Source organism: Macrobrachium nipponense, chromosome 4 (assembly GCF_015104395.2).
Source record: "Macrobrachium nipponense isolate FS-2020 chromosome 4, ASM1510439v2, whole genome shotgun sequence".
Classification (NCBI taxonomy): Eukaryota; Metazoa; Arthropoda; class Malacostraca; order Decapoda; family Palaemonidae; genus Macrobrachium; species Macrobrachium nipponense.
In genome coordinates, this window is record NC_061100.1 from 122,876,695 (window position 1) to 123,020,873 (window position 144,179).

General features: G+C 42.0%; 4 protein-coding genes across 6 annotated transcripts; 1 reads left to right on the top strand and 3 right to left on the bottom strand.

The window, feature by feature from the left end:
- Window positions 1–50,511: 50,511 nt before the first annotated feature.
- Window positions 50,512–51,387, bottom strand: LOC135211493 (tigger transposable element-derived protein 1-like). The gene has a single exon (XM_064244800.1). The coding sequence runs from the start codon at window positions 51,385–51,387 to the stop codon at window positions 50,512–50,514; it is 876 nt and encodes a 291-aa protein (XP_064100870.1).
- Window positions 51,388–51,591: 204 nt separating this feature from the next.
- LOC135211494 (tigger transposable element-derived protein 1-like) lies at window positions 51,592–52,236 on the bottom strand. Its single transcript, XM_064244801.1, has one exon. The coding sequence runs from the start codon at window positions 52,234–52,236 to the stop codon at window positions 51,592–51,594; it is 645 nt and encodes a 214-aa protein (XP_064100871.1).
- A 2,791-nt stretch (window positions 52,237–55,027) lies between these two features.
- On the bottom strand, window positions 55,028–111,174 carry LOC135211111 (protein mono-ADP-ribosyltransferase PARP12-like). 3 transcript variants are annotated; one of them, XM_064244204.1, is made up of 3 exons: window positions 110,978–111,169; window positions 92,914–93,013; window positions 55,028–57,493 (listed from the first exon to the last, which is right to left on the bottom strand). In XM_064244204.1, the coding sequence occupies exon 3, from the start codon at window positions 57,486–57,488 to the stop codon at window positions 55,554–55,556; it is 1,935 nt and encodes a 644-aa protein (XP_064100274.1). In that variant the 5' UTR covers window positions 57,489–57,493; window positions 92,914–93,013; window positions 110,978–111,169; the 3' UTR covers window positions 55,028–55,553. The 3 variants fall into 3 exon arrangements, with proteins under 3 accessions (XP_064100274.1, XP_064100276.1, XP_064100277.1); XM_064244206.1 differs by lacking the exon at window positions 110,978–111,169 and adding an exon at window positions 110,779–110,911; XM_064244207.1 differs by lacking the exon at window positions 92,914–93,013 and having other exon boundaries at window positions 110,978–111,174.
- Window positions 111,175–129,399: 18,225 nt separating this feature from the next.
- Window positions 129,400–138,328, top strand: LOC135211114 (uncharacterized). The gene is made up of 4 exons (XM_064244215.1): window positions 129,400–129,663; window positions 132,191–132,324; window positions 136,178–136,295; window positions 136,447–138,328. Exons 1-4 carry the CDS (start codon window positions 129,597–129,599, stop codon window positions 137,697–137,699), a joined length of 1,572 nt encoding a protein of 523 aa, XP_064100285.1. The 5' UTR covers window positions 129,400–129,596; the 3' UTR covers window positions 137,700–138,328.
- The last annotated feature ends 5,851 nt before the right edge of the window (window positions 138,329–144,179 follow it).

The window sequence follows — 144,179 nt, forward strand, 5'->3', positions numbered from 1 at the left end:
CCTCAAACGGTTTGGCCCGCCATTCACGACTCTGTCGACCGTTTTTGTGAGAGAGGACAATGGGCGCAAACAGTACCTCGCGGGAAACCCGGGCCTCCCCGCCCCAGCGACGGACTCTGACACAGCGGCCGCTCAAGCTGTCAAATTGCCCCCCTTCACAACGGCTGACCCGTTTTCCTGGTTCTTCCGAGCCGAAGGGCAATTCCGGATCGCGGGGCTCACAAACAAAGTGCTGCAGGCTGACCTCGTCGCAGCGGCTCTCCCGACAGAGGTGCTCGGCCGAATATCTAACTGGCTGACCGGTCGAGCACGAATCGGACTTGTCACGCTCGACGAGATAAAAGAAAGGCTCTTGACAGCCTATCCGTGCCTATCGCTGAAAGGGCCGCCCGCGCCCTCTACTTAGTCGCGAACCCCATGCGCGGCGCCGACACCCAAGATGCCTGGGACACTGTGATGGGCCTCGTCCGTCTGCCCGAAATAGGCCCCGACGGAAAAAAGGTAGAGATCAGCCTGAGCCGCGAAATATTCCTGCGGCAACTCGAGCCGGATGTCCGAAAGCAGCTGACCGACGCGTACACCCTAGAGGACGACGAACTACTAGAAAGAAAAGGCAAAGAAGCTGACGTTGTCAAACAATGCCGCGAAGCTCGCCGCCCCCCCCCACCCCCCCCCCGATCCTCCGTGTGCCTGGCCGCAGAGAAGGAAGAAGACGACAACGACCCAACGCAAGAGATCGGCGCCGTATCCCAAGGGAAGTCCTCCCACACGCAGCGAGGTGAAAACTCCTGGTGCCGCTTCCACCGGAGGTTCGGGAGATTCGCCAGGAGGTGCGAAAGCCCTTGCACCTTCCAACAGTCAAAAAACGACGACGGCAAACAAAACCAAGGCCGCCCGTGGCAACGGCCGCGTCGGAACCACACACCGTAGGGTTCTACGTCCGCGACGCGATCTCCGGCCGGAGGATTTTGTGGTGGATACGGGGGCAATGCACTCGATATTCCCGCCGTCAGGAAAAGACCGTAGCCGCGAGCCCGACAAAACAACCTCCCTCGTCGCCGCAAACGGGACCCCCATCCGTTCCTACGGCACGAAGCCCCTCGAGATATCCATCTGGTTGGGGCGAAACTACGTCTGGGAATTCACAATCGCGGACGTCAGGATCCCGCTACTGGGGGCAGATTTCCTGGCGCAGAACGGCCTCCTGGTGGACGTGGGCCGCAAACGCCTCCTCGACACGGGGACATGCCTTTCCCTTCCACTAGCAGCAGGCCCGGGCGCCCTACAATTTGTACCATCGCCCCCCACAAATACGGCAACCTCTGCAGGAGTTCCCCGAAGTCTTCAAGCCGGAACTTCGTCAGGCGGCAGGGACGCCGCCCAAGCACGGGATATTCCACCACATAGCCACCACAAGCCCCCCGACACACGCGAAGTTCCGACGACTCCCTCCAGGCCGCCTCCAGGAGGCGAAGCAGGCGTTCTCGGAGATGGAACGGATGGGCATTTGCAGAAAGCATCGAGCCCTTGGGCATCGCCCCTGCACATGGTACAGAAACCTGACGGCACCTGGAGCCCTGCGGAGACTACAGAAGACTCAACCTCGTTACAATCCCCGACCAATACCCCTTGCCAAACATGCAGGATTTGACAGGGGCCCTTCATGGGGCGAAGGTCTTCACAAAAACATGGACCTCTTAAAATCCTATTTCCAGGTTCCAGTGCACCCCGAGGATGTCCCCAAGACTGCCATCATCACGCCTTTTGGCTCCTTCGTTTTCCATTACTCAACCTTCGGCCTGAGGAATGCAGGGGCCACCTTCCAGCGCCTGATGGACAGCATCCTGGGGGACCTGCCCTTCTGCGTCTCCTACGTCGACGATATCTTGATTTTTTCCAGGTCCTTGGAGGAGCACCTACATCACGTCCGAGCGGTCCTGAAGCGCCTGCAGGAAAACGGGCTGGTCGTCCGTTTCGACAAATGCACCTTCGGCGCCGAGAAGGTGGACTTCCTCGGACACGAGATCTCCGCGACGGGCGTGCGCCCCATGGCCTCGAAGGTAGGCGTGGTGCAGAAGTTCCCAACAACCAACCACGGTCAAGTCCCTGCAGGAGTTCATAGGAATGGTCAATTACTACCGCCGATTCATCCCCGCCGCCGCCCGCACCATGTCTCCTCTAACACAGGTCCTGAAAGGGAAACCAAAGGCCCTAACGTGGGAGGCCGAACAAGAGAAGGCTTTCAACGAGACGAAGAGGGCCCTCGCCGCAGAGCGGCGACATTATGCCACCAAGACCCTGCTGCACCTTTACGCCTCACCACCGACGCCAGCAACGTCGCCTGCGGGGCTGTCCTCGAGCAGGTGGTCCCAGGGCGAGCCCCAGCCACTCGCCTTCTACAGCAAAAAAACTATCAGCCGCCGAGACGAGGTACAGCACGTTCGACCGCGAACTCCTGGCAGTTGTACCAAGCAGTGCGACATTTCCGCTACCTCCTCGAGGGCTCCCCCTTTACGATCAGGACGGACCACCTCCCTTTGGTACACGCCTTCACCAAGGCGGGCGACGCTTGGTCAGCGAGACAACAGAGGCACCTAGCAGCCATCGCAGAGTTCGGTTTGCACCATCCAGTACGTGCCTGGCGAGAAGAACCCCGTGGCAGACGCCCTATCGAGGATAGAAATCAACGCCGTGCGTCTCGGGGTCGACTACGAAGACCTCGCCCGGGAAACAGGACTGCCGACCAAGAGACAGCCGACCATACCGCACTGCTATCACCGCCCTCAAGTGGGAAGACGTGCCTTTCGGACCCGCAGGCATGACGCTCCTCTGCGACATCAGCACGGGCCGCCCGCGCGCCCGCTGATCCCAGCCTCCCGAAGGAAAGCCGTGTTCGACGTCATACACGGACTCTCGCACCCCTCGGGCCGGACGACGGTGCGCCTCCTGACGGAGAAGTTCGTCTGGCATGGAATTCGGAAGGACTCCCTCGAGTGGGCCAGGACCTGCGTGCCTTGCCAAACTAGCAAACAAAAATCAGTCGGCACACGGAATCAGGCGTGGGGAAATTTCCGCAGCAGAAACGAAGATTCGGCCACATCCACATAGACGTCGTTGGCCCCCTGCCCCCATCGGAAGGCGCCAGGTACCTCCTGACGGTAATCGATCGCTCCACCAGATGGCCCGAAGCAACGCCGATGTCGGAGGCGACACGAAAGCATGTGCCGAAGCACTCCTCGCCAGCTGGATCAGTCGATTCGGAGTGCCAGACGAAATCACGACAGACCGCGGACCAGTTTTCCTGTCGGAGTTGTGGACTGCCCTGGCCCGCCTAATGGGAACGTCGCTACATGCCACCACCGCCTACAACCCAGCAGCTAACGGCATGGTGGAGAGAGTCCACCGTTCGATCAAGGCTTCCCTGATGGCGCGCTGCACCGACGAAAATTGGAAGAGCCAACTACCGTGGGTCCTCCTCGGTCTCAGGACTGCCCCGCGGGCAAACGGCGAAGCATCACCCGCGGAGAAGGTATACGGGGAGCCATTAACAGTCCCTGGCGAGTTCTTCCCGACCAATGCCGACGACGCTGACGTCTCCATCGCCAGGCTTCGGGAATCCGCCGGGAAGTTCACGCCCTGCGTCAAAACTTCTCCGACAGAACCAAATGTTCTCCTGAAGGCCCTATCATCGTGCAAGCACGTCTTCGTCAGGGACGACGCCCGCCGCCGCCGCCTCTAACGAGAACCCCTACCGCGGTCCCTTCCGCGTCCTACGACGCACTGACAAGGCATATCTCTTATCCATCAACGGTCGCGAGGACTGGGTCACAATCGATCGCCTGAAACCAGCCTTCATCATGGACGAGGACCTCGCAGACGCGGATTCCATTTCCACAGGGCGCCTCAATCTTCCTCGGAAAAAAGCGACTCCTTCGATCGCCAAACCTCCTAGCCGTAGCCGCGGCCGACCCTCGAAAGACGGTCGAACCCTCCCGAGGATCACCTCAGGGGAGGCATCCCGTCCCCCCCCCCCGCAAAACCCGAGGATCTACCACAACAACTAATATCACGCACCCGAGGGCGCCTCCGCCGTCCAGCTCGCTTCCGCGAGTGACTACCCGAAGTACAAAGAAGTCAGCCAACAATCATACCTAATTATTGTCTTAGGGGGGGAGTATTTGTAAGGACAACGCTTATTCATAATTTTCTCTGTACATAATTCATCATTCGCGTTGTTCTCACTTCCCCCTGAGAAAGCATTCAGCGGGCTTTCCGTCAGTGTATAAAGCTTATATAACCACATATTGTGTACTTTTATATTTTGTATTTTATGTCTCTCAAGAAACACAAATCGGGGTGGGCCTCTCGCCGACCCACTTTACTCTCTCGCGGGTCGGTGACCACATTTCCGTCCGCATGCTGTATATTTATATTCCCTTGACTGTAATAAAAATCATTAGCACTTCTTACCTGCCTCTTTGTCAACCTCTCACAACTCGTGTTGTCCTTACAATCGAGCTATTTTTATTTAGCTCTCACTGAGCTGACCCAAATTTAGACATCATTATAATGATAAAGTTTGATTTTATATTTTTAAATTAAAGGTCTCTGAAGATTTCATAATTTGTTTTATCTAAAGCCTTTGAGAATTTAACAAGAAAGTTCTAAACCGATTCTTCCGACCTTAACGTTGAGAGCTGCTGCTTATTTCGCTTACATAGAGGGTAAACCGGAAAGGAACAGGAGGAAATGGGTTAAACAGTAGATAACGAAAAAAATGAGCTATCACATATTGCAAATTTAGAACGAGATTGATTTTGTTATAAAAGTTATCTTTTAATTAAATTAGTGCATACCTGCCTCTCCCCAAACTTACACACACACACACACACACACACATATATATATTATATATATATATAAAATTAAAATTATATATATATATTATAATATATATATATAATGTATGTATGTATGTAGATATAGATATATATTATATATATATATATATGTATTATATATATATATATATATATATATATATATATAAGTAGTATGTATGTACTATATGATATATATATATATATTAATATTATATATAATTATATATATATATATATACTATTATCTATATTATGTATGTATGTATGTTATATATATAGAATATTATATATATATATATATATATATATATATATATATATATATATATTTATATATATGATATATAGATATTATATATTAATATATATTTATATAGATAATAATTATTTATTTATATATTATATGTATGTAATTGTTGGTATATTCATAATATATATATATATATATATATATATATATATATCATGTGTTACGGGGATATGTGAAATGACCAATTCGCTTACGAACATTTGAACCCCGAGGGCTACCAATAAGTAAATTCCCCTTCGGTTAACATAGAGCGAATTGGAAATCAAAGTATGAATCACGGTGACGTGATGATAAAAATTCATATATACTATATATATATATATATATATATATATATATATATATATTTATATATATGATATATATATATATATATATATATATATATATATATATATATAGCATATCCATAGGTGAAAAATGAGAGGCGGGGTGTATAGGTCCTGACCGGTTTCGACACTATTTCCAAGCCATTGACGAAGGACTGATACGTCGTATTTGAAGTCACTCATATACATAATACAGACAGTACCGACGAACATACACACAACCGTTGAACCGTTTGAGACTGCAGTCCACCCACAGGCACGTGTCAAGGTAGGAGTGGCTTTCAAAACTCATTTGGCTAAAATTCACAATATATTCTCCAGGGACATTACCGATAAACGTACCCACCAGAGAGACAACAAATCCACACCTGACAGGTGTCAGGGAGGCGGGGTTTGAAATCTCATTAGCACTATTGCCCCCTTACTATGTTTACAGATATAATAATCCTATTTCCATACATCTCTACTGCCTACCTTTAAAATTTAAACAATTTACAAATTTCTTTTGATATTAAAGTACCAAGTTTATGCACTCCTTGGCTGAGGTTCTTATTATGGTTATAACATTCTTTTATAAATGTGGCGAAAAAGATGGACTTATAGTGGACTGTATTATATGCTTAACGTTGTTACTTGGTCAAAAACCGCTAAAAGCCTTTCGTTACAACTCCACAAAACTCCCTTTGCGGTTTCTAAATTACGGAGAGATATCTCTCAACCCAATTCATTATTAACGAGGATAACACAACAATATCATTAATGAATAGTAGCACAATTAAGTACTTTCACTTACTGAGCAGTCCTTGTAGACATGAACTCAGATCATAAATCGCTACACGAGATACGACGAGAGGTACGCGCCTCTCTCTCTCTCTAAATGTTGCGTGTACTCACGGGTTGATTTTCAGACCTTAGAGGACCGCTGTGTTATATCGTTTCTAAAAGTTATTTGCATAACCTTAAAGTATAAACACAATAAAGGTTTATCAGATCAGTTTATATTCACCATCCACAAAACTGAAACATAGGAAAAATGAGATAAAATCGAGGGATATTGAAACGCATTTGATAAATGTAAAGTTAAACATATCAAAGAGTAATAACATATAAGTAACAATTGAAATTAATCACTCAAGGGGAATTGCAAATCAATGGCACTCAAATGAAACAGATGACGACAAAATTCAAAGAATCAGGGCAATCGCCCTTTCTAAATCTACACACACATCACAACACAACACTAGATAACAGGTCACCTCAAAAGTTGAACCAAGAAGCTGTTCGTTCCGTCCTGCATTCGGGTTTTGTTGGGGAAAAGAGACAAGTTATACAATTACCACGAATGCAGAACTGACTTACAAGGTTTTCATGAACATAAAAAACTTTACAATAATTATCAAGTTCGTTGTCAAAAATAAATTCCAAATATAATAAGTGTGCAACTTCAACATATTTATTAAATGTAGTGAATTAATTGGTGGTGTGTGTTGTGGCGGGATCACAAGCTAGAAAAAAAGCGGGCAAAACCCTCCCCACATTAACCTAATCACTCCAGCTGCAAAACCCACCCTCTTTCACACTTTCCTCTTAACACTACACAATACAAGCAGGACAATTGACCTATAGCTACACAAAACAAAAAAACACAAAAAAACAAAAAACTCTCAAAACACATGTACTTACCAATCAATCCAGTTACTCTGGGCTATCCTGTGCTGTCTGCTGGTTAAGGTCACTAGGACACCAATAACAACGCCAACAACACCACCACCAACAACAACCAAGAACCACGACACCACAACCCAACACAACAACACCAAGGACTACAACCCAACAACTCAACAACAACACAACAACCAAAGACCACAACAACACAACTCAACAACAAACAAAGGACACAACTCAACAACACAACAAACCAACAAGGAACACACACAACAACAACAAAAGAAACAACAACCAAGGAATGCAACCACAACAAAGACCTCTGCACAAACAATCACTAACACAAAACAACAGCACAAAAAAGGCAACACACACACCCACTAACAACACCAAGAAATCACAACAACACAGGCACAGCAACTCTAAGCAAACAACATCAAACTTAGCAACAACTAAACAACAACAAAACAAAATACAAAACGCAACCAATTTCCAATGCCTTCAATAGAGTCCTCCAACACTACTAACTGTCACCAGCTCTCACCAAAGACTGACTGAAAACTCACTGAAAACACAGAACTCTAACAATCAACAGCACCAACAACCAATTCAGTCATTAACTATCCATACAGCAATTACACCCCCCCCCCTCTCTCTCTCTCTCACAGACATTGTCAAATGGAACTCCATAACTCCTCCATATTTCCTCCCCTGTTACATTTGACAACGTCTCCTTTCACTCACAACACCCACACTAAATAGCCTTCCGCAACACCCACGGATGCTAAGATGCAGGTCCCCTGGATCTTGTTTGAGGGCCCTCATACACACTCTCAGTAACACCACCATCAACTTCTCCCAGATCACTTCCAGTCAGACTACCATTACTATCTCCCTCACTACCATCCTCCCAAATCCCATTCGCCTATCTCATCTACCCATCTAACTTCTTGTTTGAACATCTCTCGTAACTCTGCCACCAAATCACTTACCTCATTTACACTCATGCCAAACTCCCGAAGAGACTCATTCATACTGCCAACTACATCCTTACCACCTGATTCCCTTCCCAGTGAAACTTCACTAAACCCTGTCAATTCAAACCCACACACGCTATATGTATCATTCCTCCCCTCAAAGTCATCTGTATCACATGCCTTATCCACCATTTTTACCCTAACACTAACCCCTCTATCATGCAGCTCACGTTTCTCCCTTTCATTCCTTTTCCTAACCTTCTTCCGCTTTCTTCCATACTCAACCAACACTAACTGCCGATCTTCCAGACCCATTTGCTCACTGACACTCAGCTCACATTTATTCACCCTCAACCACCCACTCATCACATTCTCCTGAACATACTGCCGTACACTAGAGGACCCACCCAACTGAATCCCCTTTTCACTTAGTTTCCCGAATTCCCAACCTGACTCATCCTCTTTTGCCTACACACACTCGCCACTTGACCTTCCATTCCACATTCAACACACTTTGCACGCTGTTCTTTACACATCCTAGCATAATGGCCATTTGTCCCACAGTTGCCGCAAACTATGTTCATACAGGTACCCCTGCCTGTCCACACCTATAACATTTAATATCCCTATCTTTCTTACACCCGCTCACTAAATGCCCCGTTTGCCCACACCCGAAGCACACTCCTAACGCCCATCGACATTCATTCTTCCTGTGTCCTGGCTTACCACATCTATAACACTGCTGCTGCTCTCGCTCACATCTAACTGACCTTACCCTTCCAACACTCGCACTCCTTTCTCTTTTTGGGCTAACTACACTTACGTTACTTGCCCTAACGCTCCTATCTACCACTCGCTCTGCCATTCGCCTCGGCCCTTCCAAAATTGCCTCCCTATAGCTTCTAAACTCTGGTACAACCTCAGCTACTTCAGTCCTAACACCAACACTTCTACTCTCTTTCATACACCTATCTAACTCGTAATCCTCTACTATTTCTAAAATGTCGTTCCATGTAAACCTTTCATTCGTCCATCGCATCTTCTCCTTACATTTCAGATTTATAAACTCATATACACTCTCTGGTACAGTCGCCAACAACTTTTGCACTAACTCCTTACACTCATTTATCCCTTCGTCCCCAAACTTTTTCCTGGCTAATGTTTCTAACCTACAGACATACATTGACAACGACTCACCTACATTCATTCTTGCCTTTTCAAAATCTTGCTTTCTCCTATGTCTAATGCTACTCTTTATCCTCTTTGCCTGTTCTACCCCATACATACTCAACAAGAATCCCGTCAAAAAGCTACCTAACTCTCTTGCCCAGACTCTCTTGTTATCCCCATACTTTTCCTCACAATACTTCTCATATTCTTTAAAAAAAAGTCCCCTATGTCCCTACTACCATATTCCTTGTATTGTGCACATCGGGGTACCTCTCTCATATACACAGCCTTTCGTACTTCCCGTTCACTCTCACTCTCACTTTCACTACTTCCTTTCTGACCCCTCTTTCCCTCTTCCGAATACAGCAAATCCACTTCCATACTCACGTCCATACCCCTGACTACGCTCTTCTTCTTCTTTCTACCTACCTGTTTCCACTCACCGCTATCCAAATCACTCTCAGCCCTTTCCCCAATGTATTCTGTCCTAGTCTCATCCTGTCCATCACCCTTACTAACCTTCTTTCCCTTAGTCTTCTTCTTTTCCTCAGCCACTTCCTTATTCTTGTCCTCAGGTTTATCCTTATCCTGTGTCTTCCCCTTTTTTCCCTTACCTATCACAACCAAATCACCCTCGTCACTCGTACTCTCATCCACTCGCTCTTTCGCTTCCTTTAACACTCCTGGCCCGTCACAAGACCCAGTAGGCCTACCTCCTACAGCTCCCTCTCCCATGAATCCCTTCATCATTTCCTGCATCATCTCTTGCACTGCATTCATCATTACCCCCAATTTTTCATCCATTTTCTCAACCATTCTCTCTTCTGCTCCTTTCACCTCTTCTTACATTTCCACTTTTGCACTCCTTAGCATTCCTCTCATTTCCTCTAACTCCCTCTTCTGCTCCTTACACTCTACCCTCAACCTCTCATTCTCCACTTCCAACCTTCCCTTAGCTTCCCTCGCCAACCTCAGCTCCTCCTTCAGCCTCTCTATCTCCTTCAACCCTTCCATCCTCACTTTCTCCACCAATCAAACAACGCACTACCCCAATTGCCCTGCAGCTGCCGCACCAACAGTCCCTGTTCGGGCGCCAAAAAATAATGTGGCGGGATCACAAGCTAGAAAAAAAGCGGGCAAAACCCTCCCCACATTAACCTAATCACTCCAGCTGCAAAACCCACCCTCTTTCACACTTTCCTCTTAACACTACACAATACAAGCAGGACAATTGACCTATAGCTACACAAAACAAAAAAACACAAAAAACAAAAAACTCTCAAAACACATGTACTTACCAATCAATCCAGTTACTCTGGGCTATCCTGTGCTGTCTGCTGGTTAAGGTCACTAGGACACCAACAACAACAACCAAGAACCACGACACCACAACCCAACACAAAAACACCAAGGACTACAACCCAACAACTCAACAACACAACAACCAAAGACCACAACAACACAACTCAAAAACAAACAAGGAACACTACTCAACAACACAAAAAACCAACAAGGACACAACAACAACAAAAGAAACAACAACCAAGGAATGCAACCACAACAAAGACCACTGCACAAACAATCACTAACACAAAACAACAACACAAAAAAGGCAACACACACACACCCACTAACAACACCAAGAAATCACAACAACACAGGCACAACAACTCTAAGCAAACAACATCAAACTTAGCAACAACTAAACAGCAACAAAACAAAATACAAAACTCAACCAATTTCCAATGCCTTCAATAGAGTCCTCCAACACTACTAACTGTCACCAGCTCTCACCAAAGACTGACTGAAAACTCACTAAAAACACAGAACTCTAACAATCAACAGCACCAGCAGACAGCCCAGAACCCACCAACAACCAATTCAGTCATTAACTATCCATACAGCAATTACTCTCTCTCTCTCTCTCTCACACACAGACGTTGTCAAGTGGAAGTCCATAACTCCTCCATATTTCCTCCCCTGTTACATTTGACAACGTCTCCTTTCACTCACAACACCCACACTAAATAGCCTTCCGCAACACCCATGGATGCTAAGATGCAGGTCCCCTGGATCTTGTTTGAGGGGCCTCATACACACTCTCAGTAACACCACCATCAACTTCTCCCAGATCACTTCCAGTCAGACTACCATTACTATCTCCCTCACTACCATCCTCCCAAATCCCATTCGCCTATCTCATCTACCCCTTCTAACTCTTGTTTGAACATCTCTCGTAACTCTGCCACCAAATCACTTACCTCATTTACACTCATGCCAAACTCCCGAAGAGACTCATTCATACTGCCAACTACATCCTTACCACCTGATTCCCTTCCCGGTGAAACTTCACTAAACCCTGTCAATTCAAACCCACACATGCTATATGTATCATTCCTCCCCTCAAAGTCATCTGTATCACATGCCTTATCCACCATTTTTACCCTAACACTAACCCCTCTATCATGCAGCTCGCGTTTCTCCCTTTCATTCCCTTTCCTTACCTCCGCTTTCTTCCATACTCAACCAACACTAACTGCCGATCTTCCAGACCCATTTGCTCACTGACACTCGGCTCACATTTATTCACCCTCAACCACCCACTCATCACATTCTCCTGAACATACTGCTGCACACTAGAAGACCCACCAAACTGAATCCCCTTTTCACTTAGCTTCCCAAATTCCCAGCCTGACTCATCCTCTTTCGCCTACACACACTCGCCACGTGACCTTACATTCCACATTCAACACACTTCGCACACTGTTCTTTACTCATCCTAGCATAATGGCCATTCGTCCCACAGTTGCCACAAACTATGTTCATATGGGTACCCCGACATCCACTAGCTATGTGCCCTGCCTGTCCACACCTATAACATTTAATATCCTTATCTTTCTTACACTCGCTCACTAAATGCCCCGTTTGCCCACACCCGAAGCACGCTCCTAACGCCCACCGACATTCATTCTTCCTGTGTCCTGGCTTACCACATCTATAACACTGCTGCTGCTCTCGTTCACCACTAACTGACGTTCACAACTAACTAACTAGCTGGGACACCAACAACAACACCAAGAATAATGACCAAGAACCATGACACCACAACCCAACACAAAAACACCAAGGACTACAACCCAACAACTCAACAACAACACAACAACCAAAGACCACAACAACACAACTCAACAACAAACATGGAACACAACTCAACAACACAACAAACCAACAAGGAACACAATAACAACAAAAGAAACAACAACCAAGGAATGCAACCACAACAAAAGTCACTGCACAAACAATCACTAACACAAAACAACAACACAAAAAAGGCAACACACACACCCCTACTAACACAAGAATCCCAACAAACAACAACACAGGCACAACAACTCTAAGCAAACAACATCAAACTTAGCAACATAAACAACAACAAAACAAAATACAAAACTCAACCAATTTCCAATGCCTTCAATAGAGTCCTCTAATACTACTAACTGTCACCCCAGCTCTCACCAAAGACTGACTGAAAACTCACTAAAAACACAGAACTCTAACAATCAACAGCACCAGCAGACAACCCAGAACCCACCAACAACCAATAACCAATTCAGTCATTAACTATCCATACAGCAATTACAACCTCTCTCTCTCTCTCTCACAGACATTGTCAAATGGAACTCCATAACTTCTCCATATTTCCTCCCCTGTTACATTTGACAACGTCTCCTTTCACTCACAACACCCACACTAAATAGCCTTCCGCAACACCCACGGATGCTAAGATGCAGGTCCCCTGGATCTTGTTTGAGGGCCCTCATACACACTCTCAGTAACATCACCATCAACTTCTCCCAGATCACTTCCAGTCAGACTACCATTACTATCTCCCTCACTACCATCCCCCCAAATCCCATTCACTATCTCATGTACCCCTTCTAACTCCATAACTCCTCCATAGTGTCAATACAATTTTGGGCGATATCACGCCCATACAGTGTACTACGCACATACACATACACACCCCTAGAGGGGCATGCAAAGGAGCGATCAGAGGGGCGAACTAATACCCTTCCCTTCCCCTCACGATCTTTTGACCTCTCCTAATGGCTTCTCTGGCGAGAGGCACAAACAAGACCCAATGACACCTTCAACTCTTACCATATGTGATATGCGTAATACACTCACCAAGAGCAATTTCATATATATAAGGACAAATGAATTATCATAACTAAAACAGAAATTATACTTCGTTATTAAAACGTCTTCTGACGTTTATGTCAAAAGACTTCGTCTTTGTGTAAAACCATCATTTCGGTACTAACCGCACCACAGATACTATATACTAGAACATAGCAAAATCAGATAAATTAATGTTAAGAGTGTCATTCTCGAGTAGATGTGGTTCTTTCACCCTTATTATGTCATGCAATATAGACGTACATATTTTATAAAATGTATGGGCATGCAAATATATTTGGTTTTCACATGAATACAAATACAGTAACATAGTTCCTGTCTGTCGATTACCTGACAGACGGCAATACGCAGTGAAAATCAATCAATAATTTCTTATGAGACAGACACTTATAACTATAATAAAAGACAAATAGCATGGAAACTAGTGAATACACAAAAACATTAGAAAATAAAATCGTTGTGAGAGGAATTCCTCACAATAAAGTTAGATTCAATGATATTCCTTTCCATTGCATTATTTGAATACAGTCCTTTTTGCACCTTCCCAGTTAATAGCACGATTGTTCTCACTAACATGTACAAAAATACCACCATTTCCCCGTGCATATATCACACATTTTTTTATATTCTATTATCTTTTCCAGTGCTTTACCCTATTGACCAATGTAAAAGTTGTCACAAGACTTACATGGAATTTTATATACAACCTTTAATATTGCCGGGGGAGGTCTTGATAAGTACATGTAGTTGTTTTATTGTTTTTAAAGCGACACCAACATCAAAATTCTTCCGATGGGGGATATCTTTCATATTATTATAAAGTAGTACAAGCAAATCTTTTGCATTCGAAGGTTCTTTTTGTTTTGATACATGGCCTTTTTTTGCCGTATCTAATGCATGGTTTATTACTCTGTCAGGATATTTAAGTTTTTTGCCTGTATTCAGAATCTTATCTATTTCCTCATCTACATATTTTGGGTTACATACCCGTTCTCCTCTTGGAAATATTGATGTAAACAGTGATTTTTTTAACTTTGTTGTTTTGTTCAGAATAGAAATGCACTTAGGAAGAAATATTAGTATGTTTTCTGTAAACACTATATTTAAAATCACTACATTTCTCCTTTTGAGGACATCCAAAAAAGGGTAAGCTTCCATCATATTCTATTTCCATAGGAAATTTAATTGATAGTACTAATTGATTGACAAAAAAGTTATTTACATATTAGTTCCCTGGCCATACACAAATTATGTGTCAACATATCTGAACCAAACTACATTACGTGGAATTCAGTTGTTTAATATTTTCTTTTTAAAAAATTCCATAAGTTACTTAACACTGGGGACAGAGGGTTTCCCATTACCATACCAAAATTTTGTGAGCAAAATTTTCCATTAAATTCAAATTTAAATTCTTTCACACATAAATTAATCAATTCAATTAACGTGCTTTTAGAAAATGTGATATCCAGCCTGTAAATCATCAATTGGTACCTTTGTGAATAGTGATACTACGTCAAAACTCAAAAGCTTCGATTCACTATTAACATTTACACTATTTAGTTTATTTATCGTCTACATTATTCTTGATATTGGCATTAGAGATGGTACCTACCAATGGGTTAAGGATATCCACTAAGTACTTCCCTAGTTTGTAAGAGCTAATAATTGTCCTGGCAGGAAATCTACTTTGTGGCCTTTTTATTGTACCATACATTTACGTAGCGATGGAGAGGTCACACACAACTTCTTTATTAGGCTTTCGTTAACTTTTAACAGACTTTTCACTTTCCTATTGAAAGCAACTGTCAGAAGTGGATTTGTTGTCTCCTCCGGTGGGTACGTTTATCGGTAATGTCCCTGGAGAATATATTGTGAATTTTAGCCAAATGAGTTTTGAAAGCCACCCCTACTTTGACACTTGCCTGTGGGTGGATCTGCAGTCTTGAATGGTTCAACGGTTGTGTGTACGTTCGTCAGAACTGTCTCTGTAATACATATATATATTTGTGACTTCTAATACTATGCATCAATCCTTCGTCAATGGCTTGGAAATAGTAAGTAGAAACCAATCAGGACCTGCACCCAGTCTCTTTTTTCACCTGTGGATCTATGTGTGATAAAGGAATCACGTGCTTAAGTGATTTTAATCACACACACACACACACACACAACACACATACATATATAATATATATATATATATATATATATATATATATATATATATATATATATCCTTAAAACCACGGTAGAAAGGCGAGTGAAAAACTGGGGACTTGGAACAATTACTTTAGTAGTATATTCTACATTTTCAATTTCACACAGAATATGATAGAAGTTAACAAACCTTTATATTAAAAAAAAAAAGGGAGCGCGTAATTATAGTTCGTTAATCTGGGCGTGCTCTTTGAGCAAAAGAGACACGCCATCCCCCTTTTGTTTTTGTATATGAAGGTCTGTCAACTACTATTATATTCAGTGTGAACTTGAAAATGACACATGTAGAATATACTATGAAAGTACGTGTTCCAAGTACCCAGATTTTCACTTACTTTTCTACCGTGAATTTAAGGATATTTGCAAGCACGTGTTCCATCGTGCTACATTGGGTTTATATATATATATATATATATATATATATATATATATATATATATATATATATATATATAATATATATTCTCCTAAGTTAACTGTACTTGAACTAAATATGTAGTTCTACAGCAAAACAAAAAATACTTAATGGCCTACGTTTTTTTATAACAATAGCAACACAATCAATTGATCAATATTGATCAATATATATATACATTCATACATATCTATAATTAATATATAGAATATATAATATATAATATATATAGATATAATATATAATAATATATACACACATATATATATATACAGTGGCACCTTGAGATACGAAAGGCTCAACTTACGAAAAACTCGAGATACGAAAGCAAATACGAACAATTTTACGGCTCTACATACGAAAATTGTTCAAGATATGAAAGGTTGTTGCTGTAAAGTCCGAGATTCGCCCAGACCACCGATAACAATTTTGAAACTTGCACGCTGCAACTGAGTAGACTCGCCACCATCCTCCCGCTCTCCCATGGGTTCCTGATGCTAGTCACCGCCATGAGATCCTTCTCTCATATTGGTCAACATCCCTCCCATGATGCATCTACGTAGCGGCATGCTTCTTCGGCCACTGCACGACATCATCGGTATCGTAAGGACGCGGTATCCGTTCGTTCTAATGATTTCATTTATTAACGTAAATTCGTTAGTGATTTCGTTGTAGTATACTTTATCGTGTAGTATACTTTACTACATATGTATACGTACTACATAACATAATTACGTACAGTATATACGTAGTCATGGGTCCCAAGAAAATTGAAATTCACGGAAAGAAGAAGATGCTCTCTTTGGAGACGAATTATCAAGAAGTATGAAGCTGGTATGCGATTGAGTGTGATCGCCAAGGAATACAGCCGAAATCCGTCAACAATAAGCACCATCCTTAAGCAGAAGGATGTCATCAAAGCAGCTACACCTTTCAAGGGCGTCACTATTTTGTCCAGCAAGAGGACCCATATGCACGATAAAATGGAAAGGCTTCTTCTTGTCTGGATAAAAGACAAAGAAATCACTAACGATACGATAACCAAGATGGCAATATGCCACTAGGCCAGCGCTATTTTCGGCGATATGATTGCCCAGGCCGAAGACAACGGAGGAGAAGGGACATCAACGCCAACCCCAGACTTCAAGGCTTTGCATGGGTGGTTCGAAAAATTCCATAAACGGACTGGCATCCATTCGGTGGTGCGGCATGGGGAGGCGGCCAGCTCGGACATGAAAGCGGCCGAAGCCTTTAAAAAGACGTTCAACGAGATGATGATCAAGGAAGGCTACAGTTCTCAGCAAGTCTTCAACTGTGATGAGACTGGCCTTTTTTGGAAAAAAATGCCTCGTTGGACGTACATCACGGAGGAAAAGAAGAAGCTACCCGAGCATAAGCCTATGAAAGACAGGCTTACGGTCACAATTTGTTCCAATGCCAGTGGGGATTGCAAGGTTAAGCCCCTACTTGTCTATCATTCGGAGACTCCTCGAGCCTTCAAGGCCCATAAAATGCTTAAGGAGAAGCTTCCAGTATTGTGGAGGGCTAATGCGAAAGCCTGGGTAACGAGGCTTTTGTTCACGGAGTGGGTAAATCTGTGTTTCGGCCCGACAGTGAAGAAATTCTTGGAAGAGAATCGCCTCCCTCTGAAATGCCTGCTGGTGTTGGACAATGCCACTGCTCACCCTCCTGGCCTCGAGGAAGATAACCTAGTAGCGTACTCCCTCATCAAGGTTCTTTATCTTCCACCTAACACCACCCCTCTCCTCCAGCCCATGGACCAGCAAGTGATATCGAACTTCAAGAAGCTGTATACGAAACATCTTTTTAAGAGATGTTTCTACATCACCGATACCACAAATCTCACCTTGTGTGAATTTTGGAAGGAGCATTTCGATATCGTAACATGCATCCGACTCATCGACCAAGCTTGGCAGGAGGTTTCAAGGCGAACCTTGAATTCCTCGTGGAGAAAACTCTGGCCTGATGCCGTATCCGCCCGAGACTTCGAGGGATTCGACGTGGGCGAAGCTGGTGCTGCAGATTCAGAAACAGTTGACGATCCTGAAACTGTTTCGCAATCAGATCTTGACGAGATCGTTGCACTTGGCAAGTCCATGGGGCTGGTCGTCAACGAGGACGACATCAATGACCTTCTCGAGGAGCACCAAGAGGAGCTTATGACGGATGACCTGAAGGAGTTGGAGGCCATGCAACATAACGTCGTTCAAGAGGAGTTCTCTAGCAGCGGCGAGGAGGAGGACGACGACTCTATGACAAAGGCAGAAATTGAGGATGCTCTAGCTGCTTTTCATAAGGTGCAATCATTCGTAGAAAAGAGACACCCCGAAAAGGCTTACACAGGTCGTATGCTTGCACAGTTAGATGACGTTTGCCTGAGTCGTTTCAGGAACATTGTCAAAAGTAGGCAGAAGCAATCTTCCTTGGATAGTTATTTTTTTAAAGAGGCCTTTAGTAGGAGTAGTAAGCAAAAAAGAAGAACCAAGTGATACTAAAAAACAGATTGTTGAAAGTGGTGAAGAAGTTGAAATTTTGTAAAAAAAAAAAAAAAAAAAAAAAAAAAAAAAACAAAAAAAAAAAAATGTAAAGTATTAAATAAAAAAGTGTAAAAATCAAAAAGAATTTTTTTTTTTTTTTTTTTTTTTTTTAATTTTAAGTTTTTTGTAGAGCTAAGTGTTACAGTTTTGTTAATGTGTTTCGTAAAGTTTAGTTGGTTTTCCTTACAGTTGTTTTGTTAAGTGTTTCGTAAAGTTTAGTTGGTTTTTCCTTTTCTTACATTTTTTTATGTGTTTGTAAAGTTAAGTGTATGTACGTATCTGCCGTTTGTCCTCCTCCTCTGTCGCCACTTTCGGAGATAGCCTCACTCGAAAGGTAAGCTTCCACATTTTACTACATACGTACGTATGTACGTACAGTATTTCTTGTATACCATGTAAATAATAAAACTTATTTACAGGGTATATTAGCAGTACATATTATGTTAGGTATTGAATGGTCCAAATTGTTGTAGTATTTCATTGTTTATAGGTCAATTTAGCTTTATTATGAAATTTATTGGGGTGTTTTTGGAGGGCTTGGAACGGATTAGCCATTTTACATGTAAAATGCGGTCCAAGATACGAAAAGCTCATGATACGAAGGCCGCCTCAGAACGGATTAATTTCGTATCTCAAGGTACCACTGTTTATATATATATAATATATATATATATATATATATATATATATATATATATATATATATATATATATATACATATATACATATATATATATATATATATATATATATATATATATATATATATATATATATATATATATATACTCTTCCATTGTCACAATATTATTTTGATTTTACTTTCCAAAGACATTGAAGATCTTAATGAAATCTGCCCAAAATTCTCGATCAGCGTATGTTAGTCATTCTAGAATTTCCTGGCCTTTTTGCCCATTTATCATTCATCAATGTATTTCCATTATGTCTTTAGCTATTGTTTTTTTATTAACTGCCAAAAAAACACAAATTCTCCTCTGTCTGTGTGTTGGTAGCGAGACTCGAGGGTTGGGCATGTGAGGACCAGAGATTAAGGCAGGTAGCTGGGTACTGATGATTTATTTACAGACGAACTGGGCTGACATAACAGGTGCGGACGGATAAGTAGTACAGACTCACACCGACAGCAGAAATGACTTTGAGACAGCAGATTTGTGTTTTCTTACAAACATACATTTAAAGATAATAAGGCATACAAATAATGGAATTACATGTGTTATACACCGGCGGAAAAGCCACGTAACGCTCTATCGGATGGAAGTAAGAACAATGCGACTTGATGATTGGATACAATGAAAATAGGGAAAAAGCGTTAGTCCTTACAGGCACTTCGTTTCCACTATGTATACTGCTATGTATACCTCGTGCCCAGGTAATAAATTTTCTATGGGCTGCTCTGTGAGAAAAAGCCCGTGTTGGCATAAGGCCAGCTTAATCTCAAACAACATTATAAGTCAGTTAGTACTCAGTTCTGTCTCATTCCGACCTCACAACTGGTGACCCAAGGAGTGACGGTCAACAGTGGTTTTGGCTTTGCTATTAATCGACTCACTACGGTTGCTCTTACCTTCAGAAACCTTTAACAGAACCAAACAGCAACAAAGTCTAGGTTTCTAAAAGCTCCTTCCTCGGAAAACCACCCACGCCACTAGCGGACTGATCACGGCATACCTCCTCAGGTACATTCTGGCATGTTCGAACGGTTTGGCCCGGCCATTTACAATTCACGTCGACCGTATTCAGAAAGTCTTTAACAGAACCATCCGGTGTATAGTTTTGACTTCTGATGTAACCTGAACACCAATAATGGACTAAATATGGCGCTTAATTCGCATTTTGGTGTGAAAGTCAAAATGCCAGACACTGAACTAGAAAGTCAATCCGAGGACGCACAGATCCTCTGCATCCCCCTCTCGCCCTCAAAAACTGCAATTACTCAGGGGATAAAACTGCCACAATTTTCGCAGCAAAATACTGCATCATGGTTCCTGTGGGCCAACATACACTTCTGTGTTGCCAAGGTCACGGACGAAGAAACCAAAGCAGCCATCACCATGATGACGCTGCTGGAGGAAGTGTTCAACAAAATCACCCTGTGTCTAGACGCACAGATGAAAAAAATCAAACACGAAAACTTCTGCAAAAAGCTCACTGAGATATACTCCATGCCCATCCCAGAGAGAGCCCAACACGCCCTGGACCTGATGAGCCAGCCCCTGGGGGCCGTGGCCCAAGGACGCCTGGTATGAACTACAAGGTCTCCTGACTGCTGCAATTTATGGAGGTGGACACACTTCCAATGGACAAATTGGTGAGCATTGCACATAAACTCCACCAAGGCCTCCAAACATGCCACAGCACCTGCGGCCTGATAGCAGAGAAGGTTGAAGAGGGAGACACACGCATATACAGAAAAGACATCACTGCAGCAGCAGAGGACGTGGATGAATCCAGCTTGGTGTTATTTCCAATGAAGATTTGGAAAGAAAGCCAGAAACTGCACAGCTCTCTGTGCATTTCCAAAAAATTTAGAGGGCGGACACCTATAACAGCAGTGCTGTGAACAACAGAGAATCCCAATCAGTGGGATTCTTTATCCACAACACGATTTTGGGGCGCCGAATGCTGGTAGACACAGGAGCTATGCATTCGGTCTTTCCGCTGTCAAGGGAGGACAACGACCGCCCGCCCAACACCGCAGCTGCACTAGTAGCCACAAATATAAGCCCTATCCGCTGCTAAAGAACCAAGACCCACAAAATAGCATCCAGGGTCACAAATACGCCCTACTGGGCGCCAATTTTCTTGCAATACATGGCCTGCTGGTGACTGTTGGCTGAAAACGCCTGCTAGACACCGGAACCTGTCGCTCTGCCAGCTCACCACCAGCTTGGGTATGTCTGCTGTAGTATGTGCTGCCGTGTTGTCCAAATACAGCACCATCCCGCACGAATTCCCAGACGTCTTTAAGCCAGAGCTACACCAGGTGCCAGGAACACAGGCAACCACCACGGGCCCATAGACACATGCCAAATTTTGCCGCCTGCCGCCCAAGAAGTTCCAGGATCTAAACAAGCATTTGCAGAAATGGAAAGGATGGGTATTTGCATAAAGGCATCAAGCCCATGGGCATCCCCCTTCAGATGGTGAAGAACCCAGATGGTTCCTGGAGACTCTTGTGGGGACTACCGTTGGTTAAACCTGGTGACAACACCTGACCACTATCCCCTGCCAAACATACAGGACCTGACAGGAGCCCTACATGGGGCTAAAATATTCACTAAAATGGATCTACTTAAATCTTATTTTCAGGTGCCAGTACATCTCGACAACATCCCAAAGATGGCCATCATGCTCTTCGGAACATACACCTTCTCCTACTCCACCTTAGGCCTCAGGAATGTCTGGGCCACATCTTGGGGGACCTACCTTTCTGTGTCTGCTACATGGACAATATCCTGATCTTCTCCAGATCCCCGGAAGAGCACCTGGAAAATGTATGGGCTGTGCTGAAACGCCTTCAGGAGAGCGGATTCATCGTCAGATTCAACACGTGTTCCTTCGGTGTAGAGAACATGGACTTCCTTGGACACAAAGTCTCCCTGACGGGCATCTGCCCCATGGCCCCCAAGGTAGATGCAGTAAAAAAAACTGCCCTACACCTAAGACTATTAAATCCCCGCAGGAGTTCCTCGGCATGGTCAACTACTACCAACGATTCGTGCCAGACATTGCCATTATCACATATCCCCTGACCAAGGTGCTGAAAGGAAAGCCAAAAGCACTGACGTGGGAAATGCCGCAGCAGAGGGTGTTCAAGCAGACGAAGGCAGCCCTCACCAGAGCCACCACTTTAGCATATCAGGACCCCACTGCCTCTGAGACTTACCACCGACACCAGCAATGTTGCAAGCAGAGCTGTGCTGGAGCAGATAGTAGATGGGGTCCTCCCACCCACTTGTGTTCTTTAGCCACAAATTGAAGCCACTGGAGATCCGCTACAGTGCATTCAACATAGAACTGCTGGCAATCTACCAGGCTGTGCAACACTTCAAGTACCTCCTAGATGGCAACCCATTCACATCCTGACAGACCAGAAGTTGTTGGTACATGCTTTCACAAAGGCAGGAGACGCATGGTCAGTGAGACAGCAGTGGCACTTGGCCGCTATCTCCGAATTCGGGTGCACCATCAGCAATGTCCCCGGAAGGAAAAACCTGGTAACCGATACCTTGTCAAGGATTGAAATAAATTCAGTCCATCTGGGCACTGGCTACGAGGACCTGGCAAAGGAACAACCCGCAGACACTGAAACACCAGCTTACCTCACAGCACTCACCGCACTGAAGTGGGAAGACGTACCAATAGGAGAACATGGATTGGCACTTCTCTACGGCACCAGCACAGGCTGCCCCCGCCCCCTGATACCCACATCACGAAGGAAGCAGGTATTCAGCATCATTCATGGCCTCTCCCATCCATCAGGAAGTACAACAAAATGCCTCATGACCGAGAAGTTTGTGTGGCACGAGATAAAAAATGTACATGCGAAGATGGGCAAAGAGCTGCATACCATGCCAAACAAGCAAGATCACCCAGCACACGGAATCAGGCATCAGAGACTTCCCTCAACCACGAAGATGGTTCGGGCACATTCACGTGGATGTTGTAGGACCTCTGCCACAATTGGGGGGTGCCAGATACCTCCTAACAATCATAGACCGTTCTACAAGATGGCCAGAAGCAACCCCGATGGCCGGAAGCAACCCAGATGGCAGAAGCATCGACAAGCACCTGCACGGAAGCCCTACTATCAAGTTGGATAAGCTGTTTCAGTGTGCCGGATGACATAACTACAGACAGGGGCTCGGCATTCCTGTCAGAACTCTGGGTCTCTCTGGCACGCCTAATGGGACAACACTCCACAGTATGACAGCATACAACCCCGCAGCCAATGGGATGGTGGAAAGTGCCCACCATTCATTAAAAGCAGCACTGATGGCATGGTGTACTGATGAAAACTGGAAGTTGCAGCTGCCCTGGGTCCTGCTAGGTCTCCAATCAACACCAAAAGTGAACGACGAAGAATCTCCTGCAGAAAAAGTCTATGGGGAAGCACTGGCAGTACCAAGGTAATTCTTCTCTATGGAACCAGACAACTGAGATACACCCCTTCCATAACTAAGGGAAATAGCGAAGGAGTTCACGCCCTGCCGGAAGAATTTTGCGGACAGGACACACAACTACAGCCCAGAAGGCCTGGGAATCTGCACACGTCTTTCTGAGGGACAACAACCACCGTCCACCCCTGACCAGACCATACATAGGACCATACAGTGTTATCACAAGAAATTCCAAGGCCTATCTCATCAACATCCACAGGTGGGAAGACTGGGTATCCGGCGACAGGTTGAAGCCAGCCTTCCTGATGGACAACGAAACCCAGGAGGAGACCACTAGACGTCCAAGAATTCCTCCACAAAACAAGACCTCAAACAAAGAAACCGACATCCCGAGACGAGGTTGAGGTCATCCCAGGGGCTAGACGAAGGATGACTCCCGACCAGCAAGCCAACTGGACGACTCAATAGTTGAAACTGCCCCACAACCACAGATATCAAGAACTCGGGGACAGCTCCTGATACCAACAAGATATTGTGATAACATTATACAAATCTTCTAATTATTCATTATTAATTATTAATAATTGTCTTGGGGGGGGCACTTGTAAAGACCTTCTCTACCCATTAATCACAATCATGTATCTCATCTAGCAAAGCAGCAAGATCCACATGTATATGTTTGTATGTAGAATTTCCTGGCCTTTTTGCCGATATATCATTCATCAATGTATGTCCATTATGTCTTTTGCTATTGTTATTTAATTAACTGCCAATAAACACAAATTCTCCTCTGTCTGTGTGTGGGTAGCGAGACTTGGGGGTTGGACATTCCGTTTCTGTCCGCACACTGCTAAGTATACAGCGTGCCCAGGTAATAGTAAATCAGTTAGTACTCAGTTCTGTCTCATTCCAACCTCACAACGAATACACACCAGAATGTGCATATATGTAAATGTACTACATATTCATATTTACATATCCACATGTATATATTTACATATGTAGATGTGCATATGTATTTATATGCACCCTACATGTGCACTAAAGTTAATTATATCTTAGTTTTACCAGACCACTGAGCTGATTAACAGCTCTCCTAGGGTTGGCCCGAAGGATTAGATATTTTTACATAACTAGGAACCAATTGGATACCTAGCAATGGGACCTACAGCTTATTGTAGGATCTGAACCCCATTATATCGAGAAATAAATTTCTATCACCAGAAATAAATTCCTTTGGTTCGGCGTTGGTCGAGCCGAGAATCGAACTCCGGACCACCGGATTGGTAGCCGAGTGCAAAATAGACTCGTCCAACGCGGGACTTTTTTTCTAAAAATGTACTCACCCATCTCTTTTTCTTTCTCTTAGCCCTCCTCGAGTGCATTAACTTGAGTGCATTAAAACTGCCAAAATACAAGGGCTATATACTGTAGCAACAGGCATCCTGACGACAGCTGAGGTCTGGACAGGAAACACTGCTTGCAAACAGTTTCCAAAAACCTGTTTGCAAACCTTGTTTCCAAACAATATTTCCTATTGTGGACAGGCCTTAAAATGTTAACGTGGCTGCGGCAGGGTTGCTATCCAACTGAGGATATCACACAATGAACCCATACACGATCTTCGATAACGTGTGTAAAATTGGGAGCTAGAACCTATATAGCAATGTCAGGTTGACGACGAGATCGCACTATCATGACGACCCCATTCACACACCAATTACGTACTTGCGATGCTTGGGATGCTTGCAATACCAATAATTTAACGTACGCTCATTGCATGTATGGCAGTTTTCACACACGTACCATTCATGCAAAAATTAATAATAATAATAATAATGATGATAATAATAATTGCAGTATGAAAGACGAGACCATAAACCACATTGCAAACGAAAGTCTGGCACATCCACAGAACCAGTACAAAAAGAAGCATGATTCCATAGCAAAAGCCCTCCACTGGAGCCTGTGCAAGAAACACCAGCTACCTTCCAGTAATAGGCTAAGTGGTACGAACACCAACCTGAAGGAGTGATAGAAAACGATAAGGCAAAGATCCTCTGGGACTATGATATCAGAATAGATAGGGTGATATGTGCAAATAGATAAGACGTGACGTTGATTGACAAAATCAAGGAGAAAGTATCACTCATTGCTATCACAATACCATGGGACACAAGAGTTGAAGAGAGAGAAAGAAAGAGAAAAAATGGGTATCAAGACCTAAAAATAAAAATAAGAAGGATATGGGATATGCCAGGGGATGCTGTACCCATAAGCTTAGGAACACTAAGCACGATCCCAAGATCCGTGAAAAGGAATCTGGAAAATTAGAGGCTGAAGTAGCTCCAGGACTCGTGCAGAAGTGTGTGCTCCTGAAAACAGCACACAAAGTAAGATAAGTGATGGACTCCTAAGGAGGCAGGATGCAACCCGGAACCCCACACTATAATTACCACTACCACCCAATCGAATTGGAGGACTGTGATATACAAAAATAAGTAAAAAAAAAAAAAAAAAAAAAAAAAAAAAAAAAAAAAAAAAAAAAAACCCAAAAAAAAAAAAAAAAAAAAAAACTTTGTTGCGTTACAGGCTGTACCATGGTTCAGACAGAACCGTGGTATTTGTACATAGTACAGAGAATGGATCACGTGGGCTGTTCGTCAAAAATCTTACTTGTGTATGTCGTCACTTTCGATATTCTGGATCCCATATTCTAGCGTCGGTCTCGATCTCTCTTAATTTATTACTATTCTGTTTATTACAACATCTGTGCTTCCATAAATTGACTATGATAGGTATTACAGATTACATATTCACTAATAGGAACATCTGCGAGGATTCCATTACGATTATAATTTTCCATTTATGTGGAACCCAAGTAGGGGAGTTAGTGCACCCATGCAGTGGAAAATAGGGATTACCTAAGGTTTATTGCAACGTCCCTGAGGCCATAATTGTAACATCTAAAGTTCAAAGTATGACAGTTGATCTTGAACAGCTTTGCCCTTGCATACTGATTTACATATACAAAAATGGAACGGTTTTAATTGCCAATGACTGAAGATTTTAAGAGTAACTTTCGATAATAACCTAACTTAAGGAAGCATATTTGTTCGATTTCATAATGCTTTAATATCTTAATTGCTTAAGTCCTTTTCTTCCTCCTTGTTTGGGAGTCACATTCTCTAGTATGACTCATCTAAAAAGGGCTCATTGTGGCAGGATCACAAAAAAAAAAAAAAAAAAAAAAAAAAAAAATTAAAAACTCCAAAACCACAATGGTACTTACCACACACTTGACATACTCAGGGCAAGGAGTTGCGCTGTCCGATGGATACGGCCATACGTTAACAACAACAACAAACAAACAAACCAACCAAACAAGGAACTTACAACGCCATACAACAAAGTAACAACAAACCCAACAAAAGACCACTGCCCAAACAATCACCAACATAAAAAACAATAACACGACAAGCGAACACAACTACTTACAACACCAAGGAACCACAACAATTCACCAACAATATTCAACAACTCACAACTCATCTACAACATAACAGACCTCACAAGCTTAACAACCCTCCAACACACAAGCACAACTTCAGCAACACAATATCAACAATAATTCAAACAATTCAAAAACACACGATATAACTGACCATCAATGCCTTCTATACTGACTCCACTGACTGACTGCCCAGAACACTGATCATAATCTGACTCTCTGAATGACATGGCAACCCAGAACTCGCCAACAAGCAATTCAACCGGTAACCATCCATCCACCAATTACGTGCTCTCTCTCTCTCTCTCTCTCTCGCTCACTTTTCAGAAAACCAAAAACATAAACACACACTACACAATCTTAACAGCGATACCAACCACGAAACTTTCTCTCTCCCTCAAAGATGTTGTCAAATGGAACAAACAGATCGTTCCTCCGTATTACCTCCCCATTACAGTTGATGACGTCTCCTTAACTTTCAATATCCACACCAAATTGCCGTTTGCAACACCCAAAGATGCTTGGAGGCAGGCCCCCCTAGGTCTCGTTTGAAGCCCCTCATACACTCTCTCAGACACATTGCCATTTGTTTCTTCAAAACCACTTTCTTCCAGACTTGCAATATCTCCCTCGCTACTGTCCTCCAAAATCCCATTCACTATCTCATCTACCCCTTCTAACTCTTGTCCTAATATCTCCCTTATTTCTGCTGCCACACCACTCGGTTCATCCATACTTCTGTTAAACCCTTGCAAAGCTTCATCCATACCATCAACTACTTCCCTACTACTCGGTTCCCTTTCCACTGAAATCTCAATCACCCGTTAATTCAAAGCCACACAGTATGCTATACGTATCATTCATTCCCTCACAACTATCCGTATTGCACGCCTTATCAACCATTGTACTCTAACACTACACTAACACCCTTATCTCATGCAGTTCACGCATCTCCATTTCATTCCCTTTCCTTACTTTCTTCTGCTTTCTTCCATACTCCGGCGTCGGTGACCCTGGTAGTTGTGACGCCAGAAAACCTACAATCAATCAATCAATCTTCCATACTCAACCGACACTAAATGCCGATCTCCTAGACCCATTTGCTCACTGATGCTCGGCTCACATTATTCACTTTCAACCACTCACTTGTCGCATTCTCCAGAACTTACTGTCGCATACTAGACGACACACCCAACTGAATCCCCTTAACACCTAGTTTCCTGTATTCCCAGCCTGACTCCTCTTTTGCCTACAAACACTCACTACATGACCTTCCATTCCACATTTGACACATTTCACTCGTGGTTCTCTACACATCCTTGCATAATGTCCATTCTTCCCTCAATTACCGCAAATCACATTCACACAGGTACCCTGACATCCACTTGCTTTGTGCCCTACCTGCTCACACCTGTAACATTTATTATCCCAATCTTTCTTACACTCATTCACCAAATGGCCCATTTGCCCACACCTGAAGGATGCTTGTAGCGCCCACCGACATTCATTCTTCTTCTGTCCTGGCTTTTCACATCTGTAACACTGCTGTTGTCATTCACGACTAACTGATCCTACTCTTCCAACACTTGCACTCTGATCTCTCTTAGGGTTAACTATACTTGCTCTTACCACTCACTCACTCATTTTCTCCTTACGTTTTAGATTCATAACTTGTATACGGTTTCTGGTACAGTCGCCAACAACTTTGACGCTAACTCCTTACACTCATTTATCGCTTGGTCCCCAAAGTTTTTCCTAGCTAATGTTTCCAACCTGCAAACTTACATTGACAACAACTCACCAACATTCATTCTTGCCTCTTCAGAATCATGCTTTCTCATACATCTAATGCTACTCTTTATCCTCTTTGCCTGTTCCACAATCCAGGCTTTCACAATCTCATACGGCACATTCCCTACGCTCATCATTACCCCATATATAGTCAACAAAATTCCAGTCAAGAACTTACATAACTCTCTTGTTATCCCCATACTTAGCCACACACAGAAAAAGGCCCGCATATCCCTATTACAAAAAAAGACCCCCATATCCCTATTACCATATTCTTCATACTTCTCATATCAGGGTACCTCTCTCATATACAGCGCCTTTCGCACTTCCTGCTCACTGTCACTTTCGCTACTTCCATTCTGACCTTTCTTACCTTCTGAATATAACAAATCTACTTCCATACTCACATCCATACTTTCAGTCATACCTTTCTTACCCCTTTTTTTCTTCTTATTTACTAATTCCCACTTACCACTATCTAAATGACTCTAATCCTGCACCTTATTCTCAACTCTATCCTCATTTTCATTCATTCTCTTATCTTGCTAACCATCCTTACTAATCTTCCTCCCTTTAGCCCTTTCTTTACTCTCTAACTCCTTTCTTACCCTTCTGCTCTGATCTATCCCTATTCTGTATCTTCTCATTTACCACAACCATATCACTTTCCTCACACACTTTCATCCACTTGCTCTTTCACTTTCTTAATCGCTCCTGGCCCCTCACAAGACCCGTAGGCCTACCTCCTACTGCTCCCTCTCCAAAAAAAAACTTTTATCCTTTCCTTCGCCACCTTTTGCACATCACACTTCATTGATCCCAACTTTTCATCCACCTCAACCATCTGCTGTTCCGCTCCCTTCACTCTCACTTTTGCACTCCTTGGCATTCCTCTAACTCGCTCTTCAGCTTCTCACACTCTACCCTCATCTTATCTACTTCCAAATGCTCTTTTGCCTCTTCTGACAACCTCAACTTCTCCTTCAACCTCTGCACTTTAGGTACCCCTTCCACATTGACTTTCCTTCACCAATCACACAACTCACCACACCAACCGCCCTGCAGCTGCCACACCAGCAGCCCCACCCTGGCCGCAAAGAAATAATGTGGCAGGATCACAGGCCAAAACTAAAAAAAAAAAAATAAATAAATAAAAAAAAAAACTCTCCAAAACCAGACTTATACTTACAACACACTTGACACACTCAGGGCGAGGAGCTGCGCTGTTTGCTGGGTACGGCCGTCACAACAAAACACACAAAGAACCCAATATGAACTACAACCATACAATTCAACAACAAACCCAGCAAAACACCACTGCACAAACAATCACTAACAACATAAAAAACGATAACATGACAATCCAACACAACCACCTAAAACACCAAGGAACCACAACTCATCTAAAACACAACAGAACTCACTAGCTTAACAACCCCTCCGACACACAAGCACAAGAACTTCAGCAACACAGGCACAACAACTCTAAGCATACAATATCAACAATAAGTCAAACAATTTAAAAACACACAGTATAACTGACCATCAATGCCTTCAATACTGACTCCACTTACTGACTGACTGCCCAGAACTGATCATCATAAACTGACTTGACTCACTGAAATTGCAACCGTACCAGCAGACAACCCAACACTCACCAATAAGCAATTCAATCGCTAACCATCCATCCACAAATTACGCCCCCTCTCTCTCTCGCTCTCATCCGCTCTTTTTTCGGAAAACCAAACACATGAACGTACATTACACGATCTTAACATAGAGCGCCAATATCTAAATTTTCAAAAAGGACGACATCTCATACATGTTATACACACACACACACACATATATATATAACCAAACAACTTTCACAGCTAATGAAAAAATAGTTCACTGACACTACTGTGCATTTAAAACTCAAAACTCATTTGTGTTTCTTACCTTGACTGACTGAAGGTTTATTTCTTGTATTTTCAACACAACCTCTGAGGGTTAGCGAGCAGAAACAAAATTATTTTTCAGTTGAAATGCTGGCCATAAGCCTCAGTTTCGTCGTTATTGTTTCTCTATTTATATTTACCTCTTAACCTCGTTTATTGTTATTTAATTTTTTTCTCTCTTCCTAAGAAAGGACAAATGCACGTCCTCCCTAGTTTCGGAGGATGGAGGACAAAGGGCTCAAAAGGATGTCTGGCGACTCTATCTTAACAGCCATACCCAACCAAGAAACTAAGGCCTGTCCACACTAGGAAACATTGTCTGCAAACTGTTTGCAAACACTATTTTAGAACATATTTATTTCCCATCCTGAATGAAAAACATTTAGTGTTTTTGTGTATGTGTATACGTTTATACACACACACACATATATATAAATATATATTGATAAATAGATATATATATATAATATACATTTTTATATTATAATATATATATATATATTAATCATATAACATATATGTAATATACATATTAATATAATAAATTTATATATATATATATATAAACATTATATATATAATATATATATATATATATATATTATATATTGCTTTTTCCAAAATGCATATATCCCCTCTTTGTATAAAATGTTAGAATTGAATTTTGCAACATTTTTTCAGATTCCTAGATAGCTTAGAGATAGGATGTTTTAAATGTGTTCAGATTTGTGCATTACATAATGTAAAAGAATATATAACATAGAATGCAGAAAGAGAGAGAATATCTTTGGCCGTTCAAAGCTAGAGTTGTTTTTCCTAATCTGTCAACACGTTTGATTAGGGACCTCGCGTTTTCATTGTGTTTTGGGATTCTGTCATCATGTATGATACGGGACTTCTGCTTCGGTCGATAGAGTCGAGTATGTCTTTTTTTAACAGACTGGTCTCGTATGCGTATGTCTTTGCCGAGCGCCACATGCACATTTCTTTGTAAAGTTGCGTAAGATTTTGAAGCTTCTAGAAAGAATTGTTGCCCAAAAAGTTTTGTGCCTTCTCCCCTGTCCAGCTTCCGTAAGGGAGAAGTTTTTCATTCGGGCGTAGATTCTCAAAGAGATCACATCTCTCTCTCTCTCTCCCTCCATCGCATAGCACTTTTGATTTTAAAGTAACGCAACGATTTTGTACTTATTGAATGGTCACTCGTAACTTGAGAATTTCAGATTTGATATTTCTTTGTTTATTCAGTGTTATTTAGTATTTTTTGTGGAATCTGAACAAGCATTGTTTTGTAACGGCGCCTGGTCTTGTGAGTGTGAAACAAGCTGCAGCAATGGTATACCAAAAAGGTAAAGTGTGTTATATTTTTATTAGTTGCAACTAATAACTGATAGGAACAGTGGTTAGGTAAAAACTAATAACTGATGGTTACAAAGGTTTGGTAAAACCTGATGACTAATGGTTACAATGTTTTGAGTGAAAAGATTTACTTTTACACATTGCAAATTTTTGTGATTATTCATTTGAAGTGATTTTTATGTTTTGTGCATCTGTCCATTTTCTTATTGAAGTGTGCCTTTTTATTTTATATTCTGTGTGATTAATATTTTTTGAAATTTTGATATTTTCCACATTTTTCTGCATTTTCATTTGCATTCACAATTTAATGGACTTAGTTATTTTCATTGCTTAATAACTGTACATTTAATTAAATTTACCACTTGTGAATTAATTTGCATTTACTTAGAATTCTTTTCAAGTTTTATTATTGTTTAGCACTTATGAATTAATTTCCAAATTTCAATTATTGCCAAACACTTTTGAATTTTGAATGAAATAATTTTCTTGAATTTTGTGATAAATTAATTTTGATTCAATTTTACTTAATTGATTCAAGAATTAATGAAACTTTACTTTGTTTTGAAGTAACAGTAATTTTCCCTGATATTGTGAATTTCACTTATAAATTTTGAGTTTAATAATACATTTTTTTATTTAAAATTTTTATAAGTGTTTTCATTTCTAACCAGTATATTTGCATTTGACTATATTGATGTTAGGTAGAAACATAGTGGTGATTGATCTGTTTTCCTTCAATTTACTTGAAGTGACTTAGAACCAGGGAAGTACTTAGACTTTTGAAATCAGGGAAATACTTACTTTTAAAGTTGTTGATGGATTGATGCCCTTTGATTAATTTAATTACTTAGAAGATTACCTCACACCTGTTTTGATGAACTTAAGTCTGATTTTCTGCAATACTGGTAAGTTGTTAAGGGATCACTGTTGCCTTTAGAGTATTCAGTTGTTTAATACCTGTGATGAGGGTTCAGGTGTCTGGCTTTTGTGAGGTAACAATAAATGAATGGTGAGTGTAGTAACTAGATACTTGGCTACTTTCCCCCCAAGTAAATAATGGTGTCCAGAGACCCCGGAATGCAGATTTCATTATCACTCTAGTATATACTGGTGATGTTAGGGATATATTTTGTTAGGAGAGTGACCATATAGTTTTGTTTTGCATTTATTGTATTGAATTGTAAGTTGATAACTTAAGAGGAAAATGGCTCAGTTCAAGGTTCAGGAATTTTTAGCAGCCCCTTCCATCCAAATTTTATCTGAAACCACTCTGACTAAGGCACAGCGGAGCGCTTTAGCAGTGGCATGTGGTGGTTATGTGTCTACTAGTATGGTAAAGGCACAAATAAGATGCATTGCTATGGAATCATTGATAAACTCTGGTAGAATAATTGATGAAGATGAGTTAGAATTGGCTCAAGAGTTGTTGGATGTAGTACGTGCTGATCTCATAAATAAGCAAGCAGAAAAGAAAGAGAAAAGTGATGCAGAGTTAGAGCTTAGACACATTGAAGCAGAAGAGAATTTGATTAAGCTGAAAATGCAAGCTGAAAGAGAAAGAGAAGACGGAGAAATAAGAGATAGAAGAGACAGAGAAGAAGAAAAAGCAGCAGAAGAGGAAAGGGAAAGAGTAAGGTTTGGAAGGGATATGGAATTGATAAGAGCTAGATCCACATTACCTGTAACACAGTCTAACCCTAACCAAGGTAATCAAGACCCCGTATTTGATGTAGTAAGAGTACAGAAGTTAATCCCTAAGTTTACTGAAGATGCTCCAGATGAGTTTTTTGATCACTTTGAGAAAGTGGCTTCAGGTATGGGATGGCCAGGAGATAAATGGTCAGTTTTGCTACAAAGTGTCTTGATTGGTAAAGGGAGAATTGCTTATCTAGCCTTAACAGCTGATCAGTGTAAAGACTACAAGGTACTTAAACACAGTGTACTACAAGTTTACCAGATGACCCCAGAGTACTACAATGAAAGATTCAGAAATTTAAGAAAAGACGAGAAGGGAACATTCTTAGATTATACGTACAAAGTGAGAAGGTGTTTCAAACGTTGGTTAGAAGCTGCTAGTTAAAACTTTTGATGAGTTAGAAGAGTTACTTGTTCTTGAACAGTATCTTTGGGAATTCCTGAACATATAAGAGCCTATTTGAGAGAGAGAGAGAGAGAGAGAGAGAGGTGAAGAAACTTGACAAAGCTGCTACACTGAGTGAAGATTACAATATAATTAGTAGTAAACGTAATTACAATGTCAAGTACCAGAGTCAACAACACCCAGGTTTTAAGTCTTATCCAAATAACAGGAACAAATTTAATGGGAAACCTACCAGTGATACTACCAAGAGTACACAAGATAATAAAACTCAGCAAACTAATAAGAAATCCTCATCCAGTTTTTCAAGACAGTTACAGAAACCTAATGTTGTCTGTTTCAAGTGTGGAAGAGTAGGACACTACAGTCAAGAGTGTTACCGGAATCAACAGCAGTCAAAGCCAGTTGGTCAAGTAGTGAAAGGTGACCAGGTGAAACAAACTACGCAGAGCAATGTGGGAAAGAATCAGACTCCAGAGAAGAATGAAACTAAACAAGCTGAATATTTAGCAACCAGTGGAAATGTTACCTCAAGCAGTGAGTGGCTTAGCAGTGTGGAGGCTTTTAAGCCATATATCTATGAGGGTAAGCTGTCAACTCAAGAAGGAAGTATGCAAGTACCAGTCAAAGTATGCAAGTACCAGTCAAAGATATCACGTGATACAGGGAGTAACCATAGTGTGGTAGTACGTGGTTCTCACCCTCAATTGGAGAAGAGTCTCTAAGGAGATTCAGTTATTTTGAAGGGTATAGGAGGAGAGGAAGTCACTCCTATATGCCGCTTACACCTGTCATGTGAATTGGTGACAGGGAATGTTGATTTTGATGTAAAGGACTCACTGGCTGTGGAAGGTGTACATGTTCTGTTGGGAATGAAGTTGGTGGTGTGCTATTTATTCCTTGTCCTGTAGTGACAGACAAACCATTGAGGATTAGTCCTACAGTAGAGTTGGAGAAGAATAACCCCCACCAGTTTCCTAGTTGTGTAACTACCAGAAGTATGAAGAGGACTACGACTGCAAGTGAAGAAACTGAGGATTTACACACCCAAGAAGGATCAAGTGAAGGATCTTTGTGCTTAGAAGAATTGTTCCAGGGAAGTGAAGTTTCCCATAGTGCTGACCAAGAAGAGATTTCCCAAGAAAATGAAGACAACGACGAAGAAGAAGAACCTGATGTTCCTGAAGAGACTCAGAGTAGTCAAAGTGTTACTGAAAACAGTAGTGAAACTACAGTAGCTGAGTTAGCAGATATTGAGAATTCAACCCTTGAAGTTGGTCAAATGACAAGAGAGAAGCTAATGGACTTGCAGGAGAAGGATGCATCGTTAACTGATTTGTTCTTCAGAGTTGTTGATTGAGAAGAGATACAACAAACTCCTACTTGTTACTATCTGAAGGAAGGTTTGCTGATGAGGAAGTATAGACCTACAGATATACCAGATGCTGTATGGGGCGAATATTATCAAATCTTGATTCCATATCCATTGAGAAAGCAAGTGGTTGCAGTATTTGTTAACATTTAATGTGTTCTGTGACAAGATATCCAGAGGCAATCCCTGTTAGATACATATCTGCCAAGATAGTTGCTGACAAACTTGTGGAGTTTTTCACAAAGTTTGGTATACCAGAAATAGTACAAAGTGATAGAGGGACAAACTTTACTTCAAAATTATTCCAGGATGTGATGAATTTGTTAGGAGTGAAACAACAGTTATCCACTGCCTATCATCCAGAAACTCAAGGTGCCTTAGAAAGGTTCCACCAGACATTGAAAAGTATGCTGAAAAAGTATTGTTCTGAGTCAGGAAGAGAATGGGATGTTGGTTTACCATTAATGTTGTTTGAAGTTAGGAGTGCTTATCAAGAAAGTATGAGATGTTCACCTAATGAAATGATTTTTAGAAGAGAAGTTAGAGGACCGTTGAAGATTCTTCCAGAAAATTGGGAAGGAAATTAAGAGGAAAGCCAAGGAGAGTATGTGAAGAACTTAAGGAAAAGGTTGAAAGAGATTAGAAAATTCTCTTTAGAAAATCTGAAAGTGAGTCAAGAGAAAATGAAAAGAAGATATGATGCTAAGACTAAGCTAAGAAGTTTTAGTGTTGGTCAACAAGTGTTAGTGTTCTTACCTGTCAAGAGATTTTCCCTCACTAATAAATTTCAAGGTCCTTACAAGATTATTTAGAAGTTAAGTGATAGAACTTATGTGATTGAAACACCAGAAAGAAGAAGACAAAGGAAAATACGACAATCGGACGAAAAAATTTCTTATTTTTTTCTGAAGAGTTACCCCGTGGACATAAGGAAATTTTTTTTTTTTTTTTTTAAATTCACTATAAATCGAAATATTGTGCTAGAGACTTCCAATTTGTTGCAAAACAAAGGTAAATGATTGAATATCAATAGAATGTAAGTTTTTCCTTACAATTGCGTTTTTTTTAACCATTTCGGTAGAGTCAAAGTTGACCGAAGGTTGACATTTTGGCACTTATCGTTATTTATACGAAAATATTTCAAAACTGATAAAAGCTATAACCATTGGTTGTTTTTCATTGTATTCTAAATGGAAATTGCACACATTTCCATATATAAAACTTTATGTAACGGCTAATTTAAAATGGTGCAAACATGACGACAGTCGGACGAAAAAATTTATGATTTTTTCGGAAGAGTTACTGCGCAGATATAAGGAAAAAGTTTTTTTTTCATAAATTCACCATAAATCAAAATATTGTGCTAGAGACTTCCAATTTGTTACAAAATGAAGGTAAATGATTGAATATTACTAGAATATAAGAGTTTTAGCTTACAATTGCGTTTTTCGACCATTTCGGTAGAGTTAAAGTTGACTGAAGGTTGAAATTTTGGCACTTATTATTTATATGTAAAAACTGATCAAAGCTACAACCATGAGTTGTTTTTGTTGTATTCTACATGAAATTGCGCACATTTTCATATATAATACTCCATGTAACGGCTAATATAAAATGGTGCAAAAATTGTCAAAGTGACGAAATAATTTCTGAGATGTGTCGCTGATGCTTTTTAGTGTGAGAAGAAAGAAATTCACTCTTGCGCGCCTGGGTAACGATTGAAAAAAAATAAACAATGCCTTGATCCGTGATTGATTGTTTGTTTGTATGGTGTTTTAACGTTGCATGGAACCAGTGGTTATTCAGCAACGGGACCAATGGCTTTACGTGACTTCTGAACCACGTCGAGAGTGAACTTCTATCACCAGAAATACTCCTCTCTCACTCCTCAATGGAATGGCCGAGAATTGAACCCGCGACCATCGAGGTGAGAAGCAAACACCAAACCAACCACGCCACTGAGGCGCTCCTTGATTCGTGGGCTCCCAGCATCCCCCGAAAGGCCGTGATTCAAGTTTTCGCCTAGTAGGCCTATAACTATTTTGCCGGAAAATTCTTAAACCAACTTTTTTTTATATTGACGTACCATACGTCCAATCGGCACCCAACAGACAACTTATATCGACATTTAATATGTCCAATCGGCGATAAAGGGTTAGTATTTTTCGAAATTTTGATATTTTCCACATTTTTCTGTATTTTCACTTGCATTCACAATTTAATTAACTTATTTTCATTGCTTAATCATTGCACATTTAATTAAATTTAACACTTGGGAATTAATTTGCATTTACTTAGAATTCTTTTCAAGTTTTATTGTTGTTTAGCAATTGTGAATTAATTTCCAAATTTTAATTATTGCCTTACACTTTTGAATTTTGATTGAATTAATTTTCTTGAATTTTGTGATAAATTAATTTTGATTCAATTTTACTTAACCCTTAAACGCCGAATGGACGTATTAAACGTCGAGTCAAAATGTCTCCCGTATGCCGAATGGACGTACCATACGTCGACTCAAAAAAGTTTTTTTAAAAATTCGCGGAAAAATACTTATAGGCCTACCAGCCGAAAACTTTTGAATCACGCGCCTTGGGGGATGCTGGGAGTTCACGGATCAAGGCGTTGTTTTGTTTACAATCGTTACGCAGGCGCGCAAGCGCGAATTTATTTCTTATCACACTAAAAAGTATCAGTGACACATCTCAAAAATTATTTCGTCACTTTGACATAATTTTTGAACTGTTTTAAATTATTCTTTACATGAAGTATTATATATGAAAATGTGCGCAATTTAATTTAGAATACAAAAAAAAATACTCATGATTGTAGCTTTTATCAGTTTTGAAATATTTTCAAATAAATAATGATAAGTGCCAAAATTTCAACCTTCGGTCAACTTGACTCTACCGAAATGGTTGAAAAACGCAATTGTAAGCTAAAACTCTTATATTCTAGTAATATTCAATCATTTGCCTTCATTTTGCAACAAATTGGACGTCTCTAGCACAATATTTCGATTTATGGTGAATTTATGAAAAAAACTTTTCCCTTACGTCTGCGTGGTAACTCTTCCGATAAATTTTTTTCGTGCAATTGTCCTAATGTTTGCACCATTTTAAATTTGCCGTTACATAAAGTTTTATATATGGAAATGTGCGCAATTTCATGCACAATACAACTAAAAACAATCCATGGTTGTAGCTTTTATCAATTTTGAAATATTTTCATATAAAAAATGATAAGTGCCAAAATATCAACCTTTGGTCAACTTTGACTCTACCGATATGGTCGAAAAACGCAATTGTAAGCTAAAACGCTTATATTCTAGTAATATTCAATCATTTACCTTCATTTTGCAACAAATTGGAAGTCTCTAGCACAATATTTCGATTTATGGTGAATTTATGAAAAAAATAACATTTTCTTTACGTTTGCGCGGTAACTCTTCCAAAAAAAATCATATGTGTGATTGTGGTAATGTTTGCACCATTTTAAATTAGCTGTTACATAAAGATTTATAGATGAAAATGTGCGCAATTTCATGTGGAATACAACAAAAAATAATTGAAGGTTGTAGCTTTTCTCATTTTTGAAATATTTGCATATAAATCACGATAAATAGAAAAAAAACCACGTTCGGTCAACTTTGACTCTACCGAAATGGTCGAAAAACGCAATTGTAAGGTAAAACTCTTACAGTCTAGTAATATTCAGTCATTTATCTTCATCTTGAAACAAATTCGAAGTCTCTAGCACAATATTTAGATTTATGGTGAATTTAAAAAAAAACCTTTCCTTCCCTCCGCGCGCGGATTCTCCGCCACAAATCTCCGAAATGCGTATGTCCCATTCTCGGAATATTTGCTCCGTTTCATATTAGGCATTTCATAGAGTTTTATATATGAAAATGTGCGCAATTTCATGTAGAATAAAACGAAAATTATTTGAAGGTTGCAGCTTTTCTTATTTCCGAAATAATTGCATATAAAAAAAAATATATATATAAAAAATTCGACATTCGGTCAACTTTAACTCGTCAGATATGGTCGAAAACTGCAATTGTAAGCTAATACTCTTACAGTATAGTAATATTCAATCATTTGTCTTCATTTTGAAAGAAATTGGAAGTCTCCAGGACAATATTTAGATTTATATTGAATTTTTGAAAAAAAATATTTGTTTATGTCCACACGTTACGAATTCATGCATTATTTTGTGATAACATTTTCTCTGTGTTGCTTTTATCGTTTTACAATGTGTTATATACCAAAATGATCGCAATTTAGTGTACATTACAACGAAAAAAATGTAACTTGTTACCTTTAACCGTTTTGCGCACAACGCGATTTGAATACAATTATATATGAAATTTCGTTTTTTCGCTATCATATATCGCATTATTTATATATGATAATTATAATTTTTTTCATTTCTGATGGTCGCAAACTAAACTTCAGCCAATGACAAAAAAAAGGAGCCAAAAATGAACTCTTAATCTTGAAAACTAAGCGCGCTGTGATTTTTTGAAAAAAATATTTTTTCCGCTTCCGCGCTCTCTGAAACACCTCCGGCACACGGGAGACAATTTTTTTTTTTACCGCTTCGGCGTTTAAGGGTTAATTGACTCAAGAATTAGTTAAACTTTACTTTGCTTTCAAAGGAACAGTAATTTTCCCTGATATTGTGAATTTCACTTTCTAACCAGTATATTTGCATTTGATTATATTGATGTTAGGTAGAAATATAGAGTGGTGATTGATCTGTTTTCCTTCAATTAACTTGAAGTGACTTAGAACCAGGGAAGTACTTAGACCTCTGAAATCAGGGAAATACTTAAGACTTTTAAAGTTGTTGATGGAGTGATGCCCTTTGATTACTTTAATTACTTACAAGATACCTACACTGTTCGATGAACTTAGTGATGCCCTGTGATTACTTTTAATGTTACTTGACAAGATTACCTCACACCTGTTCTGATGAACTTAGTCTGATTTTCTGTAATACTGCTAAGTTGTTAAGGGATCACTGTTGCCTTTAGAGTACTCAGTCGTTTAGTACCTGTGATGAGGGTCCAGGTGTCTGGCTTTTGTGAGGTAACAATAAATGAATGGTAAGTGTAGTAACCAGATACTTGGCACTTCGTCACTATATATATATATATACTATATATATATATATATATATATATATGAAAAAATTGAGTTATTGCGTGTGTATATGATTACACACACACATATATATATATATATTATAATATATATATATATATATATATATATATCTATATATATAGTATATATATATAGTATATATATATATATATATATATATACATATATATTTATAGTATATATATATATGTATATATATATATATATATATATATTATATATATATATATATATATATATATATATATATATATATCATATGATAATAATATTATATATATAATTTTTTTTAAATATATATATTTATATATAATATATATAATAATAGTATATATATATATATATATACATTTACAGGCTTTCAGGTTTTAAGTCCAAACTTTGCTTCTTGACCTAACTTTACCCAGTATAGCAGTATAAAAAAAATAGACTTCATTGCTCCTAAAATTACAACCATTTTCAGAAAGGTTGGACTTCCATGTTAACCTTCTATTTGGAGGAAGGCCAACACATATATTACCTACAGACCAAAATCAATCCTCTAGCAGCAGGCATTGGGGAATAAAGTCTAATCTTTTTAAATTCAAAAAAATTACTAAGTAAATCCAAAGCACTTTGGCCTTTACTTCTCGATATACATTTAAATAGCTCAATTTTTAATGTCAGTGACTAAAGACATATGGTGCATTCTTTTTTTTAGGAATTTGACCAAAATACACAAAATGTATTCAGTGGCGGGTCGTGGCTATCATTCACGGGGGTGCTGTTACTTTATTTCTTTTTTAGATTCCTTCATATTAACTGCATAAACACACACGCATGCACACACACACACACATATATATTATAATTATATATTATATATATATAGATATATATATATATATGATATATATATATATATATACATACATACATACACAGGCAGTCCCCGGGTTACGACGGTGTCTGCTTATGACGTTCCGAGGTTACGACGCTTGTTAATAGACGTTATTTCCAGGGTTACGACGCATGTTCCAGGGTTACGACGCCTACAATGCTCATCTGGGAGATGAAATATGACACCAAAAATGCAAAATAATCAATATTTGAAGGTTTTATTGATGAAAAATGCCATAAGAATGCAGTTTACATAGTTTTCAATGCACCCAAAGCATTAAAACTAAGGTTTTCTTAGGATTTTTGACGATGTTCCAGCTTACGACGCGTCTCAAGAACATAACCCGGGAACCGCCTGTATTATATATATAATATATCTGTGCATGTGTGTGTGTGTATTTATAGCATGTTTTATATATATATATATATATATATATATCTATATATATATATATATATATATATATATATATATGCCTAGGGTTTTTGATTGATAATATATTGCTAATATGTTCTCTGTTACCTATGGAATGTGGAGAACAGTGTAGAAGCGACGACCCGAGTAAGCTGACAATGAGTTTCTGTGGGTGGCGTGAGATAAAATTGCTTAGTTAGACAAGTCAATGTTCTAAGTTCATGAACTCTTCTCAAAGTGCCATTGTGAAACTGGTTGCGGCCAGTAATCGTGAGGTGTTAACGAACTGTGTGTTCGTATGTGCGTGTGCACCTCTTTCTGTTAAAAGAGTATCATACACAAGTCTATGGGGGATTTTGATAGAGGCGTCTTTGAGAGAAAGGCAAGATGCCGTGGCGCTCACAGGGAGTCTTTGTTATATAGTGTTTATGGTGTTCCGACTGCATGGGTGAGTTGAATTACTTTAGCCAAAGAGCGGCTTGTTGTCTGTTTGACATTTTTAAGAATATCTGATCTTTGATTTTGTTGCTAAACTTATGTGTACTTACCAGGATGTGTTCTGTGTCTTTGAAACAGACGGTTCTGGCAATGGAGGGACAGGGAGTCCCAGAGGGGTGTAGACTTTTTGGTGACTGCATACAGTCAGACATTTACTGTTGGGGTTTTAATAGAATTGATTCATTATTTATTCACTGTTAATAAATGTTTATTTTGATGATGCAACTCTCTCATTTTTATTACCTGTTAGAGTGGAGAGAAAGAGGTGGAGGAGAGAGAGAGAAGAGAGGAGAGAGAAGAGAGAGAGAAGGGTCGCTTAGGAGAGAGAGGAGAGAGAGGGGTCGCTTAGATGACGAGAGAGAGTCCGCTTATAGAAGAGAGATAGAGAGGGTCGCTTAGAGAGAGAGAGAGAGGAGAGAGGGGGGGGGCTGTATGTATTGGTTTGCCTGACGTTCGAGCTACACGCTTACCTAATGAATAATGCGGGAATCTCCCCATTACATATATATATATATATAGTGGTACCTCGAGATACGAGTTTAATTCGTTCCAGAACCGAGCTCGTAAGTCAATCGGCTCGTATCTCAAACGAATTTCTCCCATTTAAAATAACTTAATTCAATTTAATCCGTTCTGGACATATGAAAAATCCCCAAACCATTGTAAATTATGAATAAAGATATGTTTTTAAATAACAAATAAACATGTATAATTAACAAATACATAACAAAATATGAAATAAAGAAATAAAAGTTTTTTAGCATAATAGTCTTACTTTGGAGACAGACGAGTGCGGCTAACGAAGGTGAACGGCGAGGAGGAGGGAGGGGGGAAGGGATGTAGGCACTCTAGACACGTACGTAAACAGCACTTTTTTAGAACTTAAAACTATTTTCGTAACTTTAAAACTAAAAATGTTATTGTTATAATACAATTAAGTTTGTTCATACTTACCTGGCAGATATATATATAGCTGTATTTTCTGAAGTCCGACAGAATTTCAAAACTCGCGGCACACGCAGTGGGCGGCCAGGTGGTAGTACCCATTCCCGCCGCTGGGAGGCGGATATCAAGAACCATTCCCATTTTCTATTCATATTTTCTAGTGCCATTGTCTCCTGAGGGGAGGTGGGTGGGCACTTAATTATATATATCTGCCAGGTAAGTATGAACAAACTTAATTGTATTATAACAATAACATTTTGTTCATGAAACTTACCTGTCAGATATATATATAGCTGAATCCCACCTTTGGATGGTGGGAAGAGACAGAATAGGATTTTTAGGAAACAAAATTAAGTAGATGATATACATCTTGGTTCCTCACCTGTTAGCATAGCTGACTTCGTGATTACTGTCACCTAAGCCTGCTTCTGCTTAATCAGAGTTGCCAGCGAGGTAGAGACCTGTAGTGCTGGTGCGCTCTGGATGATCTGTCAACGGGGCGTGCCCACAACATGACTAGACCATCGTACCATACATATGAGGACTATGAAGCAACTGACCACCACCTGACCAACCAGACAAAACCCCATGAAAGCTAAACTAACGAATGGAAGATCTCCACCAAAGATCTAACCAACAACCAAAAACACAAAATTTAAAAAACTAAACCTAACCTTTAACTAGGGGATAGGAAAATAGCTACCTCCAGCCACCAAAACTGTGTCTGCAGAAATGTATGGTCCTAAAGATCAACAGTTCTCGTATATCGTTCTCACATCTCTTAAATAGTGTGAGGCGTATACTGAATTGCTCCTCCAAAAGGTGGCAACAAGAATGTCCTCGATTGACATATTCTTTTGGAAGGCAAGCGAGGTTGCGACAGCTCTGACCTCGTGAGCTTTCACTCGCAGGAGGCTCAAATCAGTCTTCTGGCAAGATGAATGAGCCTCCTTTATAATATCCCTTAGAAAGAAAGCCAAAGCATTCTTTGATAAAGGTAAATCAGGTCTCTTCACTTAGCACCACAGATTACCTGAGGGACCTCGTACCTCCTTCGTTCTGTGAACGTAAAATTTGAGAGCCCTGACAGGGCACAGGACTCTCTCTGGTTCTGGCCCACTAAGTTCGTCATTCCCTTTATTTCGAAGCTCTTGGGCCAAGGGTTAGACGGGTTCTCATTTTTGGCCAAGAACGTGGGACTCAAAGAGCAGACAGCGTTATCACCTTTGAAGCCCACCTGTTCACTAATGGCTTGAATTTCGCTAACTCTCTTCGCCGTCGCCAGAGCAGTTAGGAAAAGAGCCTTTCTCGTCAAGTTCCTAAGAGACGCTGCGTGGAGAGGCTCAAAAGGACTTGGCATCAGATGTCTTAGAACAACATCTAAGTTCCAGGAAGGAGGCCTCATCTGAGGTATCTTTGATGTTTCAAACGATCTCAAGAGATCGTGAAGATCTCTGTTGTCAGCAAGATCTAGGCCTCTGTGCCGAAAGACTGCTGACAGCATACTTCTATATCCCTTGATGGTTGGGACTGCTAACTTCTGCACATTCCTCAAGTATAGCAGAAAGTCGTCTATTTGGCTCACAGAGGTCATGGAAGAGGAAATTCCCTCCCTTCTACACCATGCCCTGAAGGAAGCCCACTTAGACTGGTAAACTGCTCGCGATGAAGCCCTCCTTGCGTTGGCGATCGCTTTCGAAGCTGTTTTAGAAAAACCTCTCGCTCTGGCCAACTTTTCGATAGTCTGAACGCAGTCAGACACAGAGAGGAGAGGTTTTGGTGATACCATTCGAAGTGGGGCTGTTTGAGTAGATCTTTCCTCCAGGGCAACGTTCTTGGGAAGTCTACAAGGGAGGACATTAGCTCCGTGAACCAATCTCTTGCAGGCCACATTGGGGCGATCGGGTCAACCTCGTCCCCTCTGACGCCGCAAACTTTCTCATGACTTCCCCCATGATCTTGAACGGCGGGAAGGCATACAGGTCCAAGTCTGTCCAATGCCAGAGCAGTGCGTCTATAGCGATCACTCCTGGATCCAAAACAGGGGAGCAATAAAGAGGAAGCCTCTTTGTCCTCGACGTCGCAAATAGGTCGACCAGAGGACGTCCCCATAACTTCCACAGCTCCCAACAAACGTCCTGATGCAGAGTCCATTCTGTCGGCAGGAGCTGATCCTGTCGACTGAGAAGGTCTGCTCTGACGTTCTGGACTCCTGCGATGAATCTCGTAAGGATCTTCACTCGCCTTGCACTTGCCCACAGCAGAATCTCCCTCGCTAGGTAAAACAGAGGTCGGGAGCGTGTTCCTCCCTGATTCTTTAAGTACGCCAGGGCTGTGGTGTTGTCCGAGTTGACCTGGACAACTTTGCATGCAACCTTCTCTTTGAAGAACTGTAGCGCTAGGAAAACCGCTGCTAGTTCCTTTATATTTATGTGCCCGGACACCTGTTCCCCCCTCCAGGTGCCTGACACTTCCTCCCCTCCTAGTGTTGCTCCCCAACCCGAAATGGACGCGTTGGAAAACAACACTAGGTCGGGGCTCTGAAGTTTTAGAGATAAACCCTCTCGAAACTTCTGTGGATCGAGCCACCATCTTAAATGGTTTTTTACCGACTCGGAGATCTTCAAGGTCGCATCTAGATCTTCCTTGACCCTCCATTCCTCTGCAAGGAAAAACTGGAGAGGCCTGAGGTGCAGTCTCCCCAGGGAAACAACCTTTTCCAGCGAGGAAATGGTCCCCAGCAGACTCATCCATTCCCTCGCCGAGCAAGTTTCCTACCCCAGGAAGGCTGAAACTTTCTCTAAGCCTTGCAGCTGTCGTTCCTGGGACAGAAACACCCGAAAAGCCACTGAATCCATCTGAATCCCCAGATACACGATGGACTGTGTCGGGGTCAGATGCGACTTTTCGAGGTTGACCAGAAGTCCCAGGGACTTCGCCAAGGCTAACGTCAACTGAAGGTCCTTCAGACACCTCTCCTCTGAAGACGCTCTGATGAGCCAATCGTCGAGATAGAGAGATACTCTATCCCTGAAGAATGCAACCATCTCGCTACATTCTTCATTAGAACGGTAAACACCATCGGAGCCGTGCTTAAACCGAAACAAAGGGCTCTGAATTGCCAGACTTTGCCTCTTAAAACAAACCTTAGATACTTTCTTGAAAGAGGGTGGATCGGAACGTGAAAGTATGCGTCCTGCAGGTCCAAGGACACCATCCAGTCGCCAGGTCTCAAGGCTCCTAGAACTGACTGAGGAGTCTCCATCTTGAACTTTATCTTTTCTATAAAAAGATTCAGCCTGCTTACGTCTAGGACTGGACGCCAACCCGTCGACTGCTTTGGTACCAGGAACAGTCTATTGTAAAATCCTGGTGACCCCAGGTCTACGACCTGCTCCACCGCTCTTTTCTCGACCATTTAATCTAGAAGATCGAAAAGTATTTGCTGTTTCTCCCCTTGATACGAAGGAGAAAGATCTCTGGGAGTTGTGCATAGAGGAGGAGGTACCAAAAAGGGGATCTTGTACCCCTGTTCCACAATCTTGAGGGACCAAAGGTCCGTATATCTCTCTCTCCATGCTCCCGCAAAAAATTTCAAGTCTGGCTCCGACTGGTGTCTGAAGGACATAGCTCTCACTTGTTAGCTTTCGGTTTAAAAGGAGCTCTTCCTCTTGAAAGACCTCTCCCTCGAGGAGCTGCTCTCGAGGGAGGAGCCCCACGAAAGGGTTTCAGCTTCTTTGGAACTCGTCCAAAAGAAGACATAGTAGGTACTGCTGGACGTCTGGAGGACTGGGCTAAGAGGTCCTGAGTAGCTTTCTCCTACAAGCTAACAGCCAGGTCCTTCACCAAAGTCTGGGGGAAGAGATGATTCGAAAGAGGCGCAAAGAGAAGTTCTGCTCTTTGAGCCGGAATAACTGACTTCGCTGTAAAATTACAAAACAGCGCTCTCTTCTTTAAAAGAGCCATACCGAAGTGCGAAGCCAACTCTTCCGAACCATCTCTGACGGCCTTGTCCATGCATGATAATACACTGGACAGCTCCCCCAGACTAATAGAGTCCGGATTCCTAGATTGAATATCTAGGACTCCCAAGCACCAGTCCAAAAAGTTGAAGACTTCTAGAGTCCTCAAAAGTCCTTTCTCATGTGATGGTCGATCTCCGAAGGAGTCCACGAAATCTTAGCCAACGACAAAAGGGACCTCCTCTGAGCGTCGACCAGACTAGCAAAATCCCCTTGTGCTGACGACGGGATCCTCACACCTACTTCCTCTTTGGTCTCGTACCAAACACCCCCTTTACCACTGAGTCTCGAGGGAGGAAGGGCGAAAGTAGACTTACCCTGATCTTTCCTTCGTTCCATCCAATCCTGGAACTTCTTAAAAGCCCTCTTGGTGGACAGCGAAGTCTTCATCTCAACGAACTCTGGGGTTTTACAAGACTTCAATGAGGAAAACTGAGAGGGTGGAGACCGAGGAGTTGAAGGCTGAAATTTGTCTCCAAAAGACGAGCGTAAAAGCCGCACAAGCACTTTATAGTCCGAAACGGACGAAACAGACGGCTGATCCTCCTCAACTGAGTCCGCAGGACTACTCAATTCTCCTTCCTCCCTAAGAGGAATCGGAGACTGTACATCAAGAGAGGGCGTACGACCAACGGGTCTGATGTTTAAAAGAGATCTCTGCGGTTTGGATGAAGAAGCTTAAGCTTCTTCATTCCGACCGACCTCCTGTCGATCCTTACCGCATGAAGCAAGACGACCGTCTTGAAAGCGCTGAGCGTCCTGAGAGGCGACTTGAACTGCCTCAACTTGCTGAGTCTTTTGCACAACAGCCAGGCGAGCTTCTACCGAAGCGTCCTTGAAAGAGCCTAGAGAAGCATCCTTACGCTTCTTCACTGAAGCTTCCAAACTAGCGCGTCCAGAAGCCCTAGCTCTCAAAGCGTCCTGCTGAGGGCTCTCAAAAGCATCTACGCTTGGAAAAGCGTCCCTCCGAGCGTCCTGAAAAGCGTCTTGACGAGCGTCCTCATCCTGCTGGGCATCCTCAAAGGCATCCTGAAAAGCGTCCCGTCGAGCGTCCTCAAAAGCGTCCTGATGAATGTCCTCCCAAGCATCCTGTGCAGGACGTCTAGAGGGAAAACTAACCTCCTGTCGCGCCTTCTTACTCGAAGAACGAGATCGGAAGGGCACCGAAGTAGACGCAGGAGGAGAAAGAGACGAATGAGGAGAAGGAGAAGGAGACTGCTTAGTCCTCTTGACAGGCAGTCTGACGTCCTTCCTACGTTGAGGCTCGACCACTTTCTTAGCCATCAAAGCAGATAACTGATCCTGAAGGGAGACGAGAATGTTCTTCATGGGCGAAGAGACTAAAGCAGGCGAAGGGCTGAACCTGCGAGAAGACGAGGGGCGAGGGGACGCCTTCTTCCTTCTCACAGGTACAGCTACCTGCCTCTCCAAAGAGCGACTGTAGCGCTTCTCAGCGTCATCCTCTGATGATGACGTCCTACATCTCTTCTGCGGCGGAAAAGCGTCATACGACGCAGGTGAAGACCGCAACAAAACCGGCGAGAGAGGACGCGAAGCGTCCTCACTTCGAAAGGTCTTTTTCAATGGACGCGAGTCTCTCCGAGTGCTCCACCCCTTGCGCAGGGAGGGCGCCTCAGAGGATGAAAAACAGTCCTTGAGGATGCGAGCCTGAGCACGCTCCTTGGCAGCCTGGGAACTTGCAACAGGTCCTGCCGAAGGGACGCCAGATCGGTGGGGAGCCCCCGTAACCCTCTTGCGGCTTTCGACATGCCCACTCCACGAGTCCTGGGAGTCCGACAGCGGTCTAGGCCTAGAGGCATTATGGGGCCGATCTGACGCCCCCTCCACAACACTAGGGGCACGATCACAAACTTTCACAGAGCTGGTTTCCAAGGCTAACACTTTAGATTCTAGAGTACGTAAAGAATCTAAAATAAGAGAAAGGGCATTACCTTCTCCAGACACAATTTCAGGGCCCGAGGGCAACATCACAGGGTTAGGTGATACAAACTCTACTGGTGTTATTGAAGGTGGAATATTACTTCCCTTACCTTTACTGGAACCGCTCCTAGAGGAAGACCTCCTGATCCTATCACGTTCCAATTTCCGTCGATAGGAATCATCCATCTTCCATCCATCATCGGTCAAACATTCACATTCCTTGCACCGATCATCCAATAAACATACATGCCCCCTACACCCCGTACATACAGTGTGGGGATCTACCGATGATTTCGGTAGCCTCACCTTACAATCACTCTTCACACACACTCTGAAACTCACTGAACTTGATCCAGACATCACGTTTACAGAAAAGCCAATCCAAAATAAAAAAACAGTCCACTATTGCGCGTGCCTAGCCACCAATCCAGAATCAAAACCAAAAGACAATCCAGATACTTAAGTGACCAAAAGTTTATAAAAATCCAAGGCGGAGGTACTGCAAACAGTTGTTTACAGCACCGGCGACAGAAAAAATATGAATAGAAAATGGGAATGGGTACTACCACCTGGCCGCCCACTGCGTGTGCCGCGAGTTTTGAAATTCTGTCGGACTTCAGAAAATACAGCTATATATATATCTGACAGGTAAGTTTCATGAACAAACTACACTTTCCTTATTTCAAATGAAAGAAAAAACTTAAAACAATGCACTTAACTTTAAACTTAAACTAAGCTTAACATTAACGTAAATTTGATTATCACTTGTTTTTGCCTTCTTGGCTGCACTTTCTGTACTTTCACTCACAGCTCTTTTCAATAAAAATGTATCCAAAGAACTTTGCTTTTGCCTGCCTTTCAAAATGCTTCGAAAATGTGACAAACAAGTGTCATTAAAAAGCGCTGAAGCACGACCAGTTGCCACTTTTTCTGGGTGTTTCTTTTCAATGAAATTTGACAGCTTTTCCCACATTGCCAGCATGTCTTTAATTTCACCTGTAGAAATCACTTCCTCCTCACTCGTGTTAATCTCTTCCAGAACCTTCGTGTGTTGCATCATCTGCAGCTCCTTCAACTCCTCAGTTGAGAGTTCCTCCTCATGTTCTTCGACGAGTTCGTTGACGTCACCCTCATCTACCTCCAGACCCATCGACTTTCCGAGAGATACAATCTCCTCTAACTCTTCTTGCTCGGTCTCGGGCTCAAACCCTTCGAAATCTCTTTCTACAACAGCATCAGGCCATAACTTTTTCCATGCAGAGTTCAACGTTCGTCTTCTTACCCCTTGCCATGCCAAGTCAATGATACGTAGACAAATCACGATGTTGTAGTGATCTTTCCAAAACTCTCGAAGGGTTAGATTTGTGTTTTCTGTCACTTCAAAGCAGCGGCGGAACAAGTGCTTCGTGTACAGCTTTTTGAAGTTGGAAATGACCTGCTGATCCATCGGCTGTAGGATTGAAGTCGTATTGGGTGGGAGGTAGAGAACTTTGATAAACTGGAACTCCTCCAGAATATCATCTTCAAGACCAGGTGGGTGGGCTGGAGCATTATCAAGGATGAGCAATGCTTTCATCGTGAGTTTATTTTCTTGCAGATACGTCTCACTGTAGGGCCAAAGACGAGATTTACCCAGTCAGTAAAAAACTGCTGCGTAACCCATGCCCTAGCATTGGCACGCCACATAACGAGCAATTTTTCTTTCAGTATCTTGTGCGTCTTGAAGGCTCGAGGATTTTCCGAATGATAAACTAGCAGTGGCTTCACTTTACAATCACCGCTAGCATTTGCACATAATAAAAAGGGTCAGACGGTCCTTCATGGGTTTATGGCCTGGCATCATCATCTCCTCTGCTGTGATGTAAGTCCTCCACGGCATTTTCTTCCAAAATAGGCCCGTTTCATCGCAGTTGAACACCTGTTGCGGGATGTAGCCTTCCCTCGCAACAAGCGCAGCGAACTTTTGGATGTACGTATCGGCTGCTTTCACATCTGCACTCGCAGCTTCGCCATGCCTCACCACTGAATGGATGCCAGTTCTCTTCTTAAAATGATCAAACCAGCCATGGCTTGCCTTAAACGCTTCTTCTGATGCCTCTTTAGAAGTTGATGCTTCTTTCTTCACTAAGTCGGCATAAATACTCCGTGCCTTCTCGCATATTACCGTCTCCGTCACTGTATCTCCTGCCAACTCCTTCTCTTTCACCCACACAAGCAGAAGCTTCTCCATTTCCTCGTGGATATTTGTCCTTAATTGGGAAAGAATTGTGGTTCCTTTTGCTGGTGTAGCACTCTTGATGGCATCCTTCTGCTTCAATATCGTACAAATTGTCGATGTACTACGGTCATAGATCTTTGCAAGTTCAATCACTCGTGCGCCACGCTCATGTTTTTCTATTATTTCTTGCTTTAGTTCTATCGACATCATCCTCTTCTTCCTGTCACCATTGTCCTTAGCACTCACTTTCTTCGGTCCTATGATAACACACAAACAAGTTCAGTAATCACGCAAGAAGAAGAAGAAGAAGAAGAAGAAGAAGAAGAAGAGTGCAGCGCACAAGATACACTTTGATTCAAGCGGGTAATACGTGCGAGTGAGCGAGAGATGCTCTCGGATGATGCTCGACCCTGCACGCCAACTAGCGGGACGCTCCGGAAACACGGCTCGTATCTTGAACGAAAATATGGCCCGAGCTCCGGTTCGTATCTCAAAACACTCGTATGTTAGGCTGCTCGTATCTCGAGGTACCACTGTATATATATATATATATATATATATATATATATATATCTATATATATATATATATATATATATATATATATATATATATATATAATGCGTGTGTTTATGCAGTTAATATGAAAGGAATATAAAAAAGAAATTAAGTAACAGCAACCCCCTGAATGATAGCCATGAGCCGCCACTGTATGTATTGCAAAAAGAATCAGGCAGAAATGTTTCCAGTCATTTATAGGTGTTCTAAATTTTATTTTTTCCAGTTTGGAGTACTATTCTGTAGTACAACTGAAATATAAAGTAGTTTGGTCTAATGCGACTGTGTAGTACGTGCTCCAATATCCAAATGTTTCAGTGAGGAGCACATTCATTCCTGCTATGGTCAAGTCTCCTGAATTTCAAGGGTATTGTTTTATATTCTATTCCAACTTTTTTTGCAAGATCTCTCTCTCTCTCTCTCTACAAGCTGATTTCTCCTTTGGAACCTTCTTGGGTTTATAGTTTGTTGACTCTGTCCGTAAGAGTTTTCAGCTGAAGATTTAAAGAATGAAAGTAAGAAAGACAATGACAATTCAGAATAATTGGCAAGACATGGCATGTGTCAGAAGATATCAAATACCAAGTGGCTTTCAAATGTATAAGCCTATCCCACTTGGACAATTTATCCCAAGTAGTCAACTGTAACAGAATATACTTCCTTCAACTCGGTTCTGGTGGTTTACAAACGCTAAGTATAGAACTTAAGGTTTGGTATATTTAGCATATAGTATACTGTACAATCAAAGTAATTAGCATATAGTATACTGTACAATCAAAGTAAAATTAAGGGTGTATAACAACAGACGAATACAAATATAAGTGTTATATACTATTTATGGTACATTTTATATATCCATCTATCTATCTATCTATCCTTATATCCACCACCTCCAATCCATCTATCTATCTATCTATCTATCATATCTATATCTATCTATCTATCGAATCTATCTATCTATCCATCCATCCACATCCATCCATCTATCTTTATCCTATCTATCTAATCTATCTATCTATCTAACATCTATCTAATCTATCTATCTATCTATTATTAATATATATATATATATATTATCTAGTCTTCTATAATCATTATATTATAATTGGTAATCAAGTAAATTAAATATCTAAATATATTCTACCTAATGAAAGGCCATAAATAGTACAAAATATCAGAGGGGAGTAAGCAGAGAACACCAAGGCAAAATTAAAGGGGAGTGTCGAGTGTGGCAGTGAAACTGCAGGCACCATAGTGATTTGTGAACTTATATAATTATTCACGAGTGCTCAGTGACTAAGAACAGACTCAAGTCCAAGTTACCGACTTATAATAGTTACAAATGCCTTTTAAGATAGACTCTGTTCAATTACCCAGATTTATAAGGTGGAACTTCGTAAGAATTTAAGATAGAAATAAATGTATTTTAGGGAAAAATATTTAATTTACAACCAAATTTCATAACTTTTGTTATTAAGATAGCTGACATCTAAGCACAAAACATTGAGTGCAAACAAGAATGTTCCTTTCTTGCACTCAACTATCGTGCTAGTTGTCAGCTACCATAACTACAAAAGGTTATGAAATTTTGGTTGTAAATTAAATGTTTCCCTAAAATACATTTATTTCTATCTATTAAATGTTTCCCCAAAATACATTTATTTCTATCTTATGTTCTTATATAGTTCCACCTTATAAGTCTGGGTAATTGAACAGAGTCTATCTTAAAAGGCACTTGTAACTTTTAGAAGTTGGTAACTTCGACTTAAGTCTGTTCTTAGTCAATGGGCACTAGTGAATAATTATACAATTTCACAAATCACTATATACATGTGTGTTAAACATTAATAATTATCTATAACTATTTAAATGTAAAATTACAAAGGGTAAACTAAAATTTTTTCATGAAAGCTGAATTACTCCATCACAAAAAGGACTACTGTAACTCACCCCCTATGGCAAATCTACTACTTAGTCCTTTAATTACTAGTACTATATAAGCTGCAATAAGTGATTTGGCTGTCATTTCGACTTTCCTAATACTACCATTACTTCTTGCTCCAAACATATTACATACAGGGGATTATCAAAATATACTATAAAGGGCAACCACTAGAGGAAAAAAAAAAAAAAAAATAAATAAATAAATAAAAAAAAAGTAACTATTACACATAAAGGTGGGTACATACGTGAGAGCCGAACGTGAGAGCCGAACCTTATATGTGTAACTGAGTTACGCATATACGGTTACAAGGTGTCAAAATGTTGAGGACGAACCATAACCACGTTAAACACGTAACTTCATTACAATCCACTGCGATCATCAGTCTGTCTCTATCTGGGTTGTTTACCGACGATGGCCACCATGCAAGTAGCAGCTGCCCCATATATTTATACACATTATTTAACGAAGATGAAGCGAAATAAAAGAAGATGGTGGCAATCACGGTTATATACTAGAAGGGTAGAATAGTGGTTGGGAATTACTCGCTGACATGAGATTCCAAGAAGTTTCTGGTCACAGTAAAGTCTTTTCTTCGTAATAACTAATAAATTGAAGGACCTCTTCCTCACTCCAATCAGCCATGGTAGACATATACATACTGACTGATCAAAACAAGGAACTCTACTATGGACGGCCTTGTTCATAGTTGGTGTTAACAAGTTCAGCAACCTCTGTTGATACGCGTGTAATACAGGTCCCGTCCACACACTGCGAAACGTTCAGAGACCTCCCTTTGATTCGGGGCCCAAAAACCGACAATTGCCAGGACGGAGGGCGAACGGAGCCTCGAACCTCACAGGTTCGGGGTTCGGGTTCGAGGAACCGTCCACACTTGTGTTTTTGTTACAAGAATCGGTTACAATACAAGGTTTGGTTCGCACGTGTGTACCCACCTTAAGATATACCTGTTGGTAACATGTAGGAAAAAGATATCACCTGTATGTTTAAAGGGGATAAACAGTTAAGTTTGAAACCATACAATATATGCAGGATAATACTCATCCCTATGATACTTTACAAAAATACGTGCATTATACTCTGTATCACAAGACGTATTAAACTGGCTATTTGTTTTGTCATATACTGGTGGAACTTTCATGCTGCTATTACCTACAGTCATTGAACCTACTAACACAAGTGCTATGAACATACATTTCATGCCAGATGAATCCGTTTCACTATACGAGTTTGATATACTTGCATGATTGGAAAAATAAAGACCTTGACCATATACCCTTCCAACATTTGTACCGTGGAGCCTCCAGTCAAAGTTATCCTTGCAAATTTGGTCCACAACACTGTGCCTTGTTCCATGAAAAAGAAACTGTTCATTTATAAGGGACTGGTTGTCTTGATATAAATGTTTTAGTAGTGCTTTCTTATTCTGATAAACTTTCCATTGAGTCTTATTAATTATTCTTTCCACTGACAATATACACACTTTATTCATTGATGCTTCCATGAGACTTTTAACTAATGAAAACTCTGGGCTTGTCATTGGTACATCATGGCGCTCCACATCATGCTCTACAGAGGCTGAAGTGAAGAACTGATCAAAATATAAATCTTTGTTTTTCACCCAATTATATACTGGTCTTCTCCTGACTTTTCTTTCTGTTCCTAAGCTCTTGTTTGTTTGCGTCATGGTATTCATGTCAATAGTGTAAGTATAATTCCCAACAATTATTTCAATGTTATTCTCTTCACTGAAATTATAATGATGCTCCAACTGATCACTTAGGGCTATATTGTAAAAATTTTTGGTGATACCACTTTTGCAAGGAATACCATCTTTGTAAGGAATCCACACCGTATCAGAAGACTGCCAATACCAAATCCACCGTGTTGCTACTCTATGCATACTCTTAAAGGAGCAGATGTCAGAGGCTGTAGAAAGTCTCCGTAATTCATATGACACATGACCACTATACACTTTCATGGCCTGGAAATCTGCTTTCCATTTTAAGTTTTGCTTCAGAGCCATTGTTAAAGCCTGCATAGACTTAATTCGTGGTATTGGTAACAAATCAACAACTTCTTGATCAGGTTGACAGAACAACTCTTCTAATGCATCACTTTGCTGATAAGATAAACGCAACCATGTTTCATCTTTTTTCACTTCCCATACATATGACTTTTTTGAATGGACATGGGAACAATCATTTTGTTTACATTTCCCCATCAAGTAAAACATGCACACACAAGCATCATTCTTCCTCTTACTGTTCCTGTTGAATCTATGATTATCTCTTAAAACTTCAACTGGTGATGTATTCACATTTCTCCTTCCTCGTAAAGTACCAAAAATATTTTGAAATGCATCAATGCTGTGATCATATGCACAAACAGAATTACTACATTTATCTAGAATCCAATAATAACACACATGTATTCTTCTACACAAAGGAGCTCGGCATCCTTCTTTGCTATTATACTGTGGACACACATGAAGACAAAATTTATCTATAATGTTCCCAAAAGGCACAGTTACAAGATGTACATCATTATTGGAACTCTTTGAAGCTGATATCAGGTAATTATTGACACTATGTACTACACTCTGGTGACCAACCAGAGGTCTAGTAACAGGTGAAGTAACTGTAGGGGAACTTGTGCTTCTTGGTGCCAAAAAATTCCCTGGAGGGTTTGCTAAGACAGGAGGAGTAACCTGGCTAACATACACTGGAGGGTTTGGTAAGGGAGTAGGAGTAACCCTGTGTAAACTTGTAGTGCCTGCTGGCTTTACAGAAGAGGTACTAGTATAGCTGACTGAAGAGTTGGTTCTCAAGTGAACTCCAGATGTATGATGAGAGGAACTTGGTGGCTGCACAACTACATTACTAGTATTACTGTTATCATTTGGTGATTCAGGTTGCCTGGATGAGGAATTACCCATGGTTTCTGAAATATACGATATTAATCTGTAGTCAAGTGTAGTAAGGAAGAGTAAGAAAACAATGCTAAAATGCAACCCCACTTAACTTTCACACCATTTCTAACTTAAAGTGAAGCCATTTTTAACTTGACACTTCGTCTGTAAAACAAATTATAATTTGCTTCAACATAACCCTACACCTAAAATCACACTTTTTGAAAGTAGATTTTATTTTTCCTAACTTTACAAACCTGAGGTCCTTTACATAAGGAATTACTTTCGGCGTAGCTGGAATTAAGGCTGTTAAATTCTTGAACAAGGTGGTTAGGCAGTAACTACCGTGTGGCAGGCGGGTAGGTCAGCCTGCCCGGATGTTAACACTGTTTTGCCTTTCGGCCCAGGTTCAGATTGATGGGTGGCATAAGGTGGGCATATTAGTAGAGGACCTAGGTTTGTATAGTTTGGAAAAAAAGAATTTACTTTCAAAAATTGTGATTTGTTCCTGCACGATATACAAACCCTCGGTCCTTTACATAAGGAAGACTCACTGATTGGTGGAAGGAATGTGATTGCACCTCTAGAACTGACTGGAGTTCTACATGCCTAGGCTACTCCTAGTCGTCAGAGCGAATGGTACCCTGCCTCTGACAACTTGATCAGAGTATAGGAGCTGCATGATCAAATCAGACTTCTGGGCCTTTTCGAAATGAGTGAGGAATTGTAACTCATCTGAAAATGAGCTGTGAAGAATATTTAGTCGTAGGCATTAATGCAAGGTTCTGGGAAGGGTTTGCATTATTGCCAGTCTCCTTCCTCCCCTTGCTAGAGGAAGGAGTGGGATTGCTTCATGATTCTGATAAGAAACATAGAAAGGAAGCTCTATGTGTAAGCTTACTGCATCAATCACCCTACCAGCCAGTGTAAGTTCGAGTCCTATCCTCAACCCGAAGGATGAGGAGTGGAAGAAAAATGGTGGGGAAGGTGGAGGTCAGTCACTCTCGCATCCTTCCTACCTCTACAACTGCACACCATAGGCAAGATGCAACTTGTCCTCTGGAAGGAGCTGGGTAAGCAAACACAACCTGCAAGCATCCGCCACCAGTCCTAGGAAATGAGGTTCCAAGGACCTGTGGGCAGGCCCAAAGGAAACGATAAATATGGTCGCAATGAGACCTTATCTACCTTCCTGTCCGACATATTCTTCGGAGTGATAAGAAGTACCCATCCACTGGACTATCCAACTGCAGAAGTCTCTCACTGTGTTGTAATACTTGAAGAAAGATGTGTCATCGGACACTTCTACAATGGTAGTCAGCAGCGGATAAAGACACCGACACTCCATGGTGGATGCCGATCCTTTATGGGTACAGCAACACGCCAATAGGACAAAGTAATGAGTGATCTGGATCAACCAATAGAAAGTCCATAGCGTAGCTCATGACAGTCACGGACTCTTCAACAGCTGCTGACTGACTGTGCTCAATGAGCCGTAATGTATCCGAGACGTAGTCACAACATGGCATCTGCCTTTTGAAGGGTTATGCCAAGAACAACCATACAAGTCATCTGTCTTGTTCGCCACCGATGCTGGGAAACGGAGATAATGATTCTCTCCAGGCATGCGCCCAACAGACGATAGTCAATTGCCTTCTAGAGAACGAGGTCCCTAATGGCAAGACAGACGTTCTCATTGTAGCTGAATCTCAACTAAGGAGAAACAATACTATATGATAGTGAAAGACTAAGGTGAGTGCGGACCTATGTCTTCACAGTTGAATTGAGAGAAGTAAACTCTCAAGATTCTGAACATAGAAAAAGTTCCGTCGATGATACCAACCAGTGAAGACGGCTTTAATCCCAGTTGTTTTACAGAGGACTGAAAAAGCTAAACCGCTATTTCATTGCTGTTTGGTGAGAAAGTCGGAGTTTGCAATGAAAGCAGAGCGTCTTTCAGTAATGAAACACAGGGATTGTACTGCCTGAAGAACCGCTTCTGGTGGGCTGGATCAGGGAGGACATTTCTATTTACCGAGGTGTCAATCTGCGTCATTGCAGCAGCAGGTGTGATAACACGAAAGACTAGGCTACAGACTTCTGTTTCGGTGAGGTAAACAGAAAGATGATAACGAATCTAGTGAGATAGTATATGTCTGAAAATTCTCACAATGGCAAAATGCCTTGCAGGAGAGATGGTATTACACGTATGTGAGAATTCCAGCCAACCAAAGACCTAAGTCTCTTATTGCCGGGCAGAGATTCAAATCGGTAGCCAATCCTCAACAGAGATGAGAATACCAACCAAAATATCTCGGAAATCAAGCCGTACTGGCAAACGCAGGCTGGCAGCACCGTACACTTCTAGCTCTTGCTAAACGTGTTGTCATCCTGAGTTGCCAGGTATTCCAATCCATAAAGGAATGTGTTCAGCTAGAACCATTGAGCGCAAACAAGATTCGCTGAAGCATTTGCATTTTAACTGAAATAGGGGAGAAAAAAACCCTCCTATTCAGTGAATGCAAATGGTGTGGTGCTGTTGGTAAACAATACCACTAATATCTCAAAATCGAAACCGGTAACTCTTGGGATGCCTGCAAGGCAGTCCCGAGTTGTAGGTCTATAAAGAGAAGATACTATTCGTCTCTGTCACATACCTGTAGAGTTAACTACAGTTATGTGCCTACTACTCGGACAAATCAACTGATAACAGAAGCATGTCGCGAGAGAAATATACATAGTATATTTGTAGGTTCCTGTACATCGACCTCCAGCCTAAATTCTCTCAATTGAGGAACAAGAATAAGGACTGGAAGCAGATCACCTTCAGTCTCTAAATGAAGAGAGCGAAGGTGAAGTTTTCCCGAAGAGAGACTTCTACGGCGATAACAGGATACTGAAGAAGACTAGTTCAAGCCGAACTGGATGTTCCCAAAACAGTAGCACTGGAGAGGCACTCAAACTCTCTGTGCTATCCATCCTGAACAGATTGACGAATGTTCGGTAAGATCCTAAGATTGAACCAAAAGCAAAGTCTTTCGGGTTCGAATTCTGAGGAGTAAATTCCACCAAATTTCTCTTATTTCCTTGTTTCATTCTGGTATAACCAAGAAGGGACAAAAAGAGGAGGATTGACTGTTATTGCCCGTTCTTCTCTGTATCCCGGGGATGACCGCGTACTGAGGCGACAGACCGTCAGGTCCATCAAGGCTGAGCCCCTCCCAAGAAACTCTTCCTTCAGCAGCAGCACTTCCTTCGAACGCTAGAAATTCCAAGAATTTAATGGCTTCATGAGACTCCCGAGTTTGTAACAACAATTACCGGGAATGTCTATCTCGACAGTGTTCGGAAATTACAGGAACACCAAAAAACACTGAGACGCTAGAAATTCCAAGGAATTTGAGCATTCGGCAAGATTCCCAATTATCATAGTAACAATTATCAGGAATTCTTGTCTCACTCTGGACTGTGGTCTCGCCCAAGTGTTTGCAGATCGTAGAAGACAAAAACACTAGGAGAGTGCTAGAAATTCCGAAGAATTTTAAGCGCTTGACAAAATCCCCCGCATTTTGTCAGACGATCATTGGGTGGTGGTCCACCTCGATTCCCATAGAAATCGAGGAGGAACGGGCAAGATCCTTCCTCAACAACGTGGATGTATGTTTGGTAGGACCCGAAGGTCCCTCCAGGAACGCAGTCCCCCGACGCTGAATCCTACGGAGAGCACTCTGCAGGAACCCTCCCATTCACCTTGCCCTTCCCAGCATAGCCATAGGAAGAGAGGGAAATGGGGGAGGAAGACTGGATGCTCTCACTCGCCTTGCCAGCGGAACTAACAGCCGGAGAAGCAAGTCATGGGCACCGCTGCTCTGAGTCTAGAAAACTTTACCATCTGGAGAAAACGTTTTCCTGACGAGGGTTACAAAACTCGTACTGCTGGCGAAACGTCTGCTGCCACCGAGACCGGTTGGTCACCGTGACTGTCATCTGGGTGGGGCTGTGCGTGCACCTGACAGGAGAGAGCCGATACCGTCCTCAGACACATCCCAGTCCTTGTCGAGGCCGAACCCTCTCAAGAGGAGCAAAGGGGGAGCCCACACCGGTCTCTGTGTTCGAGGTCCAGCAAGACCGTCACGTGAACAGCTGTGATGGTCAATCCGTGAGTCTAGGAAAGCGTCATCGTTCTCGCCAGCCAGCCAGCCTCCCCCTGCCCCCCCCCCCCCCACCCCCCCACCTGTCCGGTTCCTAAGACCGAACCGGGCACATAGGCTATCGTGGCTGGACCGAGAGAAGCACACTCCTCAAGATACCTCCTGGTCGCCTTGCTCCTCCCGGTGTATCCCGCCGAGGAGGTTGAAGGGACAGGTGTGGTAGATCTGATGCTCCAGCTGTCAACTGGCAGAACCGGTAGACGGAGAGGGCTGCAGACGATCACCAACCAGTGGTGTTGACCGGTCTGCAGGTCTGGACCAGCGATCTCCCTGTGAAAAACCTGGACCAAGGGCGGTAGCGTCAGTTTCTGGCATCGGGAGCTGCTCCCAGCTGTGCAGACTTTCCAATGTGATGTGATCGACAGTAGGGTGACTGGTAGCATCCACCAACGCGGTGAGACTGAGCAGTCCTCACGACTCATCACAGTCCCAGAAGCAGCCAGGCGATTGCTACACTAGCAATCGCCAGTGTGGCGAGTCGCCTGGCCGACTCTTACCATCCTTCTGCCCTGTGCCTGGGTCTTGGCGGTGAGCGTACTAAGAGGCCTGGAACCTAGCCGCATGGTCACCAGCAGGTGACTGTACACTTGGTGACGATCGCCGAGACGGTTCCTGGTCCAGAGGTGGAACTCTAGAGCCAGGAGCAGAGGTACCAGCAGTGGCTGGTATCTCTATGGTCTCCATCTTTCTCTTTCCCGAGGAGGGTTACGAAACTCTCGTATGGCAGACAAAGCGTCTGCCAACTCCGAGACCAGTCGGTCGCGCGAACGGGACCGTCGTCTGGGTGGGGCTGAGCGTGCACCTGACTGGAGAGTCGATACAGTCCTCTGACTCGTAAAAGTCCTCGTCAAGGCCAAACACTCTCAGAGGACTGGATCTCTGCATGGACGGCCCATGTCAACCCTGGAATCCAAGCAATCACTAACAAGGCGCGAGTCACCTGAGCGACTCGCTCCTTCTTCCACCCTGTGCCTGAGTCATGATGGTGAGCGGACTCAGCGTCAACGACTCTAGATGCACGCAAATCCGGAGATTACTATACTCGGGGACTCACGAAGGAGTGCTCGACACGGAACTAGTCTTAGGGGCAGAACCTCTAGGACTAGCAGCAGAAGTGCTATGGAGGAGTTATGGAATTCCATTTGACAACGTCTGTGAGAGAGAGAGAGAGAGAGAGAGAGAGAGTAATTGGTGGTTGGATGGTTATCGACTGTATTGGCTGTTGTTGAGTTCTGGGTTGTCTGCTGTTAGAGATCAGTTCTGTGTTTTGAGTGAGTGTTTTTAGTCAGTCTTGGGTTAGAGCCTTTGACAGAGAGTAGTGATGGGAGCAGTATATTGAAGGCACTGGAAGTCAGTTGAGTTTTGTGTTATTGATTTGTTTTATTGATTTGTTGTTAGTTTGGTGTTGTTTGCTTTGGAGAGGTTGTGCCTGTACTATTGGATTTGTTGTGCTTTTGAGTTCCTGAGGGTTGTATGTGATTGTTGTGGTTTCTTGGTGTGGTTGTGAGTTGTCGAGGGTTGTTGTTGCTGGGGGCTGTTGTGATTCCTTGATGTTGTTAGTGGGGGTGTGTGTGTTGCCTTTTTGTGTTGCTGGTGATTGTTTGTGCAGTGGTCTTGTGGTTGTGTTCCTTGGTTGTTTGCTGTGTTGTTGAGTTGTGGTTGTGTTCCTTGGGTGGGTGGTGTTGTGTGTTGTTTGGTTACAGTCTTTGGGTGTTGTGTTGTTGAGTTGTTTGGTTACAGTCCTTGAGTGTTGTGTTGTTGGGTGGTGGTTCTTGGTTTTGGGGTTGTTGTTAATGTCTCAGTGACCTCGATCAGCGAACAGCACAGCATAGCCCTGGAGTATCTGGAGTTGGTAAGTATGTGTGTTTTGTGTTTGTTTGTTTTTGTATAGGTGTAGGTCAAATGTCCTGCATATATGCTGTAGTAAAATTGACCTGCGTGTAAGCTGTAGCGTAAAGAGGAAAGTGTGACTGGGTGAGTTGGGCAGCTGGAGTGATTAGGTGTGTGTGTGTGTGTGTGTGTGTGTGTGTGTGTGTGTGTGTGTGTGTGAGTGTGTGTGGGGGGGGGGGGGGGGGTGATTTGCCACTTGTTTTTTAAGCTTGTGATCCCGCCACAGTGCGAACCGAAGTTTGTGCTTCTACAGCTCCTAACAAGCTGGACCCTGGGGACAGCGTGACGGTTCCCGTTACCAAAGTAATGGGAGAGCCAGCGGAAGACCCAACCGCCTCCTCAGTTGAGGAGACAGACCCTTAGAAGTCCTGTGATGAGACTTCTTGGAGAGAGAGAGAGAGAGCCTTCTCCTTCTTCCTTCTACGGCAAAGAGCCTTGGGAGTTGAAGGGGTGGAGACTGATGAAAATATGATGATCTCAAAGAGGAGGAAGATGGCGACACTGGATGCGCTCTCTTCCTCTTCGATTCCTCCAAATTCTGCAAGACTTCTACCATCAGGAATTGTTAAACATCACAGGACAGCGGCAAAAGCTTCGTCTAGTGACTTAACTCCAAGGTAGTGGTGGTAAATGAATATGATTACCAGCAGGGGATCAGTACACACACTTGAGGATCAGTATCACAACATGCTACGAGTCACAGGTACAATTCTAAAGTTACGATAACCAATACGAAGAGCTATCCAACCAATACTGCTGTAAACACAATCACCACTGTTAGTCTGTAAAATAAGGAAAAAATTATTAAAGTAATAAGGATACTCCTCATGCATCCAAGGGCACCACCCTCCGAAGTGAGAGGAGATCCCCCAAACATCAACACCACATGCCCCTTCTTCTACCTTCGTTTGACAGTAAGTGAAAGAATGAAGAAGAGAAATTACCAGAAAATACAAAAATGATATTGTTATGATACAATAAAGTTTTGTACATACTTACCCGGCAGATATATACTTAGCTATAGTCTCCGATGTCCCCGACAGAATCTCAAATTTTGCCGCACACACTACAGGGTCAGGTGATCTAACCTCCCGCCGCTGGGTGGCGGGACTAGGAACCATTCCCGTTTTCTAATAAGATTTTCTCTTCCACCTGTCTCCTGAGGGGAGGCTGGGCGGGCCATTAATCGTATATATCTGCCGGGTAAGTATGTACAAAACTTTATTGTATCATAACAATATCATTTTTGTACATGCAACTTCCCCGGCAGATATATTACTTAGCTGATTGGCACCCTTGGTGGAGGGTAAGAGACAGCTAAATAATAAAAATAAAAAACAGGAAACAACAAATGTTGTAGGTTAAAACACCTTGGTTCTTACCTGATTGGGCAGAAGACTTCATGGATACTGTCTATGAGTCTGCTTTGCCTCAAGAGCTTCAGCGAGGTAGTGACCTATGACTGAGAGCTCTTCTGGATCTTACCCACTTACACGACAGAACCTTATTAGGATCTTTGTCAATGGGGACCAACCCACTTACATGACAAAACCTATGCCTCTGGCAATATCAAGGAGCACAAAACCAATCCCGACCACCTGACCATCTCTATCCCGTGTTAGAACTAACAATTGAAAGGGGGTTACCACCTAACCCTCTTCCAAACAACCATAATAACACAACACCAACTTAAAATTAATAACTAAACTAACAAGGATTAGTCTCAGCTCCCTGTCCCAGCACTGAATCTGCAGATACGTAGGGCCCCAAAGAGAAGCACTTATCGTATGTCACCTTCACGTCCCTCAAGTAGTAAGAAGCAAACACTGAATTGCATCTCCAGTACGTAGAGGCTACAATATCATTCAGACATATTTTTCTGAAAAGCCAGAGATGTAGCAATGGCCCTCACTTCATGTGCTTTAACTCTCAAGGAGCCTAAACTGCTCTTCATTGCAAGCCGCATGTGCCTCCTTTATGACGCTCCTCATAAAGAACGCCACTTTATCCTCGAGGGGACGGTGTTCCAATGCTGGAACACTTCACCACCCCTCAAGTGTTCACTTTGGTATCAGCTTGGGGCCCATTTGGTCGGGATATGTATGTTGAGGTATCTCAACAACTGGCTAGTCCTGGCAGGGTCGCTCTTGCAATTGCTACAGGACAGGGATCATCTTTTCAACTTTTGTCATGATCTTGGGATTGTGACAAACTTAGAAAAGTTGGGTCTCATTCCCAAGCAGAGGATAAAGTACCTGGGCATGCTGATCAATACGGTAGCAGCACAAATAATTCTGGCAGACTTGAGGACCAGCAAGTTCAGGAGGGCAGCTCAACTGTTTCTAGCCAGCCAGGAGCAGCCAGCTAAGCTCTGGCAAGTCATGATCGGTCATCTGTCATCACTAGAGAAGCCAGTCCCTCACGGGCATCTTCACCTGCAATCTCTTCAATGGAGACTAAACGAGTGTTGGTTACAGGTTAAAGATCCTCAATCCTTCTCCGTCCCTCTAACGGATGTTCTGTTCTCAGACGCATCGACTGAGGGTTGGGAGCACACCTGGGGGAGTTGCTGACTGCAAGGGTGTAGGATTGACACGACAAGCACCTTCACATAAAATTTCTGGAACTCAAGGCGGTCTTCCTAGCCCTCCAAGAGTTCCAGGATTGAGTGACGGGACACTCCATGGTGTTGATGAGCAACAACAGCAGGGTAGTGGCATATGTCAACGAGTAGGGGAGGGGGGCTAGTGTTCCTCCTGCTGCATAAGTTGACAGTGCAGGTGCACAAGTGGGCTACGGCCGGGGTGACCAGACGTCACGTATTTGACGGGATTGTCCCGTATTTATGATATTTGTCCCGTGTCCCGTATCGACCCTCCCCGGGACGCCTTTTGTCCCGTATTTTCAATATTTATATACATATAAAAAAAAAACAATAAACTAGCGAAATTTGTACTAAGCATTCCCCCTTCAAACGCTCAAGTGGAGCGAGTATTCTCCCTGATGGGCCAACGATGGGGTGGGTGTAGGAACCGGTGCAGTGTAGAGATGATCAAGTCAGAACTACAGATAAAGTACAATTTCACACTGTCCTGTTCGGAGTTCATCACATATGCTCAAACCAAACACCATCTCTTGAGAGCAGTTGGATCTAGTGCAAAATATGACAAATGAAAACAACTTAACTATGAGGAAAATAATTTTAAAAGGATTATTGAAAGGTTTTCATCATATGTATTTTATTGTCTGCAATTTATTCAATATATTATGGCAAGTAACTTTTTTTAATATTCTTCAAAGCTGCAAAACATGCTTGATTGCAATATTCTAATGCTTTCACACATGTAATGCACAGCTATTTGTAACAAAATCTACAACGAATGCACTTTAAAACAAAAGAAAAGTCAATAAAGAAGGCTGAGAAGGACGTTGCCTGCGTCACTGCGTGCATAACTTCGCATAAGTTGTGTCTATATTGTTCAACTACCTCTTCAACTTAAGTGTCCCGTATTTCAATTTTCAAAATCTGGTCACCCTGGCTACGGCTCACTCAATAGAGCTGCCAGAGTGGTCCCTTCACACGTACATGACAGAAAAGTTGTTCAACATGTGGGGGCATCCAGCCATAGACTTGTTTGCCATCCGTCACAACAGGAAACTTCAGGTTTCCTTCTCCATAGTGCCGGACCCATGGGCAACTCCAGAGGACACATTCCAACATCCATGGGAAAATCTCGACGTATACGCCTTTCCCTATTCTGCCTGATTTTGGTGGCAGTCATTTGGTATCCCAATCCTCAATCCTTCCATCCCTCTAATGGAGGAGGTGAGGAAGGATTTAGCCTAGTTGCTGGACAGCAGGAAACTCTTAGTAGGAGTGGAGTTACACAATCCCCTCAGGACATGCTTCTGTTCTCAGACACATGAACTGAGGGTTGGAAGCACACCTGGAGGAGTTGCTGACTGCAAGGGGGTGGGATTGACATGACAAGCACCTTCACATCGAACTTCTGGAACTAAATTGGCCTTCCTAGCCCTCCAAGAGTTCCAGGATTGAGTTATGTGACACTCCATGGGGTTGATGAGCAACAACAGCAGGGTAGTGGCATATGTCAATAAGCAGGGGGGGGGGGGGGGGGGGGGGGGGGGCTAGTGTTCCTCCTGCGGCATAAGTTGACAGTGCAGGTGCACAAGTGGACTACGGCTCACTCAATAGAGCTGTTGACCAGATACTTTCCGAGCAAAAGGGATGTAGTAGCAGACAAGCTCAGCTGCCAGAATCAGGTGGTAGGGATAGAGTGGTCCCTTCACATGTACATGACGGAAAGGTTGTTCAACATGTGGGGGTATCCAGCTGTAAGACTTGTTCACCATCCGGCACAACAGGAAACTTCAGGTTTCCTTCTCCATAGTGCCAGACCCATGGGCAACTCCAGAGAACATGTTCCAACATCCATGGGAAAAACTTGACGTATACGCCTTTCCCATTCTGCCTGATTCCATCCAGAATCTTCAGATGATTTTGGTGGTGGCAGCCATTTGGTATCCCAATCTGTTGGCTCTTCTCACTGAGATACCACAAGAGCTTACCCAATGGCACAATCTTCTATTTCAGCTGCAAATAGAGCGGTAGCACTTGGCAGTATGTACAGTTCCTGTCTTTACGGCTGGAGGTTATCCCACATCTTTTGTGAGTGAGTCATTTCTCACCGCACAGCAGCAGCAATAGAGATGGCAGGATACCTCAGACAATCTTCTGCAGCAGTATACCAAGGGAAGTGGGATGTCTTCTGAGGCTGGTCATAGACTTCCTAGTCTTTCTTCGGCAAGAGAAGCTCCTCTCTGTATCCACAGTTAAGGGCTACAGGTCTGGCTTGACCATGGTCCTGAAGCTGCGAGGAGTGGACATATCCACTTCCATGGAGATATCTCTCCTTATGAGGAGCTTCAAGAGGTCTTGCCCACCCAGGGAACTCAGGCATCCTGAGTGGGACGTGACTTGTCTCAAGGTCTGACTAGTGAACCATAAGAACCTCTACGAGTCATCAGAGGGATTTGACTCTTAAGTGCATCTTTTTTGCTGGCCCTGGCATCAGCGAGGAGAGTAGGTGAGCTTCATGGTCTCTCTTATAATCGGTCCCTGATGCTAGATTAGAGTTCTTTACAATCCCCTCCATAGAGGACTTCTGTGGTAATGATCCAGACGAGCTGCTACTTTGTCCCATTAGAGTGCTACAGTGGTATCTGAAGAGAACTCGCCATCTCCGGTTTGAGTGTTGACGCCTCTTCGTTAGCACTGGGGTGACTAGGAATGAAGTGTCCAAGAACATTATATTTATTTTTGCCTTCGTGAGGCAATCAAGAAAGCATACTCCTCTGAAGGGAGACGACACCAGTACCTTTCCCCCGAGAATCCACGAAGTAAGAGATATTGGTCCTACCCTTGTGTTCTGCAAAAACCTGTTTGTGACACTGTGTGAATGTAGATGTGAATGTGAGTGACTGGCTTCTCTTCCTCCTTTTTGTTCTTCTCTTCCTGCGGGCAGGAAGTCGCGTTCGTCACACACCAAATGGGCAGCTGATGCAGGCAAGCTATACTAGAGATCCGTTCTATACCCTTTCATTAGGATATAGAAATGTGTATCCATAACTTCCATAACAAGGGGGAAGGGAGCCTTGGCATGAGACAAACCCAATACCGATATATTTGTCTTTTTGCTACTGACTATAAAGTTTCTTGTTTGCTATTCAGAAGAGGCTACGCTTGCCTCCCTCTTATGAATTCATCCAGAGGTCTAGCCATTGGTCACGCAGTTCCTATACTCCAACCCTTAGACAGAAGCCAGGTTCCCTTCCTCACTCTTAGGACCAGGAGGGAGACCCTTGGTTAAGCAAACAGCAGTTTGTTCACAAGACTATCAGATTCCTCCTTCCAATGATCAGTCTTCCTAATGTAAAGGACCAAGGATTTGTATAAGGTGTAGGAACAAATCACAATTTTTTAAAGTAAATTGTATTTTTCCTAACTATACAAACCTGAGACCCTTTATATTTAGGCCCACCTCATGCCACCGCCCGACTACCGGACAAGCAGCTACACTGAACTACCTTGTTCAATCTTCAACGGCCGAATTCCAGCCTAACTGACAGTATATCCTAATGTAAAGGACCTCAGGTTTGTAGTTAGGAAAAACACTATTTACTTTGAAAAATTGTGATATTTACTTGAGTTGGTTTAATGACTTTACAAAATCATGATACGTATTTACTTCGAGTTAGTTTAATAAAATTTTTCAAACTGACAGATATGCAAATGGTACTGTTTACTTGATTTAGGAAAATTAAATTTTTTCTAATTGACAATCTCCAAGCAAATATTGACTAGGGTTAGATGATCTTTTCAAGTGATTTATGTGGCACAGCCAAAGTTCTCTTGGACTTACAAGCATCAGACCAATATTTGCATAGTATACTATGATCTTAACCGGAGGTTCTGAAAGCTCCAGACTCCAGAGCATATACATAAACCCATGGAATGTATTACAGTACATACATGGTTTTTTTTTTTCTTTTAACTCAATAATACCAAGCACTAGAGCAAACTTGTATATAAGTCTACAAGGAATTTTTTCATATTTGCTCCCCTATTAAAACTAGATACAAGGTATAAAATCCAAAGCAATTTGTTTACTTCGTGTTCAAGAAGTTTGTGGAGACCACATAAGTCTCATGTCCAAAACTTACTTCATAACCATACAGTAGGATCTTCAAAATTGTTTGAACCTCCTCGTTCTTGTACAGTTGAAACAAAAAGCTAATGCTTTTGAGGCAAGAAACATATCCATTCTCACATGCCCCTTTAGTGACCGAATCAATGGCTCTTTGGATCATGGGCATTCCAGTAGATGGCAAAATCATCAAAGATATCCCATACCCAGAGTAGTAACAGCTTTTCTGATCTTATTCATAGCTACAATACATAAAAAAAAAAAAATAACTTAACAGACACACTAACACACTTCTTTGGGAGTTTCCTTCACAAGGAAGTACCTTTATGACAGAAAAATGTAATAAATTTTTGCTGTTACCTTTGACACCTTATCTATGAAATTGCTGTTTGATGACAAATCATTATTTAGTGTCCTATACTACTTCTCCATATCATATACAGCAGTAGTTTGCTTTATCTCTGCAACATGAAGAGTCCAAGACCATATCATCCAGAAACCATATCCAACAATAGTTAAAAAATTTTTAACATCAATTGATTAATTCAGTTTGCCACTTGAAACTGCAACAATTTTCCAATCCATTAGCTTTGTTTTTAAGGGTTTCAGCATGAAATATACATAATAGATATGTTTCTGAAATATGATATTGTTAAGATACAATAAAGTTTTGTACATACTTACCTGGCAGATATATACTTAGCTATAGACTCCGTCGTCCCCAACAGAAATTCGAATTTCGCGGCACACGCTGCAGGTAGGTCAGGTGATCTACCGCCCCTGCCGCTGGGTGGCAGGAATAGGAACGATTACCGTTCTAGAACCAGATTTTCTCTTCCACCTGTCTCCTGAGGGGAGGCTGGGTGGGCCATCAATCGTATATATCTGCCAGGTAAGTATGTACAAAACTTTATTGTATCTTAACAATATCATTTTTGTACATGGAACTTACCCAGCAGATATATACTTAGCTGATTGACACCCTTGGTGGTGGGAAAGAGACAACTATTTACTGAATAGACAGGTAAACAACATACGTTGTAGGTAATAAATAAATAAAACCTTGGTTCCTACTTGATCAGGCGGAAGACGCCATGGCTAATGCCTAGGAATCTGCTTCGCCTCAAGAGCCTCAGCGAGGATGTGACCTATGGCTAAGAGTTCTTGTGGGTCTGTCGATGGGGTCTTATCCATTTACTCGACAGAGCCTCTTACATGACAATATGCCTATGCCTAGTGGCATAATTAAGGAGCACAACACCGATCCCGATCACCTGATCCTAACACGAGGGTTAGTGCTTAAGTTGAAAAGAGTTATCTACAAACTCCTTTCAAACAACCCAAAGAAAAAACACGACGTTAAATAAAATTTAACTCACTAGTTAAGGATCAGTATCTGCTCCCTATCCCAGCAATGTATCCGCAGACACGTATCAACCAAGAGAGAAGGATCCCTCGAAGGTTATCTTGATATCCTTCGGATAATGGGAAGTCGGATAATGGGAAGTCAACACAGAGTTGCATCTCCCGTATGTGACAGCTAATATGTCCTTATGACATATTGTTAGGGAAAGAACAAGAATTCGGAAAAGCTCGCACTTCATGCGCTTTTAATTCTCAGCTGTTTGAAGGAATCATCAATGCACTTATCAAGTGCATAAGAGATCACAATGTCTCAAGGAAGGCCAGGGCGTTCTTTGATATCGATCTCTTCTGGGTGAAGCCTGGAGCCTGGCTAGCGCTTCGTGCCTGGCAGGCGCCTAGCGCCTGTCTAGCGCCTCGCGCCTGGCTGGAGCCTTGCGCCTGAATGGCGCCTAGAGCCTGAATGGCGCCTAGAGCCTGGCTGGAGCCTTGCGCCTGGCTGGCGCCTTGCGCCTGGCTGGCGCCTCGCGCCTGGCCGGTGCCTGATTGGCTCCTCCTTCCTGGCTAGCGCCTCGCGCCTGGCTGGAGCCTTGCGTCTGGCTGGTGCCTTGCGCCTGGAAGGCACCTGGAGCCTGGCAGAAGACTTCATGATTACTGTCTATGAGTCTGCATGCCTCAAGAGTTTCAGCGAGGTAGGGACCTATGACTGACAAACCCTTCTGGAACATGTCAATGGGGGCTAGCCCGCTTACACGACAGAGCCTTCTCGGATCGTGCCAATGGGGGCTGACCCACTTACATGGCAGAGCCTTACCTGTATCATATCAATGGGGACTAGCCCTCTTACATGACAGAGCTTTAGGTTTCTCTTTACTGGAAGGAGCCTTGCGCCTGGATGGATCCTCAATCCTGACTGGAGCCTAGCCTTGAAGGAGCCTGGCACCTGGATGGTGCCTGGCTGGCTTCTAGAGCCTGGCTGGCTCCTAGAGCCTGGCTGGCTCCTAGAGCCTGGCTGGCGCCTCGCGCCTGGCTTGGCTCCTCCACACTTGCTGGAGCTTCGAGCTTGGAAGAGTCTCTAGGCTGTCTAGCGATGTCCACATCGGACACTCTTATATCTGTCCGATTTGTTCACCTCTGGCGCATTTGCGCCAGGTTGGAGGCCCGCTCCTTCTCAGTATCCGACCATGACAGAGTTCCTTGGAACTGTCCGCCTCTGGCGTTTTTCGCCTGTATTGGCATTTGGCGCCTGGCTGGCGCTACATTGTCCGAGAGTCCTGAATAACCACATAGTTTATCAGAAGACTGGAGAAGGGTGGAAGAAATTCTTCCCCTTTGAGCTTTTGGCCCCTGGCAAGGGGAGGTGATTTTAGTCAGCTACACCCAGTAGACGACAGGATATCTAACAATACGAGAGAGAAGAGTCTTCCTCCGAGGAGGATCCTTCGTGAACACTTCTTTTGCTAACGAGATCTCTTCTTACATGTTGATGAGGTTCCTCGTTGCAGAATCTTCCCTATCCTTGCCCGAAGGAAGGGAAGGAGTCTGGAAGTCGGAGACTCTGAGCTGAAATTGGGCGGAACCCTGATTTCTAGCTCTTATTGTATCCTTCTGAATACCTTCTGGGAAGCATTTTGAGCCCTCATCGCACCCCGAAGACTCTGTAGGCAAACGTTTAAACCATCTCTTCTTCTGTAGATGAAAATGTAAGTACCCTGCCTGGGCAACGAAACTTCTATCTGAAAGCGTTGCGTGCAGAATCAGATAGAGGGATTTAGTTCTTTTGCCAGACATACTATGCTGGCAAGAACCCATTGCCGAGTCTCCATTGAATCTGATGCGAGATTCCAATGCACAAAAAATTCACTTGTCTTCTTGGTCGTTTAGGGCTAAGAGAAACAAAGAATTCCTTCATAAACTTCCTCAAAGAAGTTTGATGAGGAGCAGTTCCATTTTGTCGGAACACGGAATCTGTGGCCACAAAAAGATCCCATTCGAAGTACATGATATCCTACTCTTGTCGTATTGCGGTATCGTATAAGATCCCGAAGATCTTAATCCTCTGTTATCTCTAATTCCCCTTGTAGAGACAGAGTATAGCCTTTTACTGCGTTCTTTGATAGCAGATATATACATAGGTGATTCTTCCCTCTGAAAGTGAAGAAAAAACCTCGCTATGTGGTTCACAGAGGTATCGGAAGAGGACAGTTTCCTCATTCCATCTAGCACGATCTGCAGCAATTCTATGTCTTAGCCATGACTATTGTCATTTACCTTGAAAAAACCTCTCATTCATGTCCACTTCTGGTCAGTCTGCACGCGGACAGACTCAGAGTGGAGAGGTTTTTTAGGTCTATTTATAATAGATTCTGATAGAATATCCAGATACTCTTGGAAAAGCCTTACGAAACATGCTGTGAGAAGAATGTGACTTCTGTGAATCCAACCTCTCTAAGGCCAAAATGAGGCATACATCCTCTCTTCCTTTGACGCCCATTTATCTTAATACCTGTTAAGAATTTATAACTAGGGGAAAAAAGACTAAAGATTATTCCCCTTCTTTAAATTTAAAGATGTCTTATATTGCTACCTCTCTTGGTTCGAGGAAAAGGAAGCAGTCTAAAGGAAGCCTGTTCGTCTTCTACCTTACAAAGAGATCTATGAAAAAGACTTTCCGCAGGTTCTCACAACTCTTTTCAATAAATGTTAGGCATACGTTAACAGTTATTATCTTCGATCGAGAAGGTTCTCACGGACATGCAAAATCTTGCAACGAACCTCTTAAGGATCGTTACGTTCCGTGTCTGTTCCCCAAATAGGTTCTCTTTTGTTAACGCCAAATAGGTTCTCTTTTGTTAACGCGAACAGGGGCGAAAAAAAAAAAGAGATTCTCGATGCTCTTTGCGATATGAGAGAGTCGTGGAATTGGCCTCAGTGATTAAAATAAATCATTTCATCATTCCTTGTAAGCGACCCCTTTTCGATTAAATGGGTAACGAAATCAGGAACGAATCTTGCCGTCACAGAGCCTTCTGTCCGAGAGGCTACTGGACTCTTAGGTTAATAACTCGCTAAAACGAGAAAATATCTTGGATGGTGCTTCTGGCGCAATTTGCGCCAGGCTGGCGCTTCCTTCTAGTTCTTTTTAGGTTATGTGCCATAACATCTATGCCTTTATGGTACCCGACATCCTTCCCATGTTAATTCCGTTCTTAATGGAAAAAAAAAAAAAAAAACTTTTATATACGTAGTAATAGTCCCATTCAGGAAACAACTTCTGCCACTAAGAGAATGTTTCCCATCCGACTCAACCAACTTCTCTTGAGCAATATCCGATTCTAAAAAGGTTGTGTGCGTTTCTCGAAAGGATGAGAGAATTATATTTATAGCGCTCTGCCGTATTAGAATCCTTTATAATACTGTCACATTGTGGTAAACAGCATTAATCTAGGAAACCTTGTAAGGATACTAGGAATTCTGTAGTAACCTCGGTATGTGCATAAGACTTGACCATAGACCGTAGTCCTTTTTAAAGTGAATTCTCTACTACATTCATCTTCTCACTAAGCATGTACTCTAATAAGCCATGCTTTCGTAAGCATGAGAGCATTATACAATATAGAGTTGCGCTGCGTTAGAATCCTTTTAAAAATGTACCTACGGTAAACAGCATTGAAATGTTGTAATATCTTTCTTATTGAAAGCTTCTTAGCAAAAGACAGACAATATTTTATTTATGTTTGCTTAACTATCCCCTCAATCCGAGGCTAAAACCACGATTGTAGGGGAGAGACACGGTTAGTCATTCCATCCCGCAGGACAGAGACATGTAACCAACCACTCATGACCGACATCTACATGATACTGCGTTGGTGTCTAAGCGATAGCAGTCTCGGACTCTCGTTAGCCGACTGGCCTTACTCTTCCAGAGTTGCCAGCTACTCCATTTAATAAAGGAATCTTATAAAATTATTATCGAACTTCAGGAAGTTCTTATAATGCATATTTAAGCGAAACAAGACTTCGATAAATCTAGAAGCTAAGTAGGTGTTGTCTTACCAATCCCTTTAAGCGTAGTCCTTCCTAGGAAATTCCTGGAAGGATACTGGTAATTGAGTTGCTCAGCAAAGAAGTAACTACGGTATGTGCTTATGATTTGCCGTATCGTATTCTCATACAGCAGATACTCTACTACCTTCTTTCCCTGCGCAGATAGAGAAAGGAAAAATTTTTACTATCTTCGTTCTTTCCGTTAATAGAACGATAGAAAGAGTATATATATCCCCTTAAGGAAGGAAGTTAATCCAGGAACTCTTTAAATCTTCGTGATTTCCTCATAAATCGTGGAAGAGACAGAATTCCTGTTGATCTGTAGGGTTTACGGAAGGAAGTAGATATTTCCTATCCGCCATCATACCCAAACGTCGATGAGATTCTTATAAGAAAACTCCCAAAGCTCTTGCCTCTTCATAACGAGGGAAGAGCAAGAATGAAGGAGAGAGTCCTCTGAATAATGAAAAAATGGCTTCTCTTAGTATCAGAATCCTTCTGGCAAAGCGACGGCACCTTTGCCAGGGGAAAGTTGCTCAAGTTAAAAACTCAAAGAGGAGCCTCGCAACTGACCTCTCTCTCAAAAGAAGATTAGGAATATTCTGGCGCCTGGCTCCTTGCGCCTAGCGCCTGGCTCTTTGCGCCTAGCGCCTGGCTACTTGCGCCTAGCGCCTGGAATGTTCCGCACGCTAGAAAGGAGACTCACTCTAGGAACGTTCCGCTTGCGTGGAAGGTCCCGTGCGCCCTGATAGTTCCGAGCGCCTACTAGACCCCTTTTAGAAAGAGCCTCTTGCCCGGAAACGTTCAATGGAAGGATCGATCTGATTGCCACTCTACTATAAGGCTCCTTGCTCTAGCAGTCTGTTTTTCTGGCGCAATTTGCGCCAGGCTGGCGCTTCGTCTCTTTGAAGGCGCCTTGCGCCAAGAAAAAATTTCTAGAACGCGGCTCGCGTTTGGTTGTAGGAACGCGGCTCGCGCTAGTCTGTTAACTGGAACGCGGCTCGCTGCTGGCTATTGGAACGTAGCTCACGCTAGCTTGCTGGAACGCGGCTTCCTGGCAGCGCCGCAGCGGCTGGCTCTTGCTCAGTGTTCTCTTAGTTTTCAGAGAACGCGCTAGATCATCGAAACTCCAAACATACATTCTTCGTTTTTCGGATGTAAGATGAAGAGACGCACTTTTTTAAGGATGCCTTATCAATGGCTATCCTTGGCAGTCTGGGACGTTCTACAGAAACCTGCCGGGGGACGCCTGACCGGTGGGGGTTCTCCCTAACCTTCCTGCGGCTGTCGACTTTCCTCCTCCACTGGGTCTGGGAGTTTGGAAGAGGTCTAGGCCTGGAAGCGCTACGGAGCCGATCAGACGCACCCTCCACTGCACTGGGAACACTATATTCACTTCTTACCTTTTAAGAGCTCGCCTTTTGAGCTCCATCCATTTATCTTCAAATTTGCACATATGAATTTGTAGATTCTGTGGAGTAAGAAGGTGATGAGGATGCAACAACTACTAGTATTGTCAATACTCTAACTGCTCGTTAGTACGAGAGCTCTTAAAGCTTCTAAAGGAAGCGTATCTAGTTATATGCTTTCTGACTTCCTAAAGTAGGAAGTTAGATCTTATATTTCCTTCATCAAGTTCCAACACTTATACACGTATTAGTGAAAAAAAAATCAATATTTCCCTTATTGCAAAATATATGAGTGTCTACCGAAAAATTCGGTAGTTTCACGTAATATAATCTTCGAAATTTCGAAGCCAAATTCATTAAAAAGTTAATAAAAGCGTATGCCAAACCAAAGACCCAGTACTTCCCCTGCAAAAGACAGCCCAGAAGGTCGATGGCGATGAAAAAACGAAAATCAAGTCAGGAGGTAGCAACAACGTATGTTGACACTACCGCGACAGAGAAAATCTGGTTCTAGAACGGTAATCGTTCCTATTCCTGCCACCCAGCGGCAGGGGCGGTAGATCACCTGACCTACCTGCAGCGTGTGCCGCGAAATTCGAATTTCTGTCGGGGACGACGGAGTCTATAGCTAAGTATATATCTGCTGGGTAAGTTCCATGTACAAAAATGATATTGTAATGATACAATTAAGTTTGTTCATACTTACCTGGCAGATATATATAATTAATTACCCGCCCACCTCCCCTCAGGAGACAGTGGAAATAAAAATTATGAATAGAAAATGGGAATGGTTCCTGATACCCGCCTCCCAGCGGCGGGAATGGGTACTAACCACCTGACTCCCACTGCGTGTGTCGTAAGTTTTAAATTCTGTCGGTCGTCGGAAATTATCAGCTATATATATATCTGCCAGGTAAGTATGAACAAACTTAATTGTATCATTACAATATCATTTTGTTCATGCAACTTACCTGTCAGATATATATATAGCTGAATCCCACCTTTGGTGGTGGGAGAGACAGAATAGAGGATTTAGGAAACACATATATGCAGATATTTGATATCTTGGTTCCTTACCTGTTAGCATAGCTGACTTCGTGATTACTGCCAAGTAAGTCTGCTTGTGCTACTAGAGTTGCCAGCAAGGTAGAGACCTATGAAGCTGGTGCACTCCAGATGATCTGTCAACAGGGGCGAGACCACGACGTGACTAGACCATGGACCATACTAATGAGGGCAACGAGACAAAAATATCACCACCTGGCTTAGTTTACCAAAGGTATCCCACTTAACTAAGCTAATGGAAGGGAGACCCGCCCCAGGCGGTCACCCCACAACCATAAAACACAAGTTAAAAACCCCCCTAATCCCTAAAGGATAGGATGAGTGTTAGCTCCTGCCCCCAAAACAGTGTCTGCAGCAATGTATGGTCCGAGGGAGAAGCAATTTTCGTATGTCACTTTCACCTCCCGCAGGTAGTGTGAAGCGAACACCGAATTGCTTCTCCAAAATGTGGCATTCAAAATATCTTTGAGCGCCATATTTTTTTGTGAAAAGCTACCGAAGTAGCAATAGCTCTCACCTCGTGAGCTTTCACTTTCAGAAGCTTCAAATCACTATCACTGCACTTGTCATGAGCTTCTTTAATCGTCTTCTGATGAACGCCAGTGCGTTTTCGACATAGGAAGATCAGGCTTCCTCACTGAACACCACAAATTGTCAGACGAACCTCTGCAAGCTTTAGTTCTCTGCAGATAGAACTTTAGAGCCCTGACAGGACACAGGAATCTCTCACGTTCATTTCCCACTATTTCTGACAACCCTTTGATTTCAAAGGTCTCGGCCACGGGTTGGAAGGATTCTCGTTCTTTGCTAAGAACGTGTGGGACTTAAAGAACAATCGCATTTACTGTCTGAAAACCCAATCTGCTTGCTAATGGCCTGGATTTCGCTAACCCTCTTCGCCGTCGCCAGAGCGGTTAGGAAGATCGTTTTCTTCGTCAGATTCCTGATAGAAACTGAATGAAGCGGTTCACAGTGACTCTACATCAAATATTTGAGCACCACATCCAAGTTCCACGAGGGTACTTTAGGCTGGATGACCTTCTTAGTCTCAGTCTGAAAGATCTAATGAGATCATGAATGTCTTTATTATTAGTCAAATCGAGTCCCTGTGCCTGAATACTACAGGAAAGCACGCTCCTGTAGCCTTTAATAGTTGGAACAGCCAACTTCACTTCTTCTCTCAGATAAAGAAGGAAGTCAGCTATCTGGCTCACAGAGGTTGTGGTGGAGGAAATGCCCTTCTTCCTGCACCAGGATCTGAAGACAGCCCACTTCGATTGGTACAGAGCGATTGAGGAGGGCATCCTTGCGGTGGCAATCGCCTTCGCCACAGGTCTTGAAAAACCCCTCGCTCTGGCCAACTTCTTGATAGTCTGAACGCAGTCAGACTCAGAGCGGGGAGGTTTTTGTGGTACCTCTCGAAGTGGGGCTGTCTGAGTAGATCTTTCCTTTCCTTAAGGGCAGAGTCCTCGGAAAGTCTACCAGGGAAGGACATCACCTCTGTGAACCAGTCGGCTGCCGGCCAGAAGTGGGCGATGAGTGTCATCCTCGCTCCTTCCGATGCCGCGAACTTCCTCATCACTTCCCCGAGGATCTTGAGCGGGGGAAAAGCGTATATGTCTAGACCCGACCAACTCCAAAGTAGGGCGTCTACTGCGACTGCTCCCGGGTCCAGAACTGGGGAGCAATACAGCTGAAGTCTTTTCGTCCTGGAAGTTGCGAAGACATCCACCTGCGGACAACCCCACAGGTCCCACAGCGACTGGCAAACCTCTTGGTGAAGGGTCCACTCTGTCGGCAAAAGCTGTCCTCGTCGACTGAGAAGGTCCGCTCGCACACTTCTGTACTCCTGACACGAACCTTGTCAGGATAATGACTTCTTGCGCTTTCGCCCATAAAAGGAGTTCCTTTGCGATGGCAAACAGAGAAGGCGAGTGAGTTCTCCCTTGATTTCTTAGGTATGCCAGTGCTGTGGTGTTGTCCGAATTGATCTGAATGACTTTGCCGGATACTTCTTCCTGGAAGAACCTGAGAGCCAGGTAAATCGCTGAAAGCTCTTTCAGATTGATGTGCCAGGGCACCTGTTCCCCTCTCCAGGTGCCCGACACTTCTTTCCCTCCTAGTGTTTGCTCCCCAACCCGTGGACGACGCGTCGGAAAACAACACTAGGTCGGGGTTCCGAAGTTTGAGGGAGAGCCCTTCTGCGAGCTTCCGTGGATCTGACCACCAACTTAGGTGATCCTTCACCTCTCTTGTTAAATACAAGATCGCCTCCAGATCTTGTTTGTTCTTCCAACTGTTGGCTAGGAAGAATTGAAGAGGTCTGAGGTGCAGCCTTCCCAGGGAAACAAACTTCTCCAGTGAGGAAATGGTCCCCAGCAAACTCATCCATTCCCTCACCGAGCATGTTTCCTTCCCCAGAAAGGTCGCCACTTTTTCCAAGCATTGAAGTTGTCGCCCCTGGGACGGAAAAGCCCGAAAAGCCACTGAGTCCATCTGAATCCCCAGATAGACTAAAGATTGAGAAGGAGTCAAATGCGACTTTTCGAGGTTTACCAGAAGCACCAGGGACTTCGCGAACGACATGGTCATGTGCAGGTCCTCCAGACACCGGTCTCGCGATGAAGCTCGAATAAGCCAGTCGTCTAGGTAGAGAGAGATCCTTATATTCTCCAGATGAAGCAGCCTTGCCACGTTCTTCATCAGAATGGTGAAAACCATCGGCGCTGTGGTCAGACCGAAGCAAAGTGCCCTGAATTGGAATACCTTCCCCTTCAAGACAAATCGCAGGTATTTCCTTGATTGGGGATGGATGGGGACGTGAAAATACGCGTCTTGGAGGTCTAGTGAGACCATCCAATCCCCCGGTCTCAAAGCTGACAGCACAGATTGAGGCGTCTCCATCTTGAATTTCTTCTTTATGACGAAGAGGTTTAGGCTGCTGACATCGAGGACGGGTCGCCACCCCCCCGAGTGTTTCGGCACCAGGAACAGACGGTTGTAAAATCCTGGAGATTCCAGGTCGAAGACCTGTTCCACCGCTTGCTTCTCGATCATTTGTTCCAGCAGATCGAAAAGCACTTTCTGTTTCTCTCCTCGATAAGAGGGAGACAAATCCTTTGGTGTTGAGGATAGCGGGGGTGACTTCAAGAACGGGATCCTGTACCTTTCTCACAACATTCTAGCGACCAAGGGTCGGCATCTCTCTCTTCCCAGGCTTTCGCGAACAGAAGAAGCCTGGCTCCTACCGGCGTCTGAAGGACTTCCAAATCACTTCCTACTCTTTGACGGAGAAGGGGTTTTTCCTCTGGAAGAGCCTCTTCCTCGGGAGGCTGTTTTCGAGGAAGATCCAGCACGAAAGGGCTTCGGTTTCTTGGTAAACGAAACTCCAGAAGATGAGGCAGCTGCTGGTCTTCTAGACTGAGCCAGAAGATCTTGCGTTGCCTTCTCCTGAAGGCTCGATGCTATGTCCTTAACCATAGTCTGGGGGAAGAGATGGTCTGAAAACGGAGCGAAAAGCAAGTCCGCCTTTTGCGCTGGAGAGACGGATTTGGCTGTGAAGTTACAGAAGAGTGCCCTCTTCTTGAGAATCCCCGAACTAAAGTGAGTAGCCAACTCCTCAGAACCATCCCTGATGGCCTTGTCCATACAAGAAAGTACACTGGACAGCTCCCCCAGACTAATAGTATCAGAACTCCTTGACCTGGCATCCAAAACTCCAAGACACCAGTCGAGAAAGTTGAAGACCTCTAGAGTCCTGAAGAGGCCTTTTAGATGGAAGTCGAACTCGTTATGGGTCCAAGTGACCTTTGATGAAGACAGAAGGGCTCTTCTGGAGGCGTCCACGATGCTCCCGAAATCACCCTGAGCAGAGGCTGGTAGTTTAACACCTACGTCCTCTCCCGTCTCATACCACATGCCTCCTTTACCGCAGAGTCTTGATGGCGGTAAAGCCAAAGAGGACTTTCCTGACGCTTTCCTCTTCTCCATCCACTCATGGACTTTCCGAAACGCTTGCTTCGTGGAAAGCGACTTCTTCATTTTAACGAACCCCGATGCCTTCGATGCTTTAAAAGAAGAAAATTGAGAAGGGGGAGTACGAGGGGCTCTGGTTGGAAAGTTTCTCCAAACAAACTACCGACTGCAGAAGACGCATCAAAACTTTATAGTCCGATGAGACAGGAACTGGCTGCTGCTCTTCCTCTGCTTCGACTAAATTATCGCTAACTCCTTCCTCAGAAACTGGAGAAGTAGGAGGAAACTCTGAAGAAAAATGATATTGTTATAATACAATAAAGTTTCATACATACTTACCTGGCAGATATATACATAGCTAAGACTCCGTCGTCCCCGACAGAAATTCAAATTTCGCGCCACTCGCTACCGGTAGGTCAGGTGATCTACCTGCCTGCCCTGGGCGGCAGGACTAGGAACCATCCCCGTTTTCTATCATATTTTCTCTCTTCCACCTGTCTCCTGCGGGGAGGCTGGGTGGGCCATTAATCGTATATATCTGCCAGGTAAGTATGTATGAAACTTTATTGTATTATAACAATATCATTTTCATACAATGAACTTACCTGTCAGATATATACATAGCTGATTGGCACCCTTTGGTGGAGGGTCAGAGACAGCTAATATGGAATAGACAGGTAAACAACATATGTTGTAGGTATAAAAGGAAACCTTGGTTTCCTACCTGATAGGTGGTAGACTTCGTGGCTGTAGCCCGGTAGTCTGCATCACCTCAAGACTTTAGCGAGATATTAGATCTATGGCTAGAGTTCTTGTGGGTCTGTCGATGGGTATAAGAACCGCTTACTCGGCAGAGCCTAAAAGGACTTTGTCAATGGGTACTGGACCACTTCTATGACAACACACCTTGTGAAGGAGCATAACCAATCCCGACCACCTGATCCTAACCACCATGTTAGTATATAGAATTGCTCTGAGTTATCCCCGAACTCATAACAAACAACCCATAACTCGAAACGAAAAACTCATTTATACAAAAATTCTCAAAAAATTTTTTTTTAAATACTCCCCTAAAAGATATCACAAGAGTTCCTTACTGAACAACAGTGACTGTCCGCCAGTGCAGCACTAAGCCCTCTTTGTCAGCAGGAATCTAGAACATATCTAGTAGAAGGTATGTGCAAATTCAAGGATTGGTGTTTGCTCCCGTACCCAGTATTGTATCCGCCGATACAAATGGTCCCAGAGAAAAACATTTCTCGTAGGTCACGCGAACGTCTTTAAGATAGTGAGATGCAAAAACTGAATTGCACCTCCAATATGTCGTGTCAATGATTTTCTTTAATGACATATTCTTCTGAAAAGAGAGAGACGTCGCCACTGCTCTAACTTCATGGGCTTTTACTCTTAAAAGCGGAAAAGAGTCGTCCGGACAGAACTTGTGAGCATCCGTAATGACGCTCCTAATGAAGAAAGCTAATGCGTTCTTAGACATGATTCTTGTGGGGTCCTTAATCGAACACCAAAGACTTTGTCTAGAGCCTCCCCTTTGCTTCTTTCTTTGTAAGAAGAACTTCAAGGCTCTTACCGGGCAAAGAGACCTCTCTGTTTCTCTCCCTACCAGACTCGATAAGCCTTTGATCTCGAATCTCTTGGGCCAGGGATTCGATGGATTTTCATTCTTCGCTAGAAACAGAGTTCTAAACGAGCAAAAGGCCGAGTCTTTGTTAAAGCCGACTTCATCTTCTAGGGCATGAAGTTCGCCAACTCTTTTGGCTGTCGCCAAAGATAGGAGAAACAAGCATTTTCTTGTTATATCCCTGAACGACGCTACGTGGGGAGGCTCAAATCTGTCCGACGAAAGGAACTTGAGAACTACGTCCAGGTTCCAGCTGGGTGGAGTTAGTTCCTTCGATTTTGTCGTTTCAAACGATCTAATCAAGTCGTGCAGATCTTTATTGCCAGCAATGTCTAGGCCTCTGTTTCTAAATTACTGGGGGGCCGACAGCATGCTCCTGTATCCTTTGATTGTCGATACAGACAAATGAGAGACCTCTCTCAAGAACAACAGGAAATCGGCGATTTCGGTTATAGAGGTACTGGAGGAGGACAACTCCTTAGACTTGCACCACCTTCTGAATACCTCCCCACTTCGACTGATAGACTCGCTAGTGGGAAAGCTCTGCGGGCTCTAGCGATAGCGCTTGAAGCTTCGCGAGAAAACCCCCTCGCTCTGACAAGTCTTTCGATAGTCGAAAGGCAGTCAGAGCGAGAGCGGGGAGGTTTTGATGAAACCTCTGGAAGTGTGGCTGTCTGAGAAGATCCATCCTTTTTGGAAGGGATCTTGGGAAGTCTACTGTCCACTCCAGCACCTCTGCAAACCAATCTTGTGCTGGCCAAAACGGGGCTATCAGGGTCATCCTTGTCCCGTTGGACGCTACGAACTTTCTCAACACTTGTCCCAGGATTTTGAAAGGGGGAAAGCGTACACGTCCACATGAGACCAGTCCAGCAGGAAGGCGTCGACCACGAGAGCTCTTGGGTCTTCCACCACTGAACAAAAGACTTCCAGCCTTTTGGAAAGGAATGTGGCGAACAGATCTACGTGAGGAGTGCCCCAAAGATCCCAAAGACTCTGACACACCTCTGAATGAAGAGTCCATTCTGTGTGAAGGACCTGGCCTTCTCCTGCTCAGTCTGTCCGCCCTGATGTTTCTCGTCCCCTGAACAAATCTTGTTAGGAGGGCGATGTTCTTTGTGAGGCCCAAGTTAGCAGATCTCTTGCTATCTCGTAAAGCGACACAGAGTGTGTTCCTCCCTGCTTCCGAATGTAGGACAGGGCTGTAGTGTTGTCCACATTCACTTGGACCACACTGTTCGTCACCAAGGGTTCGAAGAACTTTAGCGCTAAGTGAACTGCTAGAAGTTCTTTGCAATTTATGTGCCAGGACACCTGTGCTGTCTTCCAGGTGCCTGACACTTCTCTCGGTCCTAGTGTTGCTCCCCAACCCTTCTCCGATGCGTCGGAATACAACACTCGGTTTGGGTTCGGAACTTCCAGAGAAATTCCCTTGTTCTCTTTAGAGGGGGGACAACCACCATTGCAGGTGTGGTTTCATTTCCCTTGGAAGGAGAAAACTGTCGGAGAGAAGTCCCGTCTTCCAGTTCCACGATCTCTTTAGGAAAAACTGAAGAGGGCGAAGATGTAGTCTTCCTAGAGGAAAGAACTGTTTGAGCGAGGAAAGGGTGCCTAGTAGGCTTAACCATTCCCTCGCCGAAGGTTCGTTTCTTTCACTAAGAAGAGAGAGACTTTTTCAAGCCTCTCACGATTCTCTCTTGCGAAGGAAATACTCGAAAACCCCGAGAATCCATCTGAATCCCCAGAATAGACCAAGTTTCTGTCTGGGGAATCAGCTGTGACTTCTCGAGGTTCACGAGTAGTCCCAACGCCTTTATCAGGTCTAGGGTCAAAGAAAGGTCCTCCAAACACTGTCTCTCTGTTCTGGCCCTGATGAGCCAATCGTCCAAATATAGAGAGATGTTGACGCCTTTGAGGTGAAGAAACCTCGCCACATTCTTCATCAGGCTTGTGAAGACCTGAGGCGCTGTGGATAGGCCGAAACACAAGGCCCTGAACTGAAAGATCCTTCCCCCCGTCATGAAACGGAGGTACTTCTTCGACGAAGGGTGAATCGGGACATGAAAAATAGGCGTCCTGGAGATCCAGCGACACCATCCAATATTCCTTGAAGGTAAAGCCGCAAGGACCTTGAGGCCGAAGTCTCCATAGAGAACTTCTCCTTTCGAACGAACTTGTTCAGAGCGCTGACATCTAGAACTGGTCTCCAGCCCCCCGAGGCTTTCGCAACCAGGAAAAGCCGATTGTAAAACCCCGGAGAGTTTTTGCTCTAGAACCAGTTCTATAGCTCTTTTGTCCCACATTTGATTCACCATCAGACGAAGAGTATCCCTCAGTACAGTTTTGGGTCCCTGTATCTGGCTGACAGTTCCCGCAGGAATGGTCGTTAGTGGGAGGACTGTCTTGGAAGGGGATAAGATATCCCTTCCTTATTATGGACATGGAAGAGGCGTCTGAGTTTATGAGTGACCAGGCGTCTGCAAATTCGAGAAGCCTGGCCCCCACTGGTGTTTGGAGGCTGTCTGTCTCACTTCCCTTTCTTAAAGGGACGGAAGGAGCCTTACCTCTCCTCTCAAGACCTCTTCTCTTAGAGGTAGCTCTGGAGAGATGGTCCCTCCTCGAAAGGGCTGAACCGTAGAAGTCGGTCCTTTCTTGTCAACAGAAACAAGAGGTCTCTTCCTTGCAGTTTGCAGGAGAAGATCCTGAGGTCGCCTTCTCAGTCAGTGATCGAGAAATGTCCTTCACTAACTGAGAAGGAAACAGGAAAGTCAGACATGGGAGCGAAAACCAGGGCTGCTCTCTGTGAGGGAGAAACCGCCTTGTTAGGAATGAACTAAAAATACTCCTCTTCTTAAGGAGTACTGCTCCCGAAAAGAGAGGAGATTTCTCCCGATCCGTCTTGTACCGCCTTGTCAATACAAGCAAGAATACTGAGAATGACCTTCTGGGTCAAGACCATCCGAGTCATGAGCTTTCTTAGACATCACCCCTCCCAAGGGACCAGTCTAGGAAATTAAACACTTCCAAAATATGGAAGAGTCCCTTGAGGAGATGATCCGTCTCCGAAATTAGCCCAAGACACGCGAGCTCCATTCAAAGCGTGTCTCCTTGACGAGTCAACCAAGGTTGAGAGTCTGCTTCGGCTGCCGCTGGAAGAGAAAGGCCCATGTTCTCCCCAGTTCGGTACCAGAAACCTCTCTTGCCAGAAAGTATGGCTGGAGGCATACAGAAGGTAGTTCTGCCTAGATCCTTCTTAGACAACATCCATTTGTCTAAGGACTGAAGCGCTCTCTTTCATAGAGATCGTAGGTCTCATCTTCAAGACCGACGAAGACTTAGCACATCGCACTAGAAAACAGTGATCAAGGCGAAGGCAGGAGCGGCATGGAGTTAAAGAATCTTCCGTATTCTGCCGTTAAAAAGAAGGTCAGTCAGAACTTTATAAGTTTCGTAGGGGACTCCTTCTCTACCGTCGCACCTCTTCTTTTTCCGAATCTCTCCTTCTACACCTTGTGGAGAATCGGCCTGAAAAACGAGAGGATCTTCATCCCGTTCTCTCTCTACTGGTGACAAACTCCTACTAGAGAGGGGCTCATAGAGTGAAACCGACTCTCTCTCATGTCTAAAAAGAAGTCTCGCGTCTGCTTGACTTTCTCGCGCCTGAAAGGCTCCTCGCGCTTGGCTGGCATCGCGCGCCTGGCTGACGTCTCGCGCTTGTCTGGCGCCTCACGCAACTCCTCGCGCCTGGCTGGTGCCATCGCGCCTGGCCTGGTGCCTTAGCGCCTGGCTGAATCTTCGCGCTTGGCTGGCGCCTCGCGCTTGGCTGAATCCTCACGCCTAACTGGCGCCTCGCGCCTGGTTGGTGCCTCCGGCCTGAGCGTATCCTGATCTCGAGCAACTCGCTCGGAAAGATCCTGACGTTTGTACGCCTCTTCTTGCCTGGAAGACGTCCTATGTCTGGCGGACGGTTCACGTCTGGCTGGAGAAAGAAGACGAGACTTCTTAATAGGAAGTCTAGCGTCCTTCTTGCGGAGGGGGATCCCTTGAAATGAACTCCCACCAAAGAGGCAATCTGCTCTTGAAACTGCCAGCAAAATCCTCTTGGAAGCCACCCCAGCGTCCTCTTCAATAGAAGAAGCAGGAGAACTCTAAGGAGTGCGATCATCAAATACATCTCTAGGAGGCGTCGAAACCAGCTTAGCCTTGCTTGATAGAAGAAGGAGCTTCCTCCGAGAAGCGCTCCGGGCTCGAGTCGAACGCGCGCTCTTTCCAATGCCTTTTTCAGTGGCCTAGAAAGATCCGAGTCCTTCCACCCTCGTTTAGGTGAGGAGAACCGACGACGAGAAACAATCTCGTAGGACGCTTCTATTTGAGCGGTCCTGAGCAGACTGTAACGAAACAGAACCTGCTGAAGGGACGCCTGACCGTTAGGGATTCCCCACAACCTCCGTACGACTTTCGACTTTCCTACTCCTCTGGGTATGTGAGTTTGGAAGAGGTCTAGGCCTGGGAGCAATCGCAGGGACGGTCAGAACGCCCCCCTCCACAACACTGGGAATACTCACTTCACTTAGTAATTCACCATCACTAGCCTTACCTTGCATGGCCGCCATCTTTGTCTTCATTTTACGAACCAGAGTAGCTTCAGATTGGCGATTTCAGAAGCCGAATCCGAATGCAAAGCCTGTGAGGATTCGATACATAGGAGAATCATATTCATTAATAAAAGGAGAGTTAGACTCAGAAAAAGGCTCAATAGGCCTTGTACTCACACTCTTTTGTGCAGCTCGTCTAATCCTATCCCTCCCTCTAACTTCTTCAAGTAAGAAGTTAGAGTCTTCCATTCATTAGCATCCAACTTTTCACACTCAATACAGGTGTTAGCCAAAGAACAGTCAAACCCCCTACATTTACGACATACAGTGTGAGGATCAACCGAAGCCTTCGGTATCCTCACCTTGCAGCCTACATTCACACACACTCTCACACTAACACTTGAATCAGACATTCTAATAGAAAAATCAAAAGCAAGTCCAAATCCAGTCCACAGTAGCGAATGCCAAAACAACGATCCAGTACGTCACCAAGAAATCCAATAAAGATGATCAATAAAGTCTTGAAAAGCGAATTCCAGTCAGGAGGTAGTAACAACAATGTTGATACCACCGGCGACAGAGAAAATATGATAGAAAACGGGGATGGTTCCTAGTCCTGCCGCCCAGGGCAGGCAGGTAGATCACCTGACCTACCGGTAGCGAGTGGCGCGAAATTTGAATTTCTGTCGGGGACGACGGAGTATTAGCTATGTATATATCTGACAGGTAAGTTCATTGTATGAAAATGACTAACAGGTAGGCGTTTCCTTTCTTCCACCTGAACTTGCGTTGGTGGGAGGCAAACTTGGCGTCCACCAGCGCGCGCTTGGCGTCCGAATCCACACGTTTGGCGCCGACATCTACTAAAACACGCCTGGCGTCCACTGGCGCACACCGAGCGTCCACTAGTGCACGCTTGGCGTCCGCTGGCGCACGCTGAGCGGCCGCCAGCGCGCGGCTGCAGTCCACTGGTGCACGTTTATCAACAACAGGTGCGCGTTTGGAGGCAACGGAAGCGCGCTCCACTTGCACAGAAGCGCGCTCAGCGTCCACCGCTCGCTTGCGAACATTCGAAGACTTGCGAGCGGGAGATATCTCATCCTGAGAGCGAGAAACGAACTTCTCACCTCCTCTAGAGAGCTGCTGGGGAGCAGAACGAACTCTAGAGGGAGACTCGAACGAAGAGAGAGGCGAGCGAGGAGAAAGAGAAGGTCTTGACTTCTTCACAGGAAGCTTCTCATCCTTTCTACGACGCGGAAGAGACTCTCTAGAAGCAAGAGCGTCCTGAAGTTGCTGCTGCAGTGACTGAATCATCCTCTTGGTTGGCGAATCTTCCTGCTCCGGGGAGGGACTGATCCTGTGAGCAGGAGAGCGGCGAGGGACGCCTTCCCTCCTCCTCCCAGGTACGGCCTCCTCCCGAGCTCTAGAGCGACTGTATCGCTCGCACGAACTACCCGAATCCAAGTCCGAAGACTCTCTACGCCTTTTCTGCGGCGGAAAAGCAGCGAACGCACTGTCAGGAGAAGATCGCAAATTCGGAGAACTAGGACGTGAAGCGTCAATAACACGCGCCGTCCTTTTCAGCGGACGGGAAGCACCGTGAGAACTCCACCCTATTTACGTGGGGATGAAGCCTCCGATGACGAAAAACACTCCTTGAGGAGACGTGCCCGTGCACGCTCCCTGGCAGTCTGGGGATTTTCATCAGTAACTGCCGAAGGCACGCCAGATCGGTGGGGGTTCCTTGTAACCCTCCTTCGGCTTTCGACATGCTCCCTCCCCAGGTCCTGGGAGTCAAGCAGAGGTCCAGGCCTAGAGGCAAAACGAGGCCGATCTGACGCACCCTCCACTACACAAGGGGTATCACTGCACTTCTGCACATCACTTTTGCTCTCAAGAGCCAACACTTTCGATTCTAAATTACGAATCGACTCCAAAATTAAGGACAAAGTATTACTCTCTACTGACACTGCTTCAGGGCCCGGAGGCAACACTACAGGGTTTGGAGCATTAACAGAAGGAGGGTTAACAGGAGAAACATTAATTTCTTGCACACCTGAAACACTCCTGGAGGAAGACCTCCTTAACCTATCCTTTTCAAGTTTCCTAAGATAGGAATCATACGCCTTCCACTCAGAATCTGTTAATCTTTCGCACTCCTTGCAACGGCTTTCATACACACATTCATGCTCCCTGCAACTCTTACATACCGTATGTGGGTCTACTGAAGCTTTCAGTAGCCTACCTCTACAATCAGTCCTAGAGCAAAATCTAGCGCTAGCTGTACTAGACCCTGACATATTATCCAAGAGAAATCCAAACCAAAATCAAATCAATCCACTAATAACGTGTGCCTAGCCACCGATCCAAGTCAATTAATCCAAAAAAGAACCAAAAGGGATACTCAAGTAGCAAAAAGTTTCCAAATCCAGACGGAGGTGCTGTAAACAGATGTTCACAACACCGGCGACAGAAAAATTATGAATAGAAAATGGGAATGGTTCCTGATACCCGCCTCCCAGCGGCGGGAATGGGTACTAACCACCTGACTCCCACTGCGTGTGTCGTAAGTTAAATTCTGTCGGTCGTCGGAAATTATCAGCTATATATATATCTGACAGGTAAGTTGCATGAACAAAATACATAATAGATAGGTTTCTAAGGTTTCAGCTTCTAAAATTCAAAAGTATTGCCTAGTAGCAGAACTAACTTGTCTTTTGCTCCTTTAGAGCCAGGCACAGACTTTGTCCGTTGCTGTACAGTATATCTTCTGTCTAGCATCCAATTTGAATATGATCCTGTCTCATAAACACCGAATATTTCATTGGGTACATCACATATCTATAGGACTGGACTAAGATCAGTAACTGAAAATGTGTTATATGGAACAATAAAATAGCCTTAGAACCATCAATCAACAAAGAGAGACATTATCAATTAGGTTCTTCTTAAGTCCAGCCTCTTCTATCTGTGAAGATTTTACCCTATAATTTCACTAGAGTTTACGACTCATAGAATTCCAGGCCAGCTACTGCAACAGCAATACTGCCTTTCTACTTATACATTTACATTATGAAGGTTGGCTCAAGTTTTGAAATGATAAATTTTTAAAATCAATTTATATTTTTCATAGCTAACAAACCTTCATTCTTAACAATAGGATAATTCTTCCAACACCAGGTGGGAACCGGTTAAAAACAATCAAAGATTGTAGAGCAAGGAATCTAAGGCATCTGGCAACTCATGTGTATACGAGGTGGATGCTGATCACCAACCTGGTTTGGAACCTCGTGACGCACCAGTCTTTCTTCAACTGCCTTGGAGAGAGATCATTTGCTTTGCTCTCCTCCCTCAAGCCGTTTTTTTCTTTTTAATCATCAAAGCAGGTACTTTGTTTCCTATTTATTCAGCCCAGAAATTACATGGACATTGTTTTTAGAGGGTTTTCCTTGTTTCTTTATGCTGAGCTTCCCTGAGACACATGCAAATCGCAGATGTGCCGTTTCCTCTGCTTCATCATCAGTCACTTGTGTTAAGTACACTGGTCCATCTCCCAAGGGGGTATAGCCCCTTCAGGGGAGAGAGGGCCCGGATACTTTTTGTTCTTTAGTATTTTCTTGTTATATTGAAGATAATTGGAAATATTTGTATTGACATTGTTTTATTCTCTTCTTATAAATTTTGTGAGAATATAATTTTTGTGTGTTTGGAAGGTTCATGTTGCAGACAAGGTTTTTATGCTAGGATTCAACTGTCTAATATAGGAGTACATCTCCACTCTTCATCAACACAGATTTTATTGGTGTACAATTGCGACCTTCCGGTCTGCTTGCAGGGCCAGTCATGAGGTGCCATAATGGGCTAAGGTTCAGTTATCAGCGTCATAAGGTGCCGATAATAGGGTTATGGCATCATAAATGACCTAACGGGTGCCAATAACCAAAACTTGGCATCATAAGCACCATAAATCACTGAGTTTTGGTTACTGGCAGTTTTCACTTATCAGCACCCCATGAAGATCAGAACCACCACTGATAACCAGGGACTGCCTGTATCTACTGATACAAACACTTGTCAATAGAGCCAGCATGTGACAGGAAAGTAATCAATAACAATGTTCTGAAGACTGGCAAGCAACAGAGGCAAACTAACTTGCCACGTTGTTGTCCTACTTAAAATTTCACAATTTTTCATTTTTGCACTCATTTAAATAATTTTGAATTTATTGCATAGGAATGTGTATCGTTTGAAGTTTCCAGGCTGAAGGTCTGTATCTAAGTGATATATTGTGCATTAGGTGCAACATTAAAATAGGTATGGGAACCATCATTTATCAGGGAGAGAGACTTCCAATAAATCAGATTTTGCTTAACTCCTACCTCTTCCATCTGTGCCAGTTTCACCACATAGTATGCTATGGGCACGAGTTCTCATAACAAGAGAAAAGGTGGGAGTTGATCACAAATGTTGCAGTTCTGCTGGAACAAAAGGTATTTCACAGAAAGCACACTTCTTTTTAGAAATTACGTACCTCAATAGCTACAACCAGTAATTCAGTATAAACTCTTAACTGTTGCTTTTACTTCTTTCACTGTTGGCTGGCATAGAATGAAACAATGAGCATCTTAGACCTGAAATAGAGAAATTGCTATTTATTTTAGTCCAGTAATTACTGTTAAAGTTAGCTTACAGCTACATGCCAGTAGGTGCAATCAGTGTTCAGAATATGAAAAACCACTTAGCTGATCTGGATGGGCTGTCTATAATCACCTGTTTCCCACCAGGTGGCATTAGAGTGTTTACACTCTTGCAAGAATTCTTCCTGATAACCCACTATGCTGTGAGGGGGCAGGGCGGGTTTCCATTTCATCATTATTTATAGTATATCCAAATAAACTAACAGTAATTATATGTGTATATCCAAATAAAACTAAATAAATATTATTATATATACTAAATATTATTTCATATAAAGTATCCAATAGCCTATCCTAACTGGTATTTTGTAAGCATCATTCAATGTATAAATTTACTTGTGTAAAATGGGAAATTTAAAATATGTAATTCTCATTTTTCCAACGTACTCATACATAAGTTATTTTCATGGATATTTAGCTAGTGACCGCAAGATGGAACGGCCATGTAACTTTCATACAATATTGTTTGCTCATAGAACACCACTCCATAGGTGGGAGGAATCTGGGTTTTCTTGAACCAAATGGTAGGTTCAACCCACTAAGGATGTCCCTTCCTGGTCTGGAGGAGCAGAGAATGGTATCCTACACTTCTAGGATGCTGAGCATACAAGATGTTAGATACATACTAGATTTCTGGGCGTAGAGTAATGAGCTTGCTTCCCTTTATTAATAAAGACTGATATAACCAGTGCCAAAATCCATAAAGCAGCTAATTCAATGAACATCCTCATCAAGAAAGGGGGGAGGGTACATCCAATTGAATTGACAAACAAAAATAATGGACTGGTGGCTGGTTGAATAGCACACCTGCCACCTGCATTCTGCTTCTGTGCAGCATGTACCATTCTAGCATCCTAATCTTTGCCCTGAGCAAAAGAGAAAGTGGAGCATGACCTCATGAGCTCTTGGCCAGACGGTACCCTCATCCTCCTTGCCGCCCAAAGCAAGGCAATGCATATGATCCCTGGATGATTTCACGCAGCCAATATGATGTTGGCTCTTGGACAAAACATTCTATGTTATGCCAGTAGCACTTACAAAGAGGAGTCAACACTCACAACATTCTATGTTACGCCAGTAGTACTTACAAAGAGGAGTCAACACTCACAACACTCTATGTTATGCCAGTAGCACTTACAAAGAGGAGTCAACACTCAGGCCAGATAATGTCAAGTTCTCTTCCAGTGGCATCATCTCCTCAGGATCATTACCAATGAAATCCTCTAGGGAGGAGATCAAGATAGACTTGAACTTGGCACCAAGGACCAACAGTTTGAATCTCTTTGCTCCAAAATCTGGAAAATTTTTGAGCGAGACAGATCCCCATCCTCTCTAGTGATTAATGTTGTAAGATAGGCCATGAAGCTTGTCTATTCTCTTTGCTAAAGTGAGGGCAAGAAGAAAACAGTAGTTAGAATCAGATCCCTGTCCAAGTATCTAAGGGGCTTGTACAGGTGAAAAATTAGGTGCCAAAGGAGAAGAGTCATGTCCCACTCAAGGGTCTTAAGTAACCTGAAAGAACAGACTTTTTGAAGCTCCTCAGTAATATAGACTTTTTGAAGCTCCTCAGTAATATAGAGATATCCCATGAGGATGAGAGATCGACTCCTTTCAGTTTTAGGACCCATCCTCAGTGAACAAGAAAGAGAAGAAAGACAAAAAAGTTGTCCTTTATCTGCTTTGGATCTCAGATAACAGCTAGTAGGTCCAGATACCATTCAGCATGTGGCAATTAGGGGCCACAAGATTCACCCACAAATCCAGGGTGACCATAACATGTTGATCACCTATCGCCTCAAGCAAATCAGAGAAAAGGCGTAAGCTACTAGGTTGCCCGATGGGCGTTGGAAGGTGTCCATTGAAGTACCATGGGTAAGGCACTATGGAACAGAATAAAGGGAGTTTTCTGTTGTGCTGGGTGGCAAACAAATCTACAGCATGGAATGCCATTGCTCAATCCTAAAATGGTATGTTATGATACAATAAAGTTTTATGCATACTTACCTGGCAGGTATATATATAGCTTATCCTCTTGACGCACTGGCAGAATTTCAAAACTCGCGGCAAACCGCTAGTACACTGGTAGTTCAGGTGATGGCCACCCCGCTCCCGTGGCGCTGGTACTTGGAACTATTCCCGTTTCCTCAGATTTTCTCTGAACCCTGTCTCCTGAGGGAGGAGGGTGGGAATTTAATTATATATACCTGCCAGGTAAGTATGCATAAAACTTTATTGTATCATAACAATACCATTTTTATGCATGACACTTACCTGGCAGGTATATATATAGCTGATTGACACATTTGGAGGTGGGTCCATAGACAGCAACATCGTCATAATTCAAAAATTTAAACAAAAATTTTTAGAACTATGTATTATGTCCTTACCTGCTAAGGTAGCTGACTTCGTAGGTCCTGCCTCTTAGCCTGCTAAACCTTAGTAGCTCTCAACTAGGACGTGACCTGTTTGTTGAGAAAGCTAACAACAAGGGCCTGACAACTGGACGTGACCAATTCGTTGACAGAGAACCCTAGCCCTCATTCACCACGGGCATTCATGCTAGGAAAGTTAGTCACCTGAACCACACACACATATAATACACACTAACACCAGACTGAGTTGGTCTTTAACCTCCTCAGACAACCATAAAACACTATAACCTAATTAAAATAAAACCTAGCATGTTATTAGGTTATGGGGTGGAAAACTCCTTTGCCCAGTACTGTACCTGAGGATACATACGGGCCTAACGTTTGACAATTATCAAAAGTTGTCTTCACGTCTCTAAGGTAATGCGAGGCAAACACAGAGTTTGTCCTCCAATACGTTGAATCTATAATGTCCTTGAGGGCTAAATTTTTTTCTGAATGCTAAGGACGTAGCTACTGCTCTCACCTCATGAGCTTTAACTTTAATTACACCGAAGCATTCTTCTTGACAAAGCAAATGAGCATCTTTAATGACTCTCTTACAAAGAAAGCCATTGCGTTTTTAGACATAGGTCTAGTAGGATCTTTAACAGAGCACCACAGAGAACCTGAAGTTCCCCTAATGCCTCCTGTTCTTTCTACGTAAAATCGTAAGGCTCTTACTGGGCAAAGAACCCTTTCTGCTCTTGACCTACCAGATCAGCCAGTCCTTCAATCTCAAATGATCTTGGCCATGGATGCGAAGGATTCTCATTCTTTGCTGAAGAACTCCTGTTGAAACGAACAAAACTGCTTTGTTGTGTTTCCAACCCTATTTGCTTGTCAATAGCTTGCAGCTCGCTAATCCTTTTAGCTGTAGCTAAAGCTACTAAGAAAATAGTTTTCTTAGTTAGTTCTCGCAACGGTGCACTGCCCATAGGTTCGAACTTATCCGTTTCCAAGAATTTGAGAACGACGTCCAAATTCCAAGAAGGGGTTCTGCACCGTCGATCCTTCTGTATCAAACGATCTGAGGAGATCTCTAAGATCTGCGTCATTGGACAGGTTTAAACCTCTGTGTCTAAACACTGCAGACAACATACACTTATAGCCTTTAATCGTCTGATTAGCCAAACCTAGTTCTTTCTTCAGGTATAGCAGGAAATCTGCAATCTGAGTCACAGAGGTACTGGATGAAGAAATCTTCCGATTCTTGCCACCATCTACGAAGTTGTCCCACTTCGCCTGGTACACTTTGATAGGTCGATGGGTCTTCGTGCTCTTGCCACTGCCTTCGCTGCTTCTCTAGAAAACCCCCTCGCTCTGACAAGTCTTTCGATAGTCTGAACGCAGTCAGACCCAGAGCGAGGGTGTCTTGTGGAACCTGTCGAAGTGGGGTTGTTTGAGAAAGATCTACTCTCGTGGGTAGACTTCTCGGGGAATCTACTGTCCATTCCAGTACCTCTGTGAACCACGTTTGGGCCGGCCAGTATGGGGCTATCAGGGTGAGCCTTGTTCCTCGACTTTCCCTGAATTTCTTCATTACCTTTCCTAAAATCTTGAACGGGGGAAAAGCGTACGCATCTAGCCCCGTCCAATCTAGTAGGAAGGCATCGACTGCGACTGCAGAGGGTCCGGGATCGGAGAACAGTAGTTCGGTAACCTCTTCGTCGCCGCGGGTAGCGAAAAGATCCACTACTGGAGTGCCCCAAAGCTTCCACAGTCTCTGGCATACTTGGACGATGCAACATCCACTCCGTGGAAAGCACTTGTCCGTCCCTGCTCAACAGATCCGCCCTGACGTTCTTCTCTCCCTGAATGAACCTGGTGAGCAGGGTGACGTTTTCTTCCTGCGACCAAAGAAGAATCTCCTTCGCCAGGTTGCAAAGAGACAACGAGTGAGTTCCTCCTTGTTTCCGTATATACGCCAGAGCTTGTGGTATTGTCCGCGTGATCTGCACTACTTTGCCGCTGACCACGGTCTGAACGCTTTCATAGCCAAGAGGATCGCCATCAGTTCCTTCCTGTTTATGTGCCATGCCTTTCTTCTTCGCTCCAAAGGCCTGACTCCTCCCGAGGGCCCAGCGTCGCTCCCCAGCCTGCGTCTGACGCGTCGGAAAATAATATCCGGTCTGGGTTCTTCTGCGGAGTGACGTACCCTCTGACAACTCTCCGGCACTAGCCACCACTTTAGTTCCTCCTTTATCTTTGGAGGAATTGGAAACGGAAGGAATCTGGTTGGCGATCTTCTGGCCACGATTCGTTCAGAAAGACTGTAAGGGCCTCATGTGAAGTCTCCCTAGTGAAATGACCGCTCTAGAAGAGAGTGTCCCCAGCAGGCTCATCCACTCTCTCGCTGAGCATTGGTCTTTCAATAGGAATTCTTCCACTTTCCGTATACACATGGTCTGCCTTTCGGGTGACGGAAAAGCCCGAAAAGTCACTGAGGATATCCGAATCCCCAAATAAACTATTTCCTGAGATGGGATCAGTCGAGACTTTCCAGGTTCACCATCAGACCCAGCTGCTGGGTTAAATCTAATGTTACATTCGTGTCCTCCAGACATTGCTGTTTTGATTGTGCTCTTATGAGCCAATCGTCGAGGTAGAGAGATACTCTGGACTCCTGCCAAATGAAGCCACTTCGCCACATCATCATTCTTGTAAAAATTTGAGGCGCCGTGCACAGCCCGAAACACAGGGCTTTTGAATTGATAAATCCTCCCTGGATTACGAATCTCAGATATTTCCCTGACCTTGGATTGAATGGAATATGGAAGTACGCATCCTAAGGTCCAGTGTTTACCATCCAGTGCCTGGTCGTACCGCTGCCAGTACTGAATCGTTCGTCTCCATCGTAAACTTGGTCTTTTCTACGAACAAGTTTAGCTGGCTTACGTCCAGTACCGGCCTCCAACCTCCTGATGATTTCGGTACTAGAAACAAACGGTTGTAAAAACCTGGGGATTCGCAATCCAGAACCGGTTCTATTGCCCCTTTTTCCATCATGGTGACGACCTGATGCCAAAGAGCCTCTCTCTTCTCTAAATCGATGTAGTGAGCCCCTAGGGCTCTCGGAGCTGTAGCGAGAGGTGGTTTCTTGAGAAAGGGGATCTTGTACCCAATTCCTTCGCTACCTTTACGGACCAAGGATCCGCTCCTTTGTTTTGCCAGACTTCCCAGAAGTCCAAAAGTCTGGCCCCTACACAAGTCTGGAGGACTTTTGACTCATTGTTTCGTTTGAAGTTTTAGCACCTCTGTTTGCTGGAACTCTTTTCCCTCTAAATGTGGTCGGGAGAAAGTCCTACCCGCCCCAGAAAGGGCTGCTGTGCTGTCTTCGTATCTTTCGTAGTCTTCTTCATGACCTTAGAAGGTAAATACTTCCTCACAGATGACGTAAGAAGATCTTGGGTAGCCTTCTGAGTGAGGGAGAGAGATATGTCCTTAATGATCTCTTGAGGGAAGAGCTGTCCTGACAGGGGGGGGACGAGAACATCAACTCCGACTTTTGCGCGTTCGACACTCCTTTAGCAGCGAACGAGCATAAGAGATGTCTTTTCTTCAAGACGCCTGCTGTGAATATTGAAGCCAATTCATTCAGCTCCATCTCTCAAGGCTTTATTTCTTATACAGGACATGATGCTTCTCGACAACTCGGATACTGACGACTCTTCCATCTCCGAAGTCCGAGCCAGGGCCCCCAACGACCAGTCAAGAAAATTAAATACCTCAAAAGTCCTAAAGATACCTTTGAGTAAATGGTCGAACTCCGAAGAAGTCCACCACACTTTGGCTGAATGCAAAGCAATGTCTACGGGAGCTATCCACTATGTTGGAAAAGTATCCCTGGGAGGAGGCAGGTACTACCAGGCCAAGACTTTCCCCCCGTAGCATACCAAACACCAGACTTCGAAGCCAACTTGGCCGGAGGAAAAACAAAAGAAGTCTTGCCCGACTCTTTCTTCTCCTTCAACCACTCATTACTCGTTGAAGGGCTTTCTTGGCCGAAATGGACAAAGTCATTTTCAAAAACGACGATTTCTTGGCTTTCTTCGTCTTTGAAAATTGCGACAAAGGCGATGGCGGGCCTGAAGGTTGAAAATCTCCTTCAAACAGAGAAAGAAGGCACTCTGTTAGCCTCTTGTAATCCGAAGAAGCGCTTCCGTCTTGTCCTCTTCCGTACTCTCCGCAAATTCTTCCTCCTGCGAAGAAATATCTTGCAAACCAAGATCCTGCTGATTCTCCCAATCAGAGTCCTTATGCAGCTGCTGTTTAGAAAGTAAATGTGGCACTGACTCCCTACAAAACTCCTCTCTTCCTTGTCGAGACAATGTTTTGACTTTGCTGCCGCCTGCGTTTCCTGCGTCCTCCTGAACGTGAATGCGTCCACGCTGCGTCCATCACTTCTCCTCTTGCGTCCTGCGTCCTGACTTCGTCCTTCTTACAGGACCACCTGCGTCCTGGATCGCGTTGTACGTCCTGCGTCCTCTTGGAGGACTTAACCGGGAGAGACGAGTCCTTACGTCTAACCGAAGGTTGTTCGGGCTTCTCCCATGATTGCACAATTTACTGCCAATCTCTGCTGCAATATCCCGCAGCACCTCCTTCGTCCCCGCCTCCTTACGAGACTCCTGATGATGAGGAGATCGAGGACGCACCGGCTCACACGAGCGGCGAGCGAAACTCCAGCCGACGTGAAATCCTCCACTTTTGATAGGGATCATCTCTTCATCCTCCGATGAAAAAATCTCAGGGCTACTCCACCCTTCCTGGTCGAAAGCCCTTTCCTCCTGTGAAGAATGAGGACGGACAGTATGACCTCTTGAGAGGACGCGATACTTCCGCGAAGTCTGCTCCTTCCCGAGGCCGAACTATCCGAAGAGAAGTAACGGCACTTCCCAGTATGCCTTTTCTATGGCGTACTGCAGCAGCCTGGGACGTCTCAACAGGACTGCCTGAAGGGACGCCTGATCGTATGTCAACCCCTCTCGCCTCCTTCGACTGTCGACATGCCTTCTCCCTTGGGTCTGGGAGCTTGACAGAGGTCTAGGTCTAGGAGCACGAGAGAGACGATCAGAACGCCCCCTCCACAACACTGTCACCAAACACTTCCACTTTGTCCGTTAACCGTTTAATTTGGTCTCCCTATGACGCAAGGGCAGCGAACACTTTCACTATTTGTGGATCCGTGTATCCTCAGATACAGCAACTGGAGCAGGAGAAACCTGGGGAAAAGGTGCTACATCTACATCGTGAATGAGCTGGAGAAGACACATGCAAGGAATCATCCAAAGGTTTACTCGAAGATCCCGATCTTTCACTCCTAGATACAGATCTTCTAACCCGATCTTTTTCCAATCTCTCCACATACTTCATAAGAGCCTTCCACTCTTTCTCATTCAGACACTGACATTCATTACACTATTGTCCCCACGTACATACAAACTCACGACACTTCTTACAAATAGTATGTGGATCTACCGATGATTTCGGCATCTCACCTTACACCTTCTTTCACACAAACTCTAAACATACTTCCTGAATCAGACATACTAGACAAATTCAAAACAATTGCGATTGCCACTCTAACTTCCTGAATACGATACCAATATCCAAAAGTCAGATAACGAGCAGGAAATTCCAACAGAGAACCAACAACGATGTTGCCGGGTTCGGCGGCAGAGAAAAATCTGAGGAAAACGGGAATAGTTCCAAGTACCAGCGCCACGGGAGCGGGTGGCCATCACCTTGAACTACCAGTGTACTAGCGGTTGCCGCGAGTTTTGTTTTAAATTCTGCCAGTGCGTCAAGAGGATAAGCTATATATACCTGCCAGGTAAGTGTCATGCATAAAAATGCTTGAGTGCCAGGCACGCTGCCTTCAATTCCAGGATATTGATGTGAAGGTGCTTGTCATTCTGGTTCTACACGCCTAAAACCAATTCCTCCAGGTGTGCATCCCATCCCTTGTTGGATGCGTATGAAAAAACCAATATTATGTGACAGGAACAACTCCAACCGTGTCTCATCCCTTGTTGGCTACATCTGAGAACAAAAACATCATGTGGGGGGAGAGAGTGCCAAGTGGCACTCCTACTCAACCTCCAATGTAATGAGCAGAGGTGACACTGCATATGAGGGACCAGCTTCTCCAATCTAGCTGATGTCATGTCTATACCCAGGTACTATACTATACCCTCAGCTTGGCTACAAGACATGACTTCTCAAAGTTTAATCACCCCCTAAAAAGTGCCCTGAACTGACAGACCATCCCTCTAAGGGTAAAGCATAGGTACTTCCAAGAGGACTGTTAGATGGGTATTTGAAAATATGCATCTTTCAGGTCACCCTCTCTCTTGGAATCTAACACTGAACAAAGTGTAAAAGCCTGGAGACCAATTGTTCACAACTACTATTGCAGTGTTTTGGGGACAAGAGTGTACTACAGTTTATGGCGAGCGCCCAGTGTCTTCTGAACGTCCAAGCTCAGAGAGAAGTCGAGTACGCAGCATTAGAGATGCCACTGGGCATCTGCTGGTTACTGGGCGCCTGTTGGCTGCTGAACACCTGGTGGGAGCTCAGTGATCAGCATGAGTATGTAGTGTGTTGTGTTGCTCAAGGATGGTCCTCTCCAGTTTGTCTTAAGATGGCGCTGTCTACCACTGACAGCTGGCTGTCAGAGGAGAGGAGTACTGGCAAAATGGTGTTTTGCACTCCTCCTTCTTGCCTTTCTAAGAGAAAGTACACCTGTCTTATGCCCAGGTCAAGTTCCGTCCCTGGGACTCTCTGCCTCCTCCCTAGTTTTCTCCGGCATCGTTGACTCTGAGAGGATCGGCCTTTGCACAAGCCAAGTTAAGTTCGCTGCTTTGGAAGCAGATCATAAGGTAAAAAAACTAGTTTCAGACATTCGTGATCGTCAGCTTGTTAGACTGGACAATTGGTACCCTATTGAAGAAGATTGAAGCATGCACATCTCTTCAAGACAATATTGGTGCAGATTGGTTGGGAGTCCTGTCTTGCGTAGACAAGGCAATTAGGGATGGTGCACATGAGTTGGTTGACCTCTTTTCATCAACTTTCTGAAGCTGGTTTCTCAAATCCTATGTCTCCTATGCGAGACGTGTCCCTTTTGCAACATACCTAGTTCGCTGGCATCCCTATCTTTTCCATTAAAGTTCCTGACAAGGCCAAGCAAGGAAAAAGAAGATATTTTGCCCCTCTTCTCTGGAATATTAGTCAAGGACAAGGACTGACCCAAGACCTGGATCCTTTTCTTTCTCCCTTAAGGGGGCCGGCCAGCTAATGCCATTTAAGGGCAGGACTTTGATATTCATACCACTTGATAAGGTGACTTGGGACATCTCCAAACCGCATATGATTTTCGCCTCTGACCTTCGGTTGTGTGACGCCAGTGCGATTTACCCCGAAAATGACCTTTTCTCAAATTCTACCTCCTCCCTTGATAATTAATATTAAGACCTGGGATTACTACCATATATAGAGCTGATGTAGACCTCCAATCAAATGACTTCTTTTACTAAAAGTCATTTTTTTATGCTAGATATGAATTTTTCATTATAGTAAAAAAATAAACCCTATAAATCAGGAAAAAAAAATTTTATTAAAAAAAAGACAAAACAAATATTGGAAAAAGGGCTTTATTTGATTTTTCTATAATGTCTTTCTGAGTATATACCAAATTTCAGTACTATAGCTTCAAAACTAAGTGAGAAGATAGACTTTGTAGGTCAATAAGTATAGTTTTGTGATACGGCCGTTAAAAGTTTTCCTTTGTATTTTTATAAAAATGTTAACAAATAATAATTATTATGAATGCATATTTCTGTTTTGAGTATTAATAATCCAAAACTATGGTATTTATCATAATTTAAACATATATCATAATTTAATCATAAATGTTGATCCCTTTGCTCATATATTGTAGCCTGGGGCACTGCATCAGGCAAGATAGGGCACTCCTTCCTACACAACTCTCTCTTCCTCACTAACTCGGCTTGTTATAGCGAATTTTCTTCTTCTGTATGTTAGTGATATGTTTTCCTTGCATTTTCCTCTTTGGCACGGTGAAATTCTTGCAGAAGCAAATATAAACAGACGTAAAATCAAGAGAAAGTCAGAGATGAAACTCGAACGTGTACTCTCTTTTTACAAAGACGATGTTAATAAATCATGATTATTATGAATTTCATATTACTTTTTGGGTATTAATAAACCAAAACTATGTTATTATCATAAATGAAGATCCCTTTGCTCAAAGACCGTAGTCTGGGGTACTGCACGACTTGTGCGTCAGGCAAGACGGGCATTCCTAACTACGCACCCCTCCCTCTCTCTCTGTCTTCACTAACTACACTAATATCGCGTATATTATGACATTCTGTAATTATATTAGAGCAAATTTCCTTCGTGAGTATGTCAGCGAGATGTTTTGCTAGTCTTTTCCTCGTTGGCATGATGAAATTCTTGCCAAAACAGATACACATACGTAAAAGCAAGCAAATGTCCAAGGTGAAACTCGAACGTGTACACTACAAGAGGCTTCTCCTCACACTGGAAAGTAAACTACATTCCCTCCTGCCGCCTCATGGAATCTCTACAGATGCCATTGCTCACAATTTCTTTGACATTAATTATTAAAATTTATAACAAAAGAAGAAATATAGCACCTTCTTGTACGTATCAATGTTTTTGGCTTACTGCGTTACGTTTCCTAAATTACCCTGTAACTAATAAAGTAAGAGGAATTTTGATAAAATATTTTGTATATGTATTCTCCATTGCCAAACGAAGCTCCGTGAATATTTTCATGACTTGGCATTTTTCGCCCTATACCCCCATATACTATAAGGGTTCCGGCCGGCCCCTTTAAGAGTTTTGCGGACATCCGTGTCTTCAAGGGGCGCCAGGCTTCACCCGAGCTCATAGCTAGTCTGGCACCCTGCTTTCCTGGTGCCAACAACAGTCCGACACCAGCTTTTGCTACGACACTAGTGCTTGCTCTGAGCACCCAATAGCGATCACTTGCTCCGAGGAGAAAAGATTTTCCGTTCTGTTGAGTGTTCAGATTTGAAAGCTGTCCAGGGACTAAGTTGTTTAAACAGGCACTGGTTGTTCTGATTAGATGACCCTATTGTAGGGGTGTTAAGGATACAACCAGTGTAAGGCCCTGCATGTCATAAAAGGTGACTAAAAGGACAGCTGCTGCCTTGCAGTCTTACTTTTTAGTAAAACGCTAGGCCCACTTCCAATAAGTATGGAAACTGCTGGCTTAGGGCCACTGCCAATAGCTGTGGAAACTACTGCCTTGCAGATGGACTTTTTAGTCAAAGGCGAAGCCCACCGCCAATAACTGTGGTTGATGACAGCAAGGGCATGCAGTCGTAAAAACCACTTCGCCAAAGAATAAACCATGCCTGATGTTGAAAGGAAGGCAGTGAAGGCACATCTGGCAACTGACCCTTTAATGTAGGGATAACAGTGGGAAAGAAGTCTCTCTTCTGGTTAGAACTCCTGACAACAACTAGTCTAGGGCAAACTCATTCTATGGGAATCTGAATTGTTCTCTAGCACTGAGGAGAAATAGAGAGCTCTCTGCTTGGCTGATGGTCTGTATTTCCTAGAAAACCAAATTCCCAGACCACTTATAAACCAGGATATTCTAATTAGAACATCTTGCCTTTACCCTAATGGACTTAATCTTCTGAGACACTCGGATATAGAAGATTTTGCCTCATTTTAGCAAAAGCTAAAGATGTTAGAACAGCCTCTACCTCATAAGCTTTCAGGGCTTCTTAATCTCTCACATCCCTTCAACCTACTGGTAGCATGACCATTCTTTGTTTCTCATGATTACGAGAGTTTAAAGACATTCATTCATTCATATCTTATCGCACCATTGTCCTACCCACTGGAGTGCTGTAATTTGCTGTTCTTAGATCCATGTCCGAACAAGTGGGCAACTACGACAGAAGTGATTCATATCTTGGATTGGTTCCCCCCAGGGGCATTCAGCACCATTTGTGTAAACCCATCTCTAGAGGTTATCCCTTGTCCTACCAACTTTTGTTCTTCCTCTATTTGGGGAGACCCATTCCCTTCTGGTGAGGGAGAATCCTCAGGGCAGGTCTTCAATTGGGTCAGGGAGGGCATTATTAGTAGTCTGTTGCTCTCTCTCCATTTCTGCAGTCTGTATTTTGATAGATCTGGGGTCTCTAGTTCTTTCAGACATCTTTTTGTTTCACGATGGTTGTAGAGTGGAAGCCTGGGATCATTTGCTTGTTTGGTCTTTTGCTTTGTAACCATTGCAACTTGACGGATGTTAGATGGTGCGATGCTGGCTAGTCTATACAAATGATGGCAAATTTCAGTTACTGACATGGTATCACAGAAGGAAGCATAGGATTCTCCTATTTGCCAAACCTTCACCGACACTTTTAAGTGGATGGGTTGTGGTTTTACTTCAGTGTAGGTGACACATAAGCTGGTTGTTTTTATTATCGTACTGTGTCCAAGACAATGGGAACCTTGAAAGTTAGCTAGCCATTGGACAGTACTGTGGCTGCATAACTTTCACTGATGCTTTGGTAGTGATTGAAGCACTCCTCTGCTACAAAGCTCCCACTAAGTAGGGGCGAACCTCGGCTTTACTGCCGCACCACTACAGGTTAAGTTAAGCACCAACCACAGGCAGTTTCTACTGAAAGCTCTCTTGACTAACAAGGAACAATAAGCATTATTTCATTGCTAACATCTTTTCTATTTCTAAATCATTACATGACTTAATGCTTTAGAGTAGAATACTATGACCATGTATCCCACGTATCCACCTCCTGTCAATGTGGGAAGCAGCTATGCAGATACTTGGTGAGTTACTTATATAAAAAAAATTACATTTGTATAATTAAATAAATTTTTGTATAGATGTACTTGCCAGTAATTACATGACCAGAGCCCTTCCTCCTCCCCTCTAATGGACATAAGCATATGAGATTGTCTGCAGTCGTTCCTAGCCCTCTCGAGAGGCTAGGGGGACGAGACTGGTGTCACATACACATAAGTTTCGCTACCTCGAAATCTGAATCTGAACTGCTCTGCGTACAGTGGTCCCCGCATATTTGTGAGGGATGCATACCAGATCCGGCCCCCGTGAATAGTTAGAACCCATGAATAGTTGGAACCTCTATAAAAATGCTTAGAACCTCCTATTTCGTTAGTTAAAACTCAAGAAAACAACCACTAAAAATTTTCATGCCTGGTTTTTTTAATAGTTTTATCACAAAAAGTGCATTTAATGATGAAATTGATAAAAAAAAAAAAAACAGGAATATGTGCTTATTTCTCATAGAAAAATACCACGAAAAGGCAAATTTTCTGCGGATAATGCAGGGAAATGTTCCCGAGAGAAATCCACGAATGTGCGTGTCCGTGAATCCAGAGAACGCAAATACGAGGGTCCACTGTAAATTAAACTAAATGCTATGTAAGTACTTGGTAAACACTATATAACAAAATTATTTTATTAAAAAAATGGATGACTTCCTCCTGCTAAGCCTGGGTGACCAGTCACAACCCCGAGGCCTGAGGCTCGCTCATTTTGCAGAGCGGGGAGGGGGGGGGAGGGGGGGGTGAAAGAGCACCTGCATGTTTGTTTCACCTTCTACTGGGCCATGCTGGCAAGTTCTGGTAGGGGTACTGTGAAGATCGTACTGGTACACCTGGGGTCTAGAGAATCCTGGGTGGCAGTTGCACCCTTGCGCTTGGACTAACTGCTGGAAACTCAAAAGACTTCCCGTGGGGAGACGTAGCAACCTTTTTTTCTCCACTAACTAGTTTTGGAAGCAAAAGGTGAGGAAGCAACAGCATTTGACAAAAAAGATGAAAATGATGACAACTTCCTTCTCCTTTTTCAACTTCTCTCCAAGTGCCTCTAGGGTCACCATTGAAGAGAAGAGAATGGAGGAGGAGGACCACCCGCAGAGCCTATTAAGACAACTCCTCAGGGCATATCATTAACAAGACATGTGAATTTGGAGACACTATACAAGTATATAAAAGAGGTCCAGGAACCAGTGGACACCATGACCTTTGAAGTCGTGACAGTCACAGTGAAAGCAGTGACACACGACACCTTAGTTGCCTTCATGTGATTCAGCTAAAGGGAGACACTGGGCTCCTTGAGGTGCCCAGAGAAGGCCACAACTCTTGAGCTGCTTATCCTCTGTTGCACCTGCAAGAAAAGTAGGGTTAATATGACTCTTGCCTCTGCTCCAATAGAGAGCATCCTCCAGAGAAAAGCTCTCCTTCAGAGTAAAGAGAGGCCTCAAGTGAGATGCCAGAATGGTCATCCTCTTCCCCTTGAAACCTCTCTCCTGAACACTAAATAGGAGTTGGCAAGGGGGAAACCTTTCCCCTGGGGAGTAGCAAACAGAGGCAGGAAGTTTAGCGGGATAAATGAAAATTCTAAAGACAACCTTCAATGTCACCTTCTCTCTATTCTTCTTCTTAGCAAACTTCACCCACCTTTAAGACTGCTATACATGGCACTATAAGCCTGGATTTTTTTTTTTTTTTTTATCATATTTGTGCTTCCTACACAATCTACAATGTTTGTGAAGATCTATGTCCCTACATAGAGGAAAGGAACAAACCTAATGCAAGGCACATCCTTCTTGGCAGCGCATAACCTATACCTGGAGTTTCCTCATAAGGGAGGTGGAAGGCTGTTATGACTAATGAGTTTGGCTCATCCTTATAAAAAAAAAAAAAAAAAATTGGAAATAAAGCAAAAAACAAAATTCTCAGAATTTTATGTAAGAATGCCAGAAGCAAAAGTTGGGCTAAGAGTATAATTTCATCCTGACATGATGGCAGCCACAGGAAAAGTGAAGTGCAGACCAACAGGTGAGCAGGGATTTCCCAACCCCGTCTACTTGCCTGAAAGTTAAACAGCAGTTCAAGCTCATGTTTGCAGGCTATATCCAAAGAACAAAGATTTGTATTTAAGGAGGAACAAACAATCAAGTGCAAAGAAAAAAAACCATATTCTTTACAAGGTCTGCCTATTTGACCGATGAATACATAGTTAAAACCAAGAGGTAGAGGAATACTCCAGTTTAATGATCAAATATTCTAACAGCATAGGCTAGCTAAGTTGGGCAAGATCATGAGAAATGAATTGAATTGAATATAGAACTTAGGCCCAAGCCCAAGCAATGAGACCTTTAAGGTCATTCAGTGGTGAAAAGGAAATTGAGTGGGGGTAGGTTTCAAAGGTTAAGAGGAGGAAAACATCGCTGTTGCACTTTGAAATAATTTTTAGGAGACGGTAGACGGCAAGATGGAAGAGATAATATGAACAGAGGTTCAGTAAAAGGAACAAAAGGGGTTGCAGCTAGAGGTCGAAGGCACACTGCAGAGAACCTTTAGTAATGCCTACAGTGCACCACATGAAGTGCACAAATGGCACTACCCCACTAAGGAGGGCACAAAGTTCAACAGCATCTCTCTCTCTCTCTCTCTCTCTCGTGTTTCTGAACAGGATATCTATATTATTAAAAATAACCTTCCACTCTTCTAAGGGCGTTGTGGAATTTTTTTTTTTTTTTTTACTTACTATTTCATAGTTATAAGATAGCTATCAATTAGGCCTTTTATTATAAAAAAAACTCTAGAATGTATTCAGTGGCAGATCTAGTGTGTACACGTGTGTGTGTGTGTGTGTGTTTTCAATATATACTATAACATGTAACCTACACATAGTATACAATACATAGGTATAGCTATATTAATATTTATATGTACGTAGTTTGTTGTACAGTGGTTGTTGTTGAAATAATCATTAACTCAGCAACTTTTTCTTACTAGGTACCTAATATCATTTACTGAAAGAAAATATACTACCTATTATTCATGTTCAATGGGGGGGGTGGGGGGACATGACCAGGTGGCATGGGCCCTGCTCTAAAAATCCTCCACAGACTGTTTCTAAACCATTTAAAAGTTGAGATGACTATCAATTTGGTTGTACTTTATAAATATATTATATATATATATATATATATATATATATATATATATATAAATAGGTTTAAATTAAATATATGGAAATAAATATATAGATATAGAATATATATATATTATATTAGATATATATAAAATCTTTAGCTCCCAATAGCATTACTACTAAAGACCAAGATAAAAGAAAACCTCAGTATTTCTATAGAAGCAGTCCACACGGACTGCATGGAACGTAACCGCGGAAATGACATCCACTAGGGATTGGGGCATCCAATGTATTTTGCTGTGTTTAGTACTGGCCCCTGGGGGTTAATTACAGTCGTCCAAATAAATATTAGGCTACTTAAAACTCTTGTTCAGGAGGTAAAACTGCATTGAAACACCGCAACTGCCATAGTCTAGGCCGGCGGGCATAAGTACCCTAGATCCACCAAACCCTCATCACCAGCCTATGAGTGCTGTAACCTAGTTTTATCTTAATTTTACCAGTCCACTAAGCTGTTTTACACCTCTCCTAGGGTTGGCCCGAAGGATTAGATTTTTTTTACGTGGCTAAGAACCAGTTGGTTACTTAGCAACGGGACCTAGCTACAGCATATTGTGGGATCCAAACCACATTGTACCTATACTTCCAACCAATTGGTTACTTAGCAACGGGACATCCTTTACCGTAGGATACAGTTCAAAGTTAAATTACGGGTTAATTACAGCCGGCCGAAACAACATTTCTTTAAATCCTTGTTCAGGAGGTAAAACACTATAGAATAAAGTTAACTGCCATAGTCTAGCTCGCCGCGGAATAGTAGATCTACCAGAGGTTATGTTCTTAATACCTACCTAAGTAAGCAACAAAAATACTAGGAGAGGAAAGTGCAATTTCCCAAGAAATACCTAGTACCTGTCGTGTCTCCATTACTTAAATTAACCATCAATTCAACCAATCATCTCTTATCCTTCTTCAATTAGTGAATAGAACATGATTAATAAACTGACACCCAAGATTGTTGACAAGAAGCAATACCCGATTGCTCAAGGCCACCAGGCCCACGAAGTAGCTAATTGCGCATACCTAGGTAAGCAGGAGGAACACGGCCACCGAAACAATGTTACCTAGCTAAGTTTTAGCGTTAGTAGCGGTTTATCTAGGTGTAATGCCTTTACGGTTAAAACCCAAGCCAACTTAACAAATTATGCTAACTCAAACGCAGAGAATACTATAGGGCTATTAGGAAAAACTTCAAAGGCAGAACTTACAACAAGAGTTAGGGCTATCGCATGCTGGAGAATATTCTTCTCAAGTTTAACTCAACTTTCCTACTGGAACGTGGCTATTTTACATATTGAAACGCTTTGACAGTCACTATTCGCCGTAAAAGTAACCAAATACATATTTAAACTTCCTTTTACAATGAATTTCCAGCACCGTAAGTAATCTAAACGTGTCATAACTTACCGTGAAATTGAAATACCTATCACAATATTGTCCAAGGCGATCATGTATGTGGCTCGGTTGAAACATCCTCCTCACTAACTTTCAAGAGTGAAGCTAGCACGTTCTTCCAGCAGAAAGGTACAGTGGCACACGAATCTTGAAATAAACAACAAACGAGATTTTACATAAGTCATTACGAGGATAAATAGGTATAATAAACTCAATTGTATTACCAAAAGACAAAATATCAACTCAGGAACCAATTTCTCTAAAATCCTTATGACACTTTAATCAGTCAACCGAAACAGTTCGCGTTGTGCTCGGAGAATTCTGTTCGCAACATTGACAATACCCGTTATCTTGAACGCAACATGTTCAGCCAGCGTCATTCAAAGACCTGCGCAATAATAAATATATATATATATATATATATTATATATATATATATATATATATATATATATATATATACACACAATTCGGGGTTCGTCAGAAATCAAAACTATGCGCCGTGTGGTTCCATTAACGACTTTCTGAATACGGTCGATGTAAATCGTAATGGCAGGGCCAAACCGTTCGAACACGCCAGAACGTACCTGGGGAGGTACGCCGTAATTAGTCTGTTGTCTGCTTAGCTAGATGAGATACAAGATCGTGATTAGTAGAAGAAGGTCTTTACAACACGCATATATATATATATATATATATATATATATATATATATATATATATATATATATATATATGTGTGTGTGTGTGTGTGTGTGTGTGTGTGTGTGTGTTGGGTTTGCAATGAGACGACGTCTTGGTGACAGGAATTTATTGAACGAGACGAGAGAGCCGACCGTAAACGCGTTGCGGGTTAATGCTCGGCAGTGCATTACAGACATATCGTACATCCCCCCCTCAAGATTATACTTATACATAACAAAATTTAAAGCGGCCAATGTCACTATGAATATGGAATTGAGCTACGAAAATAAAATTGTTTTAAACTAACTTTTCAGTACAAAAACATGCAGTTACATATACACTGAGCTACGTTGCTTAGTGGCACTCAACTACACGTAATACATATACACAGGAAAAAAAAAGGAATAAATTCTTGGTACAATTGTATATCATATGAGCAAACAACAAATAATATCAACATTATATGAAGTTTTGGAGCCACTTGGGTCTACCGGCAGCCCTTTTGGGCCTACCAACGACGCCGTGGTCCTGCATGGAATGCGTAACTGGTTCTATAGGCGTAGGCCTCGCGGGGATGTCGTGCCGAGACGCAAGGGCGCTAGGGGACGGAGCGATGACTCTCAAATGTCGCCTGTTCCTTTTTTGAGTCTGCCGTTCCCGTTGAGCTTGACTGTGTACTGGCCTATAAAAACTCTGTTTTTTTTCATCTGTCCATCCGCCTGTGGTGTTTTTGTATGGCAACACTGCGTCCCGGGCTTTAGATAGTTACATTCAGCTTACATTCAACGATTATAATAATATCCTATTTCGAATATTAACGGTGTAATTCGCATACAGTAAATTATTAAAACACTTTTCAGTTGCAAATGTACGCCCAGATATCCTTTTATTTACCTAAAACTTACACATAGCGTAACTAATTAAAGCCCGGGACGCAGTGTTACCATACAAAAACACCACAGGCAGATGGACAGATGAAAAAAAACAGTATAGTTTCCGATACCACGACCGTTCTGTCCCACTGCTTAGTAGCCAGGTTTTGTATGCGTACATGGGCACCTAGTTTGATGGGCGGCAGTCTCCTGGTGGTGTCAAGGGTGCGCATGGCCTCCTGTGATTTTGCCACTTGTAGTTCCCTTTGACGTATCGTCCGTCTCCAATACCTGTCTACTAACAGGTGTCTTCTACCCGTCGGGTACCCCGTCACGCAGCTGGCGACTCGCTGCAAGCTGAGATGGCGACTTGTTGATCTCACTCAGAGGCGTGTTGAGATACTGGAGTATCGCCAGGGCCGTCTTGTCTGACTCAAGGGCTCCCCCTTTTGATGTGTTTTGTCGGGATTTTCTTCGACTTTTATTATTTTTGTTAGGATTCGTGCCTGGATGTTATGGGCAGATGACAAGGCCTTGAGGAGGCGCACTCTAAAACTATTTGGGTTGGATTCAATAAAATTTGGCCAACAAAATAGTTTTATTAAAAAAAATAAACATTTAAACACATTAACAATACTCTGAACGTGAACGAAAGAGCATCACGGGCGGCTAACCCAATGTACATTAAGAACCAACACTGCAATTGAAGTTACTAGCAAAATTCCACGACACACGCAGTTTCTTACTACTCTCATTAATTTAATTCAAGGAACCTGAAAGCTCTCATGGCTTTGTTACGTGGTAGCCCTTAGGGTCTTTGATATCACGTGCTTGAAAAGCACTAAGTCCACGACTGGACGAAAAATCTGAACAATACGAGACCCATTTACTCAAAATCACAAACAAATGACATTCTTACACTTGCAGCTTTCGTTTGCTGCATAAATCAAGTCCCTCATCGCAGGGATGACACATCTATACATGGATAAAGATAACTTACAGTTACGACGGAATTCGACCTGGCATGGCAATAGCTGGGAGCCGGAGAACCGAGAGACACAAATATCACGGTACTTACAACGTTCAGGACTTGGGCAGGAATGAGGCGTCGCTTCGCCCTTTTTCAAAAGAAACTTACGCTTTCCCGCGTAAACTACAGAATCTTTGTAATTCAGGCGGGAATCATCGTTTATTTAGACATTACGGAGATCACTTAATCTATTTTACTTCTGAATGGGAAAAATGACAGTTACGTTATCATCTGGGATCAAGGAATTGACTCAAAGTTCTGGCTGAAGGCCGTAATCTGCAAATTCTTGAATGGCTACGGAGTCCTTGGCTCCTGTCGTGAATTTCGAACTGATCATTCGAAATCCCCGCCATTTAACTTCACAAGTGTTGCGTTAAATTGGGGTAAGACTGAGGGATCTCGCGGGCGATTCATTGAACAGGAAGCTGTCCAATACACGACAGTTAAGACGCAATTCCTAAATGCATGGCGGGGAAGGAGCGCGTCTTATAGTAAGGAAGACGTTATGAATTTTCATTAATAAATATAATTTGCTAATCACTAGTACGAGATAAATTATCTATGTAGAGATTTGGAGCCAAGGACTCCGTAGCCATTCAAGAATTTTCAGATTACGGCCTTCAGCCAGAACTTTGAGTCAATTCCTTGATCCTAAATGATAATGTAACTGTCATATTTCACATTCAGGAGTAAAATAGATTAAGTGATTTCCGTAATGTCTAAATAAACGATGATTCCCGCCTGAATTACAAGGATTCTGTAGTTCACGCGGGAAAGCGTAAGTTTCTTTTGAAGAAGGGCGAAGCGACGCTTCATTCCTGCCCAGACCCTGAACCGTGTAAGTACCGTGAAATTTGTGTGTCTCTCAATTCTCCGACTCCCAGCTATTGCCATGCTAGGTCGAATTCCGTCGTAACTGTAAGTTAACTTTATCCACGTATAGATGTGTCATCCCTGCGATGAGGGACTCGATTTATGCAGCAAACGAAAGCTGCCAGTGTAAGAATGTTATTTGTTTGTGATATTGAGTAAATGGGTCTCGTATTGTGCAGATTTTTCGTCCAGTCGTGGACTTAGTGCTTTACAAGCACGTGATATCAAAGACCCTATGGGCTACCACAGAAAAAAGCCATGAGAGTTATCAGGTTCCTTGAATTAAATTAGTGAGAGTAGTAAGAAACTGCGTATACTGTGGAATTCTGCTAGGAACTTTGGTTTCAGTGTATTGTTAATGTGTTTAAATGTTTATTTTTCGTAATAAAACTGTTTTGTTGACCAAATTTTATTGAATCTCACCCTGATAGTTTTAGAGTGCGCGCCTCCTCACGGCCTTGTCATCGGCCCGGAACATCTGGGCACGAATCATAAAAAAAAAAATAATAAAAGTCGAAGAAATTCCCGACAGCTCCAAATCTCTACATAGACAATTTAGCTCGTACTAGGGAATAGCAAATTATATTTATTAATGAAAATTCATAACGTCTTCATTACTATAAGACGCGCTCCTTCCCCGCCAGGCATTTAGGAATTACGTCTTAACTGTCGTGTATTGGACAGCTTTCTGTTCAATGAATCGCCCGCGAGATCCCTCAGTCTTACCCCAATTTAAAGCAACACTTGTGAAGTTAAATGGCGGGGATTTCGAATGATCAGTTCGAAATTCATGACATGTTTTCTTGGAGTAGGCTCTTTGCCGATTTGACAGCTGCTTCTGCCCTGTCGTTGGACTGGGGATACTGGGCTGACAACAGACGGACCTTGACTCCCCATCTCCTGAAGAAGGCAACCATCTCCTAGCTGGCCAAGTTCGTACCTCCGTCAGTCAATATTTGTTCTGGGACTCCTCAGCGTGAAAAATAGGATCGAAGGTGATTGCTTATTTTGTTGGACATGGCACCACAGGGGAAGTGAGCTACTTCTAACCAACCGGTTAGTCTGTCTGCGTATACTATGTATACATTGCCCTCTATTTGGAACATGTCTGTGACGACTTGCTGGAAGGGGTATTCTGCTGGCGGGCTGAGGTGTCAACTGCCACATAGGGCAAGACGCCAGCCGCCCTGCAACAAAGGGGCTGTCAGCTGACTGACAAGCGCAATATTGCTGGAGGACGACGAAACCAATGCTTTCCTTGCTCCAATCCGTCATGATTATCGTAGGGCGCGTCTTGTCGTAATATGCCAAGCTGTCCTTGGCTAATTGACAGATGACCTCCCGTGCCTGCTGGAGTTTGCTACGTAGCTGGCTATCCCAGTAGACGTTTTTCCCCGTGGGTTTTCTAAGGAGGTCCCTAAAAGGCTCCATGATGGGCGCCGTTGCAAGGAATAGGGCTAACTGGTTCACGAATCCGAACCATGACCTAATATTAGTGATGGAGGGCTTCTCTGGCATGTGGAAGTTACGAATGGCATCTAGTCATTCGTCTGCAGGCTTATATGATTCCCATCCCAAGTGGTACCCGACGAAGGTAACCTCTCTGGCAGCATTTGAACTTCTCGGGCTTGAGTGTAATACCTGCAGAGGCACACATTGACAGGACTTCATATATGTGCCAAAACGCCTCTTCGATCTGTAGTCGTATAGCAAGGTGTTGTCAATGCATTTATGCTTTCTGGTGATGTCTTGCAGGGCCTACGATAACGGTACCGCCCCCATGGGGTACGATGAAGGTCTTGAGTGGGCGGCTATCCTTGTCCAGTTCCACTTGGTGGAAACCCCAATAGGTGTCTGCTGTAGTCTTGTACGTGTGAATGGGGATGCTCGAGATCATGTCGAAGGGTGCCGGTGTATGATGAGTCTCACGGAGACAGTGGGCATTGAGGCACTGGAAGTCTACTGTGCGGCGAGGTTGGCCCGTTTTCTTGGCTACCACGACCATCCTTGCACACCACTCCGTTGCATCCCCTGCCGGGACTGATTCTATCATGCCCTTCTGAACATCTTCGTCAAGCAGGGCCTTGACCTCCTCTTCCCAATGCTTAGGGATTGCTGCCGGGGTGTGACAGGCATAAGGCACGGCATCGGGCAATAAATGTATGTGGTGCTGCTTGCCCGTCATCACAGGTAGGGGTTCCCTGGCTGTGTTGAAGGTCGTGGATGAGAAGTGACATACTAATAACCATTCCTCCAGTCTTGGTATGTTCTCCTCCACGGGTGGGATAGGTATGGAGGCTGGCTTCATTGTCTGAGGGGAGTTAGGCTGAGAGATTGCCTCGCTACTAACGTCAGCTGATGCAATGAGAGGGGAAGGGTGAGGGAAGCCAGGCGGTACTATTCCGAGCTCCTTACAAGCATTCAGCAATAAATAGAAGTTTTTGGCCGTTGGCACGAAGTAAACCTCCTGCTTCATGCGTTGCCCACCTATTTCAATGGTACATGCCGTTGATCTGAGGCATCTCACTCGGAGATTAGCAATGTCCCTCAGACCTGTTTGAGGTTGCAACTCCAGGGGTTTTATGTGCAGGCTTGGAAGAATCATGGGCCCAGCAATGCAGATCTGTGCTCCTGTGTCTGCTATGGCGAGTGTAGACACCGGCCTTCCGCCTCTATGGGAAACACAAGCCTTGATCGTGGGGTGGGGGGAGAGGTGTGTGTCTGCGACAATCACCAAACTCGAGGGGAGCGGCGCTTTCTTTGTACTTCTGCAGCATTTCTGGAAGTGCCCTACCTTTTGGCACCCATGACACGTCATACCTTTTGCTGGGCACAATGCTCGACCAGGCTAATGACGTCCCCCGCAATTTCCTCAATGCTTTGCACTTGAGTTACCGCGCAACACCGTGACGTCTAGCTCTACATCATTTGTGCCAGTGACGTCATCACTTGAGGCGCCAGCCGACTCCCTCGCACCAATAGCGACAAGCAGGACGCTTTCAACGTCTTGGCGTGCAGCTTCAAAAGTACAACACGAAGCCTGAAGGGCATCTACACTTTTAAACGTATCACATGCCTGAAATACATGCCTTTTTAACACAGGGTCACTGAGACCCACCATTATTTTCTGTAACAGCATATGTTTGCCCAAGCACTTCCCTGCATTTGGGACACTGAAAATCACAGTCGGTGGCCTTTTGAGCACACCTTGAGAAATAATCACTAACAGACTCTTCACGCCCTTGTGCAAGGACAAAAAATGTGGACCATTGCAGTGCCTAATTCAATGACCATAACACATGTTCCCGATGGCATCCAGAGCTGCGTCTGGAGTAAGGGCATTCCATTTGGCGTCAGAGTACCGAGCATCCAGTGCACATTGCAGCGCCAGCACACAGTTGAGTCTAATATGTAGGACAACATCCTGCGGCGGGAACTTGTTGAGGTGGATCCAACACGTCATCGAACGTCTCCAGGACCTGAACTCTGCTGAGGACATCACACCATTACATCTCAGGGGCAGCAGAGACAGGGACTTTGCCGGCACGTAATCCAGTACCGGGAAGAGCATCCTGAAAGGAACGGATGGTGCGTTGCTGGTCTGCAATTAAAGTTTGTGCTTGCATCATGGCCCGTGACAAGGCCCTTGGCATTACAGGAGAGGCACGCCTCGGCTTGGCCTGGACTGGTCGACGTATCAGGGGCATGACTTGGTTAGAAAACTCACTGCGCCATGTTGGGTTTGTAATGAGACGACGTCTTGGTGACAGGACTTTATTGTATGAGATCAGAGAGCTGACTGCTCGCAAATGCATTGCAGGTTAATGCTCGGCAGTGCATTTCAGACATATCATACAATAAATAAATATATATATATATATATATATTATATATATATATATATATATATATATATATAATAGTATATATATATATTGTAATACGTGACGGCCATTCCACCATTTTATCCTCTCATATGAGAGAAGCAGCATGGGAATTTGGACGAATGCAAGTTTGGTGGTCCTATCCAGAGCCTCGCCAATAACCCACCTATCCTAGACCAGTCTACTCCCCGAGGTCTCTTACTTTCAGACGCCACCACAAGACAACAGTGCCAAGTTGGCACCCCCCAAATGGGGAATTGTGATGCAAGTCTAGGCCTAAGACAAAAGGGACCAAGGGTCGGTGACCAGTAGAAAACCCTCCAAGGAAGTACCCCCCAACTTTCGAAGGATGATGGGTCGAACGCCGAAAGCATGGCTGGCGGTCTTCACCTACTGAGAGTCTTACGAGGCGGACGTCTTGTCCTCTGTCCGCCTCTTCCCGAGAGGCAACTGTCTCTCCCTTACAAGGTAAGGTATCTGTTGTAAGAGAACCTCGTACCCTAACCTATCCTTCCTCCTTCCCCAGAATAACATCCCATCCTTCCCTCCTATCTGTACAGCAAGAAATCCTGTCCACCGATCCTTTGTTCCTTTCTCTCCTACCCTTCGGCGTACCCTCATGGTGGACTTCACTTGAGACCGTTTTCCCCTTGCCCTGAGAGTAGCCTCTCTTCATGATGTCTAAGCGCTAACCATTTGTAAATATAGCTGCTGCCATGTGCAATTAATTATAAGACTTATTGCTATGTCAATTAGTATAAATAATCTTTATAAGTCAAATAGTGCAGTGTAAGTGAATGGTTAAGTGGATTAGCGAATCTGTGCATATTAGCTAGTGTTTAATTGTCGTAAATTTCCCTTCCAGGGGATGAGAGTACTTTTGCTGAAACTTCCACGTATGGTTATGAACCATAGCGCACCACTCCACTCCAGAGAAGCCCCTTGCAGCTTCAAGCTTCAGCGGTTAACCACGGTTAACCTAATATTATTCATATATAATATTATATCCGTTGTGCTATCTTTTGTTACTACATTGTTAAAGTAATTGTTAAAAACATTTATTGCCGATATTTAGTGTCTGTATGCCGGCTGGCGACCTCCAAACTTCCTTATTTTCATCTATATAAATTATGATTCACGAATGTGAGTAATAAACGAGGCAAGAGCTCGCTCATATCATAAGACTGGTGACCTTGCCAGGATTCGCTAAGATAGTTGGTAAATATCTTTGTTTTAAAGTAAAAATCTCCCTTTCTATCTTTGGTGACTAAGACAAATCTTAATTCCCCTTTTGAGTAAATTATATTACAACTGGAGTTGGAACCGTGGAAGCACAACAGCCAAGAAAACTTTAATATTTCGTTAAAATCCCTCATAAGTGTTAACCAGGGATTTGCATAATAATAAATAGGGCAGAGAGGAATATGAATTCCCGCTGACATCCGTAACCATAACGCAAAAAACAATCATTGTGTTTTACATCCATTTTTACACCTTAAATTGTAAAGAAAAGTGCATTGGTTGTGGAACAGTCTCTTGTCTAAAATCCCACAAAAACAAAGTGTATGTGTGTGTGCCTGAATGCTTCTAGCCTGCAGGGCAGCTAATCATCAAGTGTTTAAATGGCTCTCCACAACGAGTTTCATTATCTTTCATAGATAGCAATGGTAATCATCGTGTTAGGTTTTTCTTATTATATTTAATGTAATTATATCCTTGGATTTCAAAATAATTATGATTTAAAAAAAAATTTTCTTTTACGAAACTTAGCTTTTGCACAGATGTAAACAAAGGGCCAACCTGGGATAGTTTAGCCACACACACATAACCCAGAACGAAAACACGGTTGCTTTGCTTGTTTGTTTTTCTCATTCGAGCTCCGACTTTACGTGTTTATGTCAGTAGGGCAAACTTTTTTCAGTGTGAGGAAAAGGTAAATAACGGTATATGCCTTGTTACTTTGTAATTTTTTCCCCCTAGTGTCATAGGCATATGTAAATGGTTGGGAAAGAATTAATTCCTGTATGGTTGCCCTAAATCATTCAGTTTAAGATTTATTGTTATTATATTTTATTTCCTTTCTTAATTAAATTGCGCTGGTGTCTGAAAGTAAGAGACCTCGGGGAGTAGACTGGTGTAGGATAGGTGGGTTTTTCGCGAGGCTCTGGATAGGGCCACCAAGCTTGCATTCGTTCAAATTCCCATGCTGCTTCTCTCGTATGAGAGGATAAAATGGCAGAATGGCCGTCACAAATGACAGCCCCCCATTTTAGCAGAGATTTTGTCCTTAAACGGGTCAAGAAATCTGCAAGCAAGGTCTGGAGCCATTTGACTCAATGCCCCCAACCCTAGTGAGCCTCACCACGAAAATGAACTAATTGCTAAGCTGCATCTAGGGTCAAAATCTCTTAAATAAATTGCTGTGAAGTTAACTTTAAGTGCCAGTTAAATGAAACAAGTCGGCTATAAGGCAGTAACTTGACAAAATGGCATGTATTACTAGTTTAACTCAACAGTGACCTAGCGCAGCGACATGCATGAAACAATTTTCATTGAGTTTATATGGAATATAACACAAAGGAACAAATAATGGCATGACGCTAACTAAAGCAAAACAAAGCAATGTCATAAAAAATATTAAAATAAGAGAAAAAAATAAAATGGGGCCAAGATGGCTCCTCAGTTTGTGAAGCTGGGGAAACCACCAGGGCCCAATAAAACATCCAAAATGATAGAGGTAAATGTACATGAAAAAATAAAATGGGGCCAAGGTGGCTCCTCAGTTTGTGAAGCTGAGGAGGCCACCAGGGCTCAATACAACATTCATACAACTTACAGTCTAAGTTCTATATATACATGGCATTGAGCATCAGGCACAAATGCCGAGACAGCACATCTGCTATCTTATTATCTGTGCCCTTTATGTGCTCAACCTTCCAGTTGTAGTCCTGGAGGTCCATACACCACCTCATGAGCCTCTTATTCTTGTTAGGGAACTGAATGAGGTAGATTAGAGGATTATGGTCCATCAGGACTGTCAGTGGGAATTTATGGTCAGCATGGTAGGATTCAAAATGTTTAAGGGCTAAGACCATGCCAAGGAGCTCCTTCTCGATCGTACTATACCTTGTCCGAGCCGGGTTCAATTTCTTTGAGAAATAGGGGACAGGGTGACACACCTGGTTTTCTTCCTGGAGGAGGACAGCACCGACCCCTGCATCGCTGGTGTCTACTGCTATTGAGAAAGGTTTAGAGTAATCAGGTGTGCGGAGCACGGGGCAACTCATGAGGACCTTCTTCAGATGGTCATAGGCCTCACGACATTCCTCTGTACAGCGGAACTGGTTATTTCCCTTGTAATGACAAATAAGCTAAAAGTTCAAACGCATATCAAAACCTACTGACATATTGTCTGTCCCGGTGATTTATATTCGTAGTCAAAAAATAAATAAATAAATAAATAAATAAATAGATAAAATAAAATAAAATAAAAGAGATTTTAAAGTCAGGAAGTCTAGAAGTGAAAATGTATATCTATGTGAATAATCTTATACAGGGCAAATAATATATATAGAATTTGTATGGAAACCCTTTTCATTAGTTTGAATAAGGAATATCTAATTTAACATAATTATATTTATTTACAATCATGCAGATTTCCAACATGAAACTAATATATTGTTCAATTTTGGTACTGTTTTTTTTTTCAGACATTCTTTTCGTGTGGGTCGACTATTAAAAAACAAAAAACAAAAATTTATACTAAGTCGTTTCTTTTACAGGAAGTAACGTAACTCTTAAGCTGGTGACGACGTCATCAGTCTAGAAGATGCCTGTCGCGTTTGCCGACTAATCATTGTTCTTTATAACCTCAATAAACCGCTTGCAAAGCAGATTGACAGGAGAAAGGAATGCTTAGCTCATGAACTTCACATGTGGTTCATAGGTCACATGACATACCACATAACCTATTCTTATCCGTGTGTGCAATGCAACTTTAGTTAAGGATTGCAATCGTTTTAAAATTAATAAACAAAATAAGCAAATAGAATTTCTATAACATCAAAATGAATTAATTTTTTTTTTTCTGAACCTCATAGACAATTAGAAGTATCAAGTCATGGATATGGAAAATTTACTTGCAACATTAGCCTATGACATTCATGGGAAAATGTCACATTTTTTTCGAAAAAAACCCCAAAGTTTATATAGAAATTAGTTACCTAGTGGGTTCTTTCGTTGCATCTCTAGCCTATTAATAAACTTTTTAAAATTAACCTCAGAGGATGCGCGCGAGAAAATTGAATATGAAACTTTTGTTAGGGGCACATAGGATCAGATTTTATCACAACTTAATTTCAGTTAGCATAGAGAAATACAGAATCATGATTAATATTCTCTTTGACTCTTATGTTGCCTGGCAATCTTAAAAATAGCTCCGTTTTCCACTTCTTTGTCTAGTAACTTACTGCCAGTAATATCGAATTTTCTTTGGGATTCGTAATGATATCTGTTTATTTTTTATAATTATGGATATTTTTACAGTCCTCATAGACCTGGATAGGTTCACTCATTGTTAATGCCATGGATAAAAAAGTTTGTACAGCTGACTCTTTTGAATTCCACAAATATCAGCGAATTCATGTGGGTTAAGTCTGGTCTTAATGGCTCTCTTCCCCCTTGTATTTGGATGTCGTCTGAATTTACTTTGCTCTTGTGACAAATATAATTTCACTTGCAGGCTGATTAATGGAACCTGGTTACAGTATCCTGCAGTATGAGAGTTTCACATCGCAACTTCAAAAAATCGTTCATCGCTGCGGACGACGGCAGTTGAGTAACAACCGCCTACAATGTGAAAGGAATAAGCACCATCATGGACTTCTTCGACCGACACCGTATCACGTTGTTAATCTCGTTTTAATGCGGAATGCTCCGGTGGCTGTCGGAAATCGACTACAAAAGGAACATACTTCCGACAATTACGACCCGAAGGATATTCAACTCTACTTTGCTGGCGAAGGACTCGTGCTGGGGATGATTTTATTCATCGCGAACGTAATCGTGTGGCTTAGGATGCAGAGAATAAGTATGAGGCCAAAATAGAACGTTGGACCCCACCAGACAATTTTCCCCTTGTTTTAACCAATTGAAATTGGCCATTTCATTTGGCTACAGGTGGTTGTCTGGAACTAGGTAATGGACGAAAAGTTGTTCGAAAGCTAGTTAAATGTGAAGTAGTATAACCTCGGTCATGTATCCTATATATATAAAGTATCATGTATCCTATATATAAATGATCATAAATAACAGAGTCGAAATATATTTGTACGTGTACGCACTTGGAATCTATTATATAAATTATCATAAATAACAGAATCGAAATATATCTTTGCGTGTACGCAATAGGAATCTATTTAAAGTGCACATATATTAATCATAATTATATGAATCCATATACATATGTATAAACAAATCAGGTAGCCTATAATCAATCTGTTACCTTTTATCTTACCAATATCTGCAGTTATATATGAGTTAGTATATGGATTAATGAATCAGATATATAACAGTTAGCATAAACATTAATAATTTTTATCAATTCATATATGAAATTTTTATCAGTTAAAATATGATTTTTATCATGTTAATCTTCATTCTATGCAATTATCAGAGTACATTAGTATTTTCTGTAGCATATGTATCTTAATGAGATGAAGTGAAAAACTGTATCAGTATATATCACGTGATCACTATTATTTACGAATATTATATGCATATTATGTCTAATATTTTATTACTTGAATCTGTATTCAAATAATGAATTTTTTTTTACTTATAAGTATTTTCTATTATCTATATATATTCACATAATGTCTGTATCACACTCCTATAAGTCAACTGCAAGTCAAGTTTGAGTAATATTCAGTGGTTGGTTTTGGTAGCTGACCGAGCTAATGTAAGTGTTTACATAATAAAAATATGGAATGTTAGTCCATATATATAAAAGACTAAAACTAAAGAGGTCAATCAGATTGCTTGCAGGAATGTGATCAGACTAGAGACGCTAAAGATGACGTATACAATAAAAGTAGGCTAAGATAACATGCCGTCACCTGTAGTCATTCAATTGTTTATAAACTTTAGTCCAAGCTCCCTGCTTGAGACAAACACCGTGACCTATAGCTCAAGCGGCCTACGTGATCTGTAGTGTGTCTCATTTTGATTGTGTGTTCGTATGAAACTATGTCATCTGATTGTATGTTCATATGTTCAAGCTACTGTCTGTTCCTTCATAACTTGTAACCGAGATGGTAGGAGAGAGCAGAATAGAGTTAGCTATCGTCATTAGAAGACCTGTACCTCTTTACCTAAGCTTTATCATGTAGAGAGAATAGAATTAGCCATCATCATTGGCAGAAGCGATCAAGCTATCGTCATTAGAAGACTTGTACAAACCTACTTGATCTTCACCATGTAAATTCAGAGAATATAAGTATTTTTGTACTTCGTGGTTTCTACTAGATCCTAACCTCATCACCGAATCATCATGAGTTTAACACATCGTTTTCATAACCCAAGAAGATAATACCGACTTCGTAAGTGATCTACAAACCCCAAGACACTCCCATGAATATGGAAGTGCAATACCAACCGACTTAGCGTAAGATTATCTCAAGTCTAACATTACCTCATAGGGCGCCTTATTATACAAGGCAACAGCCCTAAAATATATAGGCGTTCCTAGAGTATTTGGCACCCGAGGCGGGTTATTCCAGGCTAATATTCCTTTGCACCCCCCTCCCAACACCAGCCCAATAACTTGAGAATTTGATAAGGAATGAATATATAGCTTTTTTTTTTATATCTTGTAATACTTAAACAATAATAGTACACTGACATTTCATTCTTAGCCACTTGTAATACATGCATATTGTAGGCTAGATAAAACCATAATCGTAACTAAAACAAATTTTGTTTTGCAACAGAGAAGATATCAATGTAAAAGAAAGCATCTTTAAATGTAGCTAAATATTCTTCTTCTGATTTACTAGATCAGACAAATATTTACAATCTCATTCTACGTGCCTTAGTAGCACCAAACTTGTCGATTACATCATCAAAATTAATATTCTTTACATATTCATTTTCTATAGAAATCATAGCAAGACTGTTCAATCTTGCTTGACTCATTGTTGATCGAAGATAATTCTTTATACGCTTTAGCTTAGAGAAACTTCTTTCGCATGATGCTACTGATATACAAATTGTTAAAAAGAGTCTCATGCACAGAGATAAATTTGGCAAGGATTCTCCGAAGTCCTATTTGACAATGAACTTGAGAAACTGTAAGATCGTCCAAGTGTTTGCTTTTTCCATCGTGATTTTGGCGGCCTCCAGGTGTCTTCTGAGTCGCATAATTTCCACTTTGACCTCCTCTTCTGGAATTTCATTCAAAATCTTAGACATGCTTGAGATGCTTTCCTGAAGTTGTTCTTTATTTACAGAGAGCAATGTGTGTGGCTGAATGGCTGCAAATGTTGACAGCACATTATCCATGGCCTTTGATCGAACATTCAGCTCTTGACTAAACTTATCTATACATTCAAACATTGATCTCCTTATTTCCTCTTGCAATGTCTGTTCACTATCCCTAGCAAGCTCTCTATGCATTCTTTTCTTTATTCTTCCTCGTCTTTCCATGGATATCCCCATTTCTTCACATAGTTGACTTACATATACAACTGCTTTCTCTACAATTTCACTGCGCTGACTTCTAAGGAACAATTTCAAACCTTTGATCTTTACACAGTTTTTCTCCAAGCTTATTCCGTCTGTTTGCAAATATTTTTTGTGTCAGGTCCACTTCTTCCAATATATCACACCAGAATGTGAGAAATGACAAAAATGAAAAATCACATACTGCTTTCAGTAAACTTTCAGCTGATCCTCTTACATCTGCATTTTCTTTTTGGTCTGTCAATGTATGGTATAAAGATAACGGGAGATTTCGGCCTCAGAAAATCACTGAATAATAATAATTGGAAACATCAAACGGAGGAATTGGATATAATCTATGAGCCTTTATGGCAACCCCCATCAAGCCGTCAGCCGGGCCGGACCGCCCCCCATTTAGTACGCCACTGTGTATATACATATATGTGTATATATATATATATATATATATATATATATATATATATATATATATATATATATATGTTGTAAAGACCTTCTTCTCCCACTAATCACTGTATCTCATCTATATGCGGTAACTGTGATCAGTTCCCGAAGATGAATACAACGCAGAAGCCTGTTCCTTTGCTATTAGTGTTAGTAATTATCGTTTTCTTTAGTGTGTTACAGCTGAAGATTGTATTAAAACCACAGATCTAGGTTATGGTAAATATACTATTGATGAAAGTCGCTGCAGGAACCTTCACTTAGCACTTGAGTATCCTGAATCAAGCACTGTTAAGACAATTTTTTAAAACAAAATTTCACAACGAAAACTTTGGTCGTTCTAATAGAGATAAACTAAAAGAATAACACACACACACACACATATATATATATATATATATATATGTGTGTGTGTGTGAGTACTATGTATGTATGTATATATAAGAACTCTTTTTGAAGCATTGTTTTTAAAGTATGCATCTCGACTAAGTAGAATATTTAATATCATTTCAGCATACTGTAGAGGTTCAGTGCATTCGCGTTTCTGTCATGCATTTTTGGCCAGAGAGAGAGAGTGAGAGATGTGATGCTGCAACCAGTTGTTTGTTTTATTCGATGGATGTAGTGACGGATAACATATAGTAGTTGGATTTCAGCCAATTAATTACTTTCTGTATTTTCTAAATCTAGTTAAATATCAATGAGTACTAAATCTTGACTGTTTTTCATGTGCATCAAAACATGCGTAATATAATAGGCAGTACTATATTATTGTAAGAGGCAAACATTTCTTAATGCATTATATGAGACGCGCATTGCAAGTTTCAAGAACAGTGTTGCCATCGTGAACCTATTCAAAACATTGTTTTCTTTGAACACTTCATTTTTAATTTTGGGTGCGTGTTTTTTTCAACGAGGATCAGTGGTTTACTAGGCTATTTTGATTTCATATTGGAAAAACATTCGGTAACAGAGCATATTCAGTTTCGCCAAAAATCAAGGACGCATCTGTAGGTGTACAAATTAAGAACTGCATATAGATTTTGTGCATCGTCTTTTGCAAAATGTTGATATCTATTTGGAATGTAGTACTCAACAATATGTTACCTTAAGAGCCAAAATATTACCTGTGCTTAAATAGCTGTCACAAAAAATTTCAAAAATATTGTGCCTTTATCGTCCACATTTAACGCGAACTTTAATCCTGTTTGAAAGTCCAGTTTACAGATCAAACCAAATTAGCTCAAACATAAACGAATAGACTCATTAAGAATTATTTGGAGTGACAACTTTCAAGATTAGTAATGCCATCAACAGCTGCCTGAAAACAAAGAGGAATTTCGAAGAAAGGCTAAAACGTAAAGAATTCATCGCATCCTTCATGAAAAGGCAAATGATGAACATTTTAAGAAGGGCACTAACTACAAACGAAAGATCTGTCTGCAGAGGACTGAAGATAATAAGAAAAAATGGGGGCGGGGCGGGGTATGAGATCTCGTAAAAATTGAATTGTCTACAGAATTTAGGCCAAACGCTAGGACTCGTGAGGTCATTCAGCACTGAAGCAGAAATGGAGTGTAACAGGAGGAAAACCTCGCAGGTGCAATATGAATCAACTGTTAGGGGAAGGTGGAAAGCAAGATGGAGGAAATACAATATGAGAGGAAGTACGGAAAAAGAAATGAAAGGGGTTGCAGTTAGGGGCCGAAGCTAGGCACGCTGCAAAGAACCTTAAGTAATACAGTGATGTTTTTGCCTCTGTCTGAAACCATCGCCAATATGGCGACGGAAACTAATATTGTTTCAGTGGCTTATTAATATTATTGTTATTATTATTATTATTTTGCTCTATCACAGTCCTCTAATTCGACTGGGTGGTATTTATAGTGTGGGGTTCCGGGTTGCATCCTGCATCCTCAGGAGTCCATCACTTTTCTTACTATGTGCGCCGTTTTCTAGAATCACACTCTTCTGCACGAGTCCTGGAGCTACTTCAGCCTCTAGTTTTTCTAGATTCCTTTTCAGGGATCTTGGGATCATGCCTAGTGTTCCTATGATTATGAGTACAATTTCCACTGGCATATCCCATATCCTTCTTATTTCTATTTTCAGGTCTTGATACTTATCCATTTTTTCCCATTCTTTCTCTTCAACTCTGGTGTCCCATGGTATTGCGATATCAATGAGTGATACTTTATTCTTGATTATTATTATTATTATTATTATTATTATTATTATTATTATTATATTTCAGTAGATGAAACCTATTCACATGGAACAAGCACACAGGGGCCACTGACCTGAAATTCAAGCTTCCAAAGAATGCTGATTTCAACCTCCCACCCTAGGCCCGCAGTAACTGATCATGATACAAGCCAGTGATTTTCCATCGTCAGGTGAAATTGTTGCTTTTTTATAGTAAGTTGGTTTTACGTCAGTACAAGCTCGTACAAGCAGCCAGGAAATGCAAGAAAAGTAGCGCGTTATCACCCCTGAAAATATACAGCCTAGATATTAGGTGAGCGCTGTTTATCGAACAGGAAAGCCTTAGTGACGTTGGTAAAATAATCTCAAAAGTTTGTGAGAGAGAGAGAGAGAGAGAGAATTATTCGTTATGGTTCAGTTTTCGGGGGAAGATGCAATGAAAGAATATATTTTCATGTACGAGTAACCAAACCAAGGGGTGTATGTCTCTCGCGTCTTCCTCCTTTGAGATCTGAACTGTGAGTTAGTTTCATAATAGAAAACACCTCCATGCCATCTAATTTCTGTGACAAAACGAACTAAATGAGAAATTAATCTCGTAGTCACTTGTGACTAAGCAGCTGGCCGATTACTTGCAGCACAGGATGTCGTATATCCGATGACGCCTTGTTGATTTTATTCTTGATAGTAGCCTAACTAACAGTGCTGTATTGTCTGGCATTCTATATTTTCCACGGGCACGACCAGTCTGCACAGCAAGGCGGTTCCATTCCGCGAACGAAATCACAGTTTCGTAACGTTTTTGCATTAGTTCGTCTATAAGGAATATATGCACAAGGTCTATAGAGTCTGCAGCGTGAGTGAACACGGAAAGAAAACGAGAGATTAAGACTGTCAGAATGTTGGCAAGAGATTACTGGAAATGGACCAGATTGCTGATGGTTTACGTTGGTACACTGGGGTCATGTAAGTACTCAGTTCAAAGTTTGTGAAGCATTTCCACCACAATATATTTCAAGTTGTTTGAAAGTCCTCACTCAATAATAAGATATATCTAAATTTTTCCACTTGGTGAAATTCACTTCTTTTTCGTGAATGGCTTGGTAAACTTACTCTTGGAGGTTTCACACTTCCAGAAACATGACGTCCTTCTAAACCCTCAGTGTTTGCGGTGAAACCCCTGGAATACTATTGAGTAGCTTAAAAGGTATATTTTATTTAATTCAAGGGCATGTGATGTGTGTAGTCTTAAACAAACAGGGAGTAAGTACTAGAATTGAAAGATTCCATAAAAATATAATGTCTTAAGGTCCCAGAATTGCTTGAAATAAGACGGGAATATGGGAACCCTAATGAAAGACCATTTACATTGGGTTATGCGTTTGTTTGTCAACTTTAATCTCTGTTTTTACAGTGGAAATGTTTTAATTACAGCTTTGGTTACTCATAACAATAATATGTTTTATATAATTGTGGAAAAGTTGCCATAAATTCATTAAGAATTATAAAAAGTTTAAGCTGCTGACGATTATTGTAAAAGAAAAAAATAGCATCAGTGCATACCGAATATATTAAAGGGGCATTAAACTAATAAAACAAAGCTCTGCAGATTGAGTTGTCCATACCAAATGTGAAAAGAGAGGAGCAAGTTGAAAAATGGGATAAAATACAGATGAAAGCAACGAAAACGTTTGTGGCAGGGCTTAGTGGCGCCATTAACCTTAAAGGCGCCAGGATAATCGTAACTTCGCCGAATTTTGGAGCACTGAATTCTAGGAGGTACAATGACGCGGAAAAAAAGAACTTTCGCCATTTTTCACTTTTATTAAAATTGCTTTTGGTAAGGGAATATCATAGGTGATTATCCCAACGGAGGCCATCATGAAATATCTGGGAAACAAGGCAGAGACACACACTAGTGAGAATTCTCCATAAACAAAACTGGGTTCCAGGAATGGCCTGGATAAGTCCTCCAGGAAAACTGCAAAGATATTATTGTGTATGTTTATTAAGTGCATGTCAACTAAATGGTTCCTGTGTTGAAGAGGTTTTTTTTTTTTTTTTTTTAGAAAAATCAAAATAGTCATATACTTAAAGCTAACCTAACATAAGTAATTATGACAAAAAGATGAGATTTTACCACAAGTTTTATGTGTCTTATAGTGCACCCAAAGGAAAAATCATGTCAGAGACAACAATACTGACCTAGACCCTCTCTGGTTGCCATCAGGCAATCGGTGTCAGAAGGCTTGGTAGGGGAAGAGCGGTGCGGAATAAGAAAAGGGAGTGTTGAGAATAGTTGAGTGAGGAGTCTGAGAGTAAATGGAAACTCATATGGGGGTAGCACCGTCAGTGCACACAGTGCAGTGCACTGTATGCATTGCTTAAGGTTCTTTGCAGCGTCCTTCGGTCCCTAGCTGACACCCTTTTCATTCCTGTTATTGTAACTCTGTTCATATTCTCTTTCTTCCATCTTACCCTCCAACCTCTGCTAACAATTGTCTCATAGAGCAACAGCGAGGTTTTCCTCCTGTTACCCATCTAAAACGTTTCGACTATCAATTTCCCTTTCAGCGCTGAATGCCTTCGTAGGTCCTGAAGTGTTGTATCTTACTAAACTGCTTATGATGAGGTTGTGGTTTTCCTTGTCCTTTCCAATTCCTGACTGGTTAAATATTCTCTCAATCTTGAATAATTCCCATGAACATTCATTGAATGGTTTCGTTTTAAGGCTTAAATCATCATAGTGACTTTTAAGCTCCACACTCTTGATTTGCTCCGTTCTTTTTCCTCGCAAAAGAAGGGAAAATGGCTCAAGGAGTCAAGATACAGTTCGATTTAGTTGCAGAAATGACTCAAGATACAGCTCGTTTTAGTCGCATTAGTGACTCAACTTATAATTCACTTTAGTCACAGAAATGACTCAAATTACAGTTCGTTTTAGTCACAGAAGTGACTCTCAAGCTACCGTTCGTTTTAGTCGCAAAAGTGACTCAAATTGCAATTTATAAATTACAATTCGTTTTAGTTGCAGAAGGGACTCAAATTACAGTTCGTTTTGGTATCAGAAGCGACTCAGTGTCCTTATCTAGCTCCGACACGACTTAAGCAAAAAACTTTCTTTCACCACAGTTATCGATAGATCCGCCTTTTCAAGGTTAGGAACACTGTCGGACTTTGGGGGTACAGAAAGAAGGAAAGGAATTCCAGGGTTTGGCAATAAAACAACAGTGGAATCAGCCACTGAAGTGTGAGTGAATGGAGGAAATGGAGTAGCCTGAGTGGAGGAGGGACCACTCCATATCTTTGGGAAGGACCCTTCACTTCTTTTCCTTTCGTCCTTTGTAACTGAAAAGCTATACTTAGCAATAACTCTTTAGTGTTTTTTTTAACTTGGTAATCTATCTTTTGTTTCTCTGTTTTATATTGATTAATTTCTGCTCAATTGTCTCAATTTGCCGTCAGTTTTTACCAGTAGCTTTTCATTCTGCAGCATGCAACGGGATACACACAAACAAAGCTATCGAGGTCACCAGTTTAAGCTGGCTTCAGATTGGTGAGATGGGGACTGAAGTAAGAACAGAAGGTGGTGTTACTGAAGAAGATGATCCCAGTGCGAAATTCTTGGTAAGTCTGAAATACACACCCTTATCTTCCTTCTCTCTATATATATGTATATATACATACATAATACACACATACATACATACATACTACAATACATACATACATACATAAATACATACACACACACACACACACACACACACACACATATATATATATATATATATATATATATATATATATATATATATATATATATATATATAGCAATTCAGGAATGCCGAAGACACATGGATGTTTTAAAAGATTTATTCATAGAGAAACGTTTCGCACATGACTATGGGTTGAGTTTTAGAACTGGACAAAGATTGAGCAGGCCAGAACATTCAAATATAAAAAATCATGCTATCAATTGTAAAATTGAGGTTAAGAAGCAGCACTTTTCCATATTAGCGTATTCTAAGGATGCAGATTATCTGACGACCTTAGAGTCATTATATATTAAAAGACTCGTTCCATCGTTAAACGGTTGCTGCTCTCTGCTCAACTATATCTGGCATAGTCGTCTTTGGAGGTTGTTGTTCCCTCTTTTGTCATTCTATCTTCTTCCTCTGTACCTGAAGGTTGGTGTAACAGCAGTTGTTTTTACTTTGCTTCTTACTTTTAGTCTTTTAATGTTTTTTATTGTCATTTTAAGAATCCTGTGTATTTTTAGTATTTTTAATGTTATTATTTTGTCATTTCAGACTGATGATGCACATAGTCATGTGCGAAACGTTTCTCTATGAATAAATCTTTTAAAACATCCATGTGTCTTCGGCATTCCTGAATTGCTGTTTGAGGTTCATACTGCAGATATATATATATATATATATATATATATATATATATATATATATATATATATATATATAGGTATAAGCCACGAAGGAAAGATAAACAACGGAGTTTCTGCAGGATCTTTCTACTCAATGTCCATTGCTTAGCAGACAAACAGACTTCCATGAGAAATTCAGAGTACAGGAAAGTCGTATAAGTGACAGATAGGGATTATAAGGAGATTAGTGCCTAGAATCCAACACACCTGGAGAATGAGTAACCTTTCCAAACAAGCACAAACATGGGTACAATTTAAGAACAAAAAGATGAAGTCCAACTGCTCAGACACAGGGACAAGACAATCAAAGGACTATACAGAGCGACAGCTGACCACATTCAGATCTTTTGGTAAACAAAAACTTATTCACAAAGTATATTAAACATACAAATACAAAGAAAATATCTCTAAGGCAACTAATTTGTTTTTAAGTTTGTAATCATATCTTTGAGGTCATTCTTAAACATGTTACAAATACAAGGGTCTAAATGAAACAGGCCACGACTAATATTAAAATCACAATGGGAAGTAAGTTGTATTATGGCAGATTCTAGAAGATTTCGTGATAAGACATCTTTTGATCTTGCAATTAGTGAACTACCAATCCAATTTATCCGGTGGTTGTTTTCACTTAAATGAATGAATATTGCATTAGATGTTTACCCAATTTGACAGAATATTTATGCTATTTTTTTAATCTTACTTCTAAGCCCTTGCTCGACTGTCCAAGATAAGAGGAGGGCAGTCCATACGTGGAATTTTATATATTATGTTGTTGCTGAAACTCCATTGTTTATCTTTCCTTCATGGCTTATACCTTTATTTATGGATTTATCACTTTCCAAACTTTCGTGATTCAGATAAACATATATATATAATATATATATATATATATATATATATATATATATATATATATATATATTACTATATATATATATATATATATATATGTGTGTGTGTGTGTGTGTGTGTGTACGTATATGTGTGTGTGAGTTGGTATGCATGTATGTGCGTTTGTGTACAAGCGCATGTATCCATACAGAAGATGTCATAGCAAATATTTTACAAAATCGAGGTATTTATAAGTTTACAATGAACTTCCCAGGTTGTTACAAAATTATCTTCTTGCCAACACAGATTTCACGATCATGAGAACATCATATGAATTGGACAGGTATCACTATTTTGGTGCCCCTTTAAAGGTTTGTGGGGTCGAGCTCGACCCAAGTGCCCAGAAAAATTTGTGAAAATTAAAAAACAGTAGCTTTGCTGTACATTTTAATTTCTAAAATAAATTTTATCATTGCTGAACACCAATGAGAGGATAAATCATACCCATCTACAAATTGAATATTTATTACAAATATATTTAAAAAATAAGTATATAAAAAAATAATTTACAAAAATATTTACAAAAAATACAAAACACGCTATATGCACACAAGCTGAGGGAATCCTTCCTAAAATTATTATTTACAATATGTGATTGCCAGAAAAGGTGTCGGACTCATAGAGGTCAAAATCTGAAACTAGAAAAAAAGGGTGAGCTTTTTTGGCCCTCCAAAAAAGCCAAAATTTCACAAATTTTTTTGGTACCTAAATGAAATAGGAAGTGGCTAATTTTTTTAAAAGAATAAACCCATATTATCCTAGAACAGAATTATGTAAAAAGATCTGCACTAAGATGTAATTTATGTTATATCAGAAATGTTATTCTCTCTCTCTCTCTCTCTCTCTCTCTCTCTCTCTCTCTCTCTCTCTGTCTCAAACAATATTTTACGAAAATATTAAAAAAAAATACAAAATACGCTATATACACACAAAAATTGAGGGAATCCTTCCTAAAACTACTATTTATAATATGTGACTGCCAGAAAAGGTGTCGGACCCATAGGGGTAAAAATAAAAAAAGAGAAAAAAAAGGGTATGTTTTTTTGGCCAAAAAAATTGTCAAAATCTCACGAATGATTTTGGTACCTAAATGAAATAGGAAAAGGCTAATTTTTTTTATAGAATATACTCATATGATCCTAGATGTCATCAACTTACTTCTAATGGAATTATAAAGTGATTTTGATGATAATTTAGAGGTTGGTGACAACTATATGGCAAGAAGATGTAATTTACTCTTACATCAGAAATGTTATCTCTCTCTCTCTCTCTCTCTCTCTCTCTCTCTCTCTCTCTCTACAGTGTGTCATGATTTATTGACATAAGCTCATGTAATCTGTCACCAGAAAAGGCAGAGAGCCACCCCCTCTATCCCCCTCTTGTGTCGTAATCATTTCAAGGTCATCCCCCTCATGTCCAACTCTTGTTACACAAACTTGGCTTCTTGCCATATAGAGTTGTCACCAACCTCTAAATTATCATCAAAATCACTTTATAATTCCATTAGAAGTAAGTTGATGACATCCATCCCCAGAGAATATTGCCTGCTGGCCATTGTTGATGAAAAATACAAAATAGAATGCAAAAACTGAGAAATTGGTTTTCGAAAGAAATTGGAATAAATAACAATATAAGTCACCTCAGCCACAACCAATGGCATGCATAATGTACACACACCACGTACCTACAGTTTCCAACAATATATAACTATCCCAGAGTCAAAACAAACTATTACTCAGAAAAGGGGAAAGGACAAAGGCAAGGCAAACGCAAGTTTTGACATGATTGTAGTGTGTGTTCTGCTATCCTCTTGCAGATCGATCACACCCAGATTCGAGATAGACGATGGTTTATGGGAAAAAAAACATGTTTTTTGAAACATTCCTCGTGTTTTGAAACATTCCTCGTGTCATGCTCGACCCAGCTAACCTATCCAGGGTTAAGATAGTTCTGAGGACAGAGAGAGAGAGAGAGAGAGAGAGAGAGAGAGAGAGAATACAAGTTATTCCTACATAACTTTTAAGAAACATATACATCACAATAGGAAAACTTGTCAATACTTTTGAACTTGTGTAAAATCGAGTAAAATAAAAAAACTATATTTATAAATTTGTTTACAAAGTGTATGTCTTTTATCCTAAGGCACAACATGGCCCAGGGAATTTGGTTTCTCGCCAACCAGATGCAAGAGGAAATACGACCAAAATGACTGATGTGGGAAACTCCAGCCAGCTTCACTTGGTCTCAGGCGAAGAGCAAGGTTTGTAAAGAGTAGAAAGAATGTAAATGTTATATTTTTTGTTATCAGGCATTAAGGAAAGAAATGAATGTGAATTGAACAAATGATTTCTATGGCAGTGTTATCCTGATTTTCAAGACATATCCAGTCCAGCATGTCTGTATTTTTTCAGGGAAGGGTGTCGGAGGAAACAGCGTTAAGAAAGTTCCCAATAGCAATCCTGCCTCCGAAAATGAAGCAGGAATTTCTGTTTCCAGTCTTGATCCAACAGAACTTGAGGGCATCTCCTACAGCACGTATTTTCCAAGCACTGGATGGCCGGGCATGGTTGGTGGAAAGGATGCCATTCAAGACGATGAGCTTTTGGAAGGGACTGCAACAGAGGACTCCCCTGGGCCATCGACAGATAACCCACCTCTAAGTGCTCTTATCATCAATGACATTACCACCGAACACATATCACTACTGGATTCTTCTCTGGGTGAGGGACAGGAAGAATCGACATTCTTGCCATCTGCTGCACAGGCTTCAACTAAACCAGCCTTGAAAACGACTGAGCGGGATACTCCGCTTAGGAGACATACCAGATCGAAATATTCGACTTTACAGCCAGCAATGGATGAAACTCCATTTTCAGAACTTAATGGCTTTGAGTCTACCACACTGAGAAAAACCAACGACACTTTTATTTCCGATGCAAGTACTTTATCTTTTGATACAGAAATGACAACTTTGCAAACAGTGGCTACTACTGATAAGGTGTCCAGAGATGATGATATTTCAACTTATGAAACATCATACTCAGCAGACCCAGACTTAAACTACAACAATGACGAGGATTCCACAGAGAGCGCCACCTTATCTTTTGTATCACCACACGCAACAAAGCAAGTCTCAGTTTTCCACACTAAGAAAACAGTTATTTCAGTTACAATGACAGTCGCTATAACCCCTGTAACTGATCAAACAACCATGCAAAACACATTCACTGCAAGCACAAATGAAAGTTATTCTACAGAACCGACCAAACCACTGGGAAGCAATTCAGAAGAGACGCTGGTGCTTAACACTCTAACTATACCTGTCACAATAGGTGTTGTTGTAGTCCTTTTGGCCATCCTGGCAGGGGCGACCCTCTGTTTTATACAGCGGAGACATAAATCTAGGAAACTCTCTTCTGACAACAACGAAAAATTTTTCATCACAAACCATCAGGAGGAAGAGCATGTAAATGCTACCTTCGAAGAGAAAGGCAAAGACATAGTTATTGGGATGTATTCGGAGACCGAGCTTGTAAACATTGACTCGCATGAACTGCAAGAGAAGGTCTTCAACAGTGCCGTGGGAGATGGAAAAGACAGAGAGAAACCGAAATGTCTGGGGTCACCAACTACGAAAGCAGACCCAGTCAGTGACTTTCTATAGATATCCTACAAAAGGAGAAACAATCGGTCATCTGCGGAAACGATATGGAAGGCGCTACCGGCAGCATTTTCCCGAACTGTATCCTAGTACCGACCCTTCCCTGAAAAAGGAGGATGCCTTATCTATAAAACTAACCATAGACTTTTCTGAAAAATAATCTTATTATGTTTCCCACTCCCACATTACTAGAAAGCCCGTACCTGAAGTAACCTAACCTAGGAGCATGGCAAAAAAACCGGGACTGGGGCAATGCTAGTATACATCTCGGGAATTTGCCTACCGACACCGTTGATAGAGTGATTAAAGAACGTAAAAATGTGAAAGGAGTGTATATTAAGTGTGGAATGGAATGAATACTCAGTGTCATAAAACTCAATATCAGGGTAGAGTTTTTTTTATGAACTATTTTATGACTGGGTGTGGATGCAGCTCTCCGACAACCCCGAGGCTCGTGGCTTTGAAGAAGCGTGACAGTATCGCATTCTTAGATATCTGTGATTTATTTAGATAAATAGCTAAACAGATAGGTAGACAGATGGATAAATATATGCTCACATATATTATATATATATATATTATATATATATTGTACATATGAGATATACAAGCATAGAATGATCTTAAGTAATATACTTGTGATTTATTTCAAGACAAATATATTTATAAAGATATATTAGACGTATACTACATATATATATGTTATATATATATATATATATATATATATATATATATATATATATATATATATATATATATATAGAGAGAGAGAGGAGAGAGAGAGAGAGAGAGAGAGAGAGGAGAGAGAGAGAGAGAGAGAGAACACGTGGAGTAACATTCATGACTGACTCCTCACCTGTTTCTTCGTCGAGAAGAACGACACCTGTACCGTACCTATTAAACGCATATTGATGCCTGTTGATTCGCTGGTGATTATTTGACAAAATAAAACTTTATGATTTAATGTTTTTGGGTCTTCATGAACGGTGTTATTTGTCTGTGTGTTTACTGAGGATTTCCCATGTATACTCACATTTATACCATTGTAGAATTCTTCACCATTTCACTGACTCGAGTGATTATCATTATTATTATTGGAAGATATTGCTGCATCAGCTGCATTTAACTTATAAATAGAGAAGGGAGAATATTCCACCTACGGAGGAATAAAAAGTGAAGAATATCCCCTCTATGACGAAATAGAAAGTGAGGAATAGTCAGTCCCTCGTTGGAGAAATAGAAAACGAAGATTATCCTCTCAAGGAGGTATTAGAAAGTGAGGAATATTCCCTCTATGGAGAAATAGAAAGCTAAGAATATCCACTCTGTGAATAAAATAGAAAGTGGGGAATATTCGTTCTATGGAGGAATACAAAGCGAATATCGTTCCCTCTACAACAGATTCTGTGGAGAGCTATTTCTATCAGTGGCGCACAGTAAAGGATGTGGAAGAAAGTGACCAGATCCGGAGTTTTTGGAGACAGACAGACAGACAGAGTTTCACAGAGGCTTGGGTTATTGTTTAAGTGCGAGAAAGTGAGGCAAATTAGGCAGCATAAGTTGCTGCACGCATACCATCAACGCTAATGCTTAATGGAAACATAACAATAACAATAAAACTATACGGCTGACGGATAAATACTGTATACTGACGGCATCCGAGTTAGCCAAAGATGATTGACGGTAGGAACAGCGTGAGAAAACAATGCCATAACCTGCTGAATGTTCAGTTGTAGACTGAAAGGATTTGAAGAAGCCGAATATTATTCAGGATTGTCTTTTCATTATCAAAGGAGAAAACCACTGAGTTAAAGAAATTATTACATTTTGGTATTTGCCATTGTCATCTGTCAGCCAAATATCTGCTATTTCTTGTTCATATAAATAAACATGATTAATTTGTTTTGGACATACCCGATTTGCCATGATTTGGAAGATTTGGCACCATGGCACAAACTAGTTATTTACTAAATGACAAGTAGCTTCAATAGTGCTGAAAATGCACATAATCAGCATGATAAGTTTTTCTTAATGGCTTCTTTTCCTCCGTATAGGAAGCGATTTAATTAATTAAAGTAAAATTTCTGTTTCTCTTCCCGATAAACACCAACTTGGGGGACTTACTGATCGACTAGTGGTTAGATTCTTTTCCAGCATAATCGTCTTTTATTTATTCATTATCATTTTATTTCTCTAAACCAATTAGTAGGTTTGGAAGCCTAATCATATGGATTAGAATAATCTCTTCCTGGCATTACCGAGACTCGATGGAACGTACCATGTTTCAATAACAGTGCTATTTACAACGCATTGCATCATATCAGCTTGGGGCGACTTGAAAGGAAGAAATTGTCATTGCTACACAGAAACCAGCCGAAAGGTCATCTATTTGCCTAGCATGTTGATGAAGAGGAGATCTACCTCAAGTGACCAAGAAATGTGGCAAGGTCCAAAGAATACTCTATAGACTTTGACATATAGATAATCAAACACATAACGATCAACTTCAGAATATAATTATACTCTGGGGAAAGTTGATCCTCAAGGGAACATAACCTATGGACTCTTAAAGTGATGGAATGTGTAATTTAGGCCGGAGCCTGCGAACAGAACGACAAGAAGACGAATTAACGATCAAACTGGGTTGATATCTAACCGCTTAATACAAGTAATTTGTCTTATATTAATAATCCCTCGAAATCTCTAAGCTTTTTTTTATTATCATCAGCAAGTTAATAGAGTGTGTTGATCAATGTCTGTTAGCTCAATTAATTACCAGAAAGGGATCCTAGTGACAAGAGACTTTCTACTGTGAAAGGAAGAGACAGACCTCTTAGTCAGAACGGATATGGCGTAAAACAGATTAAAAGTATGACGTCAGCTGGGACGTTTCTTCATCGGACTATTATAATTAGTAGACAAAGGGACAATTTCATAATACCCGAAGTAGCTGGAAAACAAACAAACGGCAGTACGATCGAAATGGCGCTTGCGGCTGAAGAATGACTGGGCTGCTGAAGTTTCAGTCAAGATGAATGGTAACGAAAAAATAAGATAATGATGCTAATGATAACAAGCCATTCAACCATGCTGTTTTTTTCCATCTGTCCATCCGCCTGTGGTGTTTTCGCATGGTAACACTGCGTCCCAGGCTGTAAATAGTTACGCTTTGTGTAAGTTTTAGGTAAATAAAAGAATATCTGGGTGTACGTTTGCAACTGAAAAGTGTTTTAATAATTTACTGTATGCGAATTACACCGTTAAGATTCGAAATAGGATATGATTCAAAGACCGGGACGCAGTGTTACCATGCGCAAACACCACAGGCGGATGGACAGATGGAAAAAAACAGAGTATAATCAGATGTGTCTGGCAACTTTGATTTGAAACACCAAAATGCGAGAAGATAAAAGGGAGCCAATTTATACCAAATCTTACAACATTTGATTTTATTTCATTCCTTTGACTGATCTGTTTAAGATTGACGGACTGAAGAATGAAAATGGTGAAAGTCTGAAGCCCTACAAAAATCCTCTTACGATACAAGGTCAAGGAAAAGTTCTTATACCTTTGGCTTCATTTTGAAGTAGGAGAGATCATTGAATGAACAAACTGGTCACATTGAAAATTCAAAGGAAATGATTATATACTGTAGTCAACAGATCGCTTATTCATTGTATATACTGGAGATACAAGAGCATACGTACTTTAGGAATGGCCAGAAGAGTAACCCAGGGTTTAATCCCATGAAAGAGAAACAGCCCCTATCCGTTTCCTTAAAAATCTATTGTGCTTCTGTTAACTTGGACAGTGATGTAGGTACCTGGTGGTTAGTCATTTCTGGGGGTTCTCAGGAGAGCAATTGTCCAAAACCAAAGGCAACACCTTTTGCAACCTTCCCTCGAGAAGGAAAGTATAATATAATAAATATATATATATATAATATATATATATATATATATATTATATATATATATATATATATACTTTAGTGTGTGTAATGGCCTCTTAAGCTCTCGAATTCTTCGTACTTTTTTGGATACGCTTGCCACTACAAAATATTGAGATCCAAGTGCAAGACATGTGAAGAAATTGTAATGACCGGCAGCGGGAGTCGAACCCAGGTTACCATAATCACGAGGTCACGTTGCCGACCTGACCAGGAAACGGATAAAAATCTATTGCTTCTCATACATACATATACCTGTCGTTTACAGATATATTTATTAGAGCTGGAATATTGTTGACGAGTGGGTTGCGTACTCGCCTATCAATCTGGTAGCCTGAGTTTGCTCCTGGCTGCCGCCAATGTGGAACCAGCGGAATTTATTTCAGTGAAAACATTTCAGAGTATACATATATACACTTATTATACACATGCATACTTATATATGTGTTTAAAATATCTATGAATATACATATATGTTTATATATAGATGCACACATATGAATATGTCGGTATTGATGTAAATGATTTACTCTCTAAATTAAATAACCAGGTACCAACGATTAAGTTTACTCTAGAATTAGAAAAAGTACAATTGCCTCCCTTTCTTAGACGTTTTGATACATAAAGAACCATTTCAATGTAAATTCAGTATTTATAGGAAACCGACTAACAACTTAACTTATATCTTATTTCTTCTCAGGCCACCATCTTAATATAAAAATGTCAATTTTTTTCCTCTATGTTTTTACGAGCATTGCGAATTGTCAGTCCACAATATTTGGATCAAGAAATTGAATATATAAGAAAAAATAGGGAAAGATTTATGCTATCCTTCACATATATTAGACATTTGTTATAATAAAGCCCACAAAAAGTTTTATACTGTAAATAACACACAGAAAGAAAATTCTAAGAACATTCTCAGTTTGCCTTATTTTAACGGATTTGAAACCATTAAACCATTGTTAAAAGCTTTTAATGTCAACTTGTTTTTTCTTATAATAACACACTAAAAAGAATGTTAATAAAAAAATGGCCCCAGAGAAAGCAACAACATAATATATAAAATTCCATGTATGGATTGTCCCTCATTCTATTCTCGGACAGTTCCAGCAAAGGCTTAGAAAGTAAGGCTAAGCCAGCAAAATACTCTGTAAAAACTGGGCAAAAATCTAATGCATTATTCATTCATTTAAGTGAAAACAACCACCAGAATTAATTGGATTGATAGTTCAGTAATTGCATGGTCAAGAGATGTCTTATCACGAAATCTTTAGAATCTGCCTTTAATACAACTACTTTTCATTGTAATTTCAATGTTAGTCGTGGCCTTTTCATTTAGACCCTTGTATCTGTAACATGTTTAAGAATGACCTCAAAGATATAATTACTGACTTAAATAAAGATCAGTTGCCTTAGAGTTATTAATTTTGTTGTAATGTATGTCTGTCATGTTTTGTGAATATGGTTTTGTTTACAAGTTCCGAATAGCTGTCACCTATAATCCTTTAATTGTCTGGAAATTGCATCTGAGATGATTGTCTTAAACCTTTATTTGCACCCATTGTTTATGCTTGTTTCGGGAGGTTTCTTATCTTCCAGGTGTGTTCGGATTCTAGGTACTAATCCCTTTATAATCCCTATCTGTCAGTTATACGAACCTTCTGATTGTCTTTTCTCGTATTTTAGTCAGTATCTGCTCAGTAAAGGGCTTTTAAAGTCGAAAGATCTTGCAGACTCCTTCGTTTATTTTTCCTCCGTGGCATTTATCTTTATTTATGGATTTATCACGTTCCTAACTTTCGTGATTCAGTTATACACACACACACACACACACACACACACCACACACACACACACACACATATATATATATACTATATATATATATATATATATATATAATATATATATATATATATATATATATGCAACAGCCACCTGCCTGGCAGCGAGCAACTGAATGCCACTTTTATTTGAACTGTAATATCATCGTTATTTTTCACGGTAGAAGAAAAGTAAGAGCATAGTATTTGGAATATTCGTGAAACGTTATATCAGAATATTATTTTCTTCATGGCTGGATCTTCGAATCAAAACGAAACCCAGTTAAAAAAAAAAAATCCCCTATAAAATTTACATATATGGTACGACTTTGATTCAATTCAGTCCAGTAGTTTCGCCGTCTATAGCAAACATACACATATGCATACAGAATCCGACCGTCAGCTTTATATATAAGTATATCTTAATTTTACCAGACCACTAAGTTGATTAACAGCTCTCCTAGGGCTGGCCCGAAGGATTAGATTTCTCTGCGTGGCTAGGAACCAATTAGTTTCTTACCAACGGGACCTACAGCTTATTGTGGGATCCGAACCACATTATATCGAGAAAGTAATTTCTAATCACTAGAAATAAATTTCTCTGATTCCACACTGAAGTGTCGCGGGAAGCGAACTCGGGCTACCAGACTGATGGTCGAGTACGGAACCCACTCGTCCAGTGAGGAACTAGCTATGTATATAAGA

Bases quoted from the DNA above. Each gene is read 5' to 3' on its own strand.
- LOC135211493 (XM_064244800.1), bottom strand. From the start codon at position 51,387: ATGAAAGCATTGCTCATCCTTGATAATGCTCCAGCCCACCCACCTGGT.
- LOC135211494 (XM_064244801.1), bottom strand. From the start codon at position 52,236: ATGTCGATAGAACTAAAGCAAGAAATAATAGAAAAACATGAGCGTGGC.
- LOC135211111 (XM_064244207.1), bottom strand. From the start codon at position 57,488: ATGGGTAATTCCTCATCCAGGCAACCTGAATCACCAAATGATAACAGT.
- LOC135211114 (XM_064244215.1), top strand. From the start codon at position 129,597: ATGTTGGCAAGAGATTACTGGAAATGGACCAGATTGCTGATGGTTTAC. The intron at 129,664-132,190 runs GTAAGTACTCAG...TTCATTCTGCAG, and splicing joins CGTTGGTACACTGGGGTCAT to CATGCAACGGGATACACACA. The intron at 136,296-136,446 runs GTTTGTAAAGAG...GTATTTTTTCAG, and splicing joins GGTCTCAGGCGAAGAGCAAG to GGAAGGGTGTCGGAGGAAAC.